The sequence below is a fragment of the Ranitomeya imitator genome, chromosome 1, assembly GCF_032444005.1.
Source record: "Ranitomeya imitator isolate aRanImi1 chromosome 1, aRanImi1.pri, whole genome shotgun sequence".
Classification (NCBI taxonomy): domain Eukaryota; kingdom Metazoa; phylum Chordata; class Amphibia; order Anura; family Dendrobatidae; genus Ranitomeya; species Ranitomeya imitator.
The window spans coordinates 1,070,503,164-1,070,647,342 of NC_091282.1; positions in this window are offsets into that span (position 1 = coordinate 1,070,503,164).

Here is a 144,179-nt window from a genome sequence, read left to right on the forward strand (position 1 = left end):
AGAGCATCCGCCTTCACATTCTTTGAACCTGGCAGGTATGAAACCACAAAATTGAAACGAGAGAAAAACAGTGACCAACGAGCCTGTCTAGGATTCAGACGCCTGGCAGACTCAAGGTAAATCAGATTTTTGTGATCAGTCAAGACCACCACACGATGTCTAGCACCCTCCAGCCAATGACGCCACTCCTCAAATGCCCACTTCATGGCCAAAAGTTCCCGATTACCCACATCATAATTCCGCTCAGCGGGCAAAAACTTCCTAGAAAAGAACGTACATGGCTTCATCACCGAGCAATCGGAGCCTCTCTGCGACTAAACCGCCCCCGCTCCAATCTCGGAAGCATCAACCTCAACCTGGAAAGGAAGTGAAACATCAGGCTGATGCAACACAGGAGCAGAAGAAAACCGGCGTTTAAGTTCCTGAAAGGCCTCCACAGCCGCAGGAGACCAATCAGCAACATCAGCACCCTTCTTAGTCAAATCCGTCAAAGGCTTAACAACACTAGAAAAATTAGTTATAAAACGACGATAGAAATTAGCAAAGCCCAAGAACTTCTGCAGTCTCTTAAGAGATGCAGGCTGCGTCCAGTCACAAATAGCCCGAACCTTGACGGGATCCATCTCAATAGTAGAAGGGGAAAAAATATACCCCAAGAAAGAAATCTTCTGGACTCCAAAGAGACACTTTGAGCCCTTTACAAACAAGGAATTAGCCCGCAGGACCTGAAACACCTTCCTGACCTGCTGAACATGAGACTCCCAGTCATCAGAAAAAACCAAAATATCATCCAAATACACAATCATAAATTTATCCAGATATTCACGGAAAATATCGTGCATAAAGGACTGGAAGACTGAAGGAGCATTAGAAAGTCCGAAAGGCATTACCAAATACTCAAAATGGCCCTCAGGCGTATTAAATGCGGTTTTCCACTCATCACCTTGCTTTATTCGTATAAGATTATACGCACCCCGAAGATCAATCTTAGTGAACCATTTAGCCCCCTTAATGCGAGCAAACAAATCAGTCAACAAAGGCAAAGGATACTGATATTTTACGGTAATCTTATTCAAAAGATGATAATCTATACAAGGCCTCAAGGACCCATCTTTTTTGGCCACGAAAAAAAAACCTGCTCCCAAAGGGGACGAAGATGGACGGATATGTCCCTTTTCCAAGGACTCCTTAACATAATCCCGCATAGCAGTATGCTCTGGCACTGACAGATTGAACAAACGACCTTTAGGAAATTTACTGCCAGGAATCAAATCTATAGCACAATCGCAATTCCTGTGAGGAGGAAGCGAACTGAGCTTAGGCTCCTCAAAAACATCCCAATAATCCGACAAAAATACAGGAACCTCAGAAGGAGTAGATGAAGCGATAGAAATCGGAGGTGCATCATCATGAACCCCCTGACATCCCCAGCTTAACACAGACATTGTTTTCCAGTCAAGGACTGGATTATGAGTTTGTAACCATGGCAGACCAAGTACTAGAACATCATGTAAATTATACAATACCAGGAAGCGAATCACCTCCTGATGAACGGGAGTCATACGCATGGTCACTTGTGTCCAGTACTGAGGTTTATTCATAGCCAAAGGTGTAGAGTCAATTCCCTTCAAAGGAATAGGGACTTCCAGAGGCTCAAGACTAAACCCACAACGCTTGGCAAATGACCAATCCATAAGACTCAGGGCAGCGCCTGAATCTACATAGGCATCGACGGAAATGGATGATAATGAGCAAATCAGAGTCACAGACAGAATGAACTTAGACTGAAACGTACTAATGGCAACAGACTTATCAACCTTTTTTGTGCGTTTAGAGCATGCTGATATAACATGAGCTGAATCACCACAATAAAAGCACAACCCATTTTTCCGCCTATAGTTTTGCCGTTCACTTCTAGACTGAACTCTATCACATTGCATTGTCTCAAGTGCCTGTTCAGAAGACACCGCCAAATGGTGCACAGGTTTGCGCTCCCGTAAACGCCGATCAATCTGAATAGCCATAGTCATAGACTCATTCAGACCCGTAGGCGCAGGGAACCCCACCATAACATCTTTAATGGCCTCAGAAAGGCCATCTCTGAACTTTGCAGCCAGGGCGCACTCATTCCACTGAGTAAGCACTGACCATTTCCGAAATTTTTGACAATATATTTCTGCTTCATCTTGCCCCTGAGAGAGAGCTAATAAAGCTTTTTCAGCCTGAATCTCCTGGTTAGGTTCCTCATAGAGCAAACCCAATGCCAGAAAAAACGCATCCACATTAAGCAATGCAGGATCCCCTGGTGCCAATGCAAATGCCCAATTTTGAGGGTCACCCCGCAGGAAAGATATAATAATCTTAACCTGCTGAGCAGGGTCTCCAGAAGAGCGAGATTTCAAAGAAAGGAACAGCTTGCAATTGTTCCTAAAATTCAGAAAACTAGATCTATCTCCAGCAAAGAACTCTGGAATAGGAATTCTAGGTTCAGACATAGGAGCATGTACCACAAAATCTTGTATATTTTGAACCTTAGCAGCAAGATTATTCAAGCTGGAAGCTAAACTCTGGACGTCCATGATAAACAGCTAAGGTCAGAGCCATTCAAGGATTAAGAGGAGGAAAAAAAAAAATCAGCCAGGCTGCAATTAAGGCTAGGCAGCAACCTCAGAGGAGAGAAAAAAAAAAAAAAACTTCCTCAGACTACTTTTCCTCCTACTTCAGCCCAAACATTTTGGCCGGCTATACTATCATGATTCCAATGGCAGGGAATCACAAAAGGACAAGCACCAACGAGCTCTAGGGTGATGGAACCTGAGCTGACCGCGACCCTAAACCTGAACACACAAATAACAATAGCCGGGGAACGTGCCTACGTTGATCCTAGACGTCTCGCACCAGCCTAAGATCTAACTTCCCCTATTAGAAGAAACACAGACCTCTCTTGCCTCCAGAGAAATTCCCCACAGAAATAGCAGCCCCCCACATATAATGACGGTGAAATGAGAGGAAGGCACATACACAGTATGAAAACAGATTCAGCAAAATGAGGCCCGCTAAAACTAGATAGCAGAGGATACAAAAGTAAACTGCGCGGTCAGCAAAAAACCCTTCAAAAAACCATCCTGTAATTACTTGAACTCATGTTCCAACTCATGGAACATGAGGAGCAATTACAGCCCACTAGAGCAACCAGCAGCAAAGAAACAATTATATGCAAGCTGGACAAGACAAAAAATAAAGCAAAACGTGGAACAAGAAAATCAAAAACTTAGCTTGTCCTGAAGATTACTGAAGCCAGAAGCTGAAGTAACAAAACACTCTGATAACCTTGATAGCCGGCGGGGAAATGACAAGAAAGCCCGGTTAAATAGGAAACTCCCAAATGCTAATAGAACAGGTGGACACCAGAGACAGCAGAACACAAACCACCCAGTACCATCAGTAACCACCAGAGGGAGCCCAAAAACAGAACTTACAACAGATTTAGCAAAGTGAGGCCCGACTTACTGAATAGACCGAGGATAGGAAAGATAGCTTTGCGGTCAACACAAAAACCTACAAACAACCACGCAGAGGGGCAAAAAGACCCTCCGCACTGACTAACGGTACGGAGGTGCTCCTTCTGCGTCTCAGAGCTTCCAGCAAGCAAGCAAAACCAAAAAAGCAAGCTGGACAGAAAATATAGCAACAAAAGTAACACAAGCAGAACTGAGCAGACAGGCAACAGGAACGATCCAGGAGGAAGCAAGACCAATACTAGAACATTGACTGGAGGCCAGGATCAAAGCACTAGGTGGAGTTAAATAGAGCAGCACCTAACGACTTAACCTCATCACCTGAGGAAGGAAACTCAGAAGCCGCAGTACCACTCGTGACCACAGGAGGGAGCTTGATCACAGAATTCACAACAGTACCCCCCCTTGAGGAGGGGTCACCGAACCCTCACCAGAGCCCCCAGGCCGACCAGGATGAGCCATATGAAAGGCACGAACAAGATCGGCAACATGGACATCAGAGGCAAAGACCCAGGAATTATCTTCCTGACCATAACCCTTCCACTTAACCAGATACTGGAGTTTCCGTCTCGAAACACGAGAATCCAAAATCTTCTCCACTATATACTCCAACTCCCCCTCCACCAAAACCGGGGCAGGAGGATCAACAGATGGAACCACAGGCGCCACGTATCTCCGCAACAATGACCTATGGAATACGTTATGGATGGAAAAAGAATCTGGAAGGGTCAAACGTAAAGACACAGGATTAAGAACCTCAGAAATCCTATACGGACCAATGAAACGAGGCTTAAATTTAGGAGAGGAAACCTTCATAGGAATATAACGAGATGACAACCAAACCAAATCCCTAACACGAAGTCGGGGACCCGCACAGCATCTGCGATTAGCGAAACGTTGAGCCTTCTCCTGGGACAAGGTCAAATTGTCCACTACATGAGTCCAAATCCACTGCCACCTGTCCACCACAGTATCCACACCAGGACAGTCCGAAGACTCAACCTGCCCTGAAGAGAAACGAGGATGGAACCCAGAATTGCAGAAAAACGGTGAAACCAAGGTAGCCGAGCTGGCCCGATTATTAAGAGCGAACTCAGCCAACGGCAAAAAGGACACCCAATCATCCTGATCAGCAGAAACAAAACATCTCAGATATGTATCCAAGGTCTGATTGGTTCGTTCAGTCTGGCCATTTGTCTGAGGATGGAAAGCCGAGGAAAAAGACAAATCAATGCCCATCCTAGCACAAAATGCTCGCCAAAACCTCGAAACAAACTGGGAACCTCTGTCAGAAACGATGTTCTCTGGAATGCCATGTTAACGAACCACATGCTGGAAGAACAATGGCACCAAATCAGAGGAGGAAGGTAATTTAGACAAGGGTACCAAATGGATCATCTTAGAGAAGCGATCACAAACTACCCAAATGACCGACATTTTTTGAGAGACGGGGAGATCCGAAATAAAATCCATAGAGATATGTGTCCAAGGCCTCTTCGGGATCGGCAAGGGCAAAAGCAACCCACTGGCACGAGAACAGCAGGGCTTAGCCCGAGCACAAATCCCACAGGACTGCACAAAAGAACGCACATCCCGCGACAGAGACGGCCACCAAAAGGATCTAGCCACCAAATCTCTGGTACCAAAGATTCCAGGATGACCAGCCAACACCGAACAATGAACCTCAGAGATAACTTTATTCGTCCACCTATCAGGGACAAACAGTTTCTCTGCTGGGCAACGATCAGGTTTATTAGCCTGAAATTTTTGCAGCACCCGCCACAAATCAGGGGAGATGGCAGACACAATTACTCCCTCTTTGAGAATACCCGCCGGCTCAGGCAAACCCGGAGAGTCGGGCACAAAACTCCTAGACAGGGCATCCGCCTTCACATTTTTAGAGCCCGGAAGGTACGAAACCACAAAGTCAAAACGAGAGAAAAACAGCGACCAACGAGCCTGTCTAGGATTCAACCATTTGGCAGACTCGAGATAAGTCAAGTTCTTGTGATCAGTCAAGACCACCACGCGATGCTTAGCTCCTTCAAGCCAATGACGCCACTCCTCGAATGCCCACTTCATGGCCAGCAACTCTCGATTGCCAACATCATAATTTTGCTCAGCAGGCGAAAACTTCCTGGAAAAGAAGGCGCATGGCTTCATCACCGAGCAATCAGCACCTCTTTGCGACAAAACAGCCCCCGCTCCAATTTCAGAAGCATCAACCTCAACCTGGAACGGAAGCGAAACATCTGGTTGACACAACACAGGGGCAGAAGAAAAACGACGCTTTAACTCTTGAAAAGCTTCCACAGCAGCAGAAGACCAATTGACCACATCAGCACCCTTCTTGGTCAAATCGGACAATGGTTTACCAATACTAGAAAAATTACAGATGAAGCGACGATAAAAATTAGCAAAGCCAAGGAACTTTTGCAGACTCTTCAGAGATGTCGGCTGAGTCCAATCATAAATGGCCTGGACCTTAACAGGATCCATCTCGATAGTAGAAGGGGAAAAAATGAACCCCAAAAATGAAACCTTCTGAACACCAAAGAGACACTTTGATCCCTTCACAAACAAAGAATTAGCACGCAGGACCTGGAACACCATTCTGACCTGCTTCACATGAGACTCCCAATCATCCAAGAAGACCAAAATATCATCCAAGTATACAATCAGGAATTTATCCAGGTACTCTCGGAAGATGCCATGCATAAATGACTTAAATACTGATGGAGCATTGGCAAGTCCGAATGGCATAACTAGGTACTCAAAATGGCCCTCGGGCGTATTAAATGCAGTTTTCCATTCATCGCCCCGTTTAATACGCACAAGATTATATGCACCACGAAGATCTATCTTGGTGAACCAACTAGCCCCCTTAATCCGAGCAAACAAATCAGATAGCAGCGGCAAGGGGTACTGAAATTTGACCGTGATTTTATTTAGAAGGCGTTAATCAATACAAGGTCTCAGCGAACCATCCTTCTTGGCCACAAAAAATAACCCTGCTCCCAAGGGCGATGACGACGGCCGAATATGACCCTTCTCCAAGGATTCTTTTACGTAACTCCGCATAGCGGCGTGCTCAGGTACAGATAAATTAAACAGTCGACCCTTAGGAAACTTACTACCAGGAATCAACTCGATAGCGCAATCACAATCCCTATGCGGAGGTAGGGCATTGGACTTGGGCTCATCGAATACATCCCAGTAATCAGACAAGAACTCTGGGACCTCAGAAGGGGTGGATGATGAGATAGACAGAAATGGAACATCACCATGTACCCCCTGACAACCCCAGCTGGACACAGACATTGATTTCCAATCTAATACTGGGTTATGGACTTGTAGCCATGGCAACCCCAACACGACCACATCATGCAGATTTTGCAACACCAGAAAGCGAATATCCTCCTGGTGCGCAGGAGCCATGCACATGGTCAGCTGGGTCCAATACTGAGGCTTATTCTTGGCCAAAGGCGTAGCATCAATTCCTCTCAATGGAATAAGACACTGCAAGGGCTCCAAGACAAACCCACAGCGCCTAGCAAACTCCAAGTCCATCAAATTCAGGGCAGCGCCTGAATCCACAAATGCCATGACAGAATAGGAAGACAAAGAGCAGATCAAAGTAACGGACAAAAGAAATTTCGACTGTACCGTACCAATGGTGGCAGACTTAGCGAACCGCTTAGTGCGCTTAGGACAATCGGAGATAGCATGAGTGGAATCACCACAGTAGAAACACAGCCCATTCTGACGTCTGTGTTCCTGCCTTTCAGCTCTGGTCAAAGTACTATGGCACTGCATAGGCTCAGGTTTATGCTCAGATAATACCGCCAAATGGTGCACAGATTTACGCTCACGCAAGCGTCGACCGATCTGAATGGCCAAAGACATAGACTCATTCAGACCAGCAGGCATAGGAAATCCCACCATGACATCCTTAAGGGCTTCAGAGAGACCCTTTCTGATGATTGCTGCCAAAGCACATTCATTCCATTGAGTGAGCACAGACCACTTTCTAAACTTCTGACAATAAATCTCTATCTCATCCTGACCCTGACACAGAGCCAGCAAATTTTTCTCTGCCTGATCCACTGAATTAGGTTCATCGTACAGTAATCCGAGCGCCAGAAAAAACGCATCAATATTACATAATGCAGGATCTCCTGGCGCAAGGGAAAATGCCCAGTCTTGAGGGTCGCCACGTAATAAAGAAATAATGATCTTAACTTGTTGAACTGGGTCACCAGAGGAGCGAGGTTTCAACGCCAGAAACAGTTTGCAATTATTTTTGAAACTCAGAAATTTAGCTCTATCTCCAGAAAACAAATCAGGAATAGGAATTCTTGGTTCTAACATAGAATTCTGAGCCACAAAGTCTTGAATATTTTGTACTCTTGCAGTGAGAAGATCCACACATGAAGACAGACCTTTAATGTCCATCACCACACCTGTGTCCTGAACCACCCAAATGTCTAGGGGAAAAAAAAGGCAAAACACAGTGCAAAGAAAAAAAAATGGTCTCAGAACTTCTTTTTTCCCTCTATTGAGAAGCATAGTACTTTGGGCGTCCAGTACTGTTATGAATAGGTAATTCAGAACCACAATGGACCTTGAAGTTCAGAGCACACAAGTGACCTGACAAAAATCACAAAACATAGGACGAGCTCTGAGACGTGGGAACTCTGCTGATCGCAATCCCTAAACCTATCAAACCACACTAGAGGTAGCCGTGGATTGCGCCTAACGCTCCCTATGCAACTCGGCACAGCCTGAGAAACTAGCTAGCCCTGAAGATAGAAAAATAAGCCTACCTTGCCTCAGAGAAATTCCCCAAAGGAAAAGGCAGCCCCCCACATATAATGACTGTGAGTTAAGATGAAAATACAAACACAGAGATGAAATAGATTTAGCAAAGTGAGGCCCGACTTACTGAATAGACCGAGGATAGGAAAGATAGCTTTGCGGTCAACACAAAAACCTACAAACAACCACGCAGAGGGGCAAAAAGACCCTCTGCACCGACTAACGGTACGGAGGTGCTCCCTCTGCGTCTCATAGCTTCCAGCAAGCAAGCAAAACCAAAAAAGCAAGCTGGACAGAAAAAATAGCAACAAAAGTAACACAAGCAGAACTTAGCTTATGCTGAGCAGACAGGCCACAGGAACGATCCAGGAGGAAGCAAGACCAATACTAGAACATTGACTGGAGGCCAGGATCAAAGCACTAGGTGGAGTTAAATAGAGCAGCACCTAACGACTTAACCTCATCACCTGAGGAAGGAAACTCAGAAGCCGCAGTACCACTCGTGACCACAGGAGGGAGCTTGATCACAGAATTCACAACAGTTCCCGTCCCACCATAATTTGAGAGGTTCCAAAATTGTGGCCCTATGATAGGACTGAACCCTAGGGGTTCCCAACCCGCCCCTAGAATATGGCAAGGACATAATTTGGCGCTTGATTCTGTGGGGTTTCTTATTCCAGATAAAGCGATCAATAAGTGACTGGAAGGATGAAATGTATTTAGAGGGAATGGATAGGGGGAGGCACCTAAATAGATATATGATTTTAGGGAGAATTAACATTTTGGATGTTTGTATACGTGCCATCCACGAAAGGGGAGAGCCAGAGAATTGATCTATGCTTTTTTTTAATATCTGAGAGAGTTTCCTAACAGTTGGAATGAACGATATCAGCTAACTTAGTTATCTGGATGCCCAGGTAGGTGAAGCCAAGGGGGGACCAAATAAAAGGATATTTAGGGTATGTTCACACGTTCCTGATTTCCATCCTTTTTTTCTGCACTAAAAACCGCAGCTCTTGGCAGAAAACGCAGGTGCGTTTTTTGGTGCTTTTTTGGTGCGTTTTTTGATGCGTTTTTTGATGCGTTTTTTAGTGGGTTTTTTAGTGCAGTTTTCTATGCAGTCTCTGTGTGTTTTCTAGGAAGTTTAGGGTTAATGGCTGAAAATACCCTAACCCTACCCCTAACCCTACCCCTAACCCTAACCCTACCCCTAACCCTACCCCTAACCCTAACCCTACCCCTACCCCTACCCCTACCCCTAACCCTACCCCTAACCCTAACCCTATTCTAACCTTAGTGGAAAAAAAAAATTCTTTATTTTTTTATTGTCCCTACCTATGGGGGTGACAAAGGGGGGGGGTGTCATTTACTATTTTTTTTATTTTGATCACTGAGATAGATTATATCTCAGTGATCAAAATGCACTTTGGAACGAATCTGCCGGCCGGCAGATTCGGCGGGCGCACTGCGCATGCGCCCGCCATTTTGGAAGATGGCGGCGCCCAGGGAGAAGACGGACGGACGGACACCGGGAGGCCGGGTAAGTATAGGGGGGAGATGGGGGCACGGGGGGGGGCGTCGGAGCACGGGGGGTGGCATCGGAGCATGGGGGGGTGGGATTGGGGCACGGGGGGGCAGCCACACTGCAGCGGTTCTGCACCACAAACCGCAGTAAAACCCGCAGATATTTTTTTCATCTGCGGGTTTCACTGCGGGTTTGACCTCACAATGGAGGTCTATGGGTGCAGAACCGCTGCAGTTTCGCAAAAAGAAGTGACATGGTACTTCTTTTTTACCGCAGCAATTCAGTGCGTTTTTTTTTTAGAATTTCAGGATCATGTGCACAGTGGTTCCTGTTTTCCATAGGGTACAGTGTACTGTACCCTGCATGGAAAACAGCTGCGGAACCGCAGCGGCAAAACCGCTGCGGTTCCGCAGTAAAAAACGCACTGTGTGAACATGGCCTTAGTTTGGATTTGTATTTGAAGGGGGATTGGGAGGAATAGGGGAAAAATCGTGGATTTGGTCAAATTAAGTTTATAATAGGAAATTGCGGAGAATTGGTATAAAATTGAAGTGATCGCATTCAAGGAGTCAAGGGACATGGTGCAGGTTAGGACTACATCATCGGTGTAAAGGCCAATCTTATGCTCTTATGCTCGGTTCCCCCCACCAATACACCCTTAGTGTCCTAACATTGTCTAACCATGGCAGCAAGAGGCTTCATGATCAGATCAAAGATGAGGGGGGAGAGGGGTGCAACCTTGGCGGGTCCCATTCGAGATAGAAAATGTCCGGGATTTAAAGCCGGACGAACGAACAGACACGCAAGTATAAAGCCATAATGGCTTTGGAGATCTGGCCAATCAGGCCAAATTTTTTTAGAGTAAGCTCGATATATATCCCCAATGCACCCTGTCAAATGCTTTTTCAGCATCAAGTGACAGGAACACACTGGTGAGACTCTCCCTTTCCACCACATCCAAGAGATCAATCAGGTGCCTCGTGCCATCTATTGTCTGCCTGCCTGGCACAAACCTGACTTGGTCAGGGTGTACGAGTGTGGGGAGTACTGTCAATAGTCTGTTAGCTGAAAGTTTAGCGTAGATTTCAACATCACAATTCAGGAGTGCAATGGGATGAAAATTCCCCGGAGAAGTCATAGGTTTCCCCGGTTTAGGGAGGGTCGCAATAGAGGCTTCCAGCCCCTCACCCCTGATGCTTCCCACTAACAACCAATTATTAAACAAACACAGAAGGTAAGGGGAAAGGATAGGGAAAAACTGGGCATAATAGAGAAAGGGAAAATCATCCGGGCCTGGAGAGGAGCGCTTTTTAGCTTCTCTGACAATTTGAGTAAGCTCGGATTCTGTGATAGATGCATTGAGGAGGGACAGCTGCTCCGTGCTGACCACGGGGAGATTGGCTTTCTCCAAGAAGGCGGTTATTAAATCCTGCAAGGGCTGAGGGGTACCTGGGTCAGAGCTGAGGTTATAGAGAGAAGAATAGTAAGAGGCAAATTCTTCAACTATATGAATTGGGCTATACACTCGAGACCCATCAGAGCCAAGCAGGTATGGGATTTTGGAGTGGGCTTCTCTTTTTTTAACACGCCTGGCTAGAACTACCTGCACGATCACCCATTGAATAGAATTTGGCTTTGGATTTCCTCAAGACATTCTTCGCTCTATGCAAAAGCAGTTGACGGACTTGAAGGCAAGCATTAGTGAGATTAGAAAACAGTCGCGGAGAAGGGGACACTTTGTTGGCAGGTTCAAGGCGGGCTACTTCTTCTAGAGCAGAGTGGAGGGCAAGGTTATATTTCCGTTTGGTTATTGCAGCCATCTTGATAAAGAGGCCCCGAGCCACAGCCTTGTGTGCGAACCAAAGAGTATCATCTTGAATTTCTGCGGAATCGTTGGTAGCAAAGAAGTCCTGCAGGGCTTTTTCTATAAATTGAGAGTTTGATTGGTCCACCAAGAGATGGTTATTGAGGCGCCATTGTGAGGGGGGTCTAATGTCCAGAGGGTCCCTCAAAGAAACAGAAACTGGGGCATGATCTGACCAGATAATATTGCCTATGTCTGCGGAAATACAATGGGGGAGGGCCACATCATCCACCAACACATAGTCAATCCTACTATAAGGGTACCGTCACACAGTGGCATTTTGATCGCTACGACAGCACGATTCGTGACATTCCAGCGATATACTTACGATCTCACTGTGTCTGACATGCTCCTGCGATCAGGGACCCCGCTGAGAATCGTACGTCGTAGCAGATCGTTTGAAACTTTCTTTCGTCGTCTAGTGTCCCGCTGTGGCGGCATGATCGCATGGTGTAACAAAGGTGTGCACGATATTGTACACGATGTGCGCATAGAAACCAACGGCTTCTACATCGCACATACGTCATGAAATTATCGCTCCAGCGTCGTACATTGCAAAGTGTGACAGCAGTCTACGACGCTGGAGTGATATTGTTACGATGCTGGAGTGTCACGGATCGTGCCGTCGTAGCGATCAAAATGCCACTGTGTGACGGTACCCTAAGAGCCGTGTCTAGGCGACATGAATGTATAGTCTCGCTCATTGAAATGCAGATATCTCCTGATATCATGAAGGTTATAAGAATTGATAAGCGGACCCGCTTCACCTCTAGATAGAGAAGAGATAGAGCAATCCATACTTTTAGAAATAGGGGTACTAAAGTCCCCTTCAATCAGTTTTTGACCATGTTGAATAGCACTTAGAGTTTGAAAAAAATTGTTCAGGAATTTAATCTGGCCGTAGTTGGAGGCATAAATAGAGGCGATGGTATAAGGGGCGTTGTTAATAAGACACAAGACTATAATAAATCTACCCAGGGGATCAGCTATAGAACAAATCAATTGAACGGTATTGGATTTAGTGAAGAAAATGGCCACCCTGGCCTTTTTGGATTTCCCATTTGCAAAAAATTGATGAGGGTACATTCTTACATTGTCACATTCCAATAAGTGCGTTTCTTGGAGACATATGATGTCTTGGCGAGTTTTAGCAAGTTGCCGCCAGACAATAGATCTTTTGCATGGAGAGTTGAGGCCATTTACATTAATTGAATATAATGAGATACTCATAAGAGAGAAGTATAAACAAAATCATGATCTCTGGAAAACTGCAAGGAATGGTAATTAACATGTGGACTACTAACTAAAGCAAACCTGTAAGGAAACAGGGGAAGAAGGGGGGGGGGGGGAGGACAGACAAGACAAATAAAGAACAAACAATAAAACAGAGGTCCAATCAGGAGTACCGAGTCCAAAGGTGAGAACCGTAAAAACAGTTCACCTGTGGGGCAATTCGCTGCAGCTAGTCCAAAAAGGATACCAGCTCAGCAGAAAAAATCAGCACACCAAAAGAAACCACAAAAAAAGCAAACATATTTGTATGGGAAAATAGCCAGGAACCAATGCCGAATTAAACTTCAGGCCACTTCTGTTATGACCTGGTGGTCAGGACAATAATGGACCTGGTGGTTAAGAGCACACGGAATGACCTGATAGTTATTGATAATAAAGGACGAGCTCTGGGACGTGGGAACTCTGCTGACCGCAATCCCTAATCCTATCAAACACACTAGAAGTAGCCGTGGATTGCTCCTAATGCTCCCTATGTAACTCGGCACAGCCTAAGGAACTAGCTAGCCCTGAAGATAGAAAAATAAAGCCTACCTTGCCTCAGAGAAATTCCCCAAAGGAAAAGGCAGCCCCCCACATATAATGACTGTGAGTAAAGATGAAAATACAAACACAGAGATGAAATAGATTTAGCAAAGTGAGGCCCGACTTACTGAACAGACCGAGGATAAGAAAGGTTGCTTTGCGGTCAGCACAAAAACCTACAAAAAGACCACGCAGAGGGCGCAAAAAGACCCTCCGCACCGACTCACAGTGCGGAGGCGCTCCCTCTGTGTCCCAGAGCTTCCAGCAAGCAAGACAACAATAAAAATAGCAAGCTGGACAGAAAAATAGCAAACCAAAGAAATACAAGCAGGAACTTAGCTTCTGCTGGGAAGACAGGTCACAAGAACGATCCAGGAGTGAACTAGACCAATACTGGAACATTGACAGGTGGCATGGAGCAAAGATCTAAGTGGAGTTAAATAGAGCAGCCAGCTAACGAATTAACCTCGTCACCTGTGGAAGGAAACTCAGAAACACCCACCAGAGGAAGTCCATGGACAGAACCAGCCGAAGTACCATTCATGACCACAGGAGGGAGCCCGACAACAGAATTCACAACACACTTCCCATTCCGGATCGATGTGGCATCTGCCGTTCTTGGGGAGTTTGAGGACAATGGGGAACCAGGAACTTTCAGGCCCCATTGGGTCAGGGTTTTTGCAGCTTGAGATGGGGTCAGGCAAGTGGTAATCGATCCATCTTTGCGGATGAGGAGCTTGGTGGGAAACCCCCAGCGATATACGATACCCTTTTCTCTTAGGATTGTAGGGAAAGGCATAAAAGCCCTTCGCAGAGCTAGAGTCCCCAGGGACAAGGCAGGGAAAATGGCGATGTGGGCAAAACGTTCAGGTAAAGTCGGGTTATTTCTCAACTCTTGGAGGAGATCCTCTTTCATTTCAAAAAAGTGAATACGTGCTAGCACGTCTCTAGGGAAAGAGGGCCCCAGACCGGCTGATTTAGGGATCCAGTGGATGTGGTCGATTACAATGTCCTTTTTAGCAGATTACAGGAGAACAGCAAGAATAAAATCCTGTAGGAATGCTTTCAAGCCCACCGCCATAACTGATTCCTCAATGCCCCTGAGCTTGATGTGGTTTCTCCTGGATCTGTCTCCAGGTCCAAGGTCTTAGAGTGAGTTTTAGTAGCCATGAGGTGTAAATTGTCATGGGCATCCCAGAGCTCATTGTGTGAGGATACTAGTTCCGCCATTTTGCGTTCAAGGTGGTCTGTGCGGTTCCCTAACTCCTCCACATCTCCCTTCAGGTCTGCCAGCATGCAGCGCATATCCTCCTGTATAGAGGTCCTGAGTTCCCCCAGCATTCCCTTGAGCAGAGCAGCAGTTACCGGGGCATCAGAGAGCTCCAGCGCTGCAGCGCTTGATGATGATGACTGCAAGCCACGGTGTGTAGAGCGGGCAGCTCTGGGAGGTGATAGCGCCATATTGGATTTCTGAGGCTGCTGGGGTGAGGCCGCAAAAAGTAATTTATGCGCCTGGAGGGATCGCGGGAGCCGGACTTGGACTTCCCCATGCACTCACCGCAATATCAGGTACCGGTGACAGTAGATTTGGGGACAGAGGAGCCGTCGGTTAGGTGACGTGAGCCGCTTTAAGGTTCCTGGACGTGAAGCTCCCGCTCCATGCGACCTACTCCATAGGCAGCTTCATTGTTTTTAAACCAGAGATGTCAGTTATGATTTTTGTTAGGCTGATGATCTTGATTATTAAAGGTAAGTAAAAATTAGTTTGAGACGTACACAAAATTAGAGCTTAAACAGAAAAATAATAAATCTGTATGCTTCCCATAGAAACCAATAAAGTACTGAAATATAGAGCTTTAATGCATATAGCCTTGGAGATTTGTGTACTCAGATAACTTTGACCAAGATTTCAGACCTTTATTAACTCATTGTGGCAATGTCTTGTTCACTATCATCATTAGCAAAAGGCAAGGTGATGCAAATTTCCCAGCTTTATGAAAACCCAGCCTCCTCTAACCTTGTGCCAAAAACCAGCAACTATGGTTTATTCTAAGCAGGTGCCTAGAACTCTGAAAAGGGTATAAGAAAATAGCAAAGTGTTTTCAAGTTGCCCTTTCCTCAGTTCAAAATGTAATTAAGAGATGTCAGTTAATAGGAACAGTGGAGATCACGATAAGGTCTGGAAAATCAAGCAAAATTTCAGTGAGAGCTTCTCATAGGATTGCTTTAAAGATAAATCAGAACCCCCTACTTGACTGCAAAAGACCTTTAGAAAGATTTAGCATACTGTGGAGTTGTGGTACATTGTTCTCTTGTTCAGAGACATCTGCACAAATATGGCCTTCATGGAAGAGTCATCAGAAGATAACCTCTTTTTACCATAAAACAAGAGTCAAAAATATACAAAAGAACATCTAAACAGTCTGATGCATTTTGGGAACAATTTCTAGGGACTGATGAGGTTAAAATAGAATCATTTTTTCCACAATGATAAAAGATATGTGTGGATCAAAAAGGGCACAAAATGTCAGGAAAAGAAAATATCGCCAACCATTTAGCATGGGGGTGGATAAATCATGCTTTGGCAGTGTGTTGCAGCCAATGGTTCACGGGTAGATGGAAGAATACTGTGGATTCAGTTAAATTTGAACAAATTCTTGATGCAAACATAATACCATCTGTTAAAAACTGAAGTTGAAAAGAGGATGACCTCTACAAATGGATAATGATCCTAAACACAAGTCAAAATCCACAATAGACTACCTCAAAGTGTGCAAGCTGAAGGTTTTACAATGGCCCTCACATTTCCCTGATCTGAACATCATTGAAAATCTGTGGCTAGACCTCAAAATAGCTGTACATACAAGACGACCCAGGAATCTCACAGAACTGGAAGACTTATCCAAGGAAGAATGAATGAAAATCCCTCATACACGAATTGAAAGACTCTTGGCTGGCTACAAAAAACATTTACAAGCTGTGATACTTGCAAAAGGAGGTGTTACTAGGTACTAACCAACCTTGCAGGGTGCCCAAACATTTGCATCGGCCAATTTTCCTTTTTGCAATTTTTAAAACGTAAATCCTAAATAAGTATACATTTGAATAAAATACAAAGGAAATGTGTCATCTTGAACTTTAGGCCTTTTAGACATCATTTCATCTTTAAGTTGCTGAACTGTTAACAATAACAGTAATTCTGACCAAGGGATCCACAAACTTTTACATGCCACTGTATTAAATTTATTTGCTAATTTTTTTCTCCGATCAGATAAACCATCAGCTGCCCATGAACATGTAAGCTCTATGAATAAACAAGCTGCACTTTTCCAGCATATAAGAATATTTCTATATTCAGAAGACTTTTTCTCCTGCTTATTATGTCTCATTTAATTCCCCAAAGTCAAATCAAAGAAAGTATTTATTGACTGCTAAGGGTTGCCTAGTGTTGACGTTGGTGCCATTCCTAATGGATTTAAGGAATATTGATTGGATTCATTATTATATTTTCATATATTCTCCTCTTTACATTGATCTACATGAAACTAGGGGGCACTGTTAATAGTTAGTTCTGTGATTCTGACGCATAAATCAAAAAAGTATTAAACAATCAGAAAATTATCTGTGGAACAAATTTCTTCCAAACTCTTGATAAGAAAAAAGGGGAAAAAGGAATAAGTTATATATAGCATTTCAAAATCAGATTATATTATTTCATAAAATATGCTACAAGGCAAATATTACAAAGCTGAGCTCAGGTTTGTTCCCAAATCAATGTCCTCTTTGTACTGAAGCTTGAAAGCTGATATGAAGCTTTTATTTAAGAAAGGGCCATAGCCTTTCAGCAAAATATGTATTCCAGATGGTCTCTGCGTGCCAGATAGTTTGTTGCAAACTCACACAGTATAATGTTCATTAGAAGCTAACTATTTTGGCATGGCCACATGAATATTCTTAAAAATAGATGGTTTGTGTTTGATTATAGCCTGGACCAGCGGTTCGTCACAATGTTAGTGGATATATGATTGGATCCTTTAGAAATTGTTAACCATTCATTTACCATTAAAAGTATAGCAAGTGAGTATTTAAAGGGACTGTCCCATGAACCAAGTACATTTTAATTAATAGATGAATAACAGTAAGTTCCACAATTAGATGTGTTTTAAAAATGTCCCTGTGTTGAGATAATCTTATACTTGTGCACAAAAAGAAAAAAGAGAGCCGCACAGCTGCAGAGTCCTGAGAAACGCTCAGCGGAGACTTTCAATCAATGATTCATCCGATACACAACAGGAGGTGCTCAGCATGAGAAGACAAAGGGATCAAGTGCTAGTAAATCATGAAGTAACACGCGATAGCACTCACCAGTCCTGGAGTCAAAGGTTCCTTTATTCAATATACATGTGAATTTTCACGGCACGGGGGAGCAGAGCAGTGAAAGGAGTGTGCAGGAGGAGACAACGGCCGTTTCGCACTTCACACAGTGCTTCTACAGGTCCATTCATGATGGACCCGTAGCCCTGGGGAAGAAGAATACGTGATTATACAGATTACATCACAATGGTTTGCAGTGGTATGAGGTAAAACATTACACTGCCTGTTTTATCATATGAACAAGTGTTTCTGCTGCGTCTCCCATCCCCTGAGCTCATCATAAATCAAGCATACGAGGTAGGGGCTATGGCTGATACTCAGAGTGTAGAAGACCCAGCAGACACACTAGTTTGTTTCCTCCCCTGCCCAGGAGCTGTGGTATGTTCAGACCATCTTCCTGCACGCTCAGACACGGCCATTACACAGTACACAGCAGGGGCACATTTATAAGATTATCTCAGCACTCACTATGTATGTGCTCTGTGTTTGTCTTCTGGTTACTTCTTGTATTTGTGTTACATGTACAGTACTGTCCTCTGGTCTTGATCGCTGATCCTAAGCTGTGCGAGCCTCATGCCTGTCTGATAAAAGGAATACAGTGAGCTTATATACACTGTTTGAAGCAGTGCCATCTAATATATGTAAAAGAAATCACAGTATTTTTTTTTATCATGGCTTCTATATATGACAAAAAAAAATAACCATCTAGTTTACATATGGTTGGCAACCCAGTGGCAGGGGACCCTTTGGTCATGGGCCTCTGTAAAATTACTTGGCACCACCTTTTCTCTGTCCCTAGTGTAATCATTGTATGGCAAGGTGAATAATGGCTTAACATTTCCACCATTTGTTCACAATCTGTTTGACTGTGTGACTGTGGATTGATGGTCTCCGAACTCTTTGGATCTTTTTGTAAAGATTCCAAGCATAATGGGCATCAATAACTCTTCTTTTGAGGTCCTCAAAAATCTCCTTTGCTAGTGCCATAGTACACTTCCCAAATTTGTTGTAAAGAGACACACATAGTTAACCCCTTAATCCCATATGACGTACTATCCCATCAAGGTGACCTGGGACTTAATTCCCAGTGATGGGATAGTACGTCATATGCGATCGGCCGCGCTCACGGGGGGAGTGCGGCCGATCGCGGCCGGGTGTCAGCTGACTATCGCAGCTGACATCCGGCACTATGTGCCAGGAGCGGTCACGGACCGCTCCCGACACATTAACCCTCGGCACACTGTGATCAAACATGATCGCAGTGTTCCAGCGGTTCACGGAAGCATCGCGCAGGGAGGGGGCTCCCTGCGTGCTTGCCTGAGATGATCGGTACAAGGCGATGTACTCACCTTGTACCGAGCATCACAACAACTACTGGGGTCCAATTTCTCTTGTTACCCTTGGGAAAATATAAAATTTGGGGGGCTAAAAAAACATTTTTGTGGGAAAAAAAATTAATTTTTATTTTCACGACTCTGCGTTATAAACTGTAGTGAAACACTTGGGGGTTCAAAGTTCTCACAACACATCTAGATAAGTTCCTTGGGGGGTCTAGTTTCCAATATGGGGTCACTTGTGGGGGACTTCTACTGTTTAGGTGCATCAGGGATGCCTGCAGACCAATTCATCTAAGTCTGCATTCCAAATGGCACTCCTTCCCTTCCGAGCTCTGCCATGAGCCCAAACGGTGGTTCCCCCCCACATATGGGGTATCAGCGTACTCAGTACAAATTGGACAACAACTTTTGGGGTCCAATTTTTTCCTGATACCCTTGGAAAAAGACAAAACAGGGGGCTAAAAAATAATTTTTGTGGAAAAAAATGCTTCTGCTTTGCTGGGCAGAGACTCAGAGATCATGTGAATTCCAAGTCCTATAATATATCAGCAGTTATAATGGTCCTGCTCACTGCACAATGCTCACTGAGCACTATCTAGTGAGCAAATTGTTATTATTTATTTATATAGCACCATTGATTCCATGGTGCTGTACATGCGAAGGGGTTACATGCAAATTACAGATATTGAAAAAAAGAACACACCGGCGCTCGAAGAAATACTAAAGAAGCTGATACCAAGGCAAGCACTGTGCTAGCTATGCCCAGACCCAAAGGGTCATGCAATACAACTTAAAAGAAACAGTATGGTATCGCGCTAAAGATAATGGCCTAATATTAATTGTCCCTGGCCCTTGTGATAACATACTCCAATAGAAGCTGACAGATCGTAACTTCTTAAAGTTCTATTAAATGATGCAGATGTTACATACTGCTGTTAAGCTTGTACAAATGGCATTAAAACCACTTGTAAATCCCATATACCAAGCCACTCCCTATGAATGCAAATGAGTATTACCACCGATATATATGGTGGTTATCCCAATTACCAGCATATAGTAATTGTGTCTTTAGTGTCAATAACACATAGGCTTGCGAAGGAAACCATTAATAGACCTACTGATACCAGATAGATCCTGTTTGGGTACTGAAGTCCTTATCCACAGCATGAGTGGTGCGCTACTGTTTCCTCACTCAACGGTGCATGTAATGAGTGCATGAAGCCGTGCAGAGCCAGAGGCGCCCCGGCCAGCTGCGCTGCTGGATGCTAGGAAAGAAAAGGCGGGGGGAGGAACGGCCGCTAGCAGCATGTGACATCACTAGGCTAAGGAGCCTCGCTGGAGCCAAAAAACCTAACCAACGCGTTTCGAAGGATCGCGTCCTTCTTCCTCAGGGTTACCGCCCCCTCCTCTCTAGTGCAAGATATAGGTGCTATATAGGACACAATTACTATATGCTGGTAATTGGGATAACCACCATATATATCGGTGGTAATACTCATTTGCATTCATAGGGAGTGGCTTGGTATACGGGATTTACAAGTGGTTTTAATGCCATTTGTACAAGCTTAACAGCAGTATTTAACATCTGCATCGTTAAATAGAACTTTAAGAAGTTACGATCTGTCAGCTTCTATTGGAGTATATTATCACAAGGGCCAGGGACAATTAATGTTAGGCCATTATCTTTAGTGCGATACCATATTGTTTCTTTTAAATTACAGATATTCCTTACAGTAAGCAAACTAACAATTACAGACTGATACAGAGGGGTGAGGACCCTGCCCTTGCGAGCTTACATTCTAGAGGATGGTGGGGATGGAGACAATAGGTTGAGGGTTGCAGGAGCTCTGGTGTTGGTGAGGCAGTAGCTTCGGTAATGGTGAGGAGGCAGTAGGGTCAGTGGAGGCTGTAGGCTTTCCTGAAGAGGTGGGTTTTCAAGTTTCGTTTGAAGGATCCGAATGTGGTTGATAGTCGGACGTATTGGGGCAAAGAATTCCAGAGGATGGGGGATATTCGGGAGAAGTCTTGGAGGTGGTTGGGTGAGGAGCAAATAAGTGTGGAGGAGAAAAGGAGGTCTTGAGAGGACCGGAGATTACATGAGGGAAGATATCGGGAGATTAGTTCAGAGATATAGGGAGGGGACAGGTTGTGGATGGCTTTGTAGGTTAATATTAGTAATTTGAACTGGATACACTGAGGGATTGGGAGCCAGTGAAGAGATTTGCAGAGGGGGGAATTGGAGGAGTAGCGAGGAGAGAGATGAATTAGTCGGGCAACAGAGTTAAGGATGGACAACAGAAGAGTTACAAAACTTTTCTTTCCTCTCCTTAGGATCTGTGGCTAATGGCTATGTCTCATTTTGCAGAATTGCAGGGGTTTTAACCCTGTGCCATAATTTTGCAATGGTGGTTGGCTAAAGATCAAGCACTGTAAGTTCATGATACTTTGAAATTATAGAGTTAACACTTTTGAAAGAAAAAAATATATAATTTGCCAAAATTAAGCTATTTTTTCATTCTGATTTAGTATTGACTATATTATATTTTGAGTAGATATCCTCTTAAGTAAAGACTGTTTAAAAATTATTGGCATATAATATTAAAATATGTTGATTTATATGTTGGTTAGATGCAATAATATATTTCCTAGATATACAATACTCAAACTTCTAATGACACATCTGAAAAATCCTAAACCTTATCCTCAACAATCAATCAGTGTAAAATTGTTTTAATTTCTAGAAGAGTTACATTTTTCTATTCCCTGTTTCTTTCTGAACACTTTTCTTTCAGTAGAAACTTTTTCAATCAACATGTGACCAACTCATGACAGGAAAATGGTTTGTCATTTTGTAGTTTTTGAATTTGATATACATTAGATTAGAAGTAGACTAAATTGTCTATTTTTAAGGGGTTCTTCAAAAATAGAAAAACTAAACAACTAAAGGAAATGTCAGTATAAATATGTTCCTAAAAACATTTAATTAGCAAATCATAATAGCTCTGTCTCGTGAGGTGATCATGATTAACATTAGAAGTCCCAGAGAGGGGTCATTTAACATTTCTACCTTTGGAACCTTTGGAGCTCGAAAATTCTGGGACTTCTAGTGTTAAATTAAAAGTGTGTGGCCTTATTTTACTGAGAGAACCATGTTCTAGAATTTTAGGACAGGTGCCGGAAAGCATATGTGGTATGAAACTCTGAAAGATGTGCATCACTCATACTACTGGAGACACCAGAGGTGCCAAGCTAAGAAGAGTCTGCTCACACTGCTGTGGTGTGGGGGTGTGGCTAGGGTTTTATAGGGGTTAAAACAACAGGTCTTTCAAATGGCACTATATTCATGCTTTTTGCAGGCCTGAAGCCGTTTTGTTGTTTTTTGTCTAAATATTTAATAAAGATTTGTTTAGGTATTAGTTTATGTTAGTCTTGTTTAAAAATAATACCAGTGCATCAATTTATTAGTTTATATCACACTGCTGTGTGCCTTGTCTTTGTGAATAAAAATATAAATATCTACAAGTCACAGGAAAGAAGTTTCCTACCGCACACATTCGTAAGCATCTGTTCTAACAATCTCGGACAGGTTTTTGTCACTGTAAAAAGGTGACAGCTATTTTAATTTTATTGTGATTACTTCTCTAGACAAAGTGATTGTGATTTAGTTATTAAATTGATTTAGGAATTTATTCATAATTACATTTTCTCTCTTTTTTTTAATTCCCGGAGAGCCCCTTTAATTAAAAAATATCCAACTATCTAATATATATAGGGCACTCCCAGATCTTCCCCAGCAGATGGTGTTGGCTGGACCTAAGGATCAGGTGGTTTGAATGCTCCATCCTTGTGTTTTCCATGGAGATAAGGCTGCATATGAAAATCAGAAAAACTTAACGGATATTCCAGGCGCTACCAGTGTATGAAGGCTGTCCAAAGTATGGTAGATGAAAAGTTTTATTTTATGATGCATTTCAGAGTTGTTCCAACTCCTTCCTCAAGGTATCTGAAGATGGAGTTGGATCAACGATGAAACGTGTCATACAATTCACACTCTTCGTCTATAAGACTTTGGAGATCCTTCATCCACTGGTAGCCCGCAATTTTTTTCTGCTTTAAATATGTAGTCTTTCCAGTTGTGGCAGTATGTGCCAAGACCAGTGATTGAAGCTGCAACCATCTATAGTAGAATCTACAGTGTTGTCCCTGCTATACACAACTTCTTAAGGTGAGCAAAGCATAATCTGTTACTAAAACTAGATCCACACTTTTACACAATGAGCGATTTCCCTAATTTTGCATTCCATGGAGATAAGTGGCAGCCACAGGCATCTAACAGCAACTCTTGCCTCCCTTACCATTGAAAATCCATGAATGCTCGGCTAACTTCTGTTCATGTGTATAGAGAAGTCGGGAGCGATAACTGTCAGACCACAGCTATTTAACACGTATGGTCAGATTAATTGTTACCTTAAAACTTTTACAAGTTTAGGACAAACTTTGCAGATGTAAAATTAGCTGTAACCTGAAGTGATAGGATAGAGCTTTTGTTTTCACTATTAGTTCCACACAGGCATATCTTTTATTTCCAATATAAAATGAAGAAGCAAAACAATGAAAATATATTTACAATGCAAAGCATAACCAATTGAAGATGATTCTCCAAGAGAAAATTGAAAGTACAGACTGTCAAAATATATGCTGAGATTCCTTTTTGTAGGAAATAAATCTCGAGAGCAGCATAGTTTAACTTATTCCTTGATAATGGATTTGTTGTATTAGTCACACTACATAATTTCCTTACACTTCTTTATGTACATCACTGAAGTTATTCTCATTCATTCTCAAATGTAATGCAATCATTTAAAAAATGTTTTCAATTTATTCTTATCACAAGGTTGAATGTAATTATAAAAGGAGCTTGGCCGAGGGGCAAATTGGAGGGTTTCAATGATTTCTACTTTTACACATATACCACAGCAATGTGTATTAACTTTCTTTTACAGCATACACATGCTAAACTTCCCAACAACATAATGCTGAGTCTAAACATACTGTATATGGAACTATGAGCCAATCTTTACTTACTATTAAGGGACACTTCTGACTGAGGCCTGGGGTCTGAATGGCAAGTGCATGACCCAGGCATTCCTTTTTGATGCTCTAAGAATTTCTGTGTCCTAAACTGCCTCCTTGAGCTCAATATTACATGTGATACTATATGACTATATGTAAGCATTGATTAAAAGATGATCATTAAAAAAATTGTTTCATATTCTTGTTTAGTGGAGGTAATAAATTAGAGCAAACATCGTTCACAAACATAGTCTCAAGCAAGTAATGAACCATAGTTACGTATACTGTTCATTATCATTATATATTTCAATGAAGCTATCATGCTCAGGTTGGGAGACCTACTAGTCAGTTTGTGCATTGTGGTCCAATTTGTAGGGTCAACTGACTGTGCACTAGCTGTGCTTTCATGCATCTCCAACTTTTTGTGTGTTATAAATTGTCACTACTGCTGTTCTGGGACATATACAACATAATGATGGCAAAATGTGTTGTCCAGTACATCAGACCTCATGAATGTACTCTTCACCCTGCAGTTAATTGTCCTTTCTTTAGCTGTTTGCTAAGTTGCACATGCTCAACCTCTGTAAAGTGTAAATGTGGTGGTGCACTGATTGGAGAGATAAGGGTAGGGGGTGTTGTCTGTAATAAAATACCATGAGAACCAATATTGTGGCGGTTGTACCCACTCTCCCACACTACCAATAACCACTGGTGGACTGGGCAGTACTCAAGAAAAACAAAGAATTATACCACATCTGAGGTTATGGTGCAGCTGTAATTGTGGTAGTGCATTGATTGGAGAGTTACGTACTGTTTTTTTTTTTTTAAGTGTTTGTAAGTATGTACTGTTTGTTGTTTTTACTTTTAGGAAGGTAACCAGGGTAAACATCGGGTAACTAAGCGCGGCCCTGCGCTTAGTTACCCGATGTTTACCCTGGTTACCGGCATCGTTGGTCGCTGGAGAGCGGTCTGTGTGACAGCTCTCCAGCGACCAAACAGCGACGCTGCAGCGATCCGGATCGTTGTCGGTATCGCTGCAGCGTCGCTTAATGTGAAGGGGCCTTTATAGGCAGAAGGAGCTGTTTGTAATGTGATGAGGTGAACCCACCTCTTAACATGGTGTTAGCTTTATCAATTCTTCCACACTACCAACAATAGTAAAACAATTGAAGGTGACATTTTCTCCAACTGCTGGAGTGTCATGTACTTGAGAATGAAGGAGAATCACACCACATCTGAGGTGCAGCTGTAATTGTGGTAGTGCATTGGTTGGAGGGATATGGGTAGAGGATGCTGTTTGCAATGTGACGCCTTGAGGAACCCACCTCTTGATATGGTGGTGGCCTTATAAACTCCTTCAACCAACTACAAACAGTAAGAATAGTTGGGTTGAGACATCCCCTAGATGATAGATGTAGGATGCTCAAGCATTGAGGATAATCACCACTCATCTGAAGTCATAGTGCATCTGCACCTCAGACTTTGCTATATGTGAATTGAAAACTAAGAGGGACACTATCCTAATATGTATTCATTTGCACCTACATGTTCATGTGCACAAGTTATTTCTTTAATATTGTGATAGACTAAAGTTTCATCCAGACCTTTGGGTCACATTTTTCTGTATATTACTTAATCTTTAAATGAAATATGTTTTATATCAAATTTAGCACAACATTCGGTTTGAATTAAGTTGTCTCAGGATGATATAACCTAGGTCATCTTATTGAAATCTACACTGCAGATTCAAAGTCTGGACTGTAAAGGCTTTGATATGTCTTATTATTACAATCACAGATGTTATTAAATGTTTAAAAACAGAAAATATATTTAAAATGACCAAAGTTGGAACCCAAAAAAGATAACAGAAACAGACAGAGCAACTAGATAATGAATGGTATATTGGGGTAAATATCTACACCATCACCATGTTGTATTCAGGAGCATATGCTCAAAATATATTGAGATTTAAGGAGTTGTTTGGTCTTTTTTCTCTGTCTTTTTTCATTTTGGATACAATTGTGTACAGACCTTATTGTTACGTAGATTTCTACCTATCTACTCTCAAAGTTGCAGCCTTAATTTATTTTTTACTAGATCATCATCATCCACCTCCTTACAATCTCTCATAGGATCTTAATGGCACTGGCACTTTAAATCTCACAAAGACCATGTTACATATGGTTGGTTTTGCACTTTATATTCTACAGTATATATACCCACTGTAAAGTTTACTGTTTTTTTATTCAGGTTGTACAAACTTGACATTTAGATGGTATCATTTGTCTTTGCTACTTCTATTCATTTATCCTTTTACAGTGTGCTCCCTGGTTTGATGGGGCACTTATTATGACTTTCTCCTCGTATACAGTATAATCCCTTTATGGATTTTTTATTATTAATATGGATTTTCAATAAATATTTGGTATATTTTACTCAGACGCTACTTTCTTTTCTTTTTTGGTCTTTTTCTCTGGGAAAGGGTGTGATGACAACTTTAACTTTATCACCTGATGTTTTAAATCTTCGTATGCCTAGTCGTGTTACCCCCCCAGCTATCATCCTGTGGAAGCTTATATCTCTTTAGTACAAAGACGTGTGAAAAACTCAACAAGACAAATTGAAAAATTTAAAATGTAAATGTGGAGAGATGAGGGTACTTACTGACTTGACAGAAAACAAAAAATTAGTCACTAAACCGGCCGATAAAGGGGGTTCCACAATGGTAATGAACAAATAAAACTATGGGTCAGAAATCTATTCCTAATTCAATGATACAGTAACATACAACCCTTATCCAAAAAAAAAACCCACCAATGATATAGCTAAACTTATCAAAAATATGGTGGATCAATATCTACGAGAGGGCATTATCGATAGCAAGCTTTCAGAATTTCTTATCAATTCCCACTCAGTAACATCAGTATTTTACACTTTGCTGAAAATCCAAAAGAATTTGACAGAACCACCAGGTCACCCCTTGTAGCGCCAAACCAATTCTATACTTTTGCCATTAGTTATAACCTTGGAAAAATTACTTACATCACAAATACCACATATTGCCTCCTATATTGTCATGCCCCCGGAAAAAGAAACCTTGCGCTTGATGGGCGAGGGGTTCCAAAGAGGCGACTGACTTACCACCGCACTGTCCCACAGTACCACTCTCTAAGCAGGTATTTAACATTACAACCATTCTGGATACTCGATATATCTGCCTCTGAGTGCATTCTGTTGGTTTATGTGAGGAAAAAGCTAGCATTCGTAGCACAACAAATATGCGATTAGCTTCTTCATACCTCCTGGGCATTTTTTTATTTTCCTTTTTCTTCTTTTCTCAGCTATGCAATATTGCATTTGCAAAACTTAGCATTTAAATCAACTTTTTTGTTCCTGCTAAGTCCACATCCATGTCCCTTTTGAACATAAGAATTAACACTTGCTCGGATTTCTCGTGTATAGTGCCTGCTTCTGCTTTTTGTCCCCACCATATGGAGGCCCTTTTCTTGCCCTGTCTTTTTAATGTTTTTACTACTGTTATTTAACCCCTTCACCCCGAAGCCTGTTTTCACCTAAGTGACAGGGCCAATTTTTACAATTCTGACCATTGTTAATTTATGAGGTAATAACTCTGAAGCGCTTCAACGGATCCTGGTGATTCTGACACGGTTTTCTCATGACATATTGTACTTTATGATAGTGGCAAAATTTCTTTGATATTACTTGCGTTTATTTGTCAAAAAAAAGGAAATTTGGTGAAAATTTTGAACATTTTGCAATTTTCAAACTTTGAATTTTTATACCCTTGCATCAGAGACACACTGTTAGGGGTCGAGTTCCCACCTCTGCACAGGGGGAATCTCGAGCCATCTCTGCTGCGGTCTCCCATTCTTCTCCTGCCGCAGTGGAGCCTGCTCAATGGAGACGTCGGTCCCAGCGTCTCACTGGATCTGATACTGTGCGAAGGGTTACTGCTGCCTCTCCAGGCTTTACTATTGTACCCTGCACTGTTCTGTGGTGAGCAGGCTTTTCTGGGACTAAGTCCTGCTTTGCACACACTGAGCATGCCTAGGGCAAGATCTCTCAGTGGAGATCTAGGGTCACATGCTCAGGTACTGCAGCAACTTCCATTGGTCCTTCTTGGAAGGTCCTGTAGGTGCTAGGACTAAGTCCTGCTTTGCACACACTGAGCATGCCTAGGGCAAGATCTCTCAGTGGAGATCTAGGGTCACATGCTCAGGTACTGCAGCAACTTCCATTGGTTCTTCTTGGAAGGTCCTGTAGGTGCTACAACTATAAAAGGTTCTCATGACCGCACGGCCATGCGCTAGTATCAATTTGTGTATGAACTCAGTGCCAGTTTGGTCATGTTTGTGTCTGTATTCAGGGACCCGGCTGAAATAAGCCCCTAGAATGCTGGCACCTCCGGCGAGGAGTTTGGTGTGTGTGTATTCAGGGACCCGGCTGAAATAAGCCCCTAGAATGCTGGCACCTCCAGCGAGGAGTTTCATGTTTGCATTTGATTGCATGACCACCATCTGCTCTACTAAGTAGCTGTGTTCCTCTGTGAGCCAAACAGGGCACAGCGTTATCCTTGCTAACAGACTCTGTGAAGTAACAGAGTTTGTTTATACTATTATATTGTACCGCCATATCTAGCTGCAGGTGCTTTCCTGCACGGTGGATCCCGGGTTGCGAACGCACCAACTTCTCTTAATAAATATATATATTTGGTGCGTTCCGCCAACCTTAACACTCATATTGCACAAATTAGTTAATAAATAACATTTCCCACATGTCTACTTTACATCAGCACAATTTTGGAACCAAATTTTTTTTTTGTTAGGGAGTTATAAGGGTTAAAATTTAAACAGCGATTTCTCATTTTTTCAACAAAGTTTGCAAAACCATTTTTTTTAAGGACCACATCACATTTGAAGTCACTTTGAGGTGCTTATATGATTTAAAATACCCAAAAGTGACACCATTCTAAAAACTACACCCCTCGAGGTACTCAAAACCACATTCAAGAAGTTTATTAACCCTTCAAGTGCTTCACAGGAATAATGGAATGTGGAAGGAAAAAATTTACATTTAACTTTTTTTCACATAATGATCATTTGGCAACAATTTTTTTTATTTTCACAATGGTAAAAGGAGAAAATAGACCATGAAATTTGTTGTGCAATTTCTCCTGTATACACTGATACCCCATATGTGGGGGAACTCCACTGTTTGGGCGCACGGCAGGGTTCGGAAGGGAAGGAGTGCCATTTGACTTTTTCAAACCAAAATTTGCTGGAATTGAGATCGGACACCATGTCGCATTTGGAGAGGCCCTGATGTACCTAAACAGTAAAAAACTGCCACAAATGACCCCATTTTGGAAACTAGACCCTTCAAGGAACTTATCTAGCTATGTTGTGAGCACTTTGAACCCCCAGGTGTTTCACAGAAGTTTAGAACGTAGAGGCATGAAAATAAAAAATCACATTTTTCCCCAAAAAATGATCTTTTAGCAACAATTTTTTTATCTTCACAAGTGTAAAAGGAGAAAATGGACCAATAAAGTTGTGCAGTTTCTTCTGAATACACTGATACTCCACATGTGGGGGAAAACCACTGTTTGGGCGCACGGCAGGGCTCAGAAGGGAAGGAGTGCCATTTGACTTTTTCAAACCAAAATTGGCTGGAATTGAGATCGGACACCATGTTGTGTTTGGAGAGCCCCTGATGTACCTAAACAGTGAAAAACTGCAACAAGTGACCCCATTTTGGAAACTAGACCCTTAAAGGAACTTTTCTAGCTATGTTGTGAGCACTTTAAACCCCCAGGTGCTTCACAGAAGTTTAGAACGTAGAGGCGTGAAAATAAAAAATCACATTTATTCCCCAAAAATGATTTTTAGCAACAATTTTTTTATCTTCACAAGTGTAAAAGGAGAAAATGGACCACGAAAGTTGTTGTGCAATTTCTCCTGAATACACCTATACCCCATATGTGGGGGAAAACCACTGTTTGGGGGCACGGCAAGGCTCAGAAGGGAAGGAGCGCCATTTGAATTTTTTCAAACCAAAATTGGCTGGAATTGAGATCGCACACTATGACGCGTTTGGAGAGCCCCTGATGTACCTAAGCAGTGGAAAACTGCCACAAGTGACCCCATTTTGGAAACTAGACCCTTCAAGGAACTTATCTAGCTATGTGGTGAGCACCGTGAACCTCCAAGTGCCTCACCAAAAATTATAACGTTGAGTCGTGAAAAAAAAATAAAACACATTTTTTCCACAAAAATGATCTTTTAGCTACGATTTTTTTATTTTCCAAATGGTTATAGGAGAAAATATGTTGTGCAAATTTTCACGAGTACGCTGATGCCCAATATGTGGGGAAAAACCACTGTTTGGGCACAATTCGGGGCTCGAAAATGGAATAAGTGACGTTTTGGATTGCAGACTTTGATGGAATGGTCTGCGGGCATCATGTTGCATTTGCAGAGCCCCCGATGTGCCTAAACAGTGGAAATCCTCCACAAGTGACTCCATTTTGGAAACTACACCCATGAAGGAATTTATCTATAGGCATAGTTTTATAGTATTGATTATAATTCTTTTTCTTTTACTGGTGTGTGAATTTATAATGTGGTGGTATGTGTAAGATGTGCGGGGTACAACAGGGTATTAACTAATTGTATTAATTTATGGACGTGTGGTATGCTTTGTAGCAATCCTTAATGCAAAGACCAGGTTTCTCAGGGCAGGTTTCACAATGGAAAATTGTGTCCTTTCGGATTCCCCTCTTGGAACATACTCTGCACCGTTTTTGTGATCGTCCTGTCCTCGCTTTTTGAGGAACCTGTCCTGGGAAATGTTGACCTGGGACAATACGGGCACTATCAGATTCAGAAGTACTGGGGCCCTCACCTCCCTGAGTGCCAAACATTAGGACCTTGATGACTACCTCCTGAAATTGAAAGAAGGTCACCCCCGTATTGCCTGTAGATCGGAACAGCACAAAAGCATTGTACATTGCCATCTGTACAATGTGCATGGACAATTTTGTGTACCATACGTAAGCTTTTCACATGGCACTGTATGGTTGGATGACCTGATCTGAGAGATCCACACCCCCATGTACCGATTGTAATCCAGGATACAGTCTGGCTTGGGGACTTGTGTTGGGGTCCCACGAACAGTGACAAGGGTGCTGTTGTCACGGTGTATGGTGGTCAGGATAAGGACATCCCTTTTGTCCTTATACTTGACCACCAGCATGTTGTCGCTGCACTGGGTTCTGCTTTCTCCTTTTCTCAGCATTTGCCCAATTAGCGGCTTAGGGAGGCCTCGCTGATTTTTTCGCATGGTGCCACATGCAGCTGTACCTCTGGCAGAGAGGGCCTTGAAGAGTGGGATGCTGGTGTAAAAGTTGTCAATGTAGAGGTGATAACCCTTATCCAGCAGTGGGTGCAGCAATTCCCACACAATTTTCCCACTTTCCCCCAGGATGGGGGGGGGGCATTCAGGGGGGTTAATCTGGGTGTCCTTCCCCTCGTAGACCCTAAATCTGTGGGTGTACCCTGAGGTACTCTCGCACAGTTTGTACAGCTTTATTCCATACCTGGACCTCTTACTGGGCAGGTACTGTCAGAATTTTAGCCTCCCTTTGAAGTGAACGAGGGATTCATCAATAGCGATGTCCCTCTGGGGTGTGTACGCCTCAGCAAATTTTCTGCTGAAGTGTTCAATCACTGGCCAAATTTTATATAGACGATCAAAGTTTGGATCGTCTCGAGAACACTGTGCATTATCACTAAAATGCAAACATTTTTGGATTGCTTCAAATCATCTCCTTTTTTATGGCCATGCGAAATACCGATGTACTGTAGAGAATGTCAGTACTCCAGTATTGCCGAAGCTTTGGCTTTTTGATTATGTCCATATGCAGCACAATTCCTTAAAATGTCATCATCTCTGCTGCATTTATGGGGTCCATCTGGCGTGTGATGATGTGGGATTTTGGGTGAAAAATTGTTGGGCAACAGGTTCGTCTGGGCCACCATAAGTTTTATTATTTCATCACTGAAAAAGCATTTGAAGAAGTCAATTTCAGTGAGGTCAGTCGTGTCAAACTGGATTCCTGAGCTGCTGCTGAAATCCGGAATGACCGGCTGAAAATTTTCAGGGTGTGCAATCCATACGGGATCGATTGCTGCAGAGTTGCCTGGGTCCTACGGCGCCTTGTTGGGGGTCCTTCCTCACCACATGAGGAGGAGGAGAATGATGAGGAGGAGGAGGAATAGAGGAATGTGGGATCTTCCTCACTGGCTGTATCCGTGTCAGACGCAAGGATAGCGTAAGCCTCTTCTGGTGAATAGCGCCTTGTTGACGAATTGGACATTTTTTTTTCCCAAACCCTGGGGATGTGTGTGTAAGTGGTGCTTTTACACGTGTAATGTGTGGGGCTTGTATATAGGGTACTCTTTATTATAACCAATCGGAGAGAAAAAACCAAGTAGTGAGAAAAAATGTAGAAGAAACAAGAAAAAAAGATGAAAACAAAAATCAGATGTAAAAAAATAAGTTTGTGTAAAAAAAGTATAAATTTACCTTACGCCACTAAATCTTTTTTTTGCAAAAGAAAAAACGAATGCCACTAACAGTGTGACGTACGCTCCCCTAATGAATGCACTAAAAATTAGACGACGCAACTAATTATTCTTTTTACAAAAGAAAAAACGAACGCCACTAACAGTGTGACGTACGCTCCCCTAATGAACGTGCTAAAAATTAGATGATGCAACTATTCTTTTTTACAAAAGAAAAGCGAATGCCACTAACAGTGTGACGTACGCTCCCCTAATGCAATCGCTAAAAATTAGACGACACAACTAATTATTCTTTTTACAAAAGAAAAAACGAACGCCTCTAACAGTGTGACGTACGCTCCCCTAATGAACGCACTAAAAATTAGACGACACAACTAATTATTCTTTTTACAAAAGAAAAAACGAACGCCACTAACAGTGTGATGTACACTCCCCCTAATGCACTCGCTAAAAATTAGATGACGCAACTAATTATTCTTTTTACAAAAGAAAAAACGAACGCCACTAACAGTATGACGTACGCTCCCTTAATGAACGTGCTAAAAATTAGATGACACAACTAATTATTCTTTTTACAAAAGAAAAAACGAACGCCACTAACAGTGTGACGTAGGCTTCCCTAATGAACGTGCTAAAAATTAGACGACTCAACTATTCTTTTTTACAAAAGAAATGCGAACGCCACTAACAGTGTGACGTACGCTCCCCTAATACACTCGCTAAAAATTAGATGACGCAACTAATGATTCTTTTTACAAAAGAAAAAACGAACGCCAATAACAGTGTGACGTACACTCCCCTAATGCACTCGCTAAAAATTAGACGACGCAACTAATGATTCTTTTTACAAAAGAAAAAACAAACGCCACTAAGGCCGGCGTCACACATGGCGTAAGACAATACGGAACGTATTATACGTCTGTACTACGCGTTCAATACGCCAAAATGTCCCCGTAATCTACTTCCGTAGTTAATGCGTTGCTTAGGTGTGGTCACGTATTTTGCGCATGTGCTTGTGCGTGTGTAATCCGTATGTGATCCGTATGGCGTATTTTTCACGCACCATCACAAAATGGACATTTAACAGTTTTCAGGCCTGCAAATCATTTAAACCATCATTAACAACACTATTTAAGCCCTCTACAACATGTGGACCCCTCCCATCTGCCCTATATGTTCTGTAGCATATTTTGGCTGTGTTGCTTTGACCTTACAAACATGTCTGACCATGTGTATTTAAGCACAACTCAGCGGGTGTTGCTTCACTGGGTGTTGTCTCGTCGCTTTGGCCAGCCATATCCGGTCAATGTTGATCCGCGAAGGAGAAGACGAAGATTGTGGGTCCATCCTCTATTGACCCAACACCAGAGTAAAGGACATTTCCAGAGACTATATTCAGCTTTGAGGGCACATCCTGACAAGTTTTACCTGTATAGTCGCATGTCCATCAGGACTTTTGACATGTTGTTGGAGATCTTACGTCCTGGGATCACCTATCAGGACACCTGGATGAGAAAAGCCATCTCTGCTGAGGAGCGTCTGCTCCTAACCTTACGGTATGTATTCAACATTCGCACATAATGGGTTTTTTTTTGGTTTTTTTTTAAAATGTGTTGTGTCCTACTATGTTTCATTAACTTTACTTGGACATGAAGCCACAAGCACATAAAAAAAAATGGTGTTAATATTCTAGTATAGTAAGAATGTTAAATGAACATTTTTATATTGTAAATAATGTCATAGTAAATGAAATATACACTTGTGCTTATTCATGTTTTCTTAGTCCTCATGTTAATGTTTTTTATAAATTTTTCTTGTATTTCAGCTTCCTGTCCACAGGCTTGTCCTATGCGGGTCTACACCTGGAGTTTCTGATTGGGCGGACGACAATTTCAGGCATTGTTAGGACAACCTGTTCCCAAATATGGCAGAAACTACAGGAAGTTGTGATGCCTGAGCCCAAACAGGAGGATTGGCTCAAAATCGCCACTGGTTTAAAAAATATTTGTGACTTCCCTAACTGCATTGGAGCTGTGGATGGGAAACATATCAGGGTGCGCAAGCCGCCGAACTCTGGTTCCCAATTCTACAATTATAAGCAGTTTTTCTCTGTAGGTCTGTTAGCAGTTGCTGACAGTAACTACAGGTTTATAATTGTAGACATTGGGGCCTATGGGCGAACTGGAGACTCTAGGGTCTTCAATTCGTCCATAATGGGTCGGCGGCTACGTGACAACCAGTTGAACCTCCCACCACCACAACAACTCCCAGGCTCCAATGCGGAAGCAGTGCCTTTTGTTTTGGTTGGAGATGAGGCCTTCCAACTGACAAGGCACGTCATGAGGCCTTACCCCAGGCGCAACCTTGACCACCGGCGGAGGGTGTTTAATTTGAGACTTGCCAGGGCACGGAGACTGGTTGAGAGCGCCTTTGGGATTCTTGTTGCCAAATGGCGGGTTCTTCAGTCTGCCATCCAGCTGAGTGAGGCTACAATCAATGAAGTGATCAAAGCCTGTGTAATTCTACATAATTTCACTAGAATACATGATTGTTCATCTCCTAATTTAGAAGATCACCTCATGATCAATGTTAGTAGGCCTACCCCATATGTCCCTCCTCCGCGTCGTCCACTTTCTGGTCTCAAAGTTCGTGATGTCTTGACAAATTATTTTGACTCCTCAAGGTGCTACTCCCTGGCAAGACTATGCAATTTTGCATGTGTAATTAGTTAGATATATAAAGTTTGTGTTAACCAATTTTGAAACTAGGTCTGTTGTATTTAATTATTTCACATATGGTTATCAGCATATCATGTGTGTGTGATGTAAGAATGAATAGACGCATCCAGAGTTTGATTGTTATTAACGAAAAATTTACTTATGTAATTTTTTTGGGTGCTTGGTTATTGTTTTGGCATAACCATTTTTTAAAATCTAAATTCCACATTTTTTTGTGGCCAAACAAATTCTGAACAACATCTACATTCAAGATTGCTATGTAAGCACAAGCTAAAACAATATTGTCTATAAAAACCAAACATAAAAACAAAACAAAATGGTTAAATTAAAAATAAACAACCAAACAAAAAGAAAACAAAAAAAATTACAAGTCCTGGTAGGTTGGTGCGGGAGATGTAGATTGCTCAGGGTCAGCATCAGGTGGCCTTTGTAGGCCCAATTGTCCAGCACCCTGTGCGGATGTTGTAGTGGCCTGAGGGACATTAGGCCTGTTATGATGCTGGGCACTTTGAAGAGTGGGGAGAGGATTTTGGAGATACCCCTGATGTTGATGACCATATGGGCGGGAATCATACCCCAACCCAAAATGACCATATTGTCCAAACCCAGGTTGAGACCAGCCTCCAGCACTGGGTGTGGACAAGTGGCCATATTGGGATGGTTGCTGATATCCCGCCATATGGTGCTGAGGTGGCCATTGTGGGTTCGTTGTGGGTTGGTGTTGAGGTGTTGGCTGACGTGGAGGGGGTGCTTCAGATCCTTGTTGAGCATGCAGGCCTTGTAATCTCTGAGGCCGCAGAATATTTTCGGGTGACATCTGCCACTGTTCAATCATCTGCAAGAGATTGTATGGGTTATTTGGGGGGGTGCATGCATCAATAAGGATCTGAAAACACCCTCTCACATGAAGCCTCAACTCACGCTCTATGGACCGTAAGTACTTGGCAAGGCTACGTGTAAATCCCTCCTCCCCATCATCCTCTCGAACCTGTGCCAAATAGTTCATGACCCCAGCATCCACATTTCTCCTGCTTTGGAGAAGCTCTCTCCTGCGGCGTGAACGCTGTGGTCTGACTGCAGCCTGTGGGGATCGCTCCAGGGCAACAGTTGGGCTGCTGCTATTTTCAGGGTCATCCTGGCTAGGTGGTGGTGCTGCTGCTGCTGATGATGCTGCAGATGCGAACTGTGGGGCCTCTTGGTGTTGTTCTGCTGCAGCTGGAGCTGGCTGGCCAGATGAGGAGGATCCTGGAGGGATGGAGCCTGAGGGAGCAGCAGATGGACCAGCCACCTCTTCACCTTCACCAACTGGGTCAATGACCAGTTCAGAGTCAGACCCTGTCAGTGGGGTTAGACTGAGTTCTGAAAAAGAAAAATTTATTTAGTTTCAATTTTCTTTGGAATCATTTCTCCAAATTAAAAAATTACAAAAGTTTGTGATGTTTTTACTTACAGCCTGAGGTCCATGCTGGGGTTCAGAAAGGTTAGGCGGTCGAAATAGACGTATTTTAGTTTTTTAGGAGGTGCCCCGGCTCCACTTCTCTCCCGCTGCTGCCTCTCCCTCCTATACTGGTCACGGATACTCCGCCAACTTGTTGTAACATCACCCACTGAAACAACAAAAATTAAACACATTGATTAGCCCATTCTGCAGAGTGCTCACACAAGGTGTAATTGACTACACAGATTTAAGTGTAGCATAGAAATAGGCATTTGTGGAGCACATTGTCTTAAATAGGGTTGAGCGACCTTTACTTTTATAGGATCGGGTCGGGTTTCACGAAACCCGACTTTTTCAAAAGTCGGGTCGAGTGAAATCGGCCGATCCTATAAAAAAGTCGAGGTCGGGGTCGGCCGAAACTCGAAACCCAATGCAGTGCATTGGGTTTCCAATGGTTCCCAGGGTCTGAAGGAGCGGAAACTCTCCTTCAGGCCCTGGGATCCATAGTTAAGTGTAAAATAAAGAATTAAAATAAAAAATATCGCTATACTTACCCTCTGACGCGCCCTGGTACTAACCGGGAACCTTCCTTCCTTCGAATCAGCGCTTGCAGGACCTTGCGGTGATGTCGCGGTGACGTCGCGGCTTGTGATTGGTCGCGCGGCCGCCCATGTGACCGCTCGCGCGACCAATCACAAGCCGCGACGTCACCGCGACGTCACGCAAGGTCCTGCAAGCGCTGATTCTTAGGAAGGCTGCCGGAAAGAAGCAGGGCGCGTCCGAGGGTGAGTATATTCCTATTAGGTATATACTCACCCTCGGACGCGCCCTGCTTCTTTCCGGCAGCCTTCCTTCCTTCGAATCAGCGCTTGCAGGACCTTGCGTGACGTCGCGGTGTCGTCGCGGCTTGTGATTGGTCGCGCGAGCGGTCACATGGGCGGCCGCGCGACCAATCACAAGCCGCGACGTCACCGCGACGTCACCGCAAGGTCCTGCAAGTGCTGATTCGAAGGAAGGAAGGTTCCCGGTTAGTACCAGGGCGCGTCAGAGGGTAAGTATAGCGATATTTTTTATTTTAATTCTTTATTTTACATTAAATATGGATTCCGATACCGATTTCCGAAATTGCAAACATATCGGAACTCGAGATTGGAATTCCGATACCACATTCAGAAGATCGCCGACTTCATGGCCGACCCCACACAGGGGTCGGGTCGGGTTTCATGAAACCCGACTTTGCCAAAAGTCGGCGACTTCTGAAAGTGGCCGACCCGTTTCGCTCAACCCTAGTCTTAAATTTGAAAAACTCACACAATTATGAAGCAAGGCCACAAGGACAGAGTCCGCTACCCTCTATCCCAGAAAGCACAATTACTGGGAAACACTGTTAGTAAGGGACATCTGCTGAAAACATTACTGAAATCCGTTTATCATGTACAACACCATGTATCTACTGGTGTGCTTTCTATTTCTTACATTAATAATTTTAAAATTCTTGTTTAGAAATTCAAAGTAGTAAGGGCCTGCTGTTTAACAAGAACATTACATTTCAAACATTGGTGTACTTACTTATTTGTCGCTGTGCCTCATATGGCTGCTGGTCATAATGTGGAAAGAGGGACCCACACACGCTCCTCCATGCTGCCTCTTTTTGTGCCCTGTTAGCATAGTTGGGGTCTCTTTGGTCCCAGATTTCTGGCCTCTCTTGGACCAAAATGATCAGTATGTCGACATTGATTATGCTGACCATGCTGAATCTCACTCCGTGGAGGCGTGCAGCAGACTTCCGGGTTCACTGTCTGGCTTTTTTAGCTAATTAGCATGTCTCACCTGCCTGATTGAGGCCTTTGGACATTTCCGGACATCTGCCAGTGAGTTGCGTATTTCTCGCAAGTCACACGCATGGTCCATATGCATTCCGTATTATACGCTCTCCCATAGATTTGCATTGGCGTATTTTTTGCGCAATACGCTGACAAACGCAGCATGCTGCGATTTTGTGCGGCCGTAGAACGCCATATATTACGGATCCGTAATATACGGCTGATAGGACTAGACCCATTGAGAATCATTGTGCCGTATGTTATGCGAGTTTTACGCACGTAGTTTCTGCGCTTTTACGTGCGTAAAACTCGCAAGTGTGACGGTGGCCTAACAGTGTGACGTACGCTCCCCTAATGAACTTGCTAAAAATTAGACGGCGCAACTAATTATTCTTTTTACAAAAGAAAAAACGAACGCCAATAACAGTGTGACGTACGCTCCCCTAATGCACTCGCTAAAAATAAGACGATGCAACTAATTATTCTTTTTACAAAAGAAAAAGCGAACGCCACTAACAGTGTGACGTACGCTCCCCTAATAAACGTGCTAAAAATTAGATGACGCAACTAATTATTCTTTTTACAAAAGAAAAAACGAACGCCACTAACAGTGTGACGTACGCTCCCCTATTGCACTCGCTCAAAATTAGACGACGCAACTAATTATTCTTTTTACAAAAGAAAAAACGAACGCCACCAACAGTGTGACGTACGCTCCCCTAATGCACTCGCTAAAAATTAGATGACGCAACTAATTATTCTTTTTACAAAAGAAAAAACGAACGCCACTATCAGTGTGACGTACGCTCCCCTAATGATCTTGCTAAAAATTAGACGGCGCAACTATTCTTTCTTACAAAAGAAAAGCGAACGCCACTAACAGTGTGACGTACGCTGCCCTAATGCACTAAAGATTATCCTGCGATAGCAGCTTTTTTATGCAAAAAAGACGCTACCTCCCTACCTATAATACTACTCTGTACGATTTTTTTTTTCTAAAAGATGATCGGTCGTCACTAACGCTGTGACGCTGGCTACACTAACACGCTACCACTAAACAACTCTGTACAATTTTTTATTTCTCTAAAAATACTAACACTGTAACACCAGCTAATCTACGTCTAAAACTACACAGTAACTACTATATTATTATTTTTTTGTAAAAAAAAATCGGACGTCGCTTAGGCTGCGAAGTCCGCTACACTAACTAGCTAAAAAAAGAAAAAGCGCAGGCTCTGATCAGCAGCGATACGGATCAAAGAGCTGCGGACACAGGAAGAGCACGAATACTCTGCATGGGATGCCGCGCACAAGAAAAAAAGTGCAAAAATGTGCGCTAAAAATTGAATTGGAAGGGGGAGGGGGATACTGGAACAGGGATGGGGGGACGTCACCTAACACTGACGCCGGCTACGCTACCTTGCTATGTCTAAATCTACACTGTACTAACTACTATTTTTTTTCTAAAAAAAAAAACGGACGTCGCTTAGACTGCGATGTCCGCTACGCTAACTAGCTAAAAAAAGTCCTGTGGCGCAGTCTCTGATCAGCAATGATCCTGATCAGAGCGCTGCGGACACAGGAAGAGCACGAATGCTCTGCGCGGGACACTGCGCACAGGACAAAAGCTCAAAAAAGTGTGCAAAAAATTAAATTGGAGAGTGGGGGAGGGAGGGGGTACTGGAACAGGGATGGGGGATAGGAAATGGGTGGGGGAGGTGCTGCTGCTGCTGTGATCACAGGCCTCACACAGCAGGCAGATGGCAGCAGACAGCACAAGCACAGAGCATGGAGCTGGAGCAGCACACAGCACAGGAGGGCAGGAGATCGCCGGGTTGATCACACTGGCCACCAATGGATTCTCTATCTCAGGTAACACAGAGGGGCTTGGACCACCGCTCTGCACGCCAAATCTGAGGTAAAGATGGCGTGCAGGGCGGTGATCGGTATTTTAAATTAACCCCTTTGGCGCTGATTGCCTAGAAGCTATTGTTCAGCCAATCAGCGCCATAGGGGTTAATCAGATGAGGTGACGTGGTGATCACCCCACCTACTGTGACGGCTGTGATTGGTGCAACGTCACACAGCACCAATCACAGCCTGTCACATGCTTTTTTTTTTTAACTTTATTGTCATGTCGCTGTGATTGGCTAGTCAGAATTGACCAGCCAATCACAGCGATCACCGATGCAGGGGGGCGGTGCAGCCCCCTGGGGCTATGTGCAGAGATGGTCTGCTGTCAGGGACAGCAGCCATCGGCACCCGATCACCGCGTGATGCCACGCGGTGACCGGAAAATGGCGGCACCGTACTAGTACTTTTATTGTTTATTATTTATTTTTTATTTTTCATTCTTCCATCATTCTATGTGTCTGCTTATAAGTTGTCTTGAACTTGTAGATGCTATATTGGGGTATATCTGTGGTATTGCCTTGAGCCATGTCTGTATCGACCATCTTGATATGTTCAGCGTACATTTGCATACACTTGTTTCAATCCGCGCAATGCATGCTTACGTTTTTTCTTGGCATGATAATTTGGTGCGGTGCTGTTGTGTGTATGCATATGTACGCCTTCAGAATTATGGGCGTCTGTGTATGGGCATACATTTGCACGCTGCTAGTCCCCAGTATCATGGCCGCACGGTTCTATTCATATGGGCTACAATAAAATGGCTGCGCAGGATAATCTGCGCATGTCTGTATTTTATCTTCTCACCGCGCGATACCCTCCATGTATTTCTGGCGCTGCGCGACCATGTATACCGCTGACCATGGATTATGATGTCTTGGAGGGTATGTGCAATTATTTCCTGGCCCCACCTGTATATATAGTTCGACCCGGGATCACGTCAGTACACCCCTTGAGGAAGGCATTAGCCGAAATGCGCGTCGGGGTGGATGGATGTGCGGTATTTATACACTTTGATCATTACGTTACTTGGTATGTATATCTCATATACAATAAACTTCTGTGTTGGAATGATTATTATGACTAAAATGCAAATGGTGATACCTATCTATTGATGTGCACTTTATACGGTCTCCTTTTGTATTTTTTGCATTGATATGCATACGTATATCCGCTTCCGTCCTGTTTGTATGTGCTGAGGGTGGCACGGGGGATTATCCCTATCTGCTGTTTTTATATCTGTTTTGATAAAATAAAGATTTTTGCAATTTATATTTATCTGGACTTATGACTGCATTTTTCTAAGTGGGCTGCTCTCTATGGATATGCAGTTTTGTCTATTATGGTCTTATTCAGTCCCCCTTTTTTGTACATGAGTAATTTAGTCCCTATTGGGAATATTATTAATCTTTGGTGACTGTTATGTATTCCATGAGGCTTTTCTGGCAAAAATGCAGGGCCCGCAGAGCAGTACTAGTATGGCGCATGGCGCGAAGGGGTTAATAAAGATACATTTTTTATTCACTTTGCCTCTTATCACTTCTTATATATATGGCACCACACCATAATAGATCATGCTAATTATTTCTCATATATGAAAGACTACGTTAAATTTTCTGTCTCTTTTACAGTCAGTAGGCCAAATGCATTTCCAATTCTCACTTAGTCACTATGGATGTCCACAGTCTATATGTCATCATTGAACATGCAATGGGTATCCAGGTCATCAAAGAATTCCTCAACATATACAGCATACCACTTTTACACAGGAGCAGAATAACTTCTGCATTGATACATTGGGTTTCATCCTGATGGGGACTTATTTTCATGTTTGAAAATCAGCTCTTCTTACAGAAGAGAGGCACAGCAATGGGATCCAATGTGACACCAATTTAAGCCAATAATTTTTGGCCCAATTTTAGGATTTATCAATCTATAACCATCTTGTCTTTCAGGAACATGTAGTCATTCGGAGGAGGTATGTAGATTACAGTTTTCTTATCTGGCTTGGTGACATAGATACCCTCTCACAGCTTTTCTGAGAGATAAATATATATGTCTCCTATCTCACCTTTACTATACATCACAGTGATCTTACCATAAACTTTTTGGACACTCTGATTATTCTTGATACAGATGGATATTTAAACACTGATTTGTATGCAAACCCCACTAACCTCAATAGTCTAATTCATTTTTCCTGGTGTAATCCAAAACATATAAAAAAATTCCCTCTCTCAGTCACAAAGTCATAGGGTTGATTGCATCACACTGTACGCACCATACAATATGATGAAATTAAACCAATAAAAGTTCCATCTAAAGGATAACGGGAGAATATGCAAAAAAAATCAATCAATGCATTACCAGACATTGGGCACTTTTGAATAGAGCATATCCTAATGTTTTTGAATTTTTGCCTCCACCATTGATATATAACAAAAGACCCAGAAACCTAAAAAAATTACATGGTTTGCACCAATACAGGCCATAAATCTAACAGAACTACTCAGAGTACCATCACCACCAAATGGAATATCACATGTTCTCACGTAACAAAAGGAGATTCCTTTTCCCTTCCACATTCAGGTAAACAATACCTTATGAAAGGTTTCTTCTTATGGGAATCATCATTCACTGTTTACTTCATTAACCCCTTAACCCCCAAAGTTTTTTTCAGTTTTGAATTTTCGTTTTTCCCTCCCCACTTTCCCAAAGCCATAACCTTTTTTATTTTTCTATCAATACGGCCATGTGAGGGCTTATTGTTTGCGGGACGAGTTGTACTTTTGAATGGCACCATTGGTTTTACCATGTAGTGTACTAGAAAACGGGGAAAAAATCCAAATGCGTTGAAATTGCAAAAAAAAAAGTGCAATCCCACGCTTGTTTTTTGTTTGGCTTTTTTGCTAGGTTCACTAAATGCTAAAACTGACCTGCCATTATGATTCTCCAGGTCATTATGAGTTTGAGTTCATAGACACCAAACATGTTTAGGTTATTTTTTTATCTAAGTGGTAAAAAAAAAATCAAAACTTTGCTAAAAAAAAAAAAATTGTGCAATTTTCCGAGACCCATAGCGTCTCCATTATTCATGATCTTGGGTCAGGTGAAGACTTATTTTTTGCATGCCGAGCGGACATTTTTACTGATACCATTTTGGTGCGGATACGTTCTTTTGATTGCCCGTTATTGCATTTTAATGCAATGTCGCGGCAACCAAAAAAACGTAATTTTGACGTTTTGAATTTTTTTCTCACTACGCCGTTTAGCGATCAGGTTAATCCTTTTTTTCTTGATAGGTCAGGCGATTCTGAGCTCGGTGATACCAAATATGTGTATGTTTGATTTTTTTATTGTTTTATTTTGAATAGGGCGAAAGGGGGGTGATTTGAACTTTTATTTTTTTCATATTTTTTAAAAAGTTTTTTTTAACTTTTACCGTGCTTCAATATCCTCCATGGGAGGCTAGAAGCTGGCATAGCCTGATCGGCTCTGCTACATAGGAGCGATTCTCAGATCGCTCCTATGTAGCTGAATTACATCATTACTATGAGCGAACACCACAGGGTGGCGCTCACAGCAATCTGGCATCAACAACCATAGAGGTCTTCAGGAGACCTATGGTTGTCATGCCAACACATCGCTGACCCCCGATCACGTGACGGGGTCAGCAGAGCGCGCATTTCCAGCCCGATGGCTGGAAGCGCTTGTTAAATGCCGCTCTCAGAGTTTGACAGCGGCATTTCACTAGTTAATAGGCTCAGGCGGATCGCAATTCCACACGCACCTATTGCGGGCACATGTCATGTCTGTTCAAAACAACCCATTGACTTGCATTGCAGATTTTGATCCAGCTCTCTGATTAAAATCGGACACGTCTTCATGATTTTTGTGTGATTGTTATTGGCCCCATAGCACTGGTACCTGTGAAAGTCTTTCTGTGAAAAACATGGATTGCACTCGTATGTGAAAATCAGACTTCTGAATGAGCCCTTAGCAAGCAACAGAAGATTGGTCACTGGTGAGATTTATTCTGCACTTCAACACACAAAGTAAAACAACACACTAGGCACTTCCTAATCTCTAATGTAATAAAACTAAAAAAACATATAAAGATAAACAAAAAGCAATAAAATTAAAAATACCTGCTGTCACCTAACTGGATCTCTGTGATGTGCTCAAGCACCAGAAATGATAATGTCACTGTGCTCATCAGCCACAGGGCCACTGGGGCTTGTGATAGGCTGCAGCGGCTAGGTTATTTGCACTGTGCATTATTGTATTTTCTTCTGATGACGAGCACTTCCAGCCACCTGCCTACTGGGGGTTATTACAGGATTAAATGGTCCTATTGCTGGTGAGCCCAGTCACAACATCGCTTTTTAAAACAAACCTCAAAAACTACAGAATTGCTGTTTTTTTCCATTTTCCTCTGTAAGGACTCATTCACACATCTGTGTTTTCAGTATATGTGCCATTTATTTTTTCATGGTTCCCACATGTACCCATCATAACCTATTGTGCTATTTACTGGGAGCATGCACCCCACGTCCCAGAGCCTGCTGATATAATTCATACAGGTATGACTATTTTAAGTATTTTAGTACCTTTATGCCCATATTAATAGGCACATCCAAGTTAGTGACAGATTCCCTTTAAAGGGGTAGTCCAGTGAAAGCAAGCTTTTGGAGATAAGTTACTGATTGGCGGGTGTCCGATTTCTGGAAACTGCACCATTTGTCAGAACAGGGAACGCCTGACTCCTGATACATTCATCCTTTCTAAGGCTGTCGGAAAAAGCCAAGCGCCAGCAGCCCTATAAGAAATACATTGAGCACAGTTTGCATATGTTCACTTCTGCTTCATTCTAATGGGGATACAAGTTGCCTGTTCTGCCAATCAGTGTGGGTCCCATTGGTTGGACCTCACTTAATCAATAATATATCACTTCACCTGTGGATAAATGATAATTTTATTCAGTAGACAACTCATTTCAGATAATCTTTTAGCTTAAACTTAAAGTACATGTCCGCCATCTTTAATTGTTGCATCAAAAGTTGACATGAGCTGGAGTCAGATCTACACATACCTGGTGGGCTGCATGATTGCCAGGTATCAGTCACGTATCTTATTTGTTAGTGATCGTACTGGTAATATTATTTGAGTCCAGAATTTGGAGCACAATTTTTATTTTTTGCCCATGGCCCTACTTTGTCTGAAACTGCCTCTGACAAAGACATTACGTTATCAGTAGTGTTGAGCGATACCTTCCGATATCGGAAAGTATCGGTATCGGATAGGATCGGCCGATATTCAAAAAATATCGGATATCGCCGATACCGATCCCCGATCCCAATGCAAGTCAATGGGACCAAAATATCGGAATTAAAATAAACCCTTTCTTTCCTTGTAGGTTCATTCTACTTGAAGGAAAACAACTAAGAATAATGCAGGATGTATTTGGGGAGGTGGCGGAGACATTAAAGTCATAGAGGTTTAGCCCAATCAAATAGAATAGCATGTTTTTGTTTTTTTTTCAAAGACGTTCGGAGTGACAAAGATATTGACTATGTAAATTTTTTTTTTATTTTGTCAGATATTGATGTTTCACTATTCCACGCCCTTCCCCTTCTTTTTTTTTTACTTTTCCCACACTTTCATCTTCATCATCATCAGCATCTTTGACATCAACTTCTTCTTCACCTTATTCATCTTCTTCTTCATCCTTTACCTTTTTTTTTTTATTACATTCTTCATATTCATTTTATTCAACTATTATTATTCTTCCTATTCTACATATTCATTTTATTCAACTGTTATTATTCTTCCTATTCTACTTCTTTATCATATTCTCATTTGTGACAGGCATTCCCGTAGTTGTTATCTATAAAAGTTGGAAGATTACACCTTCCGTTCTGCCAGTCACAAAAGTTACATTTGTCCGCGTTCAGTTTGGCCTGCAGCATCAGGCTTTATCCAGGGGCACCACGAGGAGGAACGGACTCACCCCCATACACTGCTTAGTCTTCTTCTGCATATAATTTAGATAATATCTTTTGCTCTGATATTAAGTGTTATGCTTAATGTTCTTCTGCTCTTTGTTCTGCAGCCTCTTGTTCTTCTGCTTCTCGGTCTTCCATGTCGTCGTCTCCAGTGTCGTCATCTCCAGTGTCGTCGTCTCCGCCGTCGTCGTCTCCGCCGTCGTCGTCGTCGTCGTCATCGGGGTGGTCTTTCTGGTCGTTAACGTTAGGGTCTTCAACTTGGAAATGTAGCAGAAGGTACAAGAAGGCTGAGAAAATGCCAAGAACCAGCTGATGGAACTGGAACTCGGATGGCTACCCGAAGGTTCAAGAGCCTATGGAACTACCGAGGACCAGCTGACGTTACTGGAACCCGGTTACTAAGCAGGAGGTACCCGTGCTAAAAAGCACTACCAAGGACCGCCTGACGTTGGCGGAACTCGGATACCCAGAAGGAGGCACCTAAGCCAAAGGCTCTGCCCGGAACCAGCTGACGGTACTGGAACCAGGATGGGGAGCAGAAGGTACAAGAGCAAAAGACACTGCCGAGAACCAGCTAACGGTACTGGAACCCGGATGGGTAGCCGAAGGTCCAAGAACCAATGGAACTACCGAGGACCAGCTGACGTTACTGGAACCCGGTTACTAAGCAGGAGGTACCCGTGCCTGAAAGCACTACCAAGGACCACCTGACGTTGGTGGAACTTGGATACCCAGAAGGAGGCACCTAAGCCAAAGGCTCTGCCCGGAACCAGCTGACGGTACTGGAACCAGGATGGGGAGCAGAAGGTACAAGAGCAAAAGACACTGCCGAGAACCAGCTGACGGTGCTGGAACCAGGTGGTGGACCCGAAGGCCCACAGGAGAGGAGAGAACAGCTAGGCCGCGAGGCAGCCGCAGTTACCGAACCCCAACAGTCCTACAGGGGGAGCTGGGCCTACTGGCACTACAGAACCAGCCTTGACTACCAATTCATGCAGCCCACATAGGAAGCTCCTAAACTGGAGGCACCCTGGAGTTGGCTAACCCGACCGCAACACGACGGGGCAAGCATAGGCGTCTCAACGAGTTTGACACAACCTGGAAACAGCTGACGGTGCTGAAACCAGGTTTGGCACGAGGGAGTACCTGTGACTAGAGTTGAGCGACCTTGACCTTTTTAGAGTCGAGCCGGGTTTCGCGAAACCCGACTATCTCAAAAGTCGGGTCGAGTGAAATCGGCCAATTATGACGTAAAGTCGGGATCGACCGAAACACGAAACCCAATGCAAGTCAATGGGGCAGCATAGTCGGCAGTGAGTGTGGGCCAGGAAAACACCTAGAGTGCCCATTTTAATGTCAAAACCATCCATTCTTCTTAATGAAGCTTGTCAAGCGTAATTTACCTTATAATAATTGGAAGGCATTTGAAATTGGGGGTCATTTGGCTAAAGTTGTGGTGGGTAGGGCTGGTTCAAGTAATTAGTGGGCCCAGGAAATCTGGACCACGTCACGGCAGTGGAGCAGGGAGAGGTAAGTATTTCAACTTTGCAAGTGCTGTGAACCTGAGCAAGCAGGGGGGGTCCACTCGTTGGCATTGGCACTGGCACAGGGCCCCTCAAAGTACAGCGGTGTGTTTGCATGGCGGGGGCGCCTCCCACCGGCAGCAACACTTTTGCGTACTATGAGAGGCCCTGTGCCAGTGACGTCGCCAACTAGTATTCCTCCCCCACCTGATGAAGGAACCTGCACTTTCATCTGCACCTTCCTCTTTGTCCCCGTGTAAGGTGGTATGGTATGCGGGAAGAGCAACCTGACTTTCAGCAGGGTCACAATGTTGTTGTGTAGCGTGCACGGGGAATGTTGCGTTATGGGTCAATGTACCAGCAGACTCATCTATCACTGGCTGGGCAATGGGCAGGATGAGGAGGAAACACAGATATAGGCCCAAAGAATAAAGTTGGCTAAATGCAGTTCAAAATTGGTAACACAGGAATAACCAGGGGGCATTGCAGTGGAGGACAACTGGAATGAGAGGCTGACACAGAGAGTAGGCCCAAATCAGTAAGTAGTCGAAATGCAGTTCAAAATTGGCAACCGTAGTAAACAGGCGGCACAGCTTTGTTCAGTGGAGGAGAACAGCAAGGAGTGGCAGACACCGATAGTAGGCCCCAACCCAACTAGTAGGCCAAATGCAGTCTAACATTAACAACTACTTAACGAGCGCCTGAAAACGGAATTTCAGGACAGGAAACCAGGAGAACAGCAAGGAGCGGCAGACACTGTTAGTAGGCCCCAAACCAACTAGTACGCCAAATGCAGTTGTTCCATTTAACCACAATTTAACGAGAGCCTGAAGATAGAAGCTCAGGAAAGGCAACCTGGAGAACACCTTGGAGTGGAACACACCATCTCTTTCCACCCCATACCCATTTTGTAGGCCTAATGCAGTGTAGTTTTCTACAACTACTAAACGAGAGTCGGAAGACCGAAGCAATGGCAAGGAAACCTGGGGAACACCTTGGAGTGTAACACACCATCTCTCTCCACCCGATACCCAATTTGTAGGCCTAATGCAGTGTAGTTTTCTACAACTACTAAACGAGAGTCGGAAGACCGAAGCAATGGCAAGGAAACCTGGGGAACACCTTGGAGTGTAACACACCATCTCTCTCCACCCGATACCCATTTTGTAGGCCTAATGCAGTGTAGTTTTCTACAACTACTAAACGAGAGTCAGAAGACCGAAGCAATGGCAAGGAAACCTGGGGAACACCTTGGAGTGTAACACACCATCTCTCTCCACCCGATACCCAATTTGTAGGCCTAATGCAGTGTAGTTTTCTACAACTACTAAACGAAAGTCGGAAGACTGAAGCAATGGCAAGGAAACCTGGGGAACACCTTGGAGTGTAACACACCATCTCTCTCCACCCGATACCCATTTTGTAGGCCTAATGCAGTGTAGTTTTCTACAACTACTAAACGAGAGTCGGAAGACCGAAGCAATGGCAAGGAAACCTGGGGAACACCTTGGAGTGTAACACACCATCTCTCTCCACCCGATACCCAATTTGTAGGCCTAATGCAGTGTAGTTTTCTACAACTACTAAACGAGAGTCGGAAGACCGAAGCAATGGCAAGGAAACCTGGGGAACACCTTGGAGTGTAACACTCCATCTCTCTCCACCCGATACCCAATTTGTAGGCTTAATGCAGTGTAGTTCTCTACAACTACTAAACGAGAGTCGGAAGACCGAAGCAATGGCAAGGAAACCTGGGGAACACCTTGGAGTGTAACACACCATCTCTCTCCACCCGATACCCATTTTGTAGGCCTAATGCAGTGTAGTTTTCTACAACTACTAAACGAGAGTCGGAAGACCGAAGCAATGGCAAGGAAACCTGGGGAACACCTTGGAGTGTAACACACCATCTCTCTCCACCCGATACCCATTTTGTAGGCCTAAAGCAGTGTAGTTTTCTACAACTACTAAACGAGAGTCGGAAGACCGAAGCAATGGCAAGGAAACCTGGGGAACACCTTGGAGTGTAGCACACCATCTCTCTCCACCCCATACCCAATTTGTAGGCCTAATGCAGCCTACTTTCCGACAACTACTAAACGAGAGCATGAAGATCGAAGCTCAGGAAAGGCAACCTGGGGAACACCTTGGAGTGTAACACACCCTCTCTCTACACCACGGAAGGGCTGATTCTTAGGAAGGAAGGCTGTCGGAAAGAAGCAGGGCGCGTCCGAGGGTGATTATATTCTTATTAGGTATATACTCACCCTCGGACGCGCCCTGCTTCTTTATTTGTAATGAATGTTTATTTGCAATGTGGTTTTGACTTACTCTATTTTTTTGGTAAATAATGATTTTATTATTTTCATTGTTTTGTATCTTCTTGGCAATAATATAAAGAAGACGCGACAGGACAACACTCGGTGGATGCCATATCTGTGTTTTAAATTGAAAAAAACTTTCAGTTAACTACTTGCAGGAGAAAGTTATTGTAGCTGGTGGCCATTTTTAGTACTGTACCAGATTTTTGTTGTATGTGTTTGTTTTTAATGTTAAAATGTCTGCATTTGATATCTCTCCAGTATTTTCTTTTTTATAAGCAAAATACTTATTTTTATATTTTTTGATGTTGGTTCAAGGGGTACACGGGCAGCAGTAGACAGGTCAGTGGAGGCCTAGTGGAAGGAGGGACCGCAGACAGGCTTTGAAGGCCTAACATAATAAATTGGGCTGGCTGTAGGCAATTTAAAATTGGTTCCAGGGGAACACGGGCAGCAGTGGCCTGGTCAGTGTAGTAGTAGTGGAAAGAACGGGCCGCAGACAGGCTTCGAAGGCCTCACATAACAAAAATTGGGATGTAGGCAATTTACAATTGGTTCCAGGGGAACACGGACAGCAGTAGACAGGTCAGTGGAGGCCTAGTGGAAGGAGGGACCGCAGACAGGCTTCGAAGCCCTAACATAATAAATTGGGCTGGCTGTAGGCAATTTAAAATTGGTTCCAGGGGAACACGGGCAGCAGTAGACAGGTCAGTGGAGGCCTAGTGGAAGGAGGGACCGCAGACAGGCTTCGAAGCCCTAACATAATAAATTGGGCTGGCTGTAGGCAATTTAAAATTGGTTCCAGGGGAACACGGGCGGCAGTAGACAGGTCAGTGGAGGCCTAGTGGAAGGAGGGACCGCAGACAGGCTTCGAAGCCCTAACATAATAAATTGGGCTGGCTGTAGGCAATTTAAAATTGGTTCCAGGGGAACACGGGCAGCAGTGGCCTGGTCAGTGCAGTAGTAGTGGAAAGAACGGGCCGCAGACAGGCTTCGAAGGCCTAACATAACAAAAATTGGGATGTAGGCAATTTACAATTAGTTTCAGGGGAACACGGACAGCAGTAGACAGGTCAGTGGAGGCCTAGTGGAAGGAGGGACCGCAGACAGGCTTCGAAGCCCTAACATAATAAATTGGGCTGGCTGTAGGCAATTTAAAATTGGTTCCAGGGGAACACGGGCAGCAGTAGACAGGTCAGTGGAGGCCTAGTGGAAGGAGGGACCGCAGACAGGCTTCGAAGCCCTAACATAATAAATTGGGCTGGCTGTAGGCAATTTAAAATTGGTTCCAGGGGAACCCGGGCAGCAGTAGACAGGTCAGTGGAGGCCTAGTGGAAGGAGGGACCGCAGACAGGCTTCGAAGCCCTAACATAATAAATTGGGCTGGCTATAGGCAATTTAAAATTGGTTCCAGGGGAACACGGGCAGCAGTGGCCTGGTCAGTGTAGTAGTAGTGGAAAGAACGGGCCGCAGACAGGCTTCGAAGGCCTAACATAACAAAAATTGGGATGTAGGCAATTTACAATTGGTTCCAGGGGAACACGGACAGCAGTAGACAGGTCAGTGGAGGCCTAGTGGAAGGAGGGACCGCAGACAGGCTTCGAAGCCCTAACATAATAAATTGGGCTGGCTGTAGGCAATTTAAAATTGGTTCCAGGGGAACACGGGCAGCAGTAGACAGGTCAGTGGAGGCCTAGTGGAAGGAGTGACCGCAGACAGACTTCGAAGGCCTAACATAAGAAAAATGTCAATACAATGGTATTGACAGTGCCAGGCATTGAAGGATGTCAGCGCATAGACTAAACATTGGTGGAGCTGTGAGAGAAAATTTTGCAAGTGGTAGAGCACTGTTTGACCTGGGGGGGGGAACTGTCTTGTGGCCGGCGGTACAGGCCCAGGGCCCCTCATATTACAACGGTGTGTCTGACGTTGGGTGCGCACCACCACCGCCAGACACTTTATTGTACTATGAGGGACCTAGTGGCAGTGCCGTCGACCAAAAGCGGGCACACCCACCTCTTCAGACAAACAGTACTCTCACGGGTGCTGGCGCCAAGTGGCGATACCACGGCCCCGTGTGGGGACTTTGGCCATTTAGGGAGGTGTTAACATGTCGGATGCTGGACAATCAGGTGCTGCAAATTACAAGATTGGAAAAGTCGTTCAGAATAGTCCACAGGCAAGACCTTTACATAGGAAAGCTAGGTGTCAGCCGGGCAAGGTGGGGCAAAAGATTTCGAAATCCAGTTGTGGTTCATTTTAATGAAGGTTAGATCATCTACATTTTGGGTAGCCAGACGAGTTCTTTTTTCTGTTAGTATTGAACCTGCAGCACTGAATACTCTTTCTGATAGGACACTAGCTGCCGGGCAAGCAAGCTCCTGCAATGCATATTCTGCCAATTCTGGCCAGGTGTCTAATTTGGATGCCCAGTAATCAAATGGGAATGACGGTTGAGGGAGAACGTCGATAAGGGATGAAAAATAGTTTGTAACCATCCTGGACAAATGTTGTCTCCTGTCACTTTGAATTGATGCTGCAGTACCTGTCCTGTCTGCGGTCATAGCAAAATCACTCCACAACCTGGTCAGAAAACCCCTCTGGCCAACGCCACTTCTGATTTCTGCTCCTCTAACACCTCTGGTCTGCTGGCCCCTGCAGCTCGTGTTAGAACGATCACGGGCGCTGTGTGCAGGGAATGCCAGAAGCAAACGGTCAATAAGAGTTAACATAGTAACATAGTAACATAGTTAGTAAGGCCAAAAAAAGACATTTGTCCATCCAGTTCAGCCTATATTCCATCATAATAAATCCCCAGATCTACGTCCTTCTACAGAACCTAATAATTGTATGATACAATATTGTTCTGCTCCAGGAAGACATCCAGGCCTCTCTTGAACCCCTCGACTGAGTTCGCCATCACCACCTCCTCAGGCAAGCAATTCCAGATTCTCACTGCCCTAACAGTAAAGAATCCTCTTCTATGTTGGTGGAAAAACCTTCTCTCCTCCAGACGCAAAGAATGCCCCCTTGTGCCCGTCACCTTCCTTGGTATAAACAGATCCTCAGCGAGATATTTGTATTGTCCCCTTATATACTTACACATGGTTATTAGATCGCCCCTCAGTCGTCTTTTTTCTAGACTAAATAATCCTAATTTCGCTAATCTATCTGGGTATTGTAGTTCTCCCATCCCCTTTATTAATTTTGTTGCCCTCCTTTGTACTCTCTCTAGTTCCATTATATCCTTCCTGAGCACCGGTGCCCAAAACTGGACACAGTACTCCATGTGCGGTCTAACTAGGGATTTGTACAGAGGCAGTATAATGCTCTCATCATGTGTATCCAGACCTCTTTTAATGCACCCCATGATCCTGTTTGCCTTGGCAGCTGCTGCCTGGCACTGGCTGCTCCAGGTAAGTTTATCATTAACTAGGATCCCCAAGTCCTTCTCCCTGTCAGATTTACCCAGTGGTTTCCCATTCAGTGTGTAATGGTGACATTGATTCCTTCTTCCCATGTGTATAACCTTACATTTATCATTGTTAAACCTCATCTGCCACCTTTCAGCCCAAGTTTCCAACTTATCCAGATCCATCTGTAGCAGAATACTATCTTCTCTTGTATTAACTGCTTTACATAGTTTTGTATCATCTGCAAATATCGATATTTTACTGTGTAAACCTTCTACCAGATCATTAATGAATATGTTGAAGAGAACAGGTCCCAATACCGACCCCTGCGGTACCCCACTGGTCACAGCGACCCAGTTAGAGACTATACCATTTATAACCACCCTCTGCTTTCTATCACTAAGCCAGTTACTAACCCATTTACACACATTTTCCCCCAGACCAAGCATTCTCATTTTGTGTACCAACCTCTTGTGCGGCACGGTATCAAACGCTTTGGAAAAATCGAGATATACCACGTCCAATGACTCACCGTTGTCCAGCCTATAGCTTACCTCTTCATAAAAACTGATTAGATTGGTTTGACAGGAGCGATTTCTCATAAACCCATGCTGATATGGAGTTAAACAGTTATTCTCATTGAGATAATCCAGAATAACATCCCTCAGAAACCCTTCAAATATTTTACCAACAATAGAGGTTAGACTTACTGGCCTATAATTTCCAGGTTCACTTTTAGAGCCCTTTTTGAATATTGGCACCACATTTGCTATGCGCCAATCCTGCGGAACAGACCCTGTCGCTATAGAGTCCCTAAAAATAAGAAATAATGGTTTATCTATTACATTACTTAGTTCTCTTAGTACTCGTGGGTGTATGCCATCCGGACCCGGAGATTTATCTATTTTAATCTTATTTAGCCGGTTTCGCACCTCTTCTTGGGTTAGATTGGTGACCCTTAATATAGGGTTTTCATTGTTTCTTGGGATTTCACCTAGCATTTCATTTTCCACCGTGAATACCGTGGAGAAGAAGGTGTTTAATATGTTAGCTTTTTCCTCGTCATCTACAACCATTCTTTCCTCACTATTTTTTAAGGGGCCTACATTTTCAGTTTTTATTCTTTTACTATTGATATAGTTGAAGAACAGTTTGGGATTAGTTTTACTCTCCTTAGCAATGTGCTTCTCTGTTTCCTTTTTGGCAGCTTTAATTAGTTTTTTAGATAAAGTATTTTTCTCCCTATAGTTTTTTAGAGCTTCAATGGTGCCATCCTGCTTTAGTAGTGCAAATGCTTTCTTTTTACTGTTAATTGCCTGTCTTACTTCTTTGTTTAGCCACATTGGGTTTTTCCTATTTCTAGTCCTTTTATTCCCACAAGGTATAAACCGCTTACACTGCCTATTTAGGATGTTCTTAAACATTTCCCATTTATTATCTGTATTCTTATTTCTGAGGATATTGTCCCAGTCTACCAGATTAAGGGCATCTCTAAGCTGGTCAAACTTTGCCTTCCTAAAGTTCAGTGTTTTTGTGACTCCCTGACAAGTCCCCCTAGTGAAAGACAGGTGAAACTGTACAATATTGTGGTCGCTATTTCCTAGATGCCCGACCACCTGCAGATTTGTTATTCTGTCAGGTCTATTAGATAGTATTAGGTCTAAAAGTGCTGCTCCTCTGGTTGGATTCTGCACCAATTGTGAAAGATAATTTTTCTTGGTTATTAGCAGAAACCTGTTGCCTTTATGGGTTTCACAGGTTTCTGTTTCCCAGTTAATATCCGGGTAGTTAAAGTCCCCCATAACCAGGACCTCATTATGGGTTGCAGCTTCATCTATCTGCTTTAGAAGTAGACTTTCCATGGTTTCTGTTATATTTGGGGGTTTGTAACAGACCCCAATGAGAATTTTGTTACCATTTTTCCCTCCATGAATTTCGACCCATATGGACTCGACATCCTCATTTCCTTCGCTAATATCCTCCCTTAAAGTGGACTTTAGACAAGACTTTACATAAAGACAAACCCCTCCTCCTCTCCGATTTTTACGATCCTTTCTAAACAGACTGTAACCCTGTAAGTTAACTGCCCAGTCATAGCTTTCATCTAACCATGTTTCGGTTATTCCCACTATGTCAAAGTTACCTGTAGATATTTCTGCTTCTAGTTCTTCCATCTTGTTTGTCAGGCTTCTGGCGTTTGCGAGCATGCAGTTTAGAGGATTTTGTTTTGTTCCAATCTCCTCGCTGTGGATTGTTTTAGAAATGTTCTTACCTCCCTTCTGAGTATGTTTTCCTGGATCTTCTTTGTTCAAGTCTAATGTTTTTCTTCCCGTCCCCTCTTCTTCTAGTTTAACGCCCTCCTGATGAGTGTAGCGAGTCTTCTGGCGAATGTGTGTTTCCCAGGTTTGTTGAGGTGTAGTCCGTCTCTGGCGAGGAGTCCATCGTACAAGTAATTCACACCGTGGTCCAGGAATCCGAATCCTTGTTGTCTGCACCATCGTCTTAGCCAGTTGTTTGCATCAAGGATCCTGTTCCATCTCCTGGTGCCATGCCCGTCTACTGGAAGGATAGAAGAAAAAACTACCTGTGCATCCAGTTCCTTTACTTTCTTCCCCAACTCTTCAAAGTCTTTGCAGATTGTCGGTAGGTCCTTCCTTGCCGTGTCATTGGTGCCAACATGTATCAGAAGAAATGGGTGGACGTCCTTGGAGCTGAAGAGCTTTGGTATCCTATCGGTCACATCTTTGATCATCGCACCTGGAGTTGATTGTTTGGTTGCTAATATTAGTTCCAAGTTCTCATGTGGCATTATATTTTGCAATTTGCCTTTATAGCGAGGATCAAGGAGGCAGGCCAACCAGTAATCGTCATCGTTCATCATTTTTGTTATGCGTGTGTCCCTTTTGAGGATACGTAAGGCATAATCCGCCATGTGGCCCAAAGTTCCAGTTCTCAAATCTGTGGTTGTGCTTGGTTGAGGGGCAGTTTCAGGCAAATCCACGTCACTTGTGTCCCTCCAAAAACCAGAACCCGGCCTTGCCGCGCCAACAATTTCCACTGGCCCCGGAAAAGCTTCCTCATTAAAAATATAATCATCCCCATCATCCTCCTCGTCCTCCTCCTCCTGTTCGCCCGCTACCTCGTCCTGTACACTTCCCTGGCCAGACAATGGCTGACTGTCATCAAGGCTTTCCTCTTTCTCAGCTGCAGACGCCTGATCCTTTATGTGCGTCAAACTTTGCATCAGCAGACGCATTAGGGGGATGCTCATGCTTATTATGGCGTTGTCTGCACTAACCAGCCGTGTGCATTCCTCAAAACACTGAAGGACTTGACACATGTCTTGAATCTTCGACCACTGCACACCTGACAACTCCATGTCTGCCATCCTACTGCCTGCCCGTGTATGTGTATCCTCCCACAAAAACATAACAGCCCGCCTCTGTTCACACAGTCTCTGAAGCATGTGCAGTGTTGAGTTCCACCTTGTTGCAACGTCTATGATTAGGCGATGCTGGGGAAGGTTCAAAGAACGCTGATAGGTCTGCATACGGCTGGAGTGTACGGGCGAACGGCGGATATGTGAGCAAAGTCCACGCACTTTGAGGAGCAGGTCGGATAACCCCGGATAACTTTTCAGGAAGCACTGCACCACCAGGTTTAAGGTGTGAGCCAGGCAAGGAATGTGTTTCAGTTGGGAAAGGGAGATGGCAGCCATGAAATTCCTTCCGTTATCACTCACTACCTTGCCTGCCTCAAGATCTACAGTGCCCAGCCACGACTGCGTTTCTTTCTGCAAGAACTCGGACAGAACTTCAGCGGTGTGTCTGTTGTCGCCCAAACACTTCATAGCCAATACAGCCTGCTGACGTTTGCCAGTAGCTGCCCCATAATGGGAGACCTGGTGTGCAACAGTGGCAGCTGCGGATGGAGTGGTTGTGCGACTGCGGTCTGTGGACGAGGTCTCGCTTCTGCAGGAGGACGAGGATGAGGAGGAGGGGGTGCGAACGGCTACAGCCAACTGTTTCCTAGACCGTGGGCTAGGCAGAACTGTCCCAAACTTGCTGTCCCCTGTGGACCCTGCATCCACCACATTTACCCAGTGTGCCGTGATGGACACGTAACGTCCCTGGCCATGCCTACTGGTCCATGCATCTGTTGTCAGGTGCACCTTTGTGCTCACAGATTGCCTGAGTGCATGGACGATGCGCTCTTTAACATGCTGGTGGAGGGCTGGGATGGCTTTTCTGGAAAAAAAGTGTCGACTGGGTAGCTCGTAGCGTGGTACAGCGTAGTCCATCAGGGCTTTGAAAGCTTCGCTTTCAACTAACCGGTAGGGCATCATCTCTAACGAGATTAGTCTAGCTATGTGGGCGTTCAAACCCTGTGTACGCGGATGCGAGGCTAAGTACTTCCTTTTTCTAACCATAGTCTCATGTAGGGTGAGCTGGACTGGAGAGCTGGAGATCGTGGAACTAGCGGGGGTGCCGGTGGACATGGCAGACTGAGAGACGGTGGGAGATGGTATTGTTGCTGCCGGTGCCCTAGATGCAGTGTTTCCTACTACGAAACTGGTGATTCCCTGACCCTGACTGCTTTGGCCTGGCACAGAAACCTGCACAGATACTGCAGGTGGTGCGGAAAATGGTGGCCCTACACTGCCGGAAGGGATGTTGCGTTGATGACTAGCTTCATTGGCCGAGGGTGCTACAACCTTAAGGGACGTTTGGTAGTTAGTCCAAGCTTGCAAATGCATGGTGGTTAAATGTCTATGCATGCAACTTGTATTGAGACTTTTCAGATTCTGCCCTCTGCTTAAGGTAGTTGAACATTTTTGACAGATGACTTTGCGCTGATCAATTGGATGTTGTTTAAAAAAATGCCAGACTGCACTCTTTCTAGCATCGGATACCTTTTCAGGCATTGCAGACTGAGCTTTAACCGGATGGCCACGCTGTACTCCAACAGGTTTTGACTTTGCCACGCGTTTTGGGCAAGATACGGGCCCGGCAGATGGAACCTGTTGCGATGTTGATGCTTGCTGCGGCCCCTCCTCCTCCGCTTCAGAACTGCTGCCGCCTGCACCCTGTTCCCCCAATGGCTGCCAATCGGGGTCAAGAACTGGGTCATCTATTACCTCTTCTTGTAGCTCGTGTGCAACTTCGTCTGTGTCACCGTGTCGGTCGGTGGTATAGCGTTCGTGATGGGGCAACATAGTCTCATCAGGGTCTGATTCTTGATCAGCACCCTGCGAGGGCAATGTTGTGGTCTGAGTCAAAGGACCAGCATAGTAGTCTGGCTGTGGCTGTGCATCAGTGCACTCCATGTCAGATTCAACTTGTAATGGGCATGGACTGTTAACTGCTTCACTTTCTAAGCCAGGGACGGTATGTGTAAAGAGCTCCATGGAGTAACCCGTTGTGTCGCCTGCTGCATTCTTCTCTGTTGTTGTTTTTGCTGAAGAGGACAAGGAAGCGACTTGTCCCTGACCGTGAACATCCACTAACGACGCGCTGCTTTGACATTTACCAGTTTCATGAGAGGAGGCAAAAGAGCTAGAGGCTGAGTCAGCAAGATAAGCCAAAACTTGCTCTTGCTGCTCCGGCTTTAAAAGCGGTTTTCCTACTCCCAGAAAAGGGAGCGTTCGAGGCCTTGTGTAGCCAGACGACGAACCTGGCTCCACAGCTCCAGACTTAGGTGCAATATTTTTTTTCCCACGACCACCTGATGCTCCACCACTACCACTACCCTCATTACCAGCTGACAATGAACGCCCCCGGCCACGACCTCTTCCACCAGACTTCCTCATTGTTTTAAAAACGTTACCAAACTAACGGTATTTGTTGCTGTCACACAACTTACACGGTGAGCTATAACTTCAGTATGATTTAGCTACCCCTTTACAGGTGGGTGAGACCACAACGAAAATCAGGCACAATGTTACACACTCTGTTGTTGGTGGCAACAAATGAGAGAGATGCCACACACGCAGGACTGTCACTGAAGCGCAAATGTAAATATTAATCTCCCACTGATTTGTTTTTTTTTTTTTTAACAGGGAGACTTTAAAAAAAAAAAAATAATAAAAAAAATGATTTTTTAAGGAAGAATTTATAAACCAAATAAAATGAAATGATTGTTTCAGGGAGAATTTAGAAAACAAATAAAAAAAAATAGGCTTTCTATGGCCCACTGAGTGAGAGAGGACGCACACAGGAGTCAGGAGTGGCACACAAGCCCAGAGGCCAATATTTATCTCCCACTGATTGATTTAGTGATTTTTTCAGGTAGATTTTGGAACCCAAATCAAGCAAAAAAATTAATAGGCTTTCTATGGCCCACAATTGGAGAGAGAGAGATGGCACACCCAGGAGTCAAGACTGGCACACAAGCAGAATGGGCAATATTAATCTCCCACTGATTTGATTTTTTTTTTTTTTTTCAGGGAGACTTTAGAAAAAAAAAATACAAAAAAAATGATTTTTTCAGGAATAATTTAGAAACCAAATAAAATAAAATGATTTTTTCAGGGAGAATTTAGAAAACAAATAAAACAAAAAATAGGCTTTCTAGGGCCCACTGAGTGAGAGAGGACGCACACAGGAGTCAGGAGTGGCACACATGCCCAGAGGCCAATATTTATCTCCCACTGATTGATTTAGTGATTTTTTCAGGTAGATTTTGGAACCCAAATCAAGCAAAAAAATAAATAGGCTTTCTATGGCCCACAATTGGAGAGAGAGAAAGAGATGGCACACCCAGGAGTCAAGACTGGCACACAAGCAGAAAGGGCAATATTAATCTCCCACTGATTTGATTTTTTTTTTTTTTTCAGGGAGACTTTAGAAAAAAAAAATACAAAAAAATGAATTTTTCAGGAAGAATTTAGAACCCAAATCAAGCAAAAAAATTAATAGGCTTTCTATGGCCCACTGAGTGAGAGATGGCACACACAGAAGTCAGGAGTGGCAAACAAGCCCTGAGGCCAATATTTTTCTCCCACTGATTGATGTTGTGATTTTTTCAGGTAGATTTTAGAACCCAAATCAAGCAAAAAAATAAATAGGCTTTCTATGGCCCACTGAGTGAGAGATGACACAGACAGGGATGGCACTCTAGCAGAAATGCCAATCTTAATCTCCCACAATAAAAAAAAAAAAAAAAAGGAACTGTCCTTTAATTACTATCTCCCTGCAGTAATCTCAGCCAGGTATGGCAGGCAGCAATAAGGAGTGGACTGATGCACAAATTAAATAAAAAGTGTGGACAAACAAACAAGATAGCTGTGCAGAAAGGAAGGAACAAGAGGATTTGTGCTTTGAAAAAAGCAGTTGGTTTGCACAGCGGCGTACACACAGCAATGCAGCTATCAGGGAGCCTTCTAGGGCAGCCCAATGAGCTACAGCGCTGAGGAAAAAAAAAAATGTAGCTTCCACTATCCCTGCACACCGAAGGTGGTGTTGGGCAGTGGAAATCGCTACAGCACAAGCGGTTTGGTGGTTAATGGACCCTGCCTAACGCTATCCCTGCTTCTGACGAAGCGGCAGCAACCTCTCCCTAAGCTCAGATCAGCAGCAGTAACATGGCGGTCGGCGGGAACGCCCCTTTATAGCCCCTGTGACGCCGCGGACAGCAAGCCAATCACTGCAATGCCCTTCTCTAAGATGGTGGGGACCAGGACCAATGTCATCACGCTGCCCACACTCTGCGTTTACCTTCTTTGGCTGAGAAATGGCGCTTTTCGCGTCATTGAAACGCGACTTTGGCACGAAAGTCGCGTACCGCATGGCCGACCCCGCACAGGGGTCGGATCGGGTTTCATGAAACCCGACTTTGCCAAAAGTCGGCGACTTTTGAAAATGAACGACCCGTTTCGCTCAACCCTACCTGTGACAAAAACACTGCCGAGAACCAGCTGGCGGTGCTGGAACCCGGATGCGTTGCCCCAGTGTGCAAGAGCCAATGGCACGACCGAGGACCAGCTGACGGTGCTGGAACCCGGTTACTAAGCTGTAGGTGCCCGCGCTTAAAAGCACTACCGAGGACCGCCAGGCGTTGGCGGAACTCGGATACCCAGGAGCAGGCACCTAAGACAAAGGCTCGACCCGGAACCAGCTGACGGTGCTGGAACCAGGTGGTGGACCCGAAGGCCCACAGGAGAGGAGAGAACAGCTAGGCCGCGAGGCAGCCGCAGTTACCGAACCCCAACAGTCCTACAGGGGGAGCTGGGCCTACTGGCACTACAGAACCAGCCTTTACTACCAATTCATGCAGCCCACATAGGAAGCTCCTAAACTGGAGGCACCCTGGAGTTGGCTAACCCGACCGCAACACGACGGGGCAAGCATAGGCGTCTCAGCGAGTTTGACACAACCCGGAAACAGCTGACGGTGCTGAAACCAGGTTTGGCACGAGGGAGTGCCTGTGACAAAAACACTGCCGAGAACCAGCTGGCGGTGCTGGAACCCGGATGCGTTGCCCCAGTGTGCAAGAGCCAATGGCACGACCGAGGACCAGCTGACGGTGCTGGAACCCGGTTACTAAGCTGTAGGTGCCCGCGCTTAAAAGCACTACCGAGGACCGCCAGGCATTGGCGGAACTCGGATACCCAGGAGGAGGCACCTAAGCCAAAGGCTCGGCCCGGAACCAGCTGACGGTGCTGGAACCAGGTGGTGGACCCGAAGGCCCACAGGAGAGGAGAGAACAGCTAGGCCGCGAGGCAGCCGCAGTTACCGAACCCCAACAGTCCTACAGGGGGAGCTGGGCCTACTGGCACTACAGAACCAGCCTTTACTACCAATTCATGCAGCCCACATAGGAAGCTCCTAAACTGGAGGCACCCTGGAGTTGGCTAACCCGACCGCAACACGACGGGGCAAGCATAGGCGTCTCAGCGAGTTTGACACAACCCGGAAACAGCTGACGGTGCTGAAACCAGGTTTGGCACGAGGGAGTACCTGTGACAAAAACACTGCCGAGAACCAGCTGGCAGTGCTGGAACCCGGATGCGTTGCCCCAGTGTGCAAGAGCCAATGGCACGACCGAGGACCAGCTGACGGTGCTGGAATCCGGTTACTAAGCTGTAGGTGCCCGCGCTTAAAAGCACTACCGAGGACCGCCAGGCGTTGGCGGAACTCGGATACCCAGGAGGAGGCACCTAAGCCAAAGGCTCGACCCGGAACCAGCTGACGGTGCTGGAACCAGGTGGTGGACCCGAAGGCCCACAGGAGAGGAGAGAACAGCTAGGCCGCGAGGCAGCCGCAGTTACCGAACCCTAACAGTCCTACAGGGGGAGCTGGGCCTACTGGCACTACAGAACCAGCCTTTACTACCAATTCATGCAGCCCACATAGGAAGCTCCTAAACTGGAGGCACCCTGGAGTTGGCTAACCCGACCGTAACACGACGGGGCAAGCATAGGCGTCTCAGCGAGTTTGACACAACCCGGAAACAGCTGACGGTGCTGAAACCAGGTTTGGCACGAGGGAGTACCTGTGACAAAAACACTGCCGAGAACCAGCTGGCGGTGCTGGAACCCGGATGCGTTGCCTCAGTGTGCAAGAGCCAATGGCACGACCGAGGACCAGCTGACGGTGCTGGAACCCGGTTACTAAGCTGTAGGTGCCCGCGCTTAAAAGCACTACCGAGGACCGCCAGGCGTTGGCGGAACTCGGATACCCAGGAGGAGGCACCTAAGCCAAAGGCTCGACCCGGAACCAGCTGACGGTGCTGGAACCAGGTGGTGGACCTGAAAGCCCCAGGAGAGGAGAGAACAGCTAGGCCGCGAGGCAGCCGCAGTTACCGAACCCCAACAGTCTTACAGGGGGAGCTGGGCCTACTGGCACTACAGAACCAGCCTTTACTACCAATTCATGCAGCCCACATAGGAAGCTCCTAAACTGGAGGCACCCTGGAGTTGGCTAACCCGACCGCAACACGACCGGGCAAGCATAGGCGTCTCAGCGAGTTTGACACAACCCGGAAACAGCTGACGGTGCTGAAACCAGGTTTGGCACGAGGGAGTGCCTGTGACAAAAACACTGCCGAGAACCAGCTGGCGGTGCTGGAACCCGGATGCGTTGCCCCAGTGTGCAAGAGCCAATGGCACGACCGAGGACCAGCTGACGGTGCTGGAACCCGGTTACTAAGCTGTAGGTGCCCGCGCTTAAAAGCACTACCGAGGACCGCCAGGCATTGGCGGAACTCGGATACCCAGGAGGAGGCACCTAAGCCAAAGGCTCGGCCCGGAACCAGCTGACGGTGCTGGAACCAGGTGGTGGACCCGAAGGCCCACAGGAGAGGAGAGAACAGCTAGGCCGCGAGGCAGCCGCAGTTACCGAACCCCAACATTCCTACAGGGGGAGCTGGGCCTACTGGCACTACAGAACCAGCCTTGACTACCAATTCATGCAGCCCGCATAGGAAGCTCCTAAACTGGAGGCACCCTGGAGTTGGCTAACCCGACAGCACCACGACGGGGCAAGCATAGGCGTCTCAGTGAACTTGACACAACCCGGAAACAGCTGACGGTGCTGGAACCAGGCTGGGCACGAGGGAGTACTCGTGACAAAAACACTGCCGAGAACCAGCTGGCGGTGCTGGAACCCAGATGCGTTGCCTATTAAAGATTGTCTTCCTAGAGCCCCAACTAGCGGTGCTGGAGCAAAGGGTAAGCAGGGGGAGCAGAGTGTAGGCCGAAGCCTGCACTGGAGGCAGCTTTGTGTCTGCGTTGCGTTTGCAGGACACTTTGCCGGCTACACAGTGGGGGAACAGCTGGCGTTGCTGAACCCCACTAACACAATGGCGGGTGTTTTTCTCTGTGCAGCTAGCATTTGCGGGCAAAAACTAGCGATGTTAGAGCCCGTGGTGAAGCAGGAGGAGGAGGAGAGGAGCAGAGTGTAGGCCGAAGCCTAGTTGAACCAATTTCAAAGGAAAACTTTAACCCCCCCTCAGGTGTTACAAAGTACAAGAGACACACCTTGTGCAGTATTAATGCTGCACAAGTGAAAGGTTGCTCTATTAATTTGTCTACTTGCACACGCTGAATGAAAGACGTACACAATTTAGCCCATTCTACAGTCAAACTGTAGTGGATGCGTGACTTGGCTTTTTAAGGAGACGCAGCACAGGTGTCCCAAATAACGCCTTGGTGCTTGGCGCAGCTTCCTGAGCGTTGTTATTTGCTGTACAGGAGTCTGCGCTCTTGTGTTATCCCTTGGCAATGCCCTGTTAGCGCTGCCCGTCTTATGACCTCATTTCATGTTGGCCGATGCGGTTAACCATGGCCATAAATCCCAGACCCACAGTGCCTTTTCATAAAGTCACACTGCGGTGCTGGGATTCGTGGCCTTGAGCAGTAAATATTTTGGCCGCTCACACACGTCCTTACACCTGCTTCAGACTGGGCGGCCTCTGCTGATCCCTTCTCGCATGCCGCGGCCATGATGCTGCACAGTCTGAAGAAGGCGGAAGGAGATGAGTGACGACAGGCGAACATATGCACTGCTCGTGCCCATAAACCACACCCTCGCTGACAAAATAAATAAGAAACCGAGGGGCGTTGTTTGGAGCAGGGCGGACGCACAGGCGCAGCCAGCTAACCAATGATGTCAAAAGACGGGAAGCGCTACCAAGGGTGGTGCTGCGTATCATTAGAAAGGAAAGTCACACCTCAGGGACAGTGGAATGGTCTCAATGAGACACATTTTGTACGTGTTGAGTTCCACGTGGGCAAGTAGAAAAAGTCAGCCACCTTGTACAAATGCAGCAGTACTGCTGTACAAGGTGGCTGTTATACATAGAAACACCTGGGGGTGGGGGGCAGGCTTCCTTCAATTTCAGTTAATGTGCCTGCGTGGCGTTTGCAGGTCACGTTGCCGGCTACACAGCAGGGGAACCAGCTGGCGTTGCTGAACCCCACTAACACATTGGCTGGTGTTTTTCTCTGTGCAGCTAGCACTTCCGGGCCAAAACTAGCGGTGTTTGAGCCCAGGGGCAGCAGCAGGAGGAGAGGAGCAGAGTGTAGGCCGAAGCCTGCACTGGTGGCAGCTTTTGGTCGGTTGTACCAGCGTGGCTTGTGCTGGACACGATGCCGGCTACACAGCAGGGGAACAGCTGGCGGTGCTGAACCCCACTAACACATTGGCTGGTGTTTTTCTCTGTGCAGCTAGCACTTCAGGGCAAAAACTAGCGGTCTTAGAGCCCAGGGTCAGCAGGAGGAGGAGAGGAGCAGAGTGTAGGCCGAAGCCTAGTTGAACCAATTTCAAAGGTAACCTTTAACCCCCCTCAGGTGTTGCAAGGTACAAGCGCCTCACCTTGAACAGCATTAATGCTGCACAAGTCAAAGGTTGCTCTCTTAATTTTGCTCCTTGCACACGCTGAATAAAACACGTACACTATTTAGCCCATTATACTGTCAAACAGTAGTGGAGGCGTGACTTTTCTTTTGAAGAAGACGCAGCACAGGTGTCAAAATTTACACCTAGGTGCTGGGCGCAGATTCCTTACCGTTGTTATTTGCAGTACAGGAGACTGCGCTCTTGTGTTATCCCTTGGCAATACCCTGTTAGTGCAGGCAGTCTTATGACCTCATTTCATGTTGGCCGGTGCGGTTAACGATGGCCATAAATCCCAGACCCACAGTGCCTTTTCATAAAGTCACACTGCGGTGCTGGGATTCGTGGCCTTGTGCAGTAAATATGTTCGCCGCTCACACATGTCCTTACACCTGCTTCAGACTGGGCGGCCTCAGCTGATCCCTTATTGCCTGCCACGGCCATGAGGCCGCACAGTCTGAAGAAGGCGGAAGGAGGGGAGTGAAGACAGGCGAACATATGCACTGCTCGTGCCCATCAATCACACCCTCGCAGTCAAAATATATGAGACAACGAGGAGCATTGTGTCGGGCAGGGCGGACGCACAGGCACAGCCAGCCAACCAATGGTGTCAGAAGACGGGCAGCGCTAACAATGGGGGGGCTGCGTGTCATTAAAAAGGAAAGTCACACCTCAGGGACATTGTAATGGTCTCTAATGAGACACATTTTGTACGTGTTGAGTTCCACGTGGGCAAGGAGAAAAAGTCAGGCACCTTGTACAAATGCAGCAGTACTGCTGTACAAGGTGGCTGTTATACATAGAAACACCTGGGGGTGGGAGGCAGGCTCCCTTCAATTTCAGTTCATGTGCCTGCATGGCGTTTGCAGGACACGTTGCTGGCTACACAGCAGGGGAACAGCTGGCGGTGCTGAACCCCACTAACACTTTTTCTGGTGTTTTTCTCTGTGCAGCTAGCACTTCCGGGCAAAAACTAGCGGTGTTTGAGCCCAGGGTCAGCAGGAGGAGGAGAGGAGCAAAGTGTAGGCCAAAGCCTGCACTGGTGGCAGCTTTTGGTCGGTTGTGCCAGCGTGGCTTGTGCTGGACACGATGCCGGCTACACAGCAGGGGAACAGCTGGCGGTGCTGAACCCCACTAACACATTGGTGGGTGTTTTTCTCTGTGCAGCACGCATTTCCGGGCAAAAACTAGCGGTGTTTGAGCCCAGGGGCAGCAGGAGGAGGAGAGGAGCAGAGTGTAGGCCGAAGCCTGCACTGGTGGCAGCTTTTGGTCGGTTGTGCCAGCGTGGCTTGTGCTGGACACGATGCCGGATACATAGCAGGGGAACAGCTGGCGGTGCTGAACCCCACTAACACATTGGCGGGTGTTTTTCTCTGTGCAGCGCGCATTTCCGGGCAAAAACTAGCGGTGTTAGAGCCCAGGGTCAGCAGGAGGAGGAGAGGAGCAGAGTGTAGGCCGAAGCCTAGTTGAACCAATTTCAAAGGTAACCTTTAACCCCCCCTCAGGTGTTGCAAGGTACAAGAGCCACACCTTGTGCAGCATTAATGCTGCACAAGTAAAAGGTTGCTCTATTTATTTTGCTCCTTGCACACGCTGAATAAAACACATACACTATTTATCCCATTATACTGTCAAACAGTAGTGGAGGCGTGACTTGTCTTTTTAAGGAGACGCAGCACAGGTGTCCAAAATAACACCTTGGTGCATGGGCGCAGCTTCCTGAGCGTTGTTATTTGCTGTACAGGAGTCTGCGCTCTTGTTATCCCTTGGCCATGCGCTGTGAGCGCTGCCTGTCTTCTGACCTCATTTCATTTTGGCCGGTGCGGTTAGCGATGGCCATGAAACCCAGACCCGCAGTGTCTTTTCTTTAAGTCACACTACGGGGCTGGGATTCGTGACCTCGCGCAGTAAATTTTTTCGCCTGTCACTCATGTCCTTACACCTGCATCAGACTGGGCGGCCTCAGCTGCTCCCTTCTCGCTTGCCGCGGCCATGAGGCCGGACAGTCTGAAGAAGGCGGAAGGAGATGAGTTAAGACAGGCGAAGATATGCACTGCTCGTGCCCATCAATCACACCCTCGCAGTCAAAATAAGTAAGACAACGAGGAGCATTGTTTCAGGCAGGGCGGACGCACAGGCGCAACAAGCCAACCAATGATGTCAGAAGACGGGAAGCGCTACCAAGGGGGGTGCTGCGTATCATTAGAAAGGAAAGTCACACCTCAGGGACAGTGGAATGGTCTCAATGAGACACATTTTGTACGTGTTGAGTTCCACGTGGGCAAGTAGAAAAAGTCAGCCACCTTGTACAAATGCAGCATTACTGCTGTACAAGGTGGCTGTTATACATAGAAACACCTGGGGGTGGGGGGCAGGCTCCCTTCAATTTCAGTTCATGTGCCTGTCTGGCGTTTGCAGGTCACGTCGCCGGCTACACAGCAGGGGAACAGCTGGCGGTGCTGAACCCCACTAACACATTGGCTGGTGTTTTTCTCTGTGCAGCTAGCACTTACGGGCAAAAACTAGCGGTGTTTGAGCCCAGGGGCAGCAGGAGGAGGAGAGGAGCAGAGTGTAGGCCGAAGCCTGCACTGGTGTCAGCTTTTGGTCAGTTGTGCCAGCGTGGCTTGTGCTGGACACGATGCCGGCTACACAGCAGGGGAACAGCTGGCGGTGCTGAACCCAACTAACACATTGGCGGGTGTTTTTCTCTGTGCAGCTAGCACTTCCAGGCTACAACTGGCGGTGTTATAGCCCAGGGTCAGCAGGAGGAGGAGAGGAGCAGAGTGTAGGCCGAAGCCTAGTTAACCCAATTTCAAAGGTAACCTTTAACCCCCCCTCAGGTGTTGCAAGGTACAAGAGCCACACCTTGTGCAGCATTAATGCTGCACAAGTCAAAGGTTGCTCTCTTAATTTTGCTCATTGCACACGCTGAATAAAACACGTACACTATTTAGCCCTTTATACTGTCAAAGAGTAGTGGAGGCGTGACTTGTCTTTTTAAGGAGACGCAGCACAGGTGTCAAAACTTACAACTAGGTGCTGGGCGCAGATTCCTGAGCGTTGTTATTTGCTGTACAGGAGTCTGCGCTATTGTGATCCCTTGGCCATGCGCTGTGAGCGCTGCCTGTCTTCTCACCTCATTTCATGTTGGCCGCTGCGGTTAGCAATGGATATGAATCCCAGGCCCGCAGTGTGTTTTCAAAAAATCACACTGCGTGGCTGGGATTCGTGGCCTTGTGCAGTATATATGTTTGCCGCTCACACATGTCCTTACACCTGCTTCAGACTGGGCGGCCTCAGCTGATCCCTTATCGCCTACCACGGCCATGAGGCCGCACAGTCTGAAGAAGGCAGAAGGAGATGAGTTAAGACAGGCGAACATATGCACTGCACATGCCCAACAATCACACCTTCGCAGCCAAAATATATGAGACAACGAGGGGGGTTGTGTCGGGCAGGGCGGACGCACAGGCACAGGCAGCCAACCAATGATGTCAGAAGACGGGCAGCGCTACCAAGGGGGGTGGTGCGTGTCATTAAAAAGGAAAGTCACACCTCAGGGACATTGTAATGGTCTGTAATGAGACACATATTTTACGTGTTTAATTCAACGTGGGCAATTAGAAAAAATCAGCCACCTTGTACAAATGCAGCAGTACTGCTGTACTAGTTGGCTGTTATACATAGAAACACCTGGGGGGGTGGGGCCAGGTTCCCTTTAATTTCAGTTCATGTGCCTGCGTGGCATTTGCAGGTCACGTTGCCGGCTACACAGCAGGGGAACAGCTGGCGGTGCTGAACCCCACTAACACATTGGCTGGTGTTTTTCTCTGTGCAGCTAGCACTTCCGGGCAAAAACTAGTGGTGTTTGAGCCCAGGGTCAGCAGGAGGAGGAGAGGAGCAGAGTGTTGGCCGAAGCCTCCACTGGTGGCAGCTTTTGGTCGGTTGTGCCAGCGTGGCTTGTGCTGGACACGATGCCGGCTACACAGCAGGGGAACAGCTGGCGGTGCTGAACCCCACTGACACATTGGCGGGTGTTTTTCTCTGTGCAGCTAGCACTTCCAGGCTACAACTGGCGGTGTTATAGCCCAGGGTCAGCAGGAGGAGGAGAGGAGCAGAGTGTTGGCCGAAGCCTCCACTGGTGGCAGCTTTTGGTCGGTTGTGCCAGCGTGGCTTGTGCTGGACACGATGCCGGCTACACAGCAGGGGAACAGCTGGCGTTGCTGAACCCCACTGACACAATGGTGGGTGTTTTTCTCTGTGCAGCCAGCACTTCCGGGCCCCAACTGGCGTATTCAGAGCCCAGGGTCTGCAGGAGGAGAAGAGTGTAGGCCGAAGCCTAATTGAACCAATTTCAAAGGTAACCTTTAACCCACCCTCAGGTGTTACAATGTTGAAGAGCCACACCTTGTGCAGCAGTAAAACTACACAAGTTAAAGGTTGCTCTTTTAAGTTTTGCTCATTGCACACGCAGAATGAAAGACGTACACAATTTAGCCCATTGAACAGTAGAACTGTATTGGAGGCGTGACTTGTCTTTTTAAGGAGACGCAGCACAGGTGCACATAAATAACGCCTTGGTGCTGGGCGCAGCCTCCTGAGCGTTGTTATTTGCTGTACAGGAGTCTGCGCTATTGTGATCCCTTGGCCATGCGCTGTGAGCGCTGCCTGTCTTCTCACCTCATTTCATGTTGGCCGGTGCGGTTAACAATGGCCATGAATCCCAGACCCGCAGTGTGTTTTCAAAAAACCACACTGCGTGGCTGGGATTCGTGCCCTTGTGCAGTAAATATATTTGCCACTCACACATGTCCTTACACTTGCTTCAGACTGGGCGGCCTCAGCTGATCCCTTATCGCCTACCACGGCCATGAGGCCGCACAGTCTGAAGAAGGCGGAAGGAGATGAGTTAAGACAGGCGAACATATGCACTGCACATGCCCATCAATCACACCCTCACAGCCAAAATATGAGACAACGAGGGGGGTTGTGTCGGGCAGGGCGGACGCACAGGCACAGGCAGCCAACCAATGATGTCAGAAGACGGGCAGCGCTACCAAGGGTGGTGCTGCGTACCATTAGAAAGGAAAGTCACACCTCAGGGACAGTGGAATGGTCTCAATGAGACACATTTTGTACGTGTTAAGTTCCACGTTGGCAATGAGAAAAAGTCAGCCACCTTGTACAAATACAGCATTACTGCTGTACAAGGTAGCTGTTATACATAGAAACACCTTGGGGTGGGTGGCAGGGTCCCTTTAATTTCAGTTCATGTGCCTGCGTGGTGTTTGCAGGTCACGTTGCCGGCTACACAGCAGGGGAACAGCTGGCGGTGCTGAACTCCACTAACACATTGGCTGGTGTTTTTCTCTGTGCAGCTAGCACTTCCGGGCAAAAACTAGCGGTGTTTGAGCCCAGGGGCAGCAGGAGGAGGAGAGGAGCAGAGTGTAGGCCGAAGCCTGCACTGGTGGCAGCTTTTGTTCTGTTGTGTCAGCATGGCTTGTACTGGACACGTTGCCGACTACACAGCAGGGGAACAGCTGGCGGTGCTGAACCCCACTGACACATCAGCTAGTGTTTTTTCTGTGTAGACAACACTTCCAGGTGGCAACTTACAGTGTTGAAACCCAGGAAATCAAAGAGGAGCAGAGTGTAGGCCGAAGCCTGCAGTGGAGCAAGTTGAAAGGGAACCTTTAACCCCCCCGCCCCCCAGGCATTTGTTGCTGAAAGAGCCATCTTGTACAGCAGTAATACTGCACATGGAAAATTATGCTCCTTGCAAACGCTGAAGTACACACTCATATAATGTGTCCCCTCACACCGTCAAACCATCCCGAAAGTGGGACTTTCCTTTGTAATGTGACACAGCACAGCCGTCATTCCAACCCCCTTGGTGCCGTGCGCCACCTCCTCAACGTTGTTTGGTTCTGTCACGGAGCCCGCGCTGTAATGTTATCCCTTGGCCATGCACAGTTAGCGGTGCCCGTCTTCTGACATCATTTAGGTGTCAGGCTGGCAGTGCCTGTGCGTCCAAGCTGCCCGAGATCCAACCTCGCAGTGTCATCTAATGTAATCCCACTGCGGGCCAGGGATCCATGGGCATGCGCAGTGCATATCATCGCCTCTCACTCACCTCCTCCCTGCTTCTTCAGACTGTGCGGCGTCACGGCCGTGGCATGCTATTAGGGATCAGCTGACGCCGCCTAGTCTGAAGAAGCGTGAAGAAGGGGAGTGAGAGACTAGTATATGCACTGCGCATGGCCATGGATACCAGGCCCACTGTGGGATCACATTAGACGACACTGCGAGGTGGGATTTCGGGCAGCGTGGACGCACAGGCGCAGCCAGGACGACAACAAATGATGTCAGAGGACAGGCAGCGCAAGCTGTGCATGGCCAAGGGATAACATTACAGCGCAGGGTCCAGGACGGAATCAAACAACGCTAAGGAGGCAGCGCACGGTGCCAAGGGGGTAGCAATGACGGCTGTGCTGCGTCACATTACAAAGGAAAGTCCCACCTCAGGGACAGTTTGACGGTGTGAGGGGACACATTACATGAGTGTGTAGTTCAGCGTTTGCAAGGAGCATAATTTCAAGAGCTACCTTTTCCATGTGCAGTATTAGTGCTGCACAAGGTGGCTCTTTCAGTAACAAACGCCTGGGGGGGGGAGGACAGGTCCCCTTACATTTTAGTTGTGCCAGCATGGCGGTCGCATGACACGTTGCCGGATACACAGCTGGGGATCAGCTGACGTTACTGAACCCCAATAACAGAGGAGCGACTGTTGACTGTGCAGACAGCACTTCCAGGCACCAACTGGCGGTGTTAGAGCCCAGGGACAGCAGGAGGAGCAGATTGGAGGTATTGCCGCACACACAGCTGGGGATCAGCTGACGTTACTGAACCCCAATAACAGAGGAGCGACTGTTAACTGTGCAGACAGCACTTCCAGGCACCAACTGGCGGTGTTAGAGCCCAGGGACAGCAGGAGGAGCAGAGGAACAGAGTGTAGGCCGAAGCCTGATTGGAGCAAGTTGAAAGGGAACCTTTAACCCCCCCCAAGACGTTTGTAGCTGAAAGAGCCATCTTGTGCAGCACTAAGGATACAAAAGGAAAAGGTTGCTCTTTTAATTATGCTCCTTGCAAACACAGAAGTAAACACTAAAAATGTGTCCCCTTATACCGTAAAACCGTCACGGAGGTGCGAATTTCCTTCGTAATGGGACACAGCACAGCTGTCATTCCTATCCCCTTGGTGCCGTGCGCTGCCTCCTCAGCATTGTTTTAAGCTGTCACGGAGCCTGCACTGTTCTGTTATCCCTTGGCCATGCCCAATTAGCGCTGCCTGTCTTCTGACATAATTTGGTGTCAGGCTGTCAGTGCCTGTGCGTCCACGCTGCTCCAGATCCCACCTCGCAGTGTCGTCTAACGTAATCCCACTGCGGGCCTTGGATCCATGGGCATGCACAGTGCATATCCTCGACTCTCACTCCCCTCCTTCCCTCTTCTTCAGACTGTGCGGTGTCACGGCCGTGGCATGCTATTAGGGATCAGCTGACGGCGCACAGTCTAAAGAAGGCGGAGGGAGATAAGCGAGAGCCCGAGGGGAAGATATGCACTGCGCATGCCCATGGATCCAAGGCCCGCAGTGTGATTCAATCAGAAGACACTGCGAGGCGGGATCTCGGGCAGCGCGGCCGCACAGGCGCAGCCAGCCTGACACCAAATTATGTCAGAAGACAGGCAGCGCAAATAGGGCATGGCCAAGGGATAACAGAACAGCGCAGGCTCCGTGACAGCTTAAAACAACGTTGAGGAGGCAGCGCATGGCACCAAGGGGGTAGGAATGACGGCTGTGCTGCGTCACATTACGAAGGAAAGTCCCAGCTCCGGGACGGTATAACGGTATCAGTGAACACATTTTATAAGTGTTAAGTTCTGCGTGTGCAAGGAGCTAAAATAAAAGAGCTACCTTTTCCTTGTGCAGCATTACTGCTGCACAAGATGGCTCTTTCAGTAACAAACGCTGGGGGGGGGGGGACAGGTTCCCTTACATTTAGGTTGTTGTGCCAGCGTGGCGGTCGCAGGACACATTGCCGGCTACACAGCTGGGGATCAGCAGACGCTACTGAAACCCAATAACACTGGGTCGTATGTTTTTACTGTGCAGCCTGCACTTCTGAGCCGCAACTGGCGGTGTTGGAGCCCAGGAATAGCAGTTCAGGTGGTAGAAAGATGAACACATCAGGAGACCTGGATGACACCCAATTACTTAATCAGGCAGAGGAGTGGCAAATTCCTGCGAGATCCAGGCCTGGTTCATTTTCAGGAAAGTAAGCCGGTCAACGTTATCGGAGGATAGTCGCATGCGACGGTCTGTTAGTACACCACCTGCGGCACTAAAGACACGTTCCGATAAGACACTAGCCGCAGGGCAAGCCAGCACCTCCAATGCATACTGGCTTAGCTCTGGCCATGTATCCAGCTTAGAGACCCAAAACTTGAACGGGGAAGAGCCGTCTGGGAGTACAGTAAGAGGGCAAGCCATGTAGTCTGTCACCATCTGACGGAACCGTTGCCTCCTGCTGACTGGAGCCGCCGGTGATGGTGTAGACATTTGGGGCGGGCACACAAAAGTGTGCCAGAGTTGTGCCACACTGGGCTTGCCTTGGGCAGAGGCACTGCTTCTGCTCCCTCTTTGGGCAGAGCCTCCCCCACTGCCTCGACGCACTGAGCTGCTTTGTAAAGCACTAGCAGCACTCCTCTCAGTTGGACTGGAGAAGATGATGGAATTCACCAGTGTGTCGTGGTACTCCCGCAATTTACGCTCCCGGGTCAACACTGGGATGAGGTTTTGGACGTTGTCCCGGTAGCGAGGATCGAGGAGGGTGAACACCCAATAATCAGGCATGTTGAGAATGTGGTCGATGCGGCGGTCGTTTCTCAGGCACTGCAGCATGAAATCCACCATGTGCTGCAGACTGCCAACTGGCCCAGAAACGCTGTCCCCTGCTTGAGACATGATCTCTGCCCGCTCGTCATCACCCCACCCTCGCTGTACACACTGACCACTGGACAATTGTGTCGCTCCCTCCTCTGGAAGGAGCTCTTCCTCCTCCATTGACTCCTCCTCATCCTCCTCACAAAGTGGCCCCTGCGTACCCCTTTGTGAGGAACCACGTGTCGCTGACTCTCCAGAAGCTGATGGAAAAGGTGACTCCTCATCCTCCACCTCTTCCACAACATCATCCCTTAACCCTTGCAAAGTTTGCTGAAGCAGTCAGATAAGGGGAACAGTCATGCTGACTAGTGCATCATCTGCACTTGCCATCCGCGTGGAATAATCAAAAGGACGCAAAACCTGGCAGACGTCCTTCATAGTGGCCCACTCTGTGGTTGTGAAGTCTGATCGGCGCTGACTGCGACTTCTTTGCGCCTGATGCAGCTGGTACTCCATAACTGCTTGCTGCTGCTCACACAACCGCTCCAACATATGTAACGTGGAATTCCTCCGGGTAGGTAGGTCACATATGATGCGGTGTTCCGGAAGGCAGAATCGGCGCTGCAGAGCAGCAATGCGGGATCTTGCCAAGCTGGAACGCCGCAAGTGAGCACACTCTAGGCGGACCTTGTGCAGCAGGGCATCAAGATCCGGATAGTCCCTCAGAAAACTCTGCACAACCAAATTGAGCACATGTGCCAGACATGGGATGTGAGTGAGGTTGCCAAGGGCCAAAGCTGCCACCAGATTTCGGCCATTGTCACACACTACCATGCCTGGCTGGAGATTCGCTGGCAGTAACCACACATCGCTCTCCTGCTTGATGGCATTCCAGAGCTCCTGCGCTGTGTGGCTTCGATTCCCCAATGAAACTAGTTTCAAGACGGCCTGCTGACGTTTGGCCACGGCTGTGCTCATGTCGGTCATAGGTAAACGTTCACGGGTCCATGTGGAGGTGGACTGTGACGGATCCTGCAGAGATGACTCTGAGGAACTTGTGTAAGAGGAGGAGTCAATGCGTACAGACTGGATTCCTGCAATCCTTGGAGTGGGCAGGACACGTCCTGCGCCACTCGCACGATCTGTACCTGGCTCAACAACATTAACCCAATGGGCAGTGAGGGAAACATATCGCCCCTGTCCATGCTGACTGGTCCACGCATCGGTGGTGAGGTGGACCTTGCTACTGACGGCGTTCAGTAGCGCATGTTTTATGTTTCCCTTAACATGCCTGTGCAGGGCAGGGACAGCTTGCCTGCTGAAGTAAAAGCGGCTGGGCACCTTGTACTGTGGGACTGCCAATGCCATCAAGTCACGGAAGCTGTCAGTCTCCACCAGCCTGAATGAGAGCATTTCCAGGGACAACAGTTTGGCAATGCCTGCATTCAGAGCCTGTGCTCGGGGGTGGTTGGCCGAGAATGCCCACCTTTTCTCCCATGCCTGTACTACCGATGGCTGTAGAGTAGACTGGGAGTGTGAGGATGACTGGGAAGGTGGTGCTGTGGGTGGAATTACACAAGGTCTCTGGACAACAGTGCCAGAGGTTCTTCCATGGCGATACTGGGAGGAAGCCAAACCAGCTGTGCGTGAGCTGGAGGAAGAGGCAACACGAGCTGAAGAGGTGGTAGCTGCCGCTGTTGGTTGGCCTACATCTTCAGTGTGTTTCTGTAACTCCACCGCGTGCCTGGTCCGCACATGTTTCCACATATTTGTGGTATTGAGGTTGCTGACATTTTTCCCTCTTTTTACTTTCTGATGACACAGCTTGCATTTGACAAAACAAATGTCATCTGCAACTGTGTCAAAAAAGGACCAGGCACTGCAAGTCTTGGGAGCGCCCTTTTTGGCTTTGGAAAGAGACAGGCTCCTAACGGGTGCCAAAGTGGAGGCTACAGGCTCCGCAGTCTTCCCCCTCCCTCTCCCTCTTTGGCCCGTAAGGGGAATTTCTTCCTCAGAGCTGCTCCCACCACCTTCCTGTTCCTCACGCCACGATGGGTCAACGACCTCATCATCTCCACTACCCTCTGCCACCAACTGCTCCTCCTGGGTAGTCTCGGCAGCACAGTACACACCAGAAAGCGGCACCTGAGTTTCATCATCAGATGCGTACTGCGCTGTGGTCACCGGAGGCACTGGCCCACCCGCCTCTTCAGAGTCAGAGAGACAAAGCTGTTGGGCATCACTGCACACTGCCTCTTCTTCCATTTCTCCAATGCTGCTTGGCTGGCCCCCTGTTTCCAAGCCAAGAGATTCAGAGAACAGAAGTAGAGACGGCTCCTGTCCTGGGCTCTCTGACTGCCTGGCCAATTTGGCAGGTGGTGAAGAGACAGATGGCTGCTCTCCAGTGCTCTGTGCCTGAGAGGATGTGGCACTAACTGAAGTCGATGCCGAGGCGTTAGCTGCCATCCACCCGACAACGGCTTCAATTTGGTCTTCACGCAGCAGCAGTGCACGGCGCTCTCCGACAAAGCTGCGCATGAAGGACTGTTCCCTGCTGAAACTGAGTGACGACGAGTCACCGGTGCCCGCAGCATGCACAGAATCACCACGTCCTCTCCCTGCTCCTCTCCCTGCTCCGCGCCCACGCCCACGTGCCTTACTCCCTGCCCTCTTCATCTTGGTTGACAGATAAAGATAAGCAGAAAAGTACTAAGGCCTTAGTGTGCTTATTCCTAAAATGCTCCTCCTAACAGGTGTAAGAAACACTAATGTTGTAAAGTGTGGACTAAACTTTATTATTTTTCAAATGTGGCCTACACAAGTGTTAAGTTGTGTTTGGTGAACTTTCCTCTTTTTTTTTTCTGCAGATCGGACTACAGAGCAAGTTTAACTCACATGGGGACCGTGCAGACAGCCGTAAACGGCGCTGCAAGGCCCAAAAACCCTCCTCTAGGTTATCCTATGTAGTGTTTTTCCACTATTTAGCTGGACACGGGTGGAAAGACACTAATAGGAATTTTTTTAAAAAATTTTTAAACAGGCTGCACTATTTGAAAAAAAAGGAAATTTTTTTTCAAGGTATGAGGCAGTAACGCACCCTGAGCTGAATCCAACCGGCTATGGCTGCACACAGACTACAGGGCAAGCTGCGCTCACACAGAGACCGTGCAGACAGCCGTAAACGGCGCTGCAAGGCCCAAAAAAACCCCTCTAGGTTATCCTATGTAGTGTTTTTCCACAATTTAGCTGTAGACGGGTGGAAAAACACTAATAGGAAATTTTTTTTTTTTAATTTTAAACAGGCTGCACTATTTGAAAAAAAGGGAAATTTTTTTCAAGGTATGAGGCAGTAACGAACCCTGAGCTGAATCCAACCGGCTATGGCTGCACACAGACTACAGGGCGAGCTGGGCTCACACGGAGACCGTGCAGACAGCCGTAAACGGCGCTGCAAGGCCCAAAAAAACCCCTCTAGGTTATCCTATGTAGTGTTTTTCCACAATTTAGCTGGAGACGGGTGGAAAGACACTAATAGGAAATTTGAGAAAAAATGTGCAGCAGGCTGCACTATGAGCAAAAAAGGACAACTGTGTGAGGCAGTGTGAACCCCCCCTGAGCTGAATACAACCGGGTATATGGCTGCACACAGACTACAGAGTGAGCTGCACACACACACAGAGACCTTGCAGAATGCTGTTAAAACAGCGCTGCAAGGCAAGAGCAAGGTGAACAGTGAAGAACACACAGCGTTTTGCTAAATTAGCCTTGGGAAAGGAAAATAAAGCAATTAGCTATCTCAACTGGCCCTCAGTTAGAACACAGCGTCCTGTCCCTAACTGAAATCACAGCAGAGTGAGCGCAAAATGGCGGCAGCGTTTTTTATAGTGCAGAGTGACATCATTTCAGCAGCCAATCACAGCCTTGCCAGTACTTACATGCCCACCATGCTAAACATGATGTGCCCACATTTCCATTCATTCCTCATTGGCTGCTGCATTCAGTTTGAATTCTGGGAACTTCCGATTCCGGTATCCGATACGCGGGAAGTATCGGAATTCGGTATTGGAATTCCGATACCGCAAATATCGGCCGATACCCGATACTTGCGATATCGGAATGCTCAACACTAGTTATCAGGCAATATTTACTGAGCTGTTCTTCCCCATACTTCTAGGAGAGAATGTCCCCATAATCTCTGCAGAGATACATTTGAAACTAGAAGTTTACACAGACTATATAAAAAGTCACATGTGTATGCATGTTTTTCTCAATATCTCACATAAAATCAGAATAAGCCTTTTCTGCTTTAGGCATTTTATTAATTACTGCAAAGTCAAAAGGTTACATACACTAAGATTACTATGCCTTTAAACAATTCTTGACTGCCCATATGATGATGTCATGTGTTTGGAAGCTTCTGATAAGTTTTTGGCAATATTTGAGATAATTAGAGACACACCTGTGGATGTATGTTAATGCACACCTGAAACACACTGCATCTTTGTGTAGCATCATGGGAAAGTCTACAGAAATCATCTAAGATATCAGGAAGAGAATTGTGTACCTGCACAAGTCTGGATCATCCTTGGGTACAATTTCAAGATACCTGAAGGTGCCTTGTTCATCTGTACAAACAATTGTATGCAAGTACGTACAATCAAGATGGGAATGTCCAGCCATCATATAGCTCAGGAAGGAGATGGGTTCTGTGTACCAGAGATGAATGTGTTTGATCCAACATGTGCATATCAACCCAAGGACAAAAGCAAAATACCTTGAGAAGATGATGGTGGAAGCTGGTAAGATTGTTTCAATATCCACAGTGAAATGAATTCTGTATCAACATGGGCTGAAAGGCCACTCTGACAGAAAGAAGCCATTACTTCAAAAGAAATATATACAAGCCAGATTAATGTTTGCAAATGCACACAGGAACAAAGACACTCATTTTTGTAGACATGTACTTTTTGGGCATAATGAACATTGTTACTTTTGAAGGAAAAAGGGAGAATCTGGGAAGTCTAAGAACACCATCCCAATTGTGAAACACGGGGGTGCCAGCATCATGTTGCGTAGTTGTTTTGCTGCAGGAGGGACTGGTGCACTACACAAAATAGATGGCATCATGAGAATAGAAGATTATGTGGCAATACTAAAGCAACATCTCAAGACATCAGCCAGGAATTTAAAGCTTGGGCGGAAATGGGTCTTCGAAATAAACAATGACCCAAAACATTCTGCCAAATCGGTAACAAAGTGGCCTAAGCATAACAAAGTCAATATTTTGGAGTGGCCATCATCACAAAGCCTTGATCTCAATCCTCTTGAAAATATGGGCAAAGCTGAAAAGGCAGATACGAGCAAGGCGACCTACAAACCTGGATCAGTTACACCAGTTTTGTTCGGAGGAATGGGCCCAAATTCCTACCAACTATTGTGAGAAACTTGTGGAAGGATATCCCAAACATTTGACCCAAGTCATTCAGTTTAAGGGCAATAGTACCAAATACTAATGAAATATATGTAAACTTTTGACTTTGCATTAAGTAATAGAAATGCCTTACAACATTCTCTCTCATTATTCTGGCATCTGACAAATACCAATAATTAATTATGGTAATCCTAATAGACCTAAAATGGGAAAGGTTTATTCTGATTTCAAGTCAGATATTGAAAAAAACATGAGAAAAACATGCATATGTGTCTTTTTATATAGTCTACTAGCTGAAGAGCCCGGCATTGCCTGGGCATAGTAAATATCTGTGGTTAGTTATAGCATCTCACTTCTCTTATTTTCCCATCACGCCTCTCATTTTCCCCCTCACATCTCTCATTTTCTCCCATACACCTCTCATTTTCCCCCCTCACTCCTCTTATTTTCCCCCTCAATCGTCTCATTCCCCCCTAACACTTGTCATTTCGAACTCACATCTGTCATTTTCCAATCACTCCACTATTTTTCATCACTCCTCTCATTTTGCACTCAGAACTTTTCATTTTCACCTCACACCCCTCATTTTCACCTCACACCTCTCATTTTCCCCTCAGAATATACATGTTTGTCATCTCCCTTATATATAGTATACACCTGTATGTCATCTCCTGTATATAGTATATACCTGTATGTCATCTCCCCTGTAAATAGTATATACCTGCTGTATGTCATCTCCTCCTGTATATTGTATATATCTATGTGCCATCTCCTCCTGTATATAGTATATACCTTTTTGTCATCTTTTCTGTATATACTATATACCTGTATTTCATCTCCTCCTATACATAGTATATACCTGTATGTCATCTCCTGTATATAGTATATACCTGTATGTCATCTCTCCTTTATAAAGTATATATCTGCTGTATGTCATCTCCTCCTCTATATACCTATGTGTCATCTCTTTTTTTATATATTATATACCTGTATGTCAGCTCCTCCTGTATATAGTATATATGTGTGTCATCTCCTCCTGTATATAGTATATACCTGTAACTCACCTTCTCCTGTATATAGTATATACCTGTGTGTCATCTGCTCCTGTATATAGTATATACCTGTGTGTGATCTCTTCCTGTATATAGTATTTACCTGTGTCATCTGCTCCTGTATATAGTATATATCTGTGTGTCATCTCCTCCTGTATATAGTATATACGTGTGTCATCTCGCCTGTATATAGTATATACCTGTGTGTCATCTCCTCCTGTATATAGTATATACCTGTGTGTCATCTTCTCCTGTGTATAGTATATATCTGTGTGTCATCTCCTCCTGTATATAGTATGTACTTGTATGCCATCTCCTCCTGTATATAGTATATACCTGTGTGTCATCTCCTCCTGTATATAGTATATACCTGTGTGTCATCTCCCCTGTATATAGTATATACCTGTGTGTCATCTATGGGCAGCACGGTGGCGCAGTGGTTAGCACTCCAGCCTTTCAGTGCTGTGGTCCTGGGTTCTAATCACACCTAGGACAACATCTGCAAAGAGTTTGTATGTTCTCTCCGTGCTTACGTGGGTTTCCTCTGGGTACTCCGGTTTCCTCCCACATTCCAAAGACATACTGATAGGGTATCTAGATTGTGAGCCCCATCGGGGACAGTGATGACAATGTGTGCAAACTGTAAAGCGCTGCGGAATATGTTAGCGCTATATAAAAATAAAGATTATTATTATTATCTCCCCTGTATATTGTATATACCTGTGTGTCATCTCCCCTATATATAGTATGTACCTGTATGTCATCTCCCCTGTATATAGTATATGCCAGTGTGTCATCTCCTCCTGTATATAGTATATACCCATGTGTCATCTCCCCTGTATATAGTATGTACCTGTATGTCATCTCACCTGTATATAGTATATACCAGTGTGTCATCTCCTCCTGTATATAGTATATACCTGTATGTCATCTCCTCCTGTATATAGTATATACCTGTGTGTCATCTCCCTGTATATAGTATATATGTGTGTGTCATCTCCTCCTGTATATAGTTTATATCTGTGTGTCATCTCCCCTGTATATAGTATGTACCTGTATGTCATCTCCTCCTGTATTAGACCTTTTTCACACGTTATTTGCTCAGTATTTTTACCTCAGTATTTGTAAGCTAAATTGGCAGCCTGATAAATCCCCAGCGAACAGGAAGCCCTCCCCCCTGGCAGTATATATTAGCTCACACATCCTCATAATAGACAGGTCATGTGACTGACAGCTGCCGTATTTCCTATATGGTACATTTGTTGCTCTTGTAGTTTGTCTGCTTATTAATCAGATTTTTATTTTTGAAGGATAATACCAGACTTGTGTGTGTTTTAGGGCGAGTTTCATGTATCAAGTTGTGTGTGTTGAGTTGCATGTGGCGACATGCATGTAGCGACTTTTGTGAAATAAGTTTTGTGTGGCGACATGCGTGTAGCAACTTTTTGTGTGTCGAGTTGCATGTGACAGGTTAGTGTAGCAAGTTGTGTGCAGCAAGTTTTGCGCATGGCAAGTTTTGCTCGTGGTGAGTTTTATGTGTGGTGCGTTTTGAGCATGTGCAAGTTTTGTGTGAGGCAACTTTTGCATGTGTTGCAACTTTTGTGCATGTAGCAATTTTTCCGCGTGTGCAAGTTTTGTGTGTGGCGAGTTTTCCATGAGGTGAGTTTTGCACGTGTGGCGAGTTTTGCATGAGCCTAGTTTTGCGCGTGGCGAGTTTTGAGCCGTGATTTTTGTGTTTTGACTTTTATGTGGCGAGGTTGGTGTATGTGTGGTGAAATGTGTGCTGAGGGTGATATGTATTCAAGCACGTGGTAGTGTGTGGCGCATTTTGTCTGTGTGTTCATATCCCCGTGTGTGGTGAGTATCCCATGTCGGGGCCTCACCTTAGCAACTGTACGGTATATACTCTTTGCCGCCATCGCTCTCACTCTTTAAGTCCCCCTTGTTCACATCTGGCGGCTGTCAATTTGCCTCCAACACTTTTCCTTTCACTTTCTCCCCATTATGTAGATAGGGGCAAAATTGTTTGATGAATTGGAACGTGCAGGGTTAAAATTTTGCCTCACAACATAGCCTATGATGCTCTGGGGTCCAGACGTGTGACTGTGCAAAATTTTGTGGCTGTAGCTGCGACGGTGCAGATGCCAATCCCGGACATACACACATACACACACATTCAGCTTTATATATTAGACTAGCTATTGAACCCGTTCTACGCCCGGGTGGCGAGCATTTATATTGGTATATAGTCTCCATCCTGGTATGTGCTGCTCCATCCTGTGTCCCCATCCTGTCATGTGCTGCTTCCATTCTGCACCCCCATCCTGTCATGTGCTGCACCCATCCTGCGCCCCCATTCTGACATGTGCTGCTCCCATCCTGCGCCCCCATTCTGACATGTGCTGCTCCCATCCTGCGCCCCCATTCTGTCATGTGCTGCTCCCATCCTGCGCCCCCATTCTGACATGTGCTGCTGCCATCCTGCGCCCCCGTTCTGTCAGGTGCTGCTCCCATCCTGCACCCCTGTTCTGTCATGTGCTGCTCCTATCTTGCACCCCCGTTCTGTAATGTGCTGTTCCCATCCTGCGCCATCGTTCTGTAATTTGCTGCTCCCATCCATATGCCCCATATGCTGCTCCATAAAGGTTTATGGCCCCCATAAAATGCTCCATATTATATGCCCCGTACACTGCTCCATAAAAGTTTATGGCCCCCATAAGATGCTCCATAGTTTATGCCCCCGTACACTGCTCCATTATGGTTGATGGCCCCCATAAGATGCTCCATAGTATATGCCCCTGTACACTGCTCCATTATGGTTGATGGCCCCCATAAGATGCTCCATAGTATATGCCCCCGTACACTGCTCCATTATGGTTGATGGCCCCATAAGATGCTCCATAGCATATGCCCCCGTACACTGCTCCATTATGGTTGATGGCCCCCATAAGATGCTCCTTATTATATGCCCCCGTACACTGCTCCATAAAGGTTTATGGCCCCCATAAGATGCTCCATATTATATGCCCACGTACACTGCTTCATTATGGTTGATGGCCCCCATAAGATGCTCCACATTATATGCCCCCGTACACTGCTCCATTATGGTTGATGGCCCCCATAAGATGCTCCATAGTATACGCCCCTGCACACTGCTCCATTATAGTTGATGGCCCCCATAAGATGCTCCATAGTATATGCCCCGTACACTGCTCCATTATGGTTGATGGCCCTCATAAGATGCTCCTTATTATATGCCCCCGTACACTGCTCAATTATGGTTTATGGCCCCCATAAGATGCTCTATATTATATGCCCCCGTACACTGCTCCATTATGGTTGATGGCCCCCATAAGATGCTCCATATAATATGCCCCCGTACACTGCTCCATTATGGTTGATGGCCCCCATAAGATGCTCCATATTATATGCCCCTGTACACTGCTCCATAAAGGTTTATGGCCCCCATAAGATGCTCCATGGCATATGCCCCGTACACTGCTCCATTATGGTTTATGGCCCCCATAAGATACTCCATAATATATGCCCCCGTACACTGCTCCATTATGGTTTATGGGCCCCATAAGATGCTCCATTGTATATGCCCCCGTACACTGCTCCATAAAGTTTTATGGCCCCCATAAGATGCTCCATAGTATATGCCCCCGTACACTGTTCCATTATGGTTGATGGCCCCATAAGATGCTCCATAGTATATGCCCCCGTACACTGCTCCATTATGGTTTATGGCCCCCATAAGATGCTCCATAATATATGCCCCGTATGCTGCTGCGATATATAAAAAAAAAATACCATACTCACCTATCGTCGCTGTGCCCGGAGTGCTGGGGGGCCTGAGCAGGTGGGGACAGTGTGGGGGTCAGGTGCCGGTATCGCCGCCAGCTCAGGCCCCCCAGCACTTGCTATAATCACCTGTCTGTCCCGTTCCAGCGCTGCGTGTCGCTTCTTCTGGCTCCTCTGGCTGGGACTGTTTAGTCAGAGGGCGGCGCGCATTAAGCGCGTCATCGCGCCCTCTGAACTGTGAACGTCACAGGCAGAGGACCGGGACACGGAGACGGAGCCGCACGCAGCGCTGGAACGGGGGACAGGTGAATATACTTACCCTCTTGGTGGTCCCTCCCTCTCCTTTGGAGATCGCGGTGTGCATTCAGTGTTTACGCATACCACGATCTCATGGGAGCGTCACTCTGTGGGGTCCAGACTGCGCCGGTGCTTGCGCTTGCGCAGTCTATAAAGGCTTCGGACAGAGTGACGCTCCCAGCATTATATTATAGATGTAAACTTCTAGTTTCAACTGTAACATACCTTAGTATGCATTGCACAGTAACTATATTAGGGATATCATCTGCCACTGTCCTGACTCTATAAGGTTTTATAGCATGTACATGTTACATTGCTTCAGACATAAAGATTGACATGAAGAATCAGCTTCTCAACTTGCACATTATGTCTAAGCCAGCAATGCTCTTTGTTGTAATGCTAAGTGCCACGTCTTCATATGAAAGCAGCCACAGTCTCTTACAGCATGCGCTACTTCATATCAGTGCATCAAAAATATATTAATCAATACTTTAAAAAGAATATTTGTAGACCAAAAATAAAATCCTAAAAAAAAAAATCTATTCCATACAGTTCAAACGTAATAAACATTTAATTGGGAATTGAGCAAACACTTAACATTATGTAATTAAGTGAATAGAATCCTCACTGTTCCGTTCTCCAAAGCTTTGGGTTTTACCTTTCTTTTCTTGTTAATTTAATAAGCAAATCATTACTGCTCACTGAATACAAGTTGAAATCAATACATCTACCTCAGGCAATTTTGTCTGTGAAAACGTAAAAAGTAAATCAATAATGAATATTTCATTAACTTATCCTTACTTCATCCCCTTTCTTTTGCGGTAAGCTATTAGTAAAGCTAAAGAGCATAATGGCCTTTTAATATTCCTGTAATATGCATTCCTCTTGCTGAACTACTGTTTCTTGCTGACATATACTGCTAGTGCTTTGTCTAGAGTAGTATCTGACCAGTGCATTATGATACGCATATATTATTCACTTAGGATTTTTGTAGACACACTATATGCTGTTTTAATGGAAGATTAATATAGAAAATCAACAAACAGTCAGCAAAAGGTCTCGCAGTTTTGTAGTGGAAAAGCAGCACTTATGTTATTAATTGAAAATATTTTGTGCAAACAAATTTCATTTTTCATAGGGGGAAACAATGCACAACTTTGTTTAAGGAAACTTCAAATCGTTACATAATTTTTGGATTTTGCAGTTCTCCATACAGTAATACATCCGTGATGATCAAGTTTGAAAAATGTAAAATAGGAATGTTTATTCCAAGGGAACATAACAAAGAGATAACATGGCAGCTTTTATGGAACCTCTAGAGAAAAGGCTCACACCAGATTGTTTGAATTTCTAGTTTTAATAATTGGTGAGACCTTCACATTAGTGATGACCGAGTATGCTCGCCACTACTCAGTGCTCGCCGAGTATTTCCGGGGTTGAACAGTGGGAGCTCGGGACACCGCCCTGCATGTTTGGTGCTCTTTAGAGAGCCAATGAACATGCAGATATTGTCTGCCACACACTGTAATGCCGCAGCCATGTTGGTTGTGGCATTACAGTGATTGGCTGTATCCGGGACAATATCCTCAGAAATAAGAATACAGATAATAAATGGGAAATGTTTAAGAACATCCTAAATAGGCAGTGTAAGCGGTTTATACCTTGTGGGAATAAAAGGACTAGAAATAGGAAAAACCCAATGTAGCTAAACAAAGAAGTAAGACAGGCAATTAACAGTAAAAAGAAAGCATTTGCACTACTAAAGCAGGATGGCACCATTGAAGCTCTAAAAAACTATAGGGAGAAAAATACTTTATCTAAAAAACTAATTAAAACTGCCAAAAAGGAAACAGAGAAGCACATTCCTAAGGAGAGTAAAACTAATCCCAAACTGTTCTTCAACTATATCAATAGTAAAAGAATAAAAACTGAAAATGTAGGCCCCTTAAAAAATAGTGAGGAAAGAATGGTTGTAGATGACGAGGAAAAAGCTAACATATTAAACACCTTCTTCTCCACGGTATTCACGGTGGAAAATGAAATGCTAGGTGAAATCCCAAGAAACAATGAAAACCCTATATTAAGGGTCACAAATCTAACCCAAGAAGTGGTGCGGAACTGGCTAAATAAGATTAAAATAGATAAATCTCCGGGTCCGGATGGCATACACCCACGAGTACTAAGAGAACTAAGTAATGTAATAGATAAACCATTATTTCTTATTTTTAGGGACTCTATAGTGACAGGGTCTGTTCCACAGGACTGGCGCATAGCAAATGTGGTGCCAATATTCAAAAAGGGCTCTAAAAGTGAACCTGGAAATTATAGGCCAGTAAGTCTAACCTCTATTGTTGGTAAAATATTTGAAGGGTTTCTGAGGGATGTTATTCTGGATTATCTCAATGAGAATAACTGTTTAACTCCATATCAGCATGGGTTTATGAGAAATCGCTCCTGTCAAACCAATCTAATCAGTTTTTATGAAGAGGTAAGCTATAGGCTGGACCACGGTGAGTCATTGGACGTGGTATATCTCGATTTTTCCAAAGCGTTTGATACTGTGCCGCACAAGAGGTTGGTACACAAAATGAGAATGCTTGGTCTGGGGGAAAATGTGTGTAAATGGGTTAGTAACTGGCTTAGTGATAGAAAGCAGAGGGTGGTTATAAATGGTATAGTCTCTAACTGGGTCGCTGTGACCAGTGGGGTACCGCAGGGGTCAGTATTGGGACCTGTTCTCTTCAACATATTCATTAATGATCTGGTAGAAGGTTTACACAGTAAAATATCGATATTTGCAGATGATACAAAACTATGTAAAGCAGTTAATACAAGAGAAGATAGTATTCTGCTACAGATGGATCTGGATAAGTTGGAAACTTGGGCTGAAAGGTGGCAGATGAGGTTTAACAATGATAAATGTAAGGTTATACACATGGGAAGAAGGAATCAATATCACCATTACACACTGAATGGGAAACCACTGGGTAAATCTGACAGGGAGAAGGACTTGGGGATCCTAGTTAATGATAAACTTACCTGGAGCAGCCAGTGCCAGGCAGCAGCTGCCAAGGCAAACAGGATCATGGGGTGCATTAAAAGAGGTCTGGATACACATGATGAGAGCATTATACTGCCTCTGTACAAATCCCTAGTTAGACCGCACATGGAGTACTGTGTCCAGTTTTGGGCACCGGTGCTCAGGAAGGATATAATGGAACTAGAGAGAGTACAAAGGAGGGCAACAAAATTAATAAAGGGGATGGGAGAACTACAATACCCAGATAGATTAGCGAAATTAGGATTATTTAGTCTAGAAAAAAGACGACTGAGGGGCGATCTAATAACCATGTATAAGTATATAAGGGGACAATACAAATATCTTGCTGAGGATCTGTTTATACCAAGGAAGGTGACGGGCACAAGGGGGCATTCTTTGCGTCTGGAGGAGAGAAGGTTTTTCCACCAACATAGAAGAGAATTCTTTACTGTTAGGGCAGTGAGAATCTGGAATTGCTTGCCTGAGGAGGTGGTGATGGCGAACTCAGTCGAGGGGTTCAAGAGAGGCCTGGATGTCTTCCTGGAGCAGAACAATATTGTATCATACAATTATTAGGTTCTGTAGAAGGACGTAGATCTGGGGATTTATTATGATGGAATATAGGCTGAACTGGATGGACAAATGTCTTTTTTCGGCCTTACTAACTATGTTATAATGTTACTATGTTACAGCGTCATCAGGTCTTTATCAGATCTGGTGCCGACATGCTCATCAACGGAATCAGGCAGTGTACGGAGAGTTGCTGCTGAGCTAGGGAGAGATTTGTTTGCAGTATTGGGACCTGTTCTCTTCAACATATTCATTAATGATCTGGTAGAAGGTTTACACAGTAAAATATCGATATTTGCAGATGATACAAAACTATGTAAAGCAGTTAATACAAGAGAAGATAGTATTCTGCTACAGATGGATCTGGATAAGTTGGAAACTTGGGCTGAAAGGTGGCAGATGAGGTTTAACAATGATAAATGTAAGGTTATACACATGGGAAGAAGGAATCAATATCACCATTACACACTGAATGGGAAACCACTGGGTAAATCTGACAGGGAGAAGGACTTGGGGATCCTAGTTAATGATAAACTTACCTGGAGCAGCCAGTGCCAGGCAGCAGCTGCCAAGGCAAACAGGATCATGGGGTGCATTAAAAGAGGTCTGGATACACATGATGAGAGCATTATACTGCCTCTGTACAAATCCCTAGTTAGACCGCACATGGAGTACTGTGTCCAGTTTTGGGCACCGGTGCTCAGGAAGGATATAATGGAACTAGAGAGAGTACAAAGGAGGGCAACAAAATTAATAAAGGGGATGGGAGAACTACAATACCCAGATAGATTAGCGAAATTAGGATTATTTAGTCTAGAAAAAAGATGACTGAGGGGTGATCTAATAACCATGTATAAGTATATAAGGGGACAATACAAATATCTCGCTGAGGATCTGTTTATACCAAGGAAGGTGACGGGCACAAGGGGGCATTCTTTGCGTCTGGAGGAGAGAAGGTTTTTCCACCAACATAGAAGAGAATTCTTTACTGTTAGGGCAGTGAGCATCTGGAATTGCTTGCCTGAGGAGGTGGTGATGGCGAACTCAGTCGAGGGGTTCAAGAGAGGCCTGGATGTCTTCCTGGAGCAGAACAATATTGTATCATACAATTATTAGGTTCTGTAGAAGGACGTAGATCTGGGGATTTATTATGATGGAATATAGGCTGAACTGGATGGACAAATGTCTTTTTTCGGCCTTACTAACTATGTTACTATGTTACTATGTTACAGCGTCATCAGGTCTTTATCAGATCTGGCGCCGACATGCTCATCAACGGAATCAGGCAGTGTACGGAGAGTTGCTGCTGAGCTAGGGAGAGATTTGTTTGCTTCATACTTAGTGTGTGTATACCATATATTATACAGATATCCATCTCAACTAGCCCCTTAATGACTCTAAATACGTCTTTTAACTGACCTGAGATATAAAAGACTAGCATCCCCATACAGGTAGCAATCCAGCAGCTATTGGCTGTCCACTATAGCTCCGTCCATATCTGTTTAACCCCTTAGATGTTGCTGTCAATAATGACTATATCATATAAATGTTTAAAAAAGTGTGGCTTCTCCCTCTTTATCCCCATCAGCACCCCGAGATCATGAATGTGTGGTCATGATGCTCTCCATTGCAATTCACGAGCAAATAGTGGCCTTAAGGTACCTTCACACATAACGATTTTGGTAACGATATTGTTGCTTTTTGTGACATAGCAACGATATTGTTAACAAAATTGTTATGCGTGACAGCGACCAACGATCAGGCCCCTGCTGGGAGATCGTTGGTCGCTGGGAATGATCAGGACCTTTTTTTTGGTCGCTGATCACCCGCTGACATCGCTGAATCGGCGTGTGTGATGCCGATCCAGCGATGTGTTCACTGGCAACCAGGGTAAATATCGGGTTACTAAGCGCAGGGCAGCGCTTAGTAACCCGATGTTTACCCTGGTTATCATTGTAAAAGTTAAAAAAAAAAAACAGTACATACTTACATTCCGGTGTCTGTCCCCCAGCCTCAGCTTCCCTGCACTGTGTCAGTGCCGGCCGGCCATAAAGCAGAGCACAGCGGTGACGTCACCGCTGTGCTCTGCTTTACAGCCGGCCGGCGCTGACACAGTGCAGGGAAGCTGAGGCTGGGGGACAGACACCGGAATGTAAGTATGTACTGTTTTTTTTTTTTAACTTTTACAATTGTAACCAGGGTAAATATCGGGTTACTAAGCGCGGCCCTGCGCTTAGTAACCCGATGTTTACCCTGGTTACCCGGGGACTTCGGCATCGTTAGTCGCTGGAGAGCTGTCTGTGTAACAGCTCTCCAGCGACCACACAACGACCTAAACAGCGACGCTGCAGCGATCGGCATCGTTGTCTATATCGCTGCAGCGTCGCTAAATGTGACGGTACCTTTAGAGTCTGTTGGTACCAGTGGCCTGTTCAAAAGTCAGCGACATTAATGTGGTAAAAATACACTTCTTCATTCCTGTCATGTCAGTTTGCATTAATTCCTGAAAATCACCTGAAGGGTTAATACACTATGTGCTGGCAAATTTTAATATGTCGAGGGGTGCTGTTTTTAAAATATTATCATTTTTGGGGTTTTTCCAATATATAGGATCCCTAAAGTCACTTCAAACTTGGATAGGCCCCTAAAATTAACCCCTTCATGACCCAGCCTATTTTGACCTTGGCCAATGACCTGGCCATTTTTTGCAATTCTGACCAGTGTCCATTTACGAGGTAATAACTCAGGAACGCTTCAACGGACCCTAGCGGTTCTGAGATTGTTTTTTCGTGACATATTGGGCTTCATGATAGTGGTAAATTTAGGTCAATAATTTTTGCGTTTATTTGTGAAAAAAATGGAAGTTTGGCTAAAATTTGGAAAATTTTGTAATTTTCAAATTTTGAATTTATATTCTGTTAAACCAAAGAGTTATATGACACAAAATAGTTAATAAATAACATTTCCCACATGTCTACTTTACATCAGCACAATTTTGGAAGCAAAAATTTTTTTTTGCTAGGAGGTTATAAGGGTTAAAATTTGAAAAGCGATTTCTCATTAATTCAACAACAATTTACAAAACCATTTTTTTTAGGGACCACCTCACATTTGAAGTCAGTTTGAGGGGTCATTATGGCTGAAAACACCCAAAAGTGACACCATTCTAAAAATTGCACCCCTCAAGGTGCTCAAAACCACATTCAAGAAGTTTATTAAGCCTTCAAGTGCTTCACAGCAGCAGAAGCAACATGGACGGAAAAAATGAACATTTAACTTTTTAGTCACAAAAATGATCTTTTAGCAACAATTTTTTTATTTTCCCAAGGATAAAAGGAGAAACTGGACCACAAAAGTTATTGTACAATTTGTCCTGAGTATTCCGATACCCCATACGTGGGAGGGGAACCACAGTTTGGGCGCACGGCAGGGCTCGGAAGGGAAGGAGCGCCATTTGACTTTTTCAATGAAAAATTGGCTTCAATCTTTAGCGGACACCATGTCACGTTTGGAGAGCCCTGTGTACCTAAAGATTGGAGTTCCCCCACAAGTGACCCCATTTTGGAAACTAGACCCCCCAAGGAGCTTATATAGTTGCATAGTGAGCACTTTGAACTCCCAGGTGCTTCACAAATTGATCTGTAAAAATGAAAAAGTACTTTTTTTTACAGAAAATTTATTTTAACCTCAATTTTTTCATTTTAACATATGCAACAGGATAAAATGGATCATAAAATATGTTGGGCAATTTCTCCTGAGTTCACCGATACCTCATATGTGGGGGTAAACCAATGTTTGTGCACACGGCAAGGCTCGGAAGGGAAGGAGCGCCATTTGACTTTTGAATGAAAAATTGGCTCCAATTGTTAGCAGACACCATGTTACGTTTGCAGAGGCCCTGATATGCCTAAACAGTAGAAACCCCCCCACAAGTGACCCCATTTTGGAAAATAGACCACCCAAGGAACTTATCTAGATGTGTAGTGAGCACTTTGAACCCCAAAGTGCTTCACAGAAGTTTATAACGCTGAGCTGTGAAAATAAAAAATCTTTTTCTTTTCCTCAAAATTGATTTTTTAGTCTGCAATTGTTTACTTTCACAAGGGTAACTGGAGAAATTGGACCCCAAAAGTTGTTGTCCAGTTTGTCCTGAGTAGGCTGGTGCCACATATGTGGGGGTAAACCACTATTTGGGCACACGTTGGGGCTCGGAAGGGAAGTAGTGACGTTTTGAAATGCAGACTTTGATGGAATGTTCTGCGGGCGTCACGTTGCGTTTGCAGAACCCCTGATGTGCCTAAACAGTAGAAACCCCCACAAGTGACCCCATTTTGGAAAATAGACCCCCTAAAGAACTTATTCAGATGTGTGGTGAGCACTTTGTACGCTTATGCCCATATGTTTGGGTAAACCACTGTTTGGGCACACGGGGCTCGGAAGGGAGGGAGCACTATTTGACTTTTTGAACTCAAGATTGGCTGGAATCAATGGTGGCACCATGTCCCATTTGGTACCCCCTGATGTGCCTAAACAGTGAAAACCCTTCAATTCTAACTCCAACACTAACCCCAACACACCCCTAACCCTAATCCGAACCCTAACCATAACCCTAATCCGAACCCTAACCCCAACACACCCCTAACCCTAATCCCAACCCTAAGCATAACCCTAACCACAACCCTAACCCCAACACACCCCTAACCCTAATCCCAATCCTAACCACAAGCCTAACCCTAACCTTACACACCCCTAACCCTAATCTTAACCCTAATTCCAACCCCAACTCTAATCCCAACGCTAACTCTAATTTCAACCCTAACTCTAAGGCTATGTGCCCACGTTGCGGATTTGTGTGTGGATTTTTCTGCACTGTTTTTGAAAAATCCGCAGGTAAAACACACTGCATTTTACCTGCGGATTTCCTGCTGTTTTACACCTGTGGATTCCTGTTGAGGAGTAGGTGTAAAACGCTGCGGAATCCGCAAAAGAATTGACATGCTGCGGAAAATACAACTTAGCATTTCTGCGTGGTATTTTTTGCACCATGGGCACAGCTGATTTGGTTTTCCATAGGTTTACATGGTACTGTTCAACGCATGGAAAACTGCTGCGAATCCGCAGTGACCAATCCGCTGCAGATCCGCAGCCAAATCCACACTGTGTGCACATACCCTAATTCCGACCCTAACCCTAATTCTAACCCTAATTCTAACCCTAGCCCTAACCCCAACCCTAAGGGTATGTGCACACGCTGCGGATTTTGCTGTGGATCCGCAGCGATTCCGCAGCTGCGGGTCCGCAGCAGTTTCCCATGAGTTTACAGTACAATGTAAACCTATGGGAAGCACAATCCACAGTGCACATGCTGCGGAAAAAACTTATGGAAACGCAGCGGTTTACATTCCGTAGCATGTCAATTCTTTGTGCAGAATTCGCAGCGGTTTTACACCTGCTCCATAATAAAAAAAAATGCAGGTGTAAAACCGCAGTGGAATCCGCACAAAAACCGCAGTAAATCTGCACAAAAAACGCGCAGTTTTTGCCCTGCTGATTTATCAAATCCGCTGCGGAAAAATCCTCACTGGACCATTCTACGTGTGCACATATGCTAACCCTAGCCCTAACCCTAGCACTAACACTATCCCTAGCCCTAACCCTAGCCCTAGTGGAAAAATAAAAATAAATTTTATTTATTTTATAATTTTCCCTACCTGTGTGGGTGATAATGGGGGGCTTTTTACAATTTTTTTGATCACTGTGATAGGTTGTATCACAGTGATCAAAATGTACCGGCATTGAATGAATGAATCTGCCGGCCGGCAGATTCGGTGGGCGCACTGCGCATGTGCCTGCCATTTTGGAAGATGGCGGTGCCCATCGCTGAACACCGCCTGCACCGTGAGAAATGCCAGGACTCGGGAGGCACAGAAGGGGTGAGATCGGACAGCGGGGGGTGGAGGACAGGTGGGGGGACGGAGGACAGGAAGGGGGCGGAGGACAGGACAGGGGGCGGAGGACAGGATGGAGGTCTAACGGCAGAGGCAGATCGCCGCTGTCAGTCGGTGGCAGGGGTGGATCGGGGTCTCCAGCATTGGCCGATGATATTGCAGCATCGGCCATAGCTGGATTGTAATATTTCAGCAATTTGACTGGTGAAATATTACAAATTGCTGCTTCAATTTCAACAGCCAATCAGAGCGATCGTAGCCACTGGGGGAGTGAAGCCACTCCCCCGGGCTGAGGACAACCAGCAGAGGGCGCCCCCTTATGATCTCGAGCCAGGGAGCTTTCTAGGAAAGTTCCCACGATCTAGGAACAGCCAGCAGAGGGCGCCTCACCGCAAATGCAGGTAAATATAGGTCATTGACCTACTTTACCTACATTCTCCGGGGTTTTGCAGACATGAGCAACCTTGCATTAGCAAAGCTCGTGGCTGCAAAATATTTTAACCCCTTCAGATGGATTTACATCGTTGGACGTGACAGATCCTCGGAAGGTATGTATATTGTTGGTTTATTATGTTTTTTTGATTTACAGATCGAGGGTCTTCAGTGAGTGGATTGAGAGTAGAATAAATTAATACAACAACCTTTGTGTTTATTTCATTAAATTAATTTTTAATAATGTGTTTGTGTATTTTTTTAACCCTTTACTAGTATTGGATTAATAATGGATAGGTGTCATAATTGACGCCTCTCCATTATTAATTAGGCTTAATGTCACCTTACAATAGCAAGGTGGCATTAACCCTTCATTACCCCATATCCCACCGCTACACAGGAATGGGAAGAGAGTGGCCAAGTGCCAGAATAGGCGCATCTTCCAGATTTGCCTTTTCTGGGGTGGCTGGGGGCAGGTGTTTTTAGCCAGGGGGGGCCAATAACCATGGACCCTCTCCAGGCTATTAATATCTGCCCTCAGCCACTGGCTTTACCACTCTGGCGGAGAAAACTGCGCGGGAGCCCACGCCAATTTTTTCCGCCATTTAACCCCTTAATTTACTAGCTAGAACGGCCAAATTTTGCATATACACACTACTAACATTAGTAGTGTGGAATATGCAAAAAAAATGGTGATATGAGATGGTTTACTGTATGTAAACCATGTCTCATATCATGTCGGGTTTTAGGAAGGAGAAAGCAAAAGCTGGTAATTGAATTACCGGCTTTAAAGCTGTCTAGCGCTGGAAGAAATATTAATATATATATATATATATATATGTGTCTCACTGACATATATATATATATATACATATATATATATATATACCTATTCTATGTGTACACATTTATTCGACCTATTCTATTCTAAGCTGTCAGTGTGATTTTACTGTACACCGCACTGAATTACCGGCTTTTCTCTCTAACAGCGCTCCGTATTCCTCGCAAGTCACACTGCTGGTCCGTGTGTGATCCGTATTTTTGGGGCTTCCATAGACTTTCATTGGCGATTCTCGGCCGAGAAACGCTGACAATCGCAGCATGCTGCGATTTCACTCGGATCCTGAATACGGCCGAGAAAATATCGGATGATGGGAGCTGCCCCATTGATTAACATTAGGACGAGTGCTATGCGATTTTTTATCGCATTGCACTCGTCCGTATTACGGTCTAGTGTGACCCCGGCCTTAAAGATATAATCATTCAAAGTTTGAAAATTGCTAATTTTTTACATTTTTGTCAAATTTCTGGTATTTTTTATAAATAAACACAAAACATATTGACCTGAATTTACCATTATCATAAAGTATAATGTGTCATGAATAAAACAGTCTCAAAATCACTGGAATTTGTCAAAGTGTTCCAGAGTTATTACCACATAAATTGATATTCGTCAGATTTTTAAAATTTGACTCTGTCACTAAGGGACTAACAGTCCTTTTAAGGACTAATAAAGCTGATATCAGTGCTAGGTAGGCAGGCAGTGCATGTGGCAGACTACAGTGCATATAGCAAGAGGGTCCATTCCCATTCTGTCTGCTTCTGCTGCCTATTACAGATATTTATAGACATAGTTCCAAGTATCAGGGGCCAGGAATTTTTGTTTTTGGATCTTAATCCTGATTATTTGCTTTAAAAACAATCCAGAGAACACCATTTTTGTGCTCCATTTGCTTGTTGGCACTGCAAAATACAGCCAGATCCTTTCCATATTACAACCCTAAAAATCTGGCTATTTTAAGCTGAGGTTTGTCCGTCCCATGGAATACATATCAGCGCACTCGAAATTGTGCCATTTCAGGCCTCCATTTAAATATTTTTGTAGTGTCTTAACCAAGTTATTGACACCAGTTTGCAGGAAAAAAATTGTTACCTGCAGGCCAGATATTTCAAACTGTGGTTTGACCGTGCCACAGATCAAAATCATTGCTGTCAAAATTTTACCATTTTAGGCCTCTATTTAAATATTTTTGCAGTGTCTTAGCCAAGTTATTGACACCAGTTTGCTGGAAAAAAAGTTACCTACAGGCCAGATATTTTGAACTAGGGTTTGTCTGTGCCATGGATCACATATCAGTTTTGTCAACATTGTGCCATTTCAGGCCTCCATTTAAATATTTTGCAGTGTCTTAGCCAAGTTATTGACACCAGTTTGCTGGAAAAAAAAGTTACCTACAAGCCAGATATTTTGAACTAGGGTTTGTCTGTGCCATAGATCACATATCAGTTTTGTCAAAATTGGGCCATTTCAGGCCTCCATTTAAATTTTGTTGCAGTGTCTTAGCCAAGTTATTAAAGGCACGGATGATTGACCTCGTGGAGACCAAAACATCCAACACCGCGGAGACACCATCACGTGTTTCTCAACGCAGGCAATGAATAGCCAGGCCTTTCACCGGGAAGGAACAACCAAGGGAAGGGCAGCATCCAATAAAGGAAAACATCCAATAAAGGAAAACCACCTATGCCAAGCATGGTATCCATCCACAGACAGCTGTTTCGGGGTTTTTGCCCCTCATCAGTGTGGAGTAGGAAACTGGCTATCAGGAGCAGTGCCTAGTAGAAAGTTTATAAAGGCACGGATGATTGACCTCGTGGAGACCAAAACATCCAACACCGCGGAGACACCATCACGTGTTTCTCAACGCAGTGATCCAGAACACTGCCCCCAAATATGCAAATGCAAGTAGAGGAGCTGCGGAGACACCATCACGTGTTTCTCAACGCAGGCAGTGAATAGCCAGGCCTTTCACCGGGAAGGAACAACCAAGGGAAGGGCAGCATCCAATAAAGGAAAACATCCAATAAAGGAAAACTACCTATGCCAAGCATGGTATCCATCCACAGACAGCTGTGTCGAGGTTTTTGCCCCTCATCAGTGGGGAGTAGGAAACTGGCTATCAGGAGCAGTGCCTAGTAGAAAGTTTATAAAGGCACGGATGATTGACCTCGTGGAGACCAAAACATCCAACACCGCGGAGACACCATCACGTGTTTCTCAACGCAGTGATCCAGAACACTGCCCCCAAATATGCAAATGCAAGTAGAGGAGCTGCGGAGACACCATCACATGTTTCTCAACGCAGGCAGTGAATAGCCAGGCCTTTCACCGGGAAGGAACAACCAAGGGAAGGGCAGCATCCAATAAAGGAAAACATCCAATAAAGGAAAACCACCTATGCCAAGCATGGTATCCATCCACAGACAGCTGTTTCGGGGTTCGTTCCCGGTGAAAGGCCTGGCTATTCACTGCCTGCGTTGAGGGGCAAAAACCCCGAAACAGCTGTCTGTGGATGGATACCATGCTTGGCATAGGTGGATTTCCTTTATTGGATGTTTTCCTTTATTGGATGCTGTCTTCCCTTGGTTGTTCCTTCCAGGTGAAAGGCCTGGCTATTCACTGCCTGCGTTGAGAAACACGTGATGGTGTCTCCGCAGCTCCTCTACTTGCATTTGCATATTTGGGGGCAGTGTTCTGGATCACTGCGTTGAGAAACACGTGATGGTGTCTCCGCGGTGTGGGATGTTTTGGTCTCCACGAGGTCAATCATCCGTGCCTTTATAAACTTTCTACTAGGCACTGCTCCTGATAGCCAGTTTCCTACTCCACACTGATGAGGGGCAAAAACCCCGAAACAGCTGTCTGTGGATGGATACCATGCTTGGCATAGGTGGTTTTTCTTTATTGGATGTTTTCCTTTATTGGATGCTGCCCTTCCCTTGGTTGTATATACCTAATAGGAATATACTCACCCTCGGACGCGCCCTGCTTCTTTCCGGCAGCCTTCCTTCCTAAGAATCAGTGCTTGAAGGACCTTCGGTGACGTCGCGGCTTGTGATTGGTCGCGTGAGCGGTCACATAGGTGGTCGTGCGACCAATCACAAGCCGCAACGTCATCTAAGGCCCTTCACGCGCTGATTTTAAGGAATGAAGGCTGCCGGTTAGTACCAGGGCGCGTCAGAGGGTAAGTATAGCAATATTTATTATTTTAATTCTTTATTTTACACTTAAATATGGATCCCAGGGCCTGAAAGAGAGTTTCCTCTCCTGCAGACCCTGGGAACCATTGGAAACCCAATGCGCTGCATTGGGTTTCGTGTTTCGGCCGACCCCGACCCCGACTTTTTTATAGGATCGGCCGATTTCACTCGACCCGACTTTTGAAAAAGTCGGGTTTCGAGAAACCCGACCCGATCCTATAAAAGTAAAAGTCGCTCAACCTTAATGCTTTCTATGGCATTGTCTGCACTAACCAACCGTGTGCATTCCTCAAAACACTGAAGGACTTGACACAGGTCTTGTAGCTTCGACCACTGCACACCTGACAACTTCATGTCTGCCATCCAACTGCCTGCCCGTGTATGTGTATCCTCCCACAAATACATAACAGCACGCCTCTGTTTGCACAGTCTCTGAAGCATGTGCAGTGTGGAGTTCCACCTTGTTGCAACGTCGATGATTAGGTGATGCTGGGGAAGGTTCAAAGATCGCTGATGGTTCTGCATACGGCTGGAGTGTACGGGCAAACGGCGGATATGCGAGCAAAGCCTGCACACCTTGAGGAGCAGGTCGGGTAACCCCGGATAACTTTTCAGGAAGCACTGCACCACCAGGTTTAAGGTGTGAGCCAGGCAAGGAATGTGTTTCAGTTGTGAAAGGGCTATGGCAGCCATAAAATTCCTTCCGTTATCACTCACTACCTTGCCTGCCTCAAGATGTACAGTGCCCAGCCTGGACTGAGTTTCTTGCTGCATAGACAGAACTTCCGCGGTGTGTCTGTTGTCGCCCAAACACTTCATTGCCAATACAGCCTACTGACGCTTGCCACTAGCTGTTCCATAATGGGACACCTCATGTGCAACAGTGGTAGCTGCAAGTGGAGTGGTCGTGCGACTGCGGTCTGTGGACGAGCTCTCCTTTCTGCTGGAGGACGAGGAAGAAGAGGGGGGGGCGAACACCTACAGCCAACTGTTTCCTAGACCGTGGGCTAGGCAGAACTGTCCCAATATTGCTGTCTCCTGTGGACCCTGCATCCACCACATTAATCCAGTGTGCAGTGATGGAGACGTAACGCCCCTGGCCATGCCTACTGGTCCTTGCATCTGTTGTCAGGTGCACCTTTGAACTCACAGATTGCCTGAGTGCATGGACAATGCGGTCTTTTACATGCTGGTGGAGGGCTGGGATGGCTTTTCTCGAAAAGAAGTGTCGACTGGGTAGCTTCGCTTTCAACTAACCGGTAGGGCTTCATCTCTAACGAGATTAGTCTAGCAATGTGGGCGTTCAAACCCTGTGTACGCGGATGCGAGGATGAGTACTTCCTTTTCCTAACGAGAGTCTATTGTAGGGTGAGCTGGACTGGAGAGCTGAATATGGTGGAACTAGCGGGGGTGCCGGTGGACATGGCAGACTGAGAGAGGGTTGGTGATGGTATTCTTGCTGTTGCCCTACATACATTGTTTCCTACCATGAACCTGGTGATTCCCTGACTGCTTTGGCCTTGCGACGAAACCTCCACATTTACTGCAGGTGGTGTGGTAAGCGGTGGGCTTATAGTGAAGGAAGGGATGTATCGTTGCTGACTAGCTTCATTGTGAGAGGGTGCAACAACGTTAAGGGACGTTTTGTAGTTAGTCCAGGCTTGCAAGTGCATGGTTGTTAAATGTCTATGCATGCAACTTGTATTTAGATTTTTAACATTCTGACCTCTGCTGAAGGTCCTTGAGCATTTCTTACAGATGACTTTGCACTGATCATTTGGATCTTGGTTAAAAAAATGCCAGACTGCACTCTTCCTACTATCGGATACCTTTTCAGGCATTGCACATTGAGCTACTTTAACCAGATGGCCACGCTGTCCTTCAACTGTTTTTGGTTTTGCCACACGTTTTTTGGCCAGATACGGGCCTGCCAGATGGAACCTGTTGCGATGTTGATGCCTGCTGTGGCTCCTCCTCCTCCGCTTCAGAGCTACTGCCAGCTGCACCCTGTTCCCCCAATGGCTGCCAATTGGGGTCAACAACTGGGTCATCTATGACCTCCTCTTCTATGTCCTGTGCACCTTCCTCTGTGTCACCATGTAAGCTGGTGCTATAGCGTTCATGATGGGGCTCCATAGTCTCATCAGGGTCAGATTCTGGATCAGTAGACTGCGAGGGCAATGTTGTGATCTGAGTCAAAGGAACAGCATAATAATCTGGCTGTGGCTGTGCATCTGTGCACTTCATGTCCGATTCATCTTGTAATAGGCATGGCCTGTTAACAATTTCCCTTTCTAACCCAGGAACGGTATGTGTAAAGAGCTCCATGGAGTAACCCGTTGTGTCGTCTGACGCATCCTTCTCTGTTGTTCTGGGTGAAGAACACAAGGAAGTGACTTGTCCCTGACCGGGAACATCAACTGACGACGCGCTGCTTTTACATTTTGCACTTTCCGAAGTGGAGGCGAAAGAGCTAGAGGCAGAGTCAGCAAGGAAAGCCAAAACTTGTTCCTGCTGCTCCGGCTTTAAAAGTGGTTTTCCTACTCCCAGAAAAGGGAGCGCTCGAGGCCTTGTGTTGCCAGACGATCACGCTGGCTCAACAACTCGAGACTTAGGTGCTATATTGCTTTTCCCACGACCCCCTGATGCTCCACCACCACTACTGCCCACGGCCACGACCTCTTCCACCAGACTTCCTCATTCTTTGAAAAATGTAACCAAACAAATGGTATTTGGTACTGTAAAACTAGTTAGAAGGTGTACGAAAACTTGTGGTGAATTTAAATCTCCCTTTATAGGCGTGTGAGACTGTAGGGAAAATCAGGCCCACTGTATAACAGTACACAGCTTCAGTGGCTGACAGGTATGCCACTAACAGGACTGACGCAGATGCACACAATGGCAATAAAAATCTCCCCCTTTTTTTATATGAGAGACCAGTGAATAAATCAGACCCACTGTATTACAGTATAGTTTATGTGGCAGAAAATGAGTGACAGATACCACAGACAGGACTGGCACAGATGCAGATTTGCCAATATTAATCTCCCCCTCTTTTTTTATATGGGAGACCAGTGAATAAATCAGGCCCACTGTATTACAGTATAGTTTCTGTGGCAGAAAATGAGTGACAGATACCACAGACAGGACTGGAACAGATGCAGATTTGCGAATATTAATCTCCCCCTTTTTTATTTTTTATGGGAGACTAGGAATAAATCTGGCCCACTGTATTACAGTATATTTTCTGTGGCAGAAAAGGACAGACAGATACCACAGACAGGACTGGCACAGATGCAGATTTGCCAATATTAATCTCCCCCTTTTTTATTTTTTCTGGGAGACTAGTGAATAAATCTGGCCCACTGTATTACAGTATATTTTCTGTGGCAGAAAATGAGTGACAGATACCACAGACAGGACTGGCACAGATGCAGATTTGCCAATATTAATCTCCCCCTCTTTTTTTATATCGGAGACCAGTGAATAAATCAGGCCCACTGTATTACAGTATAGTTTCTGTGGGAGAAAATGAATGACAGATACCACAGACAGGACTGGCACAGATACAGATTTGCCAATATTAATCTCCTCCTTTTTTATTTTTTCTGGGAGACTAGTGAATAAATCAGGCCCACTGTATTACAGTATATTTTCTGTGGCAGAAAATGACTGACAGATGCCACAGACAGGACTAGCACAGATGCAGATTTGCCATTATTAATCTCCCCCTTTTTTATTTTTTCTGGGAGACTAGTGAATAAATCAGGCCCACTGTATTACAGTATAGTTCTGTGGCAGAAAGTGGCTTGAAGATATATAAAAAAAAAACAAGAAAAAAGGAACTGTACTACAATTAGTATCTCCCTACAGTAATCTCAGAAAAGTATGGCAGGCAGCAATAAAAAGGACTGCTGCAAACAAAAGTGTGCACAAACAAACAAGATAGCTGTGCAGAAAGGAAGGATCAACAGGATTTGTGCTTTGAAAAAAGCAGTTGGTTTGCACAGCGGCGTACAAACAACAATGAAGCTATCAGGGAGCCTTCTAGGGCAGCCCAATAAGCTACAGAGCTGATGAAGAAAAATCTAGCCTCCACTGTCCCTGCAAAGAAAAGGTGGTGTTGGACAATGGAAATCGCTACAGCACAAGCAGTTTGGGGGTGAATGTACCCTGCCTAATGCTATCCCTGCTTCTGACGAAGCGGCAGCAACCTCTCCCTATGCTCAGATCGGCAGCAGTAAGATGGCGGTCGGCGTGCACGCCCCTTTATAACCCCTGTGACGCCGCAGAAAGCAAGCCAATCACTGCCATGCCCTTCTCTAAGATGGTGGGGACCAGGACCTATGTCATCACGCTGCCCACACTCTGCGTTCACCTTCATTGGCTGAGAAATGGCGCTGAACGCGTCATATGAAACGCGACTTTGGCACGAAGGTCGACGACCGCGTGGCTGACCCCACACAGGGATCGGATCGGGTTTCATGAAACCCGACTTTGCCAAAAGTCGGCGACTTATGAAAATGACCGATCCGTTTCGCTCAACCCTAGTTTGTCCTATTGGTGAGGTTGTCTCACTATATGAATTCTATACTCCCCTGAAGAATCTGGATCAGAGGAAACGCGTTGGGAGTAGTGTACCTAATATGCCTATCATTCGTTGAATCAACAGTCCCCTTCCGACTGACTTGGTGAGACTGTTCCATATTTTACATTACATGATGGCTACTCTGTTTCAATGCTTAATGGGGAATCACTCCTGTGATGTATATTGAATATGTATGATACAGGAAAGATATATATCTTGGTACCATGTTAGCCAGTAGATAGAAAAATATTTAGAATTGAGAGTCCTCAATCCTCTGAGGACTCTCAATTCTAAATTTTTTTGAATATGTATGGTGATATATAATCTTTCATTTTAAATCTATAGTCGAATCTGCCAGGATCTGAATGATTCCATTTGTTGTTCAGTACTGACTATTTATTACATTTGTTTTGTTTATGAGGCGCTGCACAATTTTGAACTGTATTTTTTGTGGAATTGTTTTATTATTATTATTATTATTTATTATTATAGCGCCATTTATTCCATGGCGCTTTACATGTGAGGAGGGGTATACATAATAAAACAAGTACAATAATCTTGAAAAATACAAGTCACAACTGGTACAGGAGGAGAGAGGACCCTGCCCGCGAGGGCTCACAATCTACAAGGGATGGGTGAGGATACAGTAGGTGAGGGTAGAGCTGGCCGTGCAGCGGTTTGGTCAATCGGTGGTTACTGCAGGTTATAGGCTTGTCGGAAGAGGTGGGTCTTCAGGTTCTTTTTGAAGGTTTCGATGGTAGGCGAGAGTCTGATATGTTGTGGTAGAGCATTCCAGAGTAGGGGGGATGCACGAGAGAAATCTTGTATGCGATTGTGGGAAGAGGAGATAATAGGGGAGTAGAGAAGGAGATCTTGTGAGGATCGGAGGTTGCGTGCAGGAAAGTACCGGGAGACGAGGTCACAGATGTATGGAGGAGACAGGTTGTGGATGGCTTTATATGTCATGGTTAGGCTTTTGTACTGGAGTCTCTGGGTGATGGGGAGCCAGTGCAGGGATTGACAGAGGGGAGAGGCCGGGGAATAGCGGGGGGACAGGTGGATTAGTCGGGCAGCAGAGTTTAGAATAGATTGGAGGGGTGCAAGAGTGTTAGAGGGGAGGCCACAGAGCAGGAGGTTACAGTAGTCAAGGCGGGAGATGATGAGGGCATGGACTAGGGTTTTTGCAGATTCTTGGTTTAGGAATGTGCGGATCCGTGAAATATTTTTGAGTTGGAGGCGGCAGGAAGTGGAAAGGGTTTGGATATGTGGTTTAAAGGAGAGATCAGTGTCAAGGATTACCCCAAGACAGCGGGCTTGTGGGACTGGGGAGAGTGGGCAGTCGTTTACTGTAATGGATAGGTTCGTTGGGGAGATCGCGTGAGATGGGGGAAAGATGATGAATTCGGTTTTGTCCATGTTAAGTTTTAGAAATCTAGTGGAGAAGAAGGATGAAATAGCAGACAGACATTGAGGGATTCTGGTTAGTAGGGAGGTGATATCTGGTCCAGAGATGTAGATCTGTGTGTCGTCAGCATAGAGATGATACTGAAAGCCGTGAGATTCTATGAGCTGTCCCAGGCCAAAGGTGTAGATGGAGAAGAGCAGGGGTCCTAGAACTAATTTACCTAGTTTTAATACCTTTATTAAAGGTTAAGTTTTATTGCCACTTTGCTATGATCTACTATCATTTCTGTCCAGGCCTATTTCATGAGTTTTACTTTTTTTTAAATTCTGTGGAAGCATGGTTGAAAAGCTATGTCTGGTTTTTGTTCATTTTCATAGATTTTTTTAGTTAATATTGCTTTTGTCAGATTCAAGTTATTTCTGTGACCATTGTGGGTTTTTCTGTCATTAAATGAAGGGTACCAGCAATTTTGACCATGTGTGTATGTGCTTTTAAGATGTGTGTATAATAGTATATGGCAAGAAGTCGAGTTGCTGGAAGCCATCCCTGGCTCTCTTCCTTGCTATGCTGTGCACAAAATGTTTCATCTTTCATAGGAGCAGAATGTTTGTGGTCTGTCTATGGGCCCTCTGGAGCCTGGGCCCATAGTCAATATTGCCCCTGTGTCAAGAGGAAGATGAGAGAAACCAGACCCAACAATGCAGATGAGCTGAAAGCTGATATCAAAGCAACCAGGGCTTCCATAGCACCCCAGCAGTGCCACAGGCTGATCTGTTAATGTTGATAATTATGGCTTACAGCCAATGAAAACCCAAAAGTCATTATCTCAGAAAATTTAAATACTTTACAACACCAGCTTGAAAAATTATTTTCAAATCCAGTAGGCCAACATTTTGGATTTTAAAATCATTTTTCAAGCTGGTGTTGTAAAGTATCCTATTTTTCTGAGATAATGACTTTTGGGTTTTCATTGGCTGTAAGCCATAATCATCAACATTAGCAGAAATAGATCACTCTATTTGTAATAACTCAATAAAATATATGAGTTTCACTTTTTGAATTGAAGAACTGAAATAAATGAAATTTTTGATGATATTCTAATTTTGTGAGAAGCACTTGTATGTACACACTTCCAAAAGCCAGGCAATGACCCCATACAAACAAAAAATAAAATAGCAACACATGTCATTTACATGATCTTATAAATAGTATCATTGAGCTTTCAACTACTGGAGCAGAAACCTGTGTATCCAGTAAAATTGAAGATGATGTCCTGTCTTCCAGTAACCTATGTAGCAGTTTTGGACACTCTCTTCTTCGCCATGGCATGGATAATATTTAGTATTTACTAATACAACTATAAGATATTTTTTCAGGTTTTTCTAATTTAAAATATGATAGTGATCCAGCAAGCTTATTATAACATAAACCAATCTTATGTAAAAATCTGAAACAAAACACAAGACCCCTTTCTTTCTGTTTTGGTTGTCTGACAGAGAGACATATTGAAACATTTCAGCCATGCTTATGAATTTTATCTTTGAAACCTTAACTACAGGCATTCCTATGAAGGCTGGCAGCTGGAAATTGCCAGCGGAACTTGGGGATTATTATTCCCTATATTAACAAACACTGATGCATTTATGGTCATGGGAGATACTTGTAGTGGGACCATTCATTTCTTTTGAATGACATTTCACATTTAAATCAAAATCATTTTTTTTCCCAGCACCCTAAATTATTTCCCTATTTTACATTTGACAAAATAGGTGAAAGTCATAAGTTAATTTTCTTCATTTTAATAAGCAAGAATGATAAGCATTTAAGCCTGACAGACTAATAAACAGCTTCAGGGAGCCCGGCTAGAAGAGCAATCAGTTTTACTTATTCTCAAGTCTCTGATTTTTAAAAGGTCAGGTCTCAATTGTTCTTTTTTTGTGCAGTTGTTTTCTTTAACATATCACATTGCTACTTTATATTTAGAGATGGCTGTTTATCTTGCTATTATAACTAGACTATAAAGTGCCATAAACTAAGATGTCCTTTAACAAAAGTTTTAGTGCTTTTCAAAGCAATGTCTATAATTTATTGAAGTACATGTGTAAAGAAGATATAATAAAAGGAGGATTCAATCAAAATGAAAGAACATAAACTGTATACTGTGATAAGAAGAGCTATATGAAACCAAATGCCACAATCATAACCAGGGTCAAACTGGGGCGACTAGGGCCCACGGGAAAAAATTAACTCCAAAGATCCACACCCCTTCTACTCTACATGTTCATATTTAAGCTCTGTGTACATGAGAATTTTATCATATGATACAGTGGGCAAAACGGAACAGTTTTATTCTCTGCACTACATCGAAGTGCATTTTCCTTTAACCCCTTCAGGACCATGGGATTTTTCGTTTTTCCGTGTTCGTTTTTCACTCCCCTCCTTCCCAGAGCCATAACTTTTTTATTTTTCCGTCAATTTGGCCATGTGAGGGCTTATTTTTTGCGGGACGAGTTGTACTTTTGAACGACTTCATTGGTTTTACCACGTCGTGTACTAGAAAACAGGAAAAAACTTCCAAGTGCGGTGAAATTGCAAAAAAAGTGCAGTCCCACACTTGTTTTTTGTTTGGCTTTTTTGCTAGGTTCACTAATTGCTAAAACTGACCTGACATTATGATTCTCCAGGTCAGTATGAGTTCGTAGACACCTAACATGACTAGGTTATTTTTTATCTAAGTGGTGAAAAAAAATTCAAAACTTTGCTAAAAAAAAAATAAAAAATTGCGCCATTTTCCGATACTCGTAGCGTCTCCATTTTTCGTGATCTGGGGTCAGTTGAGGGCTTATTTTTTGCGTGCCGAGATGACGTTTTTAATGATATCATTTCGGTGCAGATACGTTCTTTTGATCGCCCATTATTGCATTTTAATGCAATGTCGCAGCGACCAAAAAAACGTAATTCTGGTGTTTCTAATTTTTTTCCCACTACGCTGTTTAGCGATCAGGTTAATGATTTTTTTAATTGATAGATCGGGCGATTCTGAGCGCGGCGATACCAAATATGTGTAGATTTGATATTTTTTTATTGATTTATTTTGATTGGGGCGAAAGGGGGGTGATTTAAACTTTTATATTTTTTTTATTTTTTTAACATTTTTTTCAACTTTTTTTTTTTACTTTTGCCATGCTTCAATAGCCTCCATGGGAGGCTAGAAGCAGGCACAACTCGATCGCCTCTGCTACATAGCAGCGATCTGCTGATCGCTGCTATGTAGCAGAAATGCAGGTGTGCTGTGAGCGCCGACCACAGGGTGGCACTCACAGCCAACGGCGATCAGTAACCATAGAGGTCTCAAGGACCTCTATGGTTATAATGGAGACGCATCGCTGACCCCCGATCATGTGACGGGGGTCGGCGATGACGTCATTTCCGGCCGGCAGCGGTAGTTAAATGCCGCTGTCTGAGTTTGACAGCGGCATTTAACTAGTTAATAGGTGCGGGCAGATCGCGATTCTGCCCGCGCCTATTACGGGCACATGTCAGCTATTCAAAACAGCTGACATGTCCCGGCTTTGATGCGGGCTCACCGCGGAGCCCTGCACCAAAGCAGGGGATCTGACCTTGGACGTACTATCCCGTCCAAGGTCAGATAGGGGTTAAAGAGGTTATGGTAAATTTTGAAGTTATCCTTTATATCGGAAATAGGAGATAAGTCCCAAATCCCTGGAGGTGCGATTCCTTGAGATACACATTCCTAACTTACGATCTATTCAGATGTGGCTCTTTACAGCCTTATGCATCTGAAATTCAATCCAGAAGAGGAAACGAGGAGACCAGTGGGGGATATGGAGTACCATTAGGTGAGTTTATAATTCATTTTTTTATTTCACACTGTGGGGTACTCATTAAAAGGGTTGTAAACATTTTGAGCAGAGCAGCAAAGCTGTTATGGACTGACCTAGGTTGGAGTAGTGGTATTGTAAACACTAGGGAGAACCGGCAGGTAGAGTAATCAGGAATAGCCAGAGGTCAGTACACAGGAGCAGCAGTATAATGTTGGATGAAGCAGCAGACGAAAGGAGAGCCAGACTTAACTAAGGGCTGGGAGATCAATAATCTCACAAGGAAGAAAGTGCAATGCCAGGTTGAAGTAGGCTGTTTAATCAGGAGATAACAGGGTGGAGACAATCAGAAACAAAAGATACTAGTATCTGGGTTAGCAAGAAACTGTCCAGCAAGCTGAATAGCTCAGAGGGAAGAGCTGCCACCTGGTGCACAAGAGCTTTTGGGTTTGAGTCTTGACAGTACTTCCCTCCTTCCAGGATGGCCTCTGCACATCTCTGGTGCTGGCTTCACTAGATGTTTCTGCTGAAAGGCTCTTGTAAGCCTGTGTGTATAGACATTGCCCTCTGTGTTGTGAATTCTGTGGCAGAGCTCCCTCCTGTGGTCACAAGTGGTACTTCGGCTGGTTCTCTCTGTGAGCTTCCGTTGGTGGAGGAAAGTGGTACTGCGGCTTCTGAGTTTCCTTCCTCAGGTGATGTGGTGAAGTCGTTAGGTGCTGCTCTATTTAACTCCACCTAGTGCTTTGATCCTGGCCTCCAGTCAATGTTCTAGTATTGGACCTGTTTCCTCCTGGATCGTTCCTGTGGCCTGCTGCTCTGCATAGCTAAGTTCCTCTTTGCTATTTGTTTGCTGTTTTTTTCTGTCCAGCTTGTCAATTTGTTTTTTACTGCTTGCTGGAAGCTCTGGGACGCAGAGGGTGTACCTCCGTGCCGTTAGTTCGGTACGGAGGGTCTTTTTGCCCCCTTTGCGTGGTTTTGTAGGGTTTTGTGTTGACCGCAAAGTTACCTTTCCTATCCTCGCTTTGTTCAGAAAGTTGGGCCTCCCTTTGCTAAATCTATTTCATCTCTACGTTTGTCTTTTCATCTTAACTCACAGTCATTATATGTGGGGGCTGCCTTTTCCTTTGGGGTATTTCTCTGAAGCAAGGTAGGCTTATTTTCTATCTTCAGGCTAGCTAGTTTCTTAGGCCGTGCCGAGTTGCATAGGGAGCGTTAGGCGCAATCCACGGCTGCCTTTAGTGTGGTTGGAGAGGATTAGGGATTGCGGTCAACAGAGTTCCCACGTCTCAGAGCTCGTTCTTGTTTTTTGGGTTATTGCCAGGTCACTGTATGTGAGCTGACCTCTATGTCCATTGTGGTACTGAATTACCTTTCATAACAGTACTGGAGGCCACAAGTACTAATGATTCCCAATAGAGGGAAAAAAGAAGTTCTGAGACCATTTTTTTTTCTTTGCACTGTGTTTTGCCTTTTTTTTCCCCTAGACATTTGGGTGGTTCAGGACACAGGTGTAGCAATGGACATTAAAGGTCTGTCTTCATGTGTGGATCAGCTCACGGCAAGAGTACAAAGTATTCAAGACTTTGTGGTTCAGAATTCTATGTTAGAACCGAGAATTCCTATTCCTGATTTGTTTTTTGGAGATAGAACTAAATTTCTGAGTTTCAAAAATAATTGTAAACTATTTCTGGCTTTGAAACCTCGCTCCTCTGGTGACCCAGTTCAACAAGTTAGGATCGTTATTTCTTTTTTGCGTGGCGACCCTCAGGACTGGGCATTTTCTCTTGCGTCAGGAGATCCTGCATTAAGTAATATCGATGCATTTTTCCTGGCGCTCGGATTGCTGTACGATGAGCCTAATTCTGTGGATCAGGCAGAGAAGAATTTGCTGGCTCTGCGTCAGGGTCAGGATGAAATAGAGGTATATTGTCAGAAATTTAGAAAGTGGTCTGTACTCACTCAGTGGAATGAAGGTGCGCTCGCAGCTATTTTCAGAAAAGGTCTCTCTGAAGCCCTTAAGGATGTCATGGTGGGATTTCCTATGCCTGCTGGTCTGAATGAGTCTATGTCTTTGGCCATTCAAATCGGTCGACGCTTGCGCGAGCGTAACTCTGTGCACCATTTGGCGGTATTACCTGAGCTTAAACCTGAGCCTATGCAGTGCGATAGGACTTTGACCAGAGTTGAACGGCAAGAACACAGACGTCTGAATGGGCTGTGTTTCTACTGTGGTGATTCCACTCATGCTATCTCTGATTGTCCTAAGCGCACTAAGCGGTTCGCTAGGTCTGCCACCATTGGTACGGTACAGTCAAAATTTCTTCTGTCTGTTACCTTGATCTGCTCTTTGTCATCGTATTCTGTCATGGCATTTGTGGACTCAGGCGCTTCTCTGAATTTGATGGACTTGGAGTATGCTAGGCGTTGTGGGTTTTTCTTGGAGCCCTTGCAGTGTCCTATTCCATTGAGAGGAATTGATGCTACGCCTTTGGCCAAGAATAAGCCTCAGTACTGGACCCAGCTGACAATGTGCATGGCTCCTGCACATCAGGAGGTTATTCGCTTTCTGGTGTTGCATAATCTGCATGATGTGGTCGTGTTGGGGTTGCCATGGCTACAAGTCCATAATCCAGTATTAGATTGGAAATCCATGTCTGTGTCCAGCTGGGGTTGTCAGGGGGTACATGGTGATGTCCCATTTCTGACTATTTCGTCATCCACCCCCTCTGAGGTTCCTGAGTTCTTGTCTGATTACCGGGATTTATTTGATGAGCCCAAGTCTGATACCCTACCTCTGCATAGGGATTGTGATTGTGCTATCGATTTGATTCCTGGTAGTAAATTCCCAAAAGGTCGACTGTTTAATTTATCTGTGCCTGAGCACGCCGCTATGCGGAGTTATGTGAAGGAGTCTTTGGAGAAGGGGCATATTCGCCCGTCATCGTCGCCATTAGGAGCAGGGTTCTTTTTTGTAGCCAAGAAGGATGGTTCACTGAGACCTTGTATAGATTACCGCCTTCTAAATAAGATCACGGTTAAATTTCAGTACCCCTTGCCATTGTTATCTGATTTGTTTGCTCGGATTAAGGGGGCTAGTTGGTTCACCAAGATAGATCTTCGTGGTGCGTATAATCTTGTGCGTATTAAGCGAGGCGATGAGTGTAAAACTGCATTTAATACGCCCGAGGGCCATTTTGAGTATCTAGTGATGCCATTCGGACTTGCCAATGCTCCATCAGTGTTTCAGTCCTTTATGCATGACATCTTCCGAGAGTACCTGGATAAATTCCTGATTGTGTACTTAGATGACATTTTGATCTTCTCGGATGATTGGGAGTCTCATGTGAAGCAGGTCAGAACGGTGTTTCAGGTCCTGCGTGCTAATTCTTTGTTTGTGAAGGGATCAAAGTGTCTCTTTGGTGTTCAGAAGGTTTCATTTTTGGGGTTCATCTTTTCCCCTTCTACTATCGAGATGGACCCTGTTAAGGACCAAGCCATCCATAATTGGACTCAGCCAACATCTCTGAAAAGTCTGCAAAAGTTCCTGGGCTTTGCTAATTTTTATCGTCGCTTCATCTGCAATTTTTCTAGTATTGCTAAACCATTGACCGATTTGACCAAGACAGGTGCTGATTTGGTCAATTGGTCTTCTGCTGCGGTGGAAGCTTTTCAAGAGTTGAAGCGTCGTTTTTCTTCTGCCCCTGTGTTGTGTCAACCAGATGTTTCGCTTCCGTTCCAGGTCGAGGTTGATGCTTCTGAGATTGGAGCAGGGGCTGTTTTGTCGCAGAGAAGTTCTGATTGCTCAGTGATGAAACCATGCGCCTTCTTTTCCAGGAAGTTTACGCCTGCTGAGCGAAATTATGATGTGGGCAATCGAGAGTTGCTGGCCATGAAGTGGGCATTCGAGGATTGGCGTCATTGGCTTGAAGGAGCTAAGCATCGCGTGGTGGTCTTGACTGATCATAAGAACTTGACTTATCTCGAGTCCGCCAAGTGGTTGAATCCTAGACAAGCTCGTTGGTCGTTGTTTTTTGCCCGTTTTGACTTTGTGATTTCATACCTTCCGGGCTCTAAAAATGTGAAGGCGGATGCTCTGTCTAGGAGTTTTGTGCCCGACTCTCCGGGTGTATCTGAGCCGGCCGGTATCCTCAAAGAGGGAGTAATTGTGTCTGCCATCTCCCCTGATTTGCGGCGGGTGCTGCAAAAATTTCAGGCTAATAAACCTGATCGTTGCCCAGCGGAGAAACTGTTTGTCCCTGATAGGTGGACGAATAAAGTTATCTCTGAGGTTCATTGTTCGGTGTTGGCTGGTCATCCTGGAATCTTTGGTACCAAAGAGTTAGTGGCTAGATCCTTTTGGTGGCCATCTCTGTCGCGGGATGTGCGTACTTTTGTGCAGTCCTGTGGGATTTGTGCTCGGGATAAGCCCTGCTGTTCTCGTGCCAGTAGGTTGCTTTTGCCCTTGCCGGTCCCGAAGAGGCCTTGGACACATATCTCTATGGATTTTATTTCAGATCTTCCCGTCTCTAAAAAGATGTCAGTCATTTGGGTGGTCTGTGATCGCTTCTCTAAGATGGTCCATTTGGTACCCTTGTCTAAATTGCCTTCCTCCTCTGATTTGGTGCCATTGTTTTTCCAGCATGTGGTTCATTTACATGGCATTCCAGAGAATATCGTTTCTGACAGAGGTTCCCAGTTTGTTTCGAGGTTTTGGCGAGCCTTTTGTGGTAGGATGGGCATTGACTTGTCTTTTTCCTCGGCTTTCCATCCTCAGACTAATGGCCAGACCGAACGAACCAATCAGACCTTGGAAACATATCTGAGATGCTTTGTTTCTCCTGATCAGGATGACTGGGTGTCCTTTTTGCCTTTGGCTGAGTTCGCACTTAATAATCGGGCCAGCTCGGCTACCTTGGTTTCACCGTTTTTCTGCAACTCTGGGTTCCATCCTCGTTTCTCTTCAGGGCAGGTTGAGTCTTCGGACTGTCCTGGTGTGGATACTGTGGTGGACAGGTTGCAGCAGATTTGGACTCATGTAGTGGACAATTTGACTTTGTCCCAGGAGAAGGCTCAACGTTTCGCTAATCGCAGACGCTGTGTGGGTCCCCGACTTCGGGTTGGGGACTTGGTTTGGTTATCTTCTCGTCATATTCCTATGAAGGTTTCCTCTCCTAAATTTAAACCACGTTTTATTGGTCCATATAGGATTTCTGAGGTTCTTAATCCTGTGTCTTTTCGTCTGACCCTTCCAGATTCTTTTTCCATACATAACGTATTCCATAGGTCATTGTTGCGGAGATACGTGGCACCTATGGCTCCATCTGTTGATCCTCCTGCCCCAGTTTTGGTGGAGGGGGAGTTGGAGTATATTGTGGAGAAGATTTTGGATTCTCGTGTTTCAAGGCGGAAACTCCAGTATCTGGTTAAGTGGAAGGGTTATGCTCAGGAAGATAATTCCTGGGTCTTTGCCTCTGATGTCCATGCTCCCGATCTTGTTCGTGCCTTTCATATGGCTCATCCTGGTCGTCCTGGGAGCTCTGGTGAGGGTTCGGTGACCCCTCCTCAAGGGGGGGGTACTGTTGTGAATTCTGTGGTAGAGCTCCCTCCTGTGGTCACAAGTGGTACTTCGGCTGGTTCTCTCTGTGAGCTTCCGTTGGTGGAGGAAAGTGGTACTGCGGCTTCTGAGTTTCCTTCCTCAGGTGATGTGGTGAAGTCGTTAGGTGCTGCTCTATTTAACTTCACCTAGTGCTTTGATCCTGGCCTCCAGTCAATGTTCTAGTATTGGACCTGTTTCCTCCTGGATCGTTCCTGTGGCCTGCTGCTCTGCATAGCTAAGTTCCTCTTTGCTATTTGTTTGCTGTTTTTTTCTGTCCAGCTTGTCAATTTGTTTTTTACTGCTTGCTGGAAGCTCTGGGACGCAGAGGGTGTACCTCCGTGCCGTTAGTTCGGTACGGAGGGTCTTTTTGCCCCCTTTGCGTGGTTTTGTAGGGTTTTGTGTTGACCGCAAAGTTACCTTTCCTATCCTCGCTTTGTTCAGAAAGTTGGGCCTCCCTTTGCTAAATCTATTTCATCTCTACGTTTGTCTTTTCATCTTAACTCACAGTCATTATATGTGGGGGCTGCCTTTTCCTTTGGGGTATTTCTCTGAGGCAAGGTAGGCTTATTTTCTATCGTCAGGCTAGCTAGTTTCTTAGGCCGTGCCGAGTTGCATAGGGAGCGTTAGGCGCAATCCACGGCTGCCTTTAGTGTGGTTGGAGAGGATTAGGGATTGCGGTCAACAGAGTTCCCACGTCTCAGAGCTCGTTCTTGTTTTTTGGGTTATTGCCAGGTCACTGTATGTGCGCTGACCTCTATGTCCATTGTGGTACTGAATTACCTTTCATAACACCTCTGACTCTCATGAATTATTTTCAGGTCCGAAACTCCTCCATTGCATGAAATACTGTAATCTTCCTCTAATTTTTATAGAGCCCAGAATATTATTCACAATGTACTCTTCTTCACCATGAACTTTTTCTGGTGAAGGAGGTGGCTGAGTACTTCCTGGAAACTCCAAGTGTTTGGCAGTGGTGGCAGCATATGCAGCTTGAATCCTGGTTAGTATATTTACTTTACCTTTACTCTTATGGAGATTTGCCCTGGTCTACATCTTAATTAGACACTTTACTGCAATGGTGCACAATGCATATAATGGATACTGTTATATATGAATTACTTTGTGAACTCACCTAATGTCGAACTCATCTAACAACATTTAGGTGACTACCACTGTATATAATTTTTGCCCTGCACTTTATTCCTTAACTTCATAATAGTACGCCCACGTCTGAATCCCTCCCTTTGATGTGGGCTCCAGCGCTAAGCCTAAATCTGTCCTTCTTTTTGAACAGCTGACATGTGCCTCTAACAGCCGTGGCTGTTAACCTGTTAAATGCCGCTTTCAATCTCTGACAGCGGCATTTAACTCGCACTACCAGGAAGCGCAACAGGAATCCCATTAATCTGTGACCCCGCCAAGTGATCACGTGTCACTGATGGGTTGGCATGACAACCAGAGGTCTCCAGCAGACCTCCATGGTTGTCATAGCTGGATTGCTATGAGCGCTACCTGGTGGTTGGCATTCATAGCAAGTGAGCATTTCTGCTACATACAAGCGATCTGATCATCGCCTGTATGTATTATGAGTTATGTCCTGCTGCTCCTTTATACAGGTGCTTGTCACAAAAATAGATTTTCCTGAAAAAGTTAATTTGTTTCAGTTCTTCAATACAAAAAAGTGAAACTCATATTTATATAGAGTCATAACAAGCAGAGTGATTCATTTCAAGTGTTTAGTTCTGTTAATGTTGATGATTATGGTTTACAGCCAATGAAAACCCAAAAGTCATTATCTCAGTAAATTAAAATAATTTACCCCTTTACCCCCAAGGGTGGTTTGCACATTAATGACCTGGCCAATTTTTACAATTCTGACCTCTGTCCATTTATGAGGTTATAACTCTGGAATGCTTCAACAGATCCAGGTGATTCTGACACTGTTTTTTTGTGACATATTTTACTTCATGACAGTGGTAAAATTTATTTGATATTACTTGCATTTATTTGTGAAAAAAACAGAAATTTGGCAAAAATTTTGAAAATTTTGCAATTTTTCAACTTTGAATTTCCATGCCCTTAAGTCACACAGATATGTCACACAAAGTACATGATAAGTAATATTTTAAACAAGTCTACTTTACATCAGCACAATTTTGGAACCAATATTTTTTTTGTTTAGGGAGTTATAAGGGTTAAAAGTTGACCAGCAATTTCTCATTTTTACAACACCATTTTTTTTAGGGATCACATTACATCTGAAGTCACTTTGAGAGGTCTATATGATAGAAAATAACCAAAAGTGACACCAATCTTAAAAACTGCACTCCTCAAGGTGATCAAAACCACATTCAAGAAGTTTATTAACCCTTCAGGTGCTTCACAGGAATTTTTGGAATGTTTTAAAAAAAATAACATTTAACTTTCTTTTCACAAAAAATTTATTTCAGATCCAATTTGTTTTATTTTAACAGGAGAAATTGAACCCCAAAAGATGTTGTACAATTTATCCTGAGTATGCTGGAACCCCATATGTGTGGGTGAACCACTGTTTAGGCGCATGGCAGAGCTTGGAAGGGAAGGAGCGCCGTTTGACTTTTCAGTGCAAAATTGGCTAGAATTGAAATCGGATGCCATGTCGCATTTGGAGAGTCCCTAATGTGCCTAAACAGTGGAAACCTCCACAAGTGACATCATTTTGGAATGTAGACCCTCTAAGGAACTTATCTAGATATGTGTTGAGCACTTTGAACCCCCAAGTGCTTCACAGAAGTTTATAATGTAGAGCCGTAAAAGTAAAAAATCATATTTTTTTCACAAAAATGATCTTTTCGCCCCCAATTTTTTATTTTCCCAATGGTAACAGGAGAAATTGGGCCCCAAAAATTGTTTTTCAATTTGTCCTGAGTACACTGATACCCCATATGTGAGGGTAAACCAGTGTTTGGGTGCATGGCAAAGCTCGGAAGGGAAGGGGTGCCGTTTGACTTTTCAAAGCAAAATTGGCCGGAATTGAGATCGGATGCCATGTCACATTTTGAGAGCCCCTGATGTGCCTAAACAGTGTAAACCCCCCAATTCTAACTCCAATCCTAACTCCAACACATTCCTAACCCTAATCCAAACCCTAACCACAACTCTAGCCCCAACACACCCCTAACCCCAACACACCCCTAACCCCAATCCCAACCATAACCCTAACCACACTCCTAACCCTGTCTCACCCTTACCCTAATCCCAACCCTATTCCCAGCCATAAACATAATCCAAACCCTAGCCAAACTCTAGCCCCAACCCTAACTTTAGCCCCAACCCTAACCCTAACTTTAGCCCCAACGCTAACTCTAACTTTAGCCCCAACCCTAACCCTAATGGGAAAATGGAAATAAATACTTTTTTATTTTATTATTTTTCCCTAACTAAGGGGGTGATATTGATTTACTATTTATAGTGGGATTTTATATCGGGGCTTTATGTTTGGCAGCTATCACACGCTGAAAGATGCTTTTTATTGCAAAAAATTATTTTTGCATCATCACATTTTGAGAGCTATAATTTTTCCATATTTTGGCCATGTGAGGTCTTGTTTTTTGCAGGATGAATTGATGTTTTTATTGGTACCATTTCGGGCACATGACATTTTGTTGATCGCTTTTTATTATGATTTTTGGGAGGCTGAATGCACAAAAAACAGCAATTCATTCATTTCTTTTGGGTGGGGCATTTATACTATTTCGTTTGTTGTAAAATTGATAAGGCAGTTTTATTCTTCGGGTCAGTAAAATTACAGCAATATCTCCTTTATATAATTCTTTTATGTTTTGTACGATAAAAACTATTTTATATAAAAAATAATTGTTTTTGCATTGCTTTATTCTGAGAGCTATACCTTTTTTTTTACCGCTGATGGTGCTCAGTGGCAGCTCATTTTTTGCGGGACAAGATGATGTTTTCAGCTGTACCATGTTTATTTATATCTGTCTTTTTGAATGCATGTTATTACACTTTTTGTTCGGTGGTATGATGATAAAGCATTGTTTTTTGCTTCTTTTTTACGGTGTTCACTGAAGGGCGAGGTCGAGACGGACGTAGGGATGCCAAATATGTGTACTTTTATTGTTTTTTTTCTAACATAGAAATGTATTTATTGGAACATTTTTTTTTCTTTATTTAGGAATTAAAAAAAATATATTTTTACACAAGTATTTTTTTTTTTACTTTGCACAGCACTGTGTCAGATCAGCGATCTGACAGGCAGTGCAGGATGCTTGCCGGTGCCTGCTTTTAGCAGGCACTGCACTGAAAAGCCACCTAGCTGCAGGACCTGGAAGGACCCCGTGGCCTTCTTGGATCCGGGGGCCTGCATGTAGGAGGCCCTCGGAACAACACAATCACATCGCGTTGTTCTGAGGGTCTCAGGGAAGCATGCAGGAAGCCCCCTCTTGTTTGATTGCAGTGTTCCAGGGGTTAAAGTGCCAGGAGTGGTCCATTACTGCTCTTGGCACATAGTGCCGGATGTCAGCTGTGATAACCAGCTGACACCCGGCCGCGATCGGCCGTGCTTCCCACCGTGAGTGCGGCTGATTGCGTATGACGTACTATCTCATCAATGGTCATATGGGCCCAGGTCACCTTGACGGGATAGTACATCTGATGTCAGAAAGGGATTAACAAAAAACACCTGCAAAGGCTTCCTAAGCATTAAAATAGGTCCCTTAGTCTGTTTTAGAAGGCTCCACAATCATGGGGAAGACTGCTGACTTGACAGATGTCCAGAAGGCAGTTGTTAACACACTCCACAAGGAGGGTAAGCCACAAAAGGTAATTGCTAAAGAAGCTGGCTGTTCACAGAGTGCTGTATCCAAGCATATTAATGGAGATTTGAATGGAAGGAAAAAGTGTGGAAGAAAAAGGTACACAAGCAACTGGGATAACCGCAGCCTTGAAAGTCTTGTTAACCTTTGTCAGGCTGCATAATTTTACAACGTTAACAGGCTGCAGAGGTACAATTGTACCTTCATATATATTTTATTGAAATTTGGCCAATATATTCTGGACCAAAACTGCAGAGATGTCACGAAATTTCAGCCCTCTACGGCTTTTCGAAAAAAAAAGTTATTGCAATTTTAAAACGGAATAGTTACAATTGTACCTACTCAGCAGGACGAAGGTTAAGAAAAGGCCATTCAAAAATTTGGGGGAGATTCACAAGGAGCTGACTGCTGCTGGAGTTATTGCTTCAAGAGCCACCGCACACAGACGTATCTAGGACATGGGCTACAAGTGTCACATTACTTGTGTCAAGCACTCATGACCAATAGACAACGCCAGAAGAGTCTTACCTGGGCCAAAGAGAAAAAGAACTGGACTGTTGCTCAGTGGTCCAATGTATTGATTTCAGATGAAAGTAAAATTTGCATTTTATTTGGAAATCAAGATTCTAGAGTCTAGAGGAAGAGTGGAGAGGCACAAATGTCAAGCTGCTTCAGGTCTAGTGTAAAGTTTCCACAATCAGTGATGGTTTGGGGAGCCATGTCAACTGCTGATGTATGTCCACTGTGTTTTATCAAGACCAAAGTCAGCGCAGCCATCTACCAGGAAATTTTAGAGCATTTCATGCTTCCCTCTGCCAACAAGCTTTTTGGAGATGGAACTTAATTCTCCAGCAGGACTTGGCACCAGTCCTCACTGCCAAAAGTACCAATACCTGGTTTAAAAACAGCAGTATCACTCTGCTTGATTGGCCCGCAAACTCGCCTGACCTTAACCCCATAGAGAATTTATGAGGTATTGTCAAGAGGAAGATGAGAGATACCAGACCCAACAATGAAGACCAGCTGAAGGCTGCTATCAAAGCAACCTGGGCTTCTTTAACACATCAGTAGTGCCACAAGCTGACCGCCTCCATTCCACACCACATTGATGCAGTAATAGATGCAAAAAAAGCCCCAATAAAGTATTGAGTGCATTTACTGAACATACATTACAGTAGGCCAACATTTCGGATTTTAAAATCATTTTTCAAGCTGGTGTTATAAAGTATTCTAATTTACTGAGATAATCACTTTTGGGTTTTCATTGGCTGTAAGCAATAATCATCAACATTAAGAGAAATAAACACTTGAAATAGATCACTCTGTTTGTAATGACTCTATATAATATATGAGTTTCACTTTTTGCATTGAAGAACTGAAATAAATTATCTTTTTGATGATATTCTAATTTTGCAAGAAGCACTGTATATTATCTATCCACAGGATAAGTGAAAAATGTATGATCATTAAGGGTTCGAACATTAAGGCTATGTGCACACGATGCGGAATTGCTGTGGATTCGCAGCGAATTTATCCGCCCCAGAAACACTGCAGAGCCACACTGTGATGTACAGTACAATGTTATTCAATGGGTTAAAAAAAAGCTGTGCAGAGGGTGCGGAAAAATAAGTGCGGAATTGCTGCGGATTTCAAAGAAGTGCATGTCACTTCTTTTGTGTGGATCTGCAGCGTTTCTGCACCCCTCCATGTTCAAAATCTGCAGTGGCAAAAACCGCAGAAAATCCGCACAAAATCCGCATCAATTCCGCATAAAAACTGCACAAAATCCGCTGCAAATCCGCGGCTGCGGATTCGGCCAGGAGATGCGGATTTTGTGCAGAAAATTCTGCACCTCTTTTCGTTCGTGTGCACATAGCCTAAGACCCTCCACTGATCCCAAGAATGGGAGGTACCAAAGTCCCCTGTGTGACTAGAGTGGTAGTGAGCATAGACAACCACTGCAATACATTATCTATAGGAGTGGTGGATGCATAGACACTAACACCCAAGAAAACTTTTCGACTTGTATACTTGGGATTATTTGGGGGGGTCTCTGCAGTCAGTACCCAGTGATTGCTTATTTATCATCAGTCTCAGAAGCAGGACCTGTGGGTAGGTGATATATATAGTTTATCAGACAACCATTTTAATACAATTCTCACTATAAGGCCGGCGTCACACTAGAGAGGAATACGGACGAGTGAGAGGCGCAAAAATAACGCATTGCACACGGACCAATGTTTCTCTATGGGGCAGCTCCCATCAGCCGCATATTTCTTGGCCGTATTTTACGGGCTGAGAAAATCGCAGCATACTGCGTTTGTCAGCATATTGCGTAAAAAATCAGCCAATGAAAGTCTATGGGGGCAAGAAAAATACGGATTACACACGGACCATGCATGTGACTTGCGAGAAATATGCACCGGTGTTCTATAGAAAAGCCGGTAATTCAGTGCGGTGTACAGTAAAATCACACTGACAGGTTAGAATAGAATAGCTGAAATAAATGTGTACACATAGAACAGGTATACATATATATATATATATATATATATATATATATGTCATTGACACACACAAACATTTATACTGTATATATATTTATATTTTATACAGAGCTAGATAGCTTAAAAGCCGGTAATTCAATTGCTGGCTGTTAGGTGTCAAGTTCCCATCTCTGCACAGGGGGAATCTCGAACCACCTCCGCTGCGGTCTCCCATTCTTCTCCAGCCACAGTAGAGCCTGCTCAGTGGAGACGTCGGTCCCAGCATCGGGATCAGGCTGACACTGGCCGACTGGTTACTACTGTTCTTCCAGGCTCTGCCTTTGTAGCCAGTACTGGTCAGCGGCGAGCAGACGTCTCTGGGATAAAGTCCTGCCTTTCACTTTCTGAGCATGCGCAGGGTAAGACCTCTCATTGGAGGTCAGGGATCACATGCTCAGGTACTGCTGTAGCTCCCATTGGTCTTCTAGGAATGTCCTGAAGTTGCTCAGGTACTGTAGCAGCTCCCATTGGTATTCTAGGAAGGTCCTGAAGTTGCTGCAGCTATAAAAGGTTTGCATGGCCGCACGGCCATGCGCTAGTATCAAACCAATGTCTATGAGCTCAGCGGCAGTGTGGTAATGTCTGGTTGCGGTTAGGGTTTGGCTGAAATAAGCCCCTAGAATACCGGCACCTCCGGTGAGGAGTTTGTATGAGTGTATTCAGGGCCTTGGCTGAAATAAACTGCTAGAATACCGGCACCTCCAGTGAGGAGTTGTTTGTCTGTTTTCTCTGACTGCATGACCACAGTTTGCTCTGTACCTCTGTGAGGTTAACAGGGCACAGCATCTTGTTCCTAGCGATTCCGTAGAGTTAACAGAGTTTGCTTATACCGCCAAATAGCGTCGCCATTTGCCAGCAGCAGGTTCCTCTCCTGCACGGTGGACCCCGAGTTGTGAACGCACCTAATAATACATATATATATATATATATATTTATTTATTCGGTGAATACATATATATATATATATATATATATTCCGCCAACCCTAACACCGGCTTTTGCTATCTCCTTATCAAACCTGACAGGATATGAGACATGGTTTACATATAGTAAACCATTTCATATCCATTATATTTTTACATATTCATCACTAATAATGTTAGAAGTGTCTGTGTGTAAAATTTGGGAGCTCTAGGTGTTAAAATAAAGGGTTAAATCACAGAAAAAAAGTGGCGTGGGCGCAATTTTCTCCGCCAGAGTGGGAAAGCCAGTTTGCATTGAAAAGTCAAATGGCGCTCCTTCTTTTCCGAGCTCTGCCATACGCCCAAACAGTGGTTTATCCCCAAATATGGGGTATCAGCATTCTCAGAACAAATTGTACAACTATTGGGGTCCAATTTCTCCTGTTACCCTTGGTAAAATAAAACAAATTGGAGCTGAAGTGAATTTTTTGTGAAAAAAAGTTAAATGTTCATTTTTTTTAAACATTCCAAAAATTCCTGTGAAATACCTGAAGGGTTAATAAACTTCTTGAATGTGGTTTTGAGCACCTTGAGGAGTGCAGTTTTTAGAATGGTGTCACACTTGGGTATTTTCTATCATACAGACCCCTCAAAATGACTTCAAATGTGATGTAGTCCCTAAAAAAATGGTGTTGTAAAAATGAGAAATTGCTGGTCAACTTTTAACCCTTATAACTCCCTAAAAAAAATGTTGGTTCCAAAATTGTGCTGATGTAAAGTAGACATGTGGGAAATGTTACTTATTAAGTATTTTGTGTGACATAACTCTGTGATTTAAGGGCATAAAAATTCAAAGTTGGAAAATTGCAAAATTTTCACCAAATCTCCATTTTTTTCACAAATAAATGCACGTATTATCAAAGAACGTTTACCACTATCATGAAGTACAATATGTCATGAGAAAAAATTCTCAGAATCATCAGGATCCGTAGAAGCGTTCCAGAGTTATAACCTCATAAAGGGACAGTGGTCAGAATTGTAAAAATTGACCCAGTCATTAATGTGCAAACCACCGGAGAAAGAATGGAATGCAGCTTCATTGACTTGCGGTGCTGCGCCTCCTGGTGGCATACATTCACATGAACTCTAGCGTGGAAATTTTTTGGAATATTTTCTCACGCAAGAATTCATATGAGTTTAGTAGTCACCTACAATCCAAATCTGGAGGTGCTAAAGGGAGCTGAACAGAAATTACCACCTTTACTACAGAAAAGATGCTTACAATCCATTTTTCCAGGCCCCCACTAATGTGTTTTAGGCAGCCCCCAAATGTAAGAAGCATCATTGTCAAAAGCTCACTGTCCTCTCCAACAGCTTCAGGAACCTTTCACTGCAACCATAAAAAAATGTAAAACCTGTCCATTTATAATGACCACGGACAAGATAAAGATCCCCAATTCACATCAGGACTACAAGATCCCAGGTACTTTCAGCTGCACCCCATCTAATGTGGTGTATCCAATTATTTGTACTAAATGTCCAACTGGGGGTCTGTATGTAGGGAAGAAAGGGCAAAAACTGAGAAGAAGGATGAATTCTCACTGCCACAAAATAAGAGAAAAAAGAATGGATCTGTAGCAAAACATTTTTGTATCCCAGATAACAGTATCATGGACATGAGGTTACTTGTATTAAAGGGTAATTTCACATCTCAGAGAGACAGAAGGGTCTGGGAGTATGAGCTTATGACAACCTTTGACACTCTCAGTGCAGGAATGAATGTGTCACATGGATTTATGTCTTTTTACATCAATTAAGGAATTTGCTCCTCAGACCTTGTGGGGGCATCATAACACAGAACCAGACCTCAGTGTCCTCACACTCATTCACACTCCTTATCTATGAACTCTTCCAATATTTATTGTCATAACTGTTTATCACTCTCCCATAATGGTAGTTTTGTTTCACGTCACCTGTTTTATCTTAGACATTATTTCTGTGCTGTGCTGTGCATAATTATGTGATTCTTCAGACTTTGTATTAGTCTATGTCTGATGAAGGTACCTGAGTAGTCTCGAAAGCTTGCAATTTGTTACCATCTTTTCAGTTAGCCATTAAAAGGTATCAACCACTGAGGACTCTCAATTCTAAATTTTTTTATAAGCAACCTTCACAAATTGATGGCTTATCCTTAGGACGGGCCATTATTACATTCATAGGAATCCATCTATTGACCAACTATCAGCGACAGCCAGAGTAACAATGCCTGACACTCAAGGACTGGCTATCAGTAACTGTGCCTGACAACTAAGGACTTGCCATCAGATTTTGAAGGCTTCCAGATAATAATCTTAGTACCCAAGGCCATCCAGAAAGTTCCCTGCAGTTCTGTCTTATAGACAATGCTCCCTACAGTAAAAGAGAGATACATACTGTATACTACCCCCAAAATGCCATAGTAAACAGTATGAAAAAATAGTCCTACCTAAGTGCCTCCTAGCAGTTAGTGATACACTACTGCATCAGCAAAAATAATGAACTTCCAAATAAAACAAACTATAGTGTTACTGAACAACAGCTATCATACCAAGACCAAGATACCAATAAGGCTGGCGGCACACAAAACGTATGGAAAATTGTTCCGAGCCTCCCTGCCGAGAGTCACACGAGTTTTCTCCATATGGTAATCCATGTGTAATGTGTTTATAATGTAATGATGTGATTTTCTCACACCCATGTGTCCATACGGCATCCCTATGACATCCGTATGACAGGCGTATGGCTTTACATTTCTCCCTGATATTCCATATTGAAATAAAATGCTCAATGGGCTGAAATTAGGAAAATGTGTGCATATTTGTTGCAAGCTAGATGGATGCTCCCTGTGGCGTCCTTATTTAAATATTATTTATTTATTAAGCTTTGCTTATATAGCGCTATCATATTCCACAGCGCTTTACATTCATTAACATCGCTGTCCCCGATGGGGCTCACAATCTAAATTCCCTATCAGTATGTCTTTGGTGTGTGGGAGGAAACCAGAGTGCCCAGAGGAAACCCACGCAAACATGGGGAGAACATACACACTTCCTGCAGATGTTGTCCTGTTGTACTAAAGAGACAGCATGGGATTAATATTTTGTGAAGGGAGCACAGTGAGGGGCAATTATTTTCAAGGGCACAGCGAAGGGCAGATATTTTTATTCAGGGAAATTATAATGAAACTGTTATTTTTAAGGGTTCAGTGTCGGGTTGTGCTCAGAAGAACTAAGAAGATGAAAGTTTGTCGAGGTCATCTGTGGATGTGAACAGTCTTCATGGCATTTGGACAAGATAGCAAAGAAAGCTCCAATTGAAGATCTCGCCTAAAAAGTACAAGGATGTAATTGTTTATTTGTGATAGTATGTCTCATCAGGATTGTGGTTCCTGTATGGTCCATAGGATGATGGCTGTTAAAAACAACACTCAGTATCTCCTTACAACTGTTAATGGTGAATCTGGTACTTTGGTTATGTGCCAATGGTAATTCTGGTTTTGTATTCATGTACTGATGTTCATGTACCTATACAGAGCTGGGAGATTCACTGCAGCTGCATATTGCAGCCCTTGCAATCCTGTTGCCTCCTTGGATTATAACATTCTTCACGGAAAGCAGTTTTACAGATTCTTTTTCATATCATTTCCCAGCCCACTAACACAGATTGGCACTCTTATATTGCATAACATTGATCCTTTACTGACATCATGTACTTTTGGCCTCATTTCAGTGTATTCTAGTGTTTGTCTCTACTGCCAATCTCCGTTTTTTTGGTCCCATTACCTTTGTCATTTCTGCATAACTGTGTTTTTCTTCCATTTTTTTTGGAGGTTTATTGCCCTGTCTTCTGTAGTTTTAATTATTTTTAATTGTCTTTTTTCATTTCTGAGTTGAAGTTGCTTCCTGTTTAGCAGCAACAGTCCCCATAGATAATGTTTATTTATGGTTACTACCTAGTAGTACCCTCTTTTGCAAGGGTCACAGTTTGTAAATGCTTCTTGAAGCCAGCCAAGAGTCTTTCAATTCTTGTTTGAGGGATTTTCATCCATTTTTCTTTGGAAAATTATTTCAGATCTGTGATATTCTTGGGTTGTTTTGCATGCACTGCTATTTTAAGGTCTAGACAAAGATTTTCAATGATGTTCAGATCAGGGGATGGTGAGGGGCATTGTAAAGTCTTCAGCTTGTGCTTGTTAGGGTAGTCTACTATGGATTTTGATGTGTGTCTAGGATCATTATTCATTTGTAGAAGCCATCCTCTTTTTAATTTCAGCTTTTTTACAGATTGTGTTGGGTGTTATGTTTGAATACATTCTTCCATCTACCCATAAAATGTTCCCCGTGCCATTGGCTGCAGCACAACTCCAAAGCATGATTGATCCACCGCCATGCTTAATGGTTGGCGAGGTGTTCTTTTCCTGACCATTGTGGCCAACTAATTCTATTTCAACCTCACCGGAATCAGGCTTATTTAAATGCTGTTTTGCATATTTCTGTCTCTGAATTTTATGGTGATGATGCAGGAGAGGTTTTCTTGCTATGACTTTTCCATGAAGGCCATATTTGTGCAGGTGTCTCTGAAGAGTAGAACAATGTACCACAACTCCAGAGTCTGTTAAATCTTTCTGAATATCTTTTGCAGTGAAGAGGGGGTTCTGATTTGTCTCTTTAACAATCCTACATGCAGCTCTCATTGAAATATTGCTTGGTTTTCCAGACTTAATTTTGACCTACACTGTTCCTGGTAACTGCCATTTCTTAATTTCATTTTGAACTGAGGAAAGGGCAACTTGAAAACACTTTGCTTTCTTCTTATAGCCTTCTCCTGCTTTGTGGGCCTCTACTATTTTCATTTTCATAGTGATAGGCAGCTTCCTAGAAGAACTCATGGCTGCTGTGTTTTGGCACAAGGTTAGAGGAGGCTGGGTTTTTATAAAGCTGGGAAATTTGCACTGCTTGGCCTTTTCCAAGGATGATAGTGAACAAGCCATAACCCTAACAGGATAATTAACGTCTGAAACTTTGGTCAAAGTTATCTGAGCACACAAATCTCCAAGGGTACTCATCTTGCAGTTTTTAAAATGTACAAGATGACATATAAAGAGATCTAAAACATATAGGTTTTTTATCCTAAAATACAAAGGAAATGTGTCATCTTTAACCTTAAGCCTTTTAGAGATCATTTCATCTTCATCTTGCTTAACTGTTCACAATAACAGTAAATTTGACCATGGGTGCACAAACTTTTGCAAAGCACTGTAGACTGCAGCTGAATTAACTATATATGTTTAAGGAGGGTAAATGCTATATACGTAACATGAATTGACAACTTGGAATTGATAGAATAGCACAAAAACTACACGGTGACACATTTCAATAGGACATATTGTAACCACTACACATTTAGGTACATAAACTCAATGCATATCATTTTTGACATTTTAGTGAGCAATTATTAAAAGTTAAGTTTAGGAGATTACGATAAAGACCATAGGCTGTAAAGGTTGTTATGTATAAAAATGTATTGATGAATTCCAAATCTATTCAAAACAAATTGGACCTCCAGTATGCATAACATAGTATATTAATCATTGTTTTAAACTACATAACTTTCCTAGAGCAATCCAAGAAAGTGACATTTCCTTTAGTCACAGTGAACCCAGCTCTCTAGAGAACCAAAGTCAAATAAAGGACGCACATATTACCAGTATAATAAATGCATTTGACACCGCATTTGACAGTCTGAAACAATGCGAATTGTACAAGAAAGACACAGGGCAGAAAGCAAGTGCACAAAATGTTGGCTTTATTCTTAATTTGCTAAGAACTACATACAAAGTATGACAAAATTTACTGGAGATTTAAGACAATAGATATCTTTCAAGTCCAGGTGTTTAAGTGTTATATTTATGTGTAAGATTAAGTTTTTAATTTATAACATTTAAGAAAATACTTGATTGAATTCTGAAAATCACACGTTCAGTGATAAGATGCTTAAAAATAATCATTGTTTTAATTGTATTTCATAAATCAATAGTACACACGAAACGAAGAAATTTTGTAATATATCTTGTCAGACAAATTAGCTTCTTTCTTGTTCTGGACTGAGCAGTCTGGTTTTTCTTCAAAATTCTCATTTCACATGTAAAATCTGTATTCAATGAAGAAAGATTTTTACATTAAAGATATAGGAGTTGGCAGTTGGTACTAATAAGATTCTATGTAGCAGGGCAATGGGAGAAGGAGGAAAGGGCTAGAGGCCGAGCTCCTCCTCTCTCACCTCCTATCTCAGTACTGTAAATATTGTAAAAATCTATCTTCACCGAATGCAGATTTTACCTGTGAATTGAGAATTTTAAAAACGAATGATCAGACTAGGAGGAGAAAAAAAGCTAATTCCTCTAATTAGATGTAAATTGCTAAGACACTTAGGGTACCGTTACACTATACGATTTACCAACGATCACGACCAGCGATACGACCTGGCCGTGATCATTGGTAAGTCGTTGTGTGGTCGCTGGAGAGCTGTCACACAGACAGCTCTCCAGCGACCAACGATGCCGAGGTCCCCGGGTAACGAGGGTAAACATCGGGTTACTAAGCGCAGGGCCGCGCTTAGTAACCCGATGTTTACCCTGGTTACCAGCGTAAAAAAAAACAAACAGTACATACTTACATTCCGGTGTCTGTCCCTTGCCGTCTGCTTCCCGCACTGACTGACTGCTGGCCGTAAAGTGAATGCACAGCACAGCGCGCTGTGCTCTCCTTTCACTTTACGGCCGGCAGTCAGTCAGTGCGGGAAAGCAGACGGCAAGGGACCTGACGGACACCGGAATGTAAGTATGTAGTGTTTTTTTTTTTTTACATTTACGATGGTAACCAGGATAAACATCGGGTTACTAAGCGCGGCCCTGCGCTTAGTAACCCGATGTTTACCCTGGTTACAAGCGAACGCATCGCTGGATCGGTGTCACACACACCGATCCAGCGATGACAGCGGGAGATCCAGCGACGAAAGAATGTTCCAAACGATCTGCTACGAGGATATCTGTTTGTGCAGGTAACTATTACTGTGCAGAATTATTAGGCAACTTACTAAAAACCAAATATATTCCCATCTCATTTGTTTATTTTCACTAGGTAAATCAATATAACTGCACAAAATTTAGAAATAAACATTTCTGACATGCAAAAACAAAACCCCCCAAAATTAGTGACCAATATAGCCACCTTTCTTTATGAGGACACTCAGCAGCCTTCCATCCATAGATTCTGTCAGTTGCTTGATCTGTTTATGATCAACATTGCGTGCAGCAGCCACCACAGCCTCCCAGACACTGTTCCGAGAGGTGTACTGTTTTCCCTCCCTGTAGATCTCACATTTTATGAGGGGCCACAGATTCTCTATGGGGTTCAGATCAGATGAACAAGGGGGCCATGTCATTATTTTTTCTTCTTGGAGACCTTTACTGGCCAGCCACGCTGTGGAGTAGTTGGAGCCATGTGATGTAGCATTGTCCTGCATGAAAATCATGTTTTTCTTGAATGATACTGACTTCTTCCTGAACCACTGCTTGAAGAAGTTGTCTTCCAGAAACTGGCAGTGGGTCTGGGAGTTGAGCTTCACTCCATCCTCAACCAGAAAAGGTCCCACAAGTTCATCTTTGATGATACCAGCCCATACCAGTACCCACCTCCACCTTGCTGGTGTCTGAGTCGGAGTGGAGCTCTCTGCCCTTTACTGATCCAGCCTCTGGCCCATCCATCTGGCCCATCAAGAGTCACTCTCATTTCATCAGTCCATAAAACCTTTGAAAAGTCAGTCTTAAGATATTTTTTGGCACAGTCTTGACATTTTATTTTATGGTTCTTGTTCAAAGGTGGTCGTTTTTCAGCCTTTCTTACCTTGGCCATGTCCCTGAGTATCGCACACCTTGTGCTTTTTGTTACTCTAGTAACGTTACAGCTCTGAAATATGGCAAAACTGGTGGCAAATGGCATCTTGGCAGCTTCACGCTTGATTTTCCTCAATTCATGGGCAGTTATTTTGTGCCTTTTTCACCCAACACGCTTCTTGCGACCCTGTTGGCTCTTTGCCTTGAAACGCTTGATTGTTGGGTGATCACGCTATAAATGTTTGGCAATTTCAAGACTGCTGCATCCCTCTGCAAGACATCTCACAATTTTGGACTTTTAAGAGCCCTTCAAATCTCTCTTCTGACCCATTTTGCCAAAGAAAAGGAAGTTGCCTAATAATTAAGCACACCTTATATAGGGTTTTGATGTCATTAGACAACACTCCTCCTCATTACAGAGATGAACATCACCTGAATTACTTAATTGGTAGCTGGCTCTCAAGCCTGAACAGCTTGGAGTAGGACAACAAGTATAAAAAGTATCATGTGATCAAAATACAACTTGCCTAATAATTCTACACACAGTGTATTTTCATATGTACTATTAATTAACTAAACACAATTTAAATGATGGTTATTCTTTAACATACCGATGACTGTGAGAAGATGTCAGTAAAGCTACAATAACTGAGCAAAATTTGCATTGATGTGCATATTTTGTGCATGACAGCCTGAGATGTGAAAACTGGCTTTAGTAGATGAAGGAAGTTCTATTCCCTGTTTTGAGACAAAAAAGTGAAATAGTTCCATCTCTTCAAAGCATTCACCACTTTAATTAAGCTTTTTCCAGCACCAAGTAAGAAAAAATGAAAAGTGATTAGTAAAAATTTATGAACACCCCCAAATCTTCATTGTGGGTGCTTTTCCAAGGCTCCCTAAAAGAGAATTTCAATGCTGAAAAAACTACACTATTTGCACCATTTGCAATATACAAGGAGAAATCTGTAATGTTATTTGCTGAGAAAGTTGACATGTTGTGGAGACACTGGAGGTCAGTGGGTGCTCTCGCCAGCTGGCCCAAGGCTGCATGGACCAGGGCTTATCCCACTGAATGCCAGCACTCCTTATAGTACTACTTAGACAATACAAAGTGAGGGTGAAACAGTGCGGCAATACTTTATTAAACCATGAAAGAGATAATAACGTACAGAACAGTCCAAGCAAAATACCGAAATTGGTGCAACGTTACAGAGTCTAACCCTTTCGCTGACTTGCCATGATTAGAGCATCTGCAACCAACTACCCCAACCAGTGGCCCCCCACTTTTTTTGGCCCAGGCACCCACAGATAGGAGGTAAAAACAAGCTTAGAAAGCTGACCGAGAGCAGTGAGGTAAGTGGCCAAGTGACCTGATTGTCCCAACCTGGATTCTTCAAGGTGTCAAAGGGTTCAGCAATGGTCAATAGAGCAGATCTGTGTTCTTCCAGCAGGGGCCATGGTCCTGTAAGCCTCAAAGTCTTTCGTTATCTTTTAAAAAGATAGAAAACTTTTGTGGCTCAGGTCATCATCCACAGGTCAGGGGGGAGGTGGAATGAGCTGAACTCTCATTGTTTGAGTACTTAATCAATCTGCATAGTTCATTCATCTCTGTTTTACAGGTTAACAAACTAGCTCTCCTGGTACAATGTGTAATCAACATATCAACAAATATCTATTGTTCAATTACCCTATGTCTCTGTCATCTAAGATAACAGACAATACGTTACAATAAACTTAAATTAAAAAAAATCAACATAAAGATAAAAGCATATGCCTTCTGTCCTACTGCAAATAGATATCTGGATAATTAAGCTTAAATGCTGTGTCATCACAGTTGTTAATTATCAATTAGCAGTACTATAGCACACTGTTTTGCCTCACTTCATCACAGCCTAGCTTGTCACCACAGTACAGTTCAGCGAGTTTCTCTACACCTGCTCAGCGGCTCCGCGTCCTATCGCTATGGACACTCAAGACTCTCACTAGTCTCACAGACTCAGTCCTCTTTAGGTCCGTACTTTCGGCATTTATCAAGCTCTGGGATTCTGGGTTTCATTCTATCCAAGGACCCCTGTAACGGTAGAATGCCACTCTGCCTCTCGTCAGTTCCCATTCATGCTACCTCATTGTCCCATCATCTCCTTTTTTGTTGTCCACCCAAACGGCAGCACTGCACACTTGCCACTTCTTCAGACTTTAACTCTTGTCTGAACCAGATCGGCAGCATGAACATCAGAGGCAAAAACAAAGGAATTATCTTCCTGACCATAACCCTTCCACTTAACCAGGTACTGGAGTTTCCGTCTCGAAATACGAGAATCCAAAATCTTCTCCACTATATACTCCAACTCCCCCTCAACCAAAACCGGGGCAGGAGGATCAACGGATGGAACCACAGGTGCCACGTATCTCCGCAACAATGACCTATGGAATACGTTATGGATGGAAAAAGAAGCTGGAAGGGTCAAACGAAAAGACACAGGATTAAGAACCTCAGAAATCCTATACGGACCAATGAAACGGGGCTTAAACTTAGGAGAGGAAACTTTCATAGGAATATAACGAGATGACAACCAAACCAAATCCCCAACACGAAGTCGGGGACCCACACAGCGCCTGCGGTTAGCGAAACGTTGAGCCTTCTCCTGAGACAATATCAAATTGTCCACTACATGAGTCCAAATCTGCTGCAACCTATCCACCACAGTATCCACACCAGGACAGTCAGAAGACTCAACCTGCCCTGAAGAGAAACGAGGATGGAAACCAGAATTGCAGAAAACCAAAGTAGCCGAGCTGGCCCGATTATTAAGGGCGAACTCAGCCAAAGTCAAAAAGGACACCCAATCATCCTGATCAGCAGAAACAAAACATCTCAGATATGTTTCCAAGGTCTGATTGGTTCGTTCAGTCTGGCCATTTGTCTGAGGATGGAAAGCCGAGGAAAAAGACAAATCAATGCCCATCCTAGCACAAAAGGCTCGCCAAAACCTCAAAACAAACTGGGAACCTCTGTCAGAAACGATGTTCTCCAGAATGCCATGTAAACGAACCATATGCTGGAAGAACAATGGCAACAAATCAGAGGAGGAAGGCAATTTAGACAAGGGTACCAAATGGACCATCTTAGAGAAGCGATCACAAACCACCCAAATGACCGACATTTTTTGAGAGACGGGGAGATCCGAAATAAAGTCCATAGAGATATGTGTCCAGGGCCTCTTCGGGACTGGCAAGGGCAAAAGCAACCCACTGGCACGAGAACAGCAGGGTTTAGCCCGAGCACAAATCCCACAGGACTGCACAAACGAACGCACATCCCGTGACAGAGACGGCCACCAAAAGGATCTAGCCACCCAATCTCTGGTGCCAAAGATTCCAGGATGACCAGCCAACACCGAACAATGAACCTCAGAGATAACTCTACTCGTCCATTTATCAGGAACAAACAGTTTCTCCGCTGGGCAACGGTCAGGTCTATTAGCCTGAAATTTTTGCAGCACCCGCCGCAAATCAGGAGAGATGGCAGACAAAATTACCCCCTCTTTGAGAATACCCGCCGGCTCTGGCAAACCCGGAGAGTCGGGCACAAAACTCCTAGACAGGGCATCCGCCTTCACATTTTTAGAGCCCGGAAGGTACGAAACCACAAAGTCAAAACGGGAGAAAAACAGCGACCAACGAGCCTGTCTAGGATTCAACCGTTTGGCAGACTCGAGATAAGTCAAGTTCTTGTGATCAGTCAAGACCACCACGCGATGCTTAGCTCCTTCAAGCCAATGACGCCACTCCTCGAATGCCCACTTCATGGCCAGCAACTCTCGATTGCCAACATCATAATTACGCTCAGCAGGCGAAAACTTCCTGGAAAAGAAGGCGCATGGTTTCATCACCGAGCCATCAGAACTTCTTTGCGACAAAACAGCCCCTGCTCCAATCTCAGAAGCATCGACCTCGACCTGGAACGGGAGCGAAACATCTGGTTGGCACAACACAGGGGCAGAAGAAAAACGACGCTTCAACTCTTGGAAAGCTTCCACAGCAGCAGAAGACCAATTGACCACATCAGCACCCTTCTTGGTTAAATCAGTCAACGGTTTAGCAATACTAGAAAAATTATTGATGACGCGACGATAAAAATTAGCAAAGCCCAGGAACTTTTGCAGACTCTTCAGAGATGTCGGCTGAGTCCAATCATAAATGGCCTGAACTTTAACAGGGTCCATCTCGATAGTAGAAGGGGAAAAAATGAAACCCAAAAATGAAACCTTCTGAACACCAAAGAGACACTTTGACCCCTTCACAAACAAAGAATTCGCACGCAGGACCTGGAACACCATTCTGACCTGCTTCACGTGAGACTCCCAATCATTCGAGAAGACCAAAATATCATCCAAGTATACAATCAGGAATTTATCCAGGTACTCTCGGAAGATGTCATGCATAAAGGACTGAAACACTGATGGAGCATTAGAAAGCCCGAATGGAATAACCAGGTACTCAAAATGGCCCTCGGGCGTATTAAATGCTGTTTTCCATTCATCGCCCTGTTTAATACGCACAAGATTATACGCACCATGAAGATCTATGTAGGTGAACCAACTAGCCCCCTTAATCCGAGCAAACAAATCAGACAGCAGCGGCAAGGGGTACTGAAATTTGACTGTGATTTTATTTAGAAGGCGGTAATCAATACAAGGTCTCAACGAACCATCCTTCTTGGCCACAAAAAAGAACCCTGCCCCCAATGGCGACGACGAGGGGCGAATATGACCCTTCTCCAAGGATTCCTTTACGTAACTCCGCATAGCGGCGTGCTCAGGTACAGACAAATTAAACAGTCGACCTTTAGGAAACTTACTACCAGGAATCAAATCGATAGCACAATCACAATCCCTATGCGGAGGTAGGGCACTGGACTTGGGCTCATCAAATACATCCCGGTAATCTGACAAGAACTCTGGGACCTCAGAAGGGGTGGATGTTGAAATAGACAGAAATGGAACATTACCATGTACCCCCTGACAACCCCAGCTGGACACAGACATTGATTTCCAATCCAATACTGGGTTATGGACTTGTAGCCATGGCAACCCCAACACGACCACATCATGCAGATTCTGCAACACCAAAAAGCGAATATCCTCCTGATGCGCAGGAGCCATGCACATGGTCAGTTGGGTCCAATACTGAGGCTTATTCTTGGCCAAAGGCGTAGCATCAATTCCTCTCAATGGAATAGGATGCTGCAAGGGCTCCAAGAAAAACCCACAGCGCCTAGCAAACTCCAAGTCCATCAAATTCAGGGCAGCGCCTGAATCCACAAATGCCATGACAGAAAAGGATGACAAAGAGCAGATCAAAGTAACGGACAAAAGAAATTTCGACTGTACCGTACCAATGGTGGCAGACCTAGCGAAACGCTTAATATGCTTAGGACAATCAGAGGTAGCAGGAGTGGAATCACCACAGTAAAAACACAGCCCATTCCGTCGTCTGTGTTCTTGCCGTTCAGCTCTGGTCAAAGTCCTATTACATTGCATAGGCTCAGGTTTATGCTCAGGTAATACCGCCAAATGGTGCACAGTTTTACGCTCACGCAAGCGTCGATCGATCTGAATGGCCAAAGACATAGACTCATTCAGACCAGCAGGCATAGGAAATCCCACCATGACATCCTTAAGGGCTTCAGAGAGACCCTTTCTGAAAATTGCTGCCAGAGCACATTCATTCCATTGAGTGAGCACAGACCACTTCCTAAATTTCTGACAATATATCTCTACCTCATCCTGACCCTGACACAGAGCCAGCAAGATTTTCTCTGCCTCATCCACTGAATTAGGTTCATCATAAAGCAACCCGAGCGCCAGAAAAAACGCATCAATATCACATAATGCAGGATCTCCTGGTGCAAGGGAAAATGCCCAGTCTTGAGGGTCGCCACGTAATAAAGAAATAATGATCTTTACTTGTTGAACTGGGTCACCAGAGGAGCGGGGTTTCAAAGCCAGAAATAGTTTACAATTATTTTTGAAATTCAGAAACTTAGTTCTATCTCCAGAAAATAACTCAGGAATAGGAATTTTAGGTTCTAACATAGGATTCTGAACCACTAAATCTTGAATGTTCTGTACACTTATAGCGAGATTATCCATCAAAGAGGACAGACCTTGAATGTCCATGTCTACACCTGTGTTCTTGACCACCCTGATGTAAAGGGGAAAAAAAAGACAAAACACAGAGCAAAGAAAAAAAATGGTCTCAGAACTTCTCTTTTCCCTCTATTGAGAAGCATTAGTACTTTGGGCCTCCAGTACTGTTATGAACAGGTGATTCAGAACCACAATGAACCTAGTGGTTAAGAGCACACAAAGTGACCTGATAGTTACCAACATAGGACGAGCTCTGAGACGTGGGAACTCTGCTGACCGCAATCCCTAATCCTATCATACCACACTAGAGGTAGCCGTGGATTGCTCCTAACGCTCCCTATGCAACTCAGCACAGCCTGAGAAACTAGCTAGCCCTGAAGATAGAAAAATAAGCCTACCTTGCCTCAGAGAAATTCCCCAAAGGAAAAGGCAGCCCCCCACATATAATGACTGTGAGTTAAGATGAAAATACAAACACAGAGATTAAATAGATTTTAGCAAAGTGAGGCCCGACTTACTGAATAGACCGAGGATAGGAAAGATAGCTTTGCGGTCAACACAAAAACCTACAAACAAGCACGCAAAGGGGGCAAAAAGACCCTCCGCACCGACTAACGGTACGGAGGTGCTCCCTCTGCGTCTCAGAGCTTCCAGCAAGCAAGAAAAACCAATATAGCAAGCTGGACAGAAAATATAGCAAACAAAAGTAACACAAGCAAAACTTAGCTTATGCAGGGCAGACAGGCCACAAGAACGATCCAGGAGAGAGCTAGACCAATACTGGAACATTGACTGGAGGCCAGGAACAAAGAACTAGGTGGAGTTAAATAGAGCAGCACCTAACGACTTAACCTCGTCACCTGAGGAAGGAAACTCAGAAGCCGCAGCCCCACTCACATCTACCAGAGGAAGCTCCTAGACAGAACCAGCCGAAGTACCACTCATGACCACAGGAGGGAGCTTGACCACAGAATTCACAACACATGAGATTTTGGGGCATCTTGTTCACAATATAGTTATTGTAATATTTAGAAGATTTACCCATGCAATTACAACACATAAATTGTATTCTCCATAAAAGAGTTTAAGTTTCAACCATGGGGGCGGTGCTGTCATGGGTTCAGGCACAGCTCTGTGTATAGAGAGCGGCAGCTGTAACGGCACCTTGGACACTGACTCACAGCAGGATCAGCATTAGAGCCAGCTGTCAGTCAGTGTTGGATGTGCGGTTACAGGAGCCGCTCTCTATACACAGAGCAGTGACTGAAGCCATATGGTCTCACAACTGAAACCCAAATACTGTTTGAGGGAATTCAATTCATTTTATCCCTGCAAAGTGTTCTAAATGAGGGTGTTGTGCCAGTCCTTAATACTATTAACGTGCTAATCAACCCCATATCAGCATTTTAATACCATTTTTTCACATAATAGGTTCACTTTAAGTAAATTAGAACAGGACGAATAATGAACAAATCTGCCCTGCTATTCCAAAACTGACAGTTGTCATACACATTAGATGGCTAACAGGAAAATTCTTATTTTGCTAAACAACTATTGCTCCTAAAGACAATACACATGTGTGTGCTTGTGCTTGCCCAGGTTGGGTTTCCCATTATAAAGTACGATAAGGTACTGCCAGATCCCTCTGGTTTCTCTGCAGGGAAAATATAAGAATGTAGCATAACCAATCCACAACTGAAACATCTCCATACACCTGACATAGTTCCCTGATTTCGCTGAAATCCTTGTATACTGATCTGAAATGTATGACCACTTATAAATATTTTTAGTATTGAGAGTCCTCCTCAGTGGTTGATACCTTTTAATGGCTAACTGAAAAGATGGTAACAAATGGCAAGCTTTCGAGACTACTCAGGTCTCTTCATCAGGCATAGACTAATACAATATCTGAAAAATCACATATTTATACACAACACAGCACAGAAATAATGCAATAGATAAGACAAGTGATGTGAAGCAGAACTATCATTATGGAAGAGAGATAAACAGATGTGTCCATAAATATTGGAGCAGTGCATAGACAAGGAGTGTGAAAGTTTTATTGTCCTCTGATTGGGGTCTGCAGATTCCATAATTGATGTAAACATACATAAATCCATGCGACGCATTCAATCCTGCACTGAGTGTGTCAAAGGTTGTCATGAGTTTATATTCCCAGACCCTTCTGTCTCTCTGAGATTGTAAGTTACCTTTTAATACAAGTAATTTCATGTCCATGGTGCTGTGATCAGGGAGACAAAAATGTTTGGCCACAGGTAGATCCATCCTTTTTTCTCTTATTGTGTGGCGATGAGAATTCATCCTTGTTCTCAGTTTTTACCCTCTCTCCCCTACATACAGACCCCCAGCTGGACATTTGGTATACAGTGGGGCAAAAAAGTATTTAGTCAGTCAGCAATAGTGTTAGTTCCACCACTTAAAAAGATGAGAGGCGTCTGTAATTTACATCATAGGTAGACCTCAACTATGGGAGACAAACTGAGAAAAAAAATCCAGAAAATCACATTGTCTGTTTTTTTATAATTTTTTTTTGCATTTTATGGTGGAAAATAAGTATTTGGTCAGAAACAAAATTTCATCTCAATACTTTGTAATATATCCTTTGTTGGCAATGACAGAGGTCAAACGTTTTCTGTAAGTCTTCACAAGGTTGCCACACACTGTTGTTGGTATGTTGGCCCATTCCTCCATGCAGCTCTCCTCTAGAGCAGTGATGTTTTTGGCTTTTCACTTGGCAACACGGACTTTCAACTCCCTCCAAAGGTTTTCTATAGGGTTGAGATCTGGAGACTGGCTAGGCCACTCCAGGACCTTGAAATGCTTCTTACGAAGCCACTCCTTCGTTGCCCTGGCGGTGTGCTTTGGATCATTGTCATGTTGAAAGACCCAGACACATTTCATCTTCAATGCCCTTGCTGATGGAAGGAGGTTTGCACTCAAAATCTCACGATACATGGCCCCATTCATTCTTTCATGTACCCGGATCAGTCGTCCTGGCCCCTTTGCAGAGAAACAGCCCCAAAGCATGATGTTTCCACCACCATGCTTTACAGTAGGTATGGTGTTTGATGGATGCAAGTCAGTATTCTTTTTCCTCCAAACACGACAAGTTGTGTTTCTACCAAACAGTTCCAGTTTGGTTTCATCAGACCATAGGACATTCTCCCAAAACTCCTCTGGATCATCCAAATTCTCTCTAGCAAACTTCAGACGGGCCCGGACATGTACTGGCTTAAGCAGTGGGACACGTCTGGCACTGCAGGATCTGAGTCCATGGTGGCGTAGTGTGTTACTTATGGTAGGCCTTGTTACATTGGTCCCAGCTCTCTGCAGTTCATTCACTAGGTCCCCCCGCGTGGTTCTGGGATTTTTGCTCACCGTTCTTGTGATCATTCTGACCCCACGGGGTGGGATTTTGCGTGGAGCCCCAGATCGAGAGAGATTATCAGTGGTCTTGTATGTCTTCCATTTTCTAATTATTGCTCCCACTGTTGATTTCTTCACTCCAAGCTGGTTGGCTATTGCAGATTCAGTCTTCCCAGCCTGGTGCAGGGCTACAATTTTGTTTCTGGTGTCCTTTGACAGCTCTTTGGTCTTCACCATAGTGGAGTTTGGAGTCAGACTGTTTGAGGGTGTGCACAGGTGTCTTTTTATACTGATAACAAGTTTAAACAGGTGCCATTACTACAGGTAATTAGTGGAGGAAAGAGGAGACTCTTAAAGAAGAAGTTACAGGTCTGTGAGAGCCAGAAATCTTGATTGTTTGTTTCTGACCAAATACTTATTTTCCACCATAAAATGCAAAAAAAATGATAAAAAAAACAGACAATGTGATTTTCTGGATTTTTTTTTCTCAATTTGTCTCCCATAGTTGAGGTCTACCTATGATGTAAATTACAGACGCCTCTCATCTTTTTAAGTGGTGGAACTTGCACTATTGCTGACTGACTAAATAATTTTTTGCCCCACTGTATATAATTAGGTACACCACATTAAACGTGATGCAGCTGAAAGTACCTGGGATCTTGTAGTCCTGATGTGAGTTGAGGATCTTTATCTTGTCTGTGGTCATTATAAATGGACGTTTTACATTTTTTCTGGTTGCAAGGAAAGGTTCCTGAAGCTGTTGGAGAGGACAGGGAGCTCCTGACAATGATACTTTTTAGATTTGGGGATGCCTGAAACACAGTAGTGGGGGGTCTGGAAATATGGATTGTAATCAGGCATCTTTTTGTAGTATAGGTTGTGATTACCTTGCAGCTCCCCTTAGCACTCCCAGATTTGGATTGTAGGTGACTACAGAGGCAGCCGGTTATTTTCTTCTTTAGCTTTGTAATGTAGGAGAATATTCCTTGATATTCTGGTGGCTCTTGTAAATTGGTTTTCGATTGTTCTTGGATGGTAGCCCTGATTCAAAAAGGTCTTTCTGAGGTGACCATGGTGTTTGTCTCTTTCCATGGGGTTGGAGCATATACGATTGCATCTGATGGCTTGGCTGTAGACAATATAGTTTTTATGTGTTTTGGAAGGAAACTGTCCCATTTAAGGTAAGTTAGATGGTCAATTGGCTTCTGATACAGGGATGTCTCTATTTCATTGTTCTGTAGCTTAATGATGGTGTCCAAAAGTTAATTTCAGTGCAGGAGTAGTTGAGTGTTAAGTTGATGGTGGGATGAAATTGATTAAACTGCTCATGGAACGTCTTTAGCTGTGTCTCAGACTCCAATTAAAAACCAAATTTCAAGAGCCACCAGAATATCAAAGGAATCATCTCCTACATTACAAAGCTAAACAGGCTCTCCATGCATGTGTTTTGACTGTGAAACAGCCGCAATACATGTTGCTGTGGAACAGGACAGCTGATCAGCAGAAGCGATCCAGGTAGCCGGTTTCCCTCTGCAGCTTATTCAGTAAGCACTATAGCTTGCTGAAAAAGGAAGGACCCAAACAAATTTGCTCATGTCTAGTCACCATGAGACATTGAGTTGAGCAAGCACAAGCAGCTCAGTATCTCTACTGGATGGCAGACTGTACAGTTTCTTTATGCAACAATACAGCCTGCCATCTAGATGTAGCAAAGCTAGACACGTTGTGGAACAAATGGATTATTTTCACTTTTTACGCTACTTTTTAGATCCCGCAAACCAAAAATGGTAGCAACAGAAGCCATAAGTTGGCCAACAACTGTCACATTAACCCAATCGTGCCCCGTGATAGCATCATGGGGCACTCGTTGAAGCTGGTGCGCATAAGCATTAGTGCTCATTCAATTTAAATATTGCTGGTAGAAATTGGTCATATAACCATTTAAATTAAGAGTGACAGCTGAAGCTAAGCTCTGTCCGCGGCTGTTAGAGACACATGCTGGCCTGCATCAGCTCTTGAGTTCTGTCCACATGGGTTAACATCGTAACATAGTTAGTAAGGCCGAAAAAAGACATTTGTCCATCCAGTTCAGCCTATATTCCATCATAATAAATCCCCAGATCTACGTCCTTCTACAGAACCTAATAATTGTATGATACAATATTGTTCTGCTCCAGGAAGACATCCAGGCCTCTCTTGAACCCCTCGACTGAGTTCGCCATCACCACCTCCTCAGGCAAGCAATTCCAGATTCTCACTGCCCTAACAGTAAAGAATCCTCTTCTATGTTGGTGGAAAAACCTTCTCTCCTCCAGACGCAAAGAATGCCTCCTTGTGCCCGTCACCTTCCTTGGTATAAACAGATCCTCAGCGAGATATTTGTATTGTCCCCTTATAAACTTATACATGGTTATTAGATCGCCCCTCAGTCATCTTTTTTCTAGACTAAATAATCCTAATTTCGCTAATCTATCTGGGTATTGTAGTTCTCCCATCCCCTTTATTAATTTTGTTGCCCTCCTTTGTACTCTCTCTAGTTCCATTATATCCTTCCTGAGCACCGGTGCCCAAAACTGGACACAGTACTCCATGTGCGGTCTAACTAGGGATTTGTACAGAGGCAGTATAATGCTCTCATCATGTGTATCCAGTCCTCTTTTAATGCACCCCATGATCCTGTTTGCCTTGGCAGCTGCTGCCTGGCACTGGCTGCTCCAGGTAAGTTTATCATTAACTAGGATCCCCAAGTCCTTCTCCCTGTCAGATTTACCCAGTGGTTTCCCATTCAGTGTGTAATGGTGATATTGATTCCTTCTTCCCATGTGTATAACCTTACATTTATCATTGTTAAACCTCATCTGCCACCTTTCAGCCCAAGTTTCTAACTTATCCAGATCCATCTGTAGCAGAATACTATCTTCTCTTGTATTAACTGCTTTACATAGTTTTGTATCATCTGCAAATATCGATATTTTACTGTGTAAACCTTCTACCAGATCATTAATGAATATGTTGAAG